We start from the raw sequence: 144,179 nt of genomic DNA, 5'->3' as shown, positions 1-144,179 counted from the left end.
GACTGCAAAAGGCCATATTACAGCCTTTATAGGACTGTGCACGTAGTTAAGAGTGTCTTAAGGCAACGGCGCTAATGAAAACGACTTGAGACGTTGTAGCACCTTGAGACTGGAAGGACTAGGCCAATGGAAACCTGCACAGGCAAATGGAACAACGTGATTTACGTGTGAGGCCTTTATTAGACTGCAAAGGGCCATATTACAGCCTTTATAGGACTGTGCACGTAGTTAAGAGTGTTGTAAAGCAATGGCGCTAATGAAAACGACTTGGGACGTTGTAGCACATGGAGACTGGAAGGACTACACCAATGGTAACCTGCGCAGGCAGGTGAAACCACGTGATTTACGTATGAAGCCTTTGCTAGACTGCGAAAGGCCAAATTACAGCCTTTATAGGACTGTGCACGTAGTTAAGAGTGTTCTAAGGCAACTTCGCCAATGAAAACGACTTGGGACGTTGTAGCACATTGAGACTGAAAGGACTAGATCAATGGTAACCTGCGCAGGCAGGTGAAACCACGTGATTTACGTATGAAGCCTTTACTAGACTGCAAAAGGCCAAATTACAGCCTTTATAGGACTGTGCACGGAGTTAAGAGTGTTGTAAGGCAGCGGCGCTAATAAAAACGACTTGGGACGTTGTAGTGGATTGAGACTGGAAGGATTAGTCCAATGGTAACCTGCACAGGCAGATGGAACCACGTAATTTACGTGTGAGGCTTTTATTAGACTGCAAAAGGCCATATTACAGCCTTTATAGGACTGTGCACGTAGTTAAGAGTGTTGTAAAGCAACGGCGCCAATGAAAACGACTTGGGACGTTGTAGCACATTGAGACTGAAAGGACTAGACCAATGGTAACCTGCGCAGGCAGGTGAAACCACGTGATTTACGTATGAAGCCTTTACTAGACTGAAAAAGGCCAAATTACAGCCTTTATAAGACTGTGCACGTAGTTAAGAGTGTCTTAAGGCAACGGCGCTAATGAAAACGACTTGAGACGTTGTAGCACATTGAGATTGGAAGGACTAGGCCAATGGAAACCTGGACAGGCAAATGGAACAACGTGATTTACGTGTGAGGCTTTTATTAGACTGCAAAAGGCCATATTACAGCCTTTATAGGACTGTGCAGGTAGTTAAGAGTGTTCTAAGGCCACGGCCCTAAGGAAAACCACTTGGAACGTTGTAGTGCATTGAGACTGGAAGGAATAGTCCAATGGTAACCTGCGCAGGCAGATGGAACCACGTGATTTACGTGTGAGGCCTTTATTAGACTGTAAAAGGCCATATTACAGCCTTTATAGGACTGTGCAGGTAGTTAAGAGTGTTCTAAGGCCACGGCGCTAAGGAAAACCAATTGGAACGTTGTATTGCATTGAGACTGGAAGGACTAGGCCAATGGAAACCTGCACAAGCAAATGGAACAACGTGTTTTACGTGTGAGGCCTTTATTAGACTGCAAAAGGCCAAATTACAGCCTTTATAGGACTGTGCACGTAGTTAAGATTGTTCTAAGGCAACTTCGCTAATGAAAACGACTTGGGACGTTGTAGCGCATTGAGACTGGAAGGACTAGGCCAATGGAAACCTGCGCAGACCGGTGAAACCACGTGATTTACGTGTGAGGCCTTTATTAGACTGCAAAAGGCCATATTACAGCCTTTATAGGACTGTGAACGTAGTTAAGAGTGTTCTAAGGCAACTTCGCCAATGAAAACGACTTGGGACGTTGTAGTGCATTGAGACTGGAAGGATTAGTCCAATGGTAACCTGCGCAGGCAGATGGAACCACGTAATTTACGTGTGAGGCTTTTATTAGACTGCAAAAGGCCATATTACAGCCTTTATAGGGCTGTGCACGTAGTTAAGAGTGTTGTAAAGCAATGGCGCTAATGAAAACGACTTGGGACGTTGTAGCACATGGAGACTGGAAGGACTAGGCCAATGGTGACCTGCGCAGACCGGTGAAAACACGTGATTAACGTGTGAGGCCTTTATTAGACTGCAAAGGGCAATACTACAGCCTTTATAGGACTGTGCACGTAGTTAAGAGTGTCTTAAGGCAACGGCGCTAATGAAAACGACTTGAGACGTTGTAGCACATTGAGACTGGAAGAACTAGGCCAATGGAAACCTGCACAGGCAAATGGAACAACGTGATTTACGTGTGAGGCCTTTATTAGACTGCAAAAGGCCATATTACAGCCTTTATAGGACTGTGCACGTAGTTAAGAGTGTTCTAAGGCAACTTCGCCAATGAAAACGACTTGGGACGTTGTAGCACATTGAGACTGAAAGGACTAGACCAAGGGTAACCTGCGCAGGCAGATGGAACCACGTGATTTACGTGTGAGGCTTTTATTAGACTACAAAAGGCCATATTACAGCCTTTATAGGACTGTGCACGTAGTTAAGAGTGTTGTAAAGCAATGGCGCTAATGAAAACGACTTGGGACGTTGTAGCACATGGAGACTGGAAGGACTAGACCAATGGTAACCTGCGCAGGCAGGTGAAACCACGTGATTTACGTATGAAACCTTTACTAGACTGCAAAAGGCCAAATTACAGCCTTTATAGGACTGTGCACGTAGTTAAGAGTGTTGTAAGGCAACGGCGCTAATGAAAACGACTTGGGACGTTGTAGCGCATTGAGACTGTAAAGACTAGACCAATGGTATCCTGTACAGACAGGTTAAACCACGTGATTTACGTGTGAGGCCTTTATTAGACTGCAAAAGGCCATATTACAGCCTTTATAGGACTGTGCACGTAGTTAAGAGTGTTCTAAGGCAACTTCGCCAATGAAAACGACTTGGGACACTGTAGTGCATTGAGACTGGAAGGAATAGTCCAAGGTTAACCTGCGCAGGCAGATGGAACCACGTGATTTACGTGTGAGGCCTTTATTAGACTGCAAACGGCCATATTACAGCCTTTATAGGACTGTGCACGTAGTTAAGAGTGTTCTAAGGCAACTTCGCCAATGAAAACGACTTGGGACGTTGTAGCACATTGAGACTGAAAGGACTAGACCAATGGTAACCTGCGCAGGCAGGTGAAACCACGTGATTTACGTATGAAGCCTTTACTAGACTGCAAACGGCCAAATTACAGCCTTTATAGGACTGTGCACGTAGTTAAGAGTGTCTTAAGGCAACGGCGCTAATGAAAACGACTTGGGACGTTGTAGCGCATTGAGACTGGAAGGACTAGGCCAATGGTGACCTGCGCAGACCGGTGAAACCACGTGATTAACGTGTGAAGCCTTTATTAGACTGCAAAGGGCAATACTACAGCCTTTATAGGACTGTGCACGTAGTTAAGAGTGTCTTAAGGCAACGGCGCTAATGAAAACGACTTGAGACGTTGTAGCATATTGAGACTGGAAGGACTAGGCCAATGGAAACCTGCACAGGCAAATGGAATAACGTGATTTACGTGTGAGGCCTTTATTAGACTGCAAAGGGCCATATTACAGCCTTTATAGGACTGTGCACGTAGTTCAGAGTGTTCTAAGGCAACTTCGCCAATGCAAACGACTTGGAACGTTGTAGTGCATTGAGACTGGAAGGAATAGTCCAATGGTAACCAGCGCAGGCAGATGGAACCACGTGATTTACGTGTGAGGCCTTTATTAGATTGCAAAAGGCAATATTGCAGCCTTTATAGGACTGTGCACGTAGTTAAGAGTGTTGTAAAGCAACGGCGCTAATGAAAACGACTTGGGACGTTGTAGCACATTGAGACTGAAAGGACTAGACCAATGGTAACCTGCGCAGGCAGGTGAAACCACGTGATTTACGTATGAAGCCTTTACTAGACTGCAAAAGGCCAAATTACAGCCTTTATAGGACTGTGCACGTAGTTAACAGTGTCTTAAGGCAACGGCGCTAATGAAAACGACTTGAGACGTTGTAGCACATTGAGATTGGAAGGACTAGGCCAATGGAAACCTGCACAGGCAAATGGAACAACGTGATTTACGTGTGAGGCATTTATTAGACTACAAAAGGCCATAATACAGCCTTTATAGGACTAGGACGTAGTTAAGATTGTTCTAAGGCAACTTCGCTAATGAAAACGACTTGGGACGTTGTAGCGCATTGAGACTGAAAGGACTAGACCAATGGTAACCTGCGCAGGCAGGTGAAACCACGTGATTTACGTATGAAGCCTTTACTAGACTGCAAAAGGCCAAATTACAGCCTTTATAGGACTGTGCACTTAGTTAAGAGTGTTGTAAGGCAGCAGCGCTAATAAAAACGAATTGGGACGTTGTAGCGCATTGAGACTGGAAGGACTAGGCCAATGGTGACCTGCGCAGACCGGTGAAACCACGTGATTAACGTGTGAGGCCTTTAATAGACTGCAAAGGGCAATACTACAGCCTTTATAGGACTGTGCACGTAGTTAAGAGTGTCTTAAGGCAACGGCGCTAATGAAAACGACTTGAGACGTTGTAGCACATTGAGACTGGAAGGACTAGGCCAATGGAAACCTGCACAGGCAAATGGAACAACGTGATTTACGTGTGTGACATTTATTACACTGCAAAGGGCCATATTACAGCCTTTATAGGACTGTGCACGTAGTTAGGAGTGTTCTAAGGCCACGGCGCTAAGAAAAACCACTTGGAACGTTGTAGTGCATTGAGACTGGAAGGAATAGTCCAATGGTAACCTGCGCAGGCAGATGGAACCACGTGATTTACGTGTGAGGCCTTTATTAGATTGCAAAAGGCAATATTGCAGCCTTTATAGGACTGTGCACGTAGTTAAGAGTGTTGTAAAGCAACGGCGCTAATGAAAACGACTTGGGACGTTGTAGCACATTGAGACTGAAAGGACTAGACCAATGGTAACCTGCGCAGGCAGGTGAAACCACGTGATTTACGTATGAAGCCTTTACTAGACTGAAAAAGGCCAAATTACAGCCTTTATAGGACTGTGCACGTAGTTAAGAGTGTCTTAAGGCAACGGCGCTAATGAAAACGACTTGAGACGTTGTAGCACATTGAGATTGGAAGGACTAGGCCAATGGAAACCTGCAAAGGCAAATGGAACAACGTGATTTACGTGTGAGGCATTTATTAGACTGCAAAAGGCCATAATACAGCCTTTATAGGACTAGGACGTAGTTAAGATTGTTCTAAGGCAACTTCGCTAATGAAAACGACTTGGGACGTTGTAGCGCATTGAGACTGGAAGGACTAGGCCAATGGAAACCTGCGCAGACCGGTGAAACCACGTGATTTACGTGTGAGGCCTTTATTAGACTGCAAAAGGCCATATTACAGCCTTTATAGGACTGTGCAAGTATTTAAGAGTGTTGTAAGGCAACAGCGATAATAAAAACGAATTGGGACGTTGTAGCGCATTGAGACTGGAAGGACTAGGCCAATGGTGACCTGCGCAGACCGGTGAAACCACGTGATTAACGTGTGAGGCCTTTAATAGACTGCAAAGGGCAATACTACAGCCTTTATAGGACTGTGCACGTAGTTAAGAGTGTCTTAAGGCAACGGCGCTAATGAAAACGACTTGAGACGTTGTAGCACATTGAGACTGGAAGGACTAGGCCAATGGAAACCTGCACAGGCAAATGGAACAACGTGATTTACGTGTGTGACCTTTATTACACTGCAAAGGGCCATATTACAGCCTTTATAGGACTGTGCACGTAGTTAGGAGTGTTCTAAGGCCACGGCGCTAAGAAAAACCACTTGGAACGTTGTAGTGCATTGAGACTGGAAGGAATAGTCCAATGGTAACCTGCGCAGGCAGATGGAACCACGTGATTTACGTGTGAGGCCTTTATTAGATTGCAAAAGGCAATATTGCAGCCTTTATAGGACTGTGCACGTAGTTAAGAGTGTTGTAAAGCAACGGCGCTAATGAAAACGACTTGGGACGTTGTAGCACATTGAGACTGAAAGGACTAGACCAATGGTAACCTGCGCAGGCAGGTGAAACCACGTGATTTACGTATGAAGCCTTTACTAGACTGAAAAAGGCCAAATTACAGCCTTTATAGGACTGTGCACGTAGTTAAGAGTGTCTTAAGGCAACGGCGCTAATGAAAACGACTTGAGACGTTGTAGCACATTGAGATTGGAAGGACTAGGCCAATGGAAACCTGCAAAGGCAAATGGAACAACGTGATTTACGTGTGAGGCATTTATTAGACTGCAAAAGGCCATAATACAGCCTTTATAGGACTAGGACGTAGTTAAGATTGTTCTAAGGCAACTTCGCTAATGAAAACGACTTGGGACGTTGTAGCGCATTGAGACTGGAAGGACTAGGCCAATGGAAACCTGCGCAGACCGGTGAAACCACGTGATTTACGTGTGAGGCCTTTATTAGACTGCAAAAGGCCATATTACAGCCTTTATAGGACTGTGCAAGTATTTAAGAGTGTTGTAAGGCAACAGCGATAATAAAAACGACGTGAGACTTTGCATCTCATTTAGACTGGAAGGAATAGTCCAATGGTAACCTGCGCAGACCGGTAAAACCACGTCATTAACGTGTGTGGCCTTTATTAGAATGCAAAAGGCCAAATTACAGCCTTTATAGGACTGTGCACGTAGTTAAGAGTGTTGTAAGGCAACGGCGCTAATGAAAACGACTTGGGACGTTGTAGCGCATTGAGACTGGAATGACTAGGCCAATGGTGACCTGCGCAGACCGGTTAAACCACGTGATTAACGTGTGAGACATTTATTAGACTGCAAAGGGCAATACTACAGCCTTTATAGGACTGTGCACGTAGTTAAGAGTGTCTTAAGGCAATGGCGCTAATGAAAACGACTTGAGACGTTGTAGCACATTGAGACTGGAAGGACTAGGCCAATGGAAACCTGCACAGGCAAATGGAATAACGTGATTTACGTGTGAAGCCTTTATTAGACTGCAAAGGGCCATATTACAGCCTTTATAGGACTGTGCACGTAGTTAAGAGTGTCTTAAGGCAACGGCGCTAATGAAAACGACTTGGGACGTTGTAGCGCATTGAGACTGTAAGGACTAGGCCAATGGTAACCTACGCCGACAGGTGAAACCACGTGATTTACGTGTGAGGCCTTTATTAGACTGCAAAAGGCCATATTACAGCCTTTATAGGACTGTGCACGTAGTTAAGAGTGTTCTAAGGCAACTTCGCCAATGCAAACGACTTGGGACGTTGTAGTGCATTGAGACTGGAAGGAATAGTGCAATGGTAACCTGCGCAGGCAGATGGAACCACGTGATTTACGTGTGAGGCTTTTATTAGACTGCAAAGGGCCATATTACAGCCTTTATAGGACTGTGCACGTAGTTAAGAGTGTTGTAAAACAATGGCGCTAATGAAAACGACTTGGGACGTTGTAGCACATGGAGACTGGAAGGACTATACCAATGGTAACCTGCGCAGGCAGGTGAAACCACGTGATTTACGTATGAAGCTTTTACTAGACTGCAAAAGGCCATATTACAGCCTTTATAGGACTGTGCACGTAGTTAAGAGTGTTCTAAGGCAACTTCGCCAATGAAAACGACTTGGGACGTTGTAGCACATGGAGACTGGAAGGACTATACCAATGGTAACCTGCGCAGGCTGGTGAAACCACGTGATTTACGTATGAAGCTTTTACTAGACTGCAAAAGGCCAAATTACAGCCTTTATAGGACTGTGCACGTAGTTAAGAGTGTTGTAAGGCAGCGGCGCTAATAAAAATGACTTGGGACGTTGTAGCGCATTGAGACTGGAAGGACTAGGCCAATGGTGACCTGCGCAGACCGGTGAAAACACGTGATTAACGTGTGAAGCCTTTATTAGACTGCAAAGGGCAATACTACAGCCTTTATAGGACTGTGCACGTAGTTAAGAGTGTCTTAAGGCAACGGCGCTAATGAAAACGACTTGAGACGTTGTAGCACATTGAGACTGGAAGGACTAGGCCAATGGAAACCTGCACAGGCAAATGGAACAACGTGATTTACGTGTGTGGCCTTTATTAGACTGCAAAGGGCCATATTACAGCCTTTATAGGACTGTGCACGTAGTTAAGAGTGTTCTAAGGCCACGGCGCTAAGAAAAACCACTTGGAACGTTGTAGTGCATTGAGACTGGAAGGAATAGTCCAATGGTAACCTGCGCAGGCAGATGGAACCACGTGATTTACGTGTGAGGCATTTCTTAGACTGCAAAAGGCCATAATACAGCCTTTATAGGACTAGGACGTAGTTAAGATTGTTCTAAGGCAACTTCGCTAATAAAAACGACTTGGGACGTTGTAGCGCATTGAGACTGAAAGGACTAGACCAATGGTAACCTGCGCAGGCAGGTGAAACCACGTGATTTACGTATGAAGCCTTTACTAGACTGCAAAAGGCCAAATTACAGCCTTTATAGGACTGTGCACGTAGTTAAGAGTGTTGTAAGGCAGCGGCGCTAATAAAAACGACTTGGGACGTTGTAGCGCATTGAGACTGGAAGGACTAGGCCAATGGTGACCTGCGCAGACCGGTGAAACCACGTGATTAACGTGTGAGGCCTTTATTAGACTGCAAAGGGCAATACTACAGCCTTTATAGGACTGTGCACGTAGTTAAGAGTGTCTTAAGGCAACGGCGCTAATGAAAACGACTTGAGACGTTGTAGCACATTGAGACTGGAAGGACTAGGCCAATGGAAACCTGCACAGCCAAATGGAACAACGTGATTTACGTGTGTGACCTTTATTACACTGCAAAGGGCCATATTACAGCCTTTATAGGACTGTGCACGTAGTTAAGAGTGTTCTAAGGCAACTTCGCCAATGCAAACGACTTGGGACGTTGTAGTGCATTGAGACTGGAAGGAATAGTCCAATGGTAACCTGCGCAGGCAGATGGAACCACGTGATTTACGTGTGAGGCTTTTATTAGACTGCAAAGGGCCATATTACAGCCTTTATAGGACTGTGCACGTAGTTAAGAGTGTTGTAAAACAATGGCGCTAATGAAAACGACTTGGGACGTTGTAGCACATGGAGACTGGAAGGACTATACCAATGGTAACCTGCGCAGGCAGGTGAAACCACGTGATTTACGTATGAAGCTTTTACTAGACTGCAAAAGGCCATATTACAGCCTTTATAGGACTGTGCACGTAGTTAAGAGTGTTCTAAGGCAACTTCGCCAATGAAAACGACTTGGGACGTTGTAGCACATGGAGACTGGAAGGACTATACCAATGGTAACCTGCGCAGGCAGGTGAAACCACGTGATTTACGTATGAAGCTTTTACTAGACTGCAAAAGGCCAAATTACAGCCTTTATAGGACTGTGCACGTAGTTAAGAGTGTTGTAAGGCAGCGGCGCTAATAAAAACGACTTGGGACGTTGTAGCGCATTGAGACTGGAAGGACTAGGCCAATGGTGACCTGCGCAGACCGGTGAAAACACGTGATTAACGTGTGAGGCCTTTATTAGACTGCAAAGGGCAATAAATACTACAGCCTTTATAGGACTGTGCACGTAGTTAAGAGTGTCTTAAGGCAACGGCGCTAATGAAAACGACTTGAGACGTTGTAGCACATTGAGACTGGAAGGACTAGGCCAATGGTGACCTGCGCAGACCGGTGAAACCACGTGATTAACGTGTGAGGCCTTTATTAGACTGCAAAGGGCAATACTACAGCCTTTATAGGACTGTGCACGTAGTTAAGAGTGTCTTAAGGCAACGGCGCTAATGAAAACGACTTGAGACGTTGTAGCACATTGAGACTGGAAGGACTAGGCCAATGGAAACCTGCACAGGCAAATGGAACAACGTGATTTACGTGTGTGACCTTTATTACACTGCAAAGGGCCATATTACAGCCTTTATAGGACTGTGCACGTAGTTAAGAGTGTTCTAAGGCAACTTCGCCAATGCAAACGACTTGGGACGTTGTAGTGCATTGAGACTGGAAGGAATAGTCCAATGGTAACCTGCGCAGGCAGATGGAACCACGTGATTTACGTGTGAGGCTTTTATTAGACTGCAAAGGGCCATATTACAGCCTTTATAGGACTGTGCACGTAGTTAAGAGTGTTGTAAAACAATGGCGCTAATGAAAACGACTTGGGACGTTGTAGCACATGGAGACTGGAAGGACTATACCAATGGTAACCTGCGCAGGCAGGTGAAACCACGTGATTTACGTATGAAGCTTTTACTAGACTGCAAAAGGCCATATTACAGCCTTTATAGGACTGTGCACGTAGTTAAGAGTGTTCTAAGGCAACTTCGCCAATGAAAACGACTTGGGACGTTGTAGCACATGGAGACTGGAAGGACTATACCAATGGTAACCTGCGCAGGCAGGTGAAACCACGTGATTTACGTATGAAGCTTTTACTAGACTGCAAAAGGCCAAATTACAGCCTTTATAGGACTGTGCACGTAGTTAAGAGTGTTGTAAGGCAGCGGCGCTAATAAAAACGACTTGGGACGTTGTAGCGCATTGAGACTGGAAGGACTAGGCCAATGGTGACCTGCGCAGACCGGTGAAAACACGTGATTAACGTGTGAGGCCTTTATTAGACTGCAAAGGGCAATAAATACTACAGCCTTTATAGGACTGTGCACGTAGTTAAGAGTGTCTTAAGGCAACGGCGCTAATGAAAACGACTTGAGACGTTGTAGCACATTGAGACTGGAAGGACTAGGCCAATGGAAACCTGCACAGGCAAATGGAACAACGTGATTTACGTGTGTGGCCTTTATTAGACTGCAAAGGGCCATATTACAGCCTTTATAGGACTGTGCACGTAGTTAAGAGTGTTCTAAGGCCACGGCGCTAAGAAAAACCACTTGGAACGTTGTAGTGCATTGAGACTGGAAGGAATAGTCCAATGGTAACCTGCGCAGGCAGATGGAACCACGTGATTTACGTGTGAGGCATTTATTAGACTGCAAAAGGCCATAATACAGCCTTTATAGGACTAGGACGTAGTTAAGATTGTTCTAAGGCAACTTCGCTAATGAAAACGACTTGGGACGTTGTAGCGCATTGAGACTGAAAGGACTAGACCAATGGTAACCTTCGCAGGCAGGTGAAACCACGTGATTTACGTATGAAGCCTTTACTAGACTGCAAAAGGCCAAATTACAGCCTTTATAGGACTGTGCACGTAGTTAAGAGTGTTGTAAGGCAGCGGCGCTAATAAAAACGACTTGGGACGTTGTAGCGCATTGAGACTGGAAGGACTAGGCCAATGGTGACCTGCGCAGACCGGTGAAACCACGTGATTAACGTGTGAGGCCTTTATTAGACTGCAAAGGGCGATACTACAGCCTTTATAGGACTGTGCACGTAGTTAAGAGTGTCTTAAGGCAACGGCGCTAATGAAAACGACTTGAGACGTTGTAGCACATTGAGACAGGAAGGACTAGGCCAATGGAAACCTGCACAGGCAAATGGAACAACGTGATTTACGTGTGTGACCTTTATTACACTGCAAAGGGCCATATTACAGCCTTTATAGGACTGTGCACGTAGTTAAGAGTGTTCTAAGGCCACGGCGCTAAGAAAAACCACTTGCAACGTTGTAGTGCATTGAGACTGGAAGGAATAGTCCAATGGTAACCTGCGCAGGCAGATGGAACCACGTGATTTACGTGTGAGGCCTTTATTAGATTGCAAAAGGCAATATTGCAGCCTTTATAGGACTGTGCACGTAGTTAAGAGTGTTGTAAAGCAACGGCGCTAATGAAAACGACTTGGGACGTTGTAGCACATTGAGACTGAAAGGACTAGACCAATGGTAACCTGCGCAGGCAGGTGAAACCACGTGATTTACGTATGAAGCCTTTACTAGACTGCAAAAGGCCAAATTACAGCCTTTATAGGACTGTGCACGTAGTTAAGAGTGTCTTAAGGCAACGGCGCTAATGAAAACGACTTGAGACGTTGTAGCACATTGAGATTGGAAGGACTAGGCCAATGGAAACCTGCACAGGCAAATGGAACAACGTGATTTACGTGTGAGGCATTTATTAGACTGCAAAAGGCCATAATACAGCCTTTATAGGACTAGGACGTAGTTAAGATTGTTCTAAGGCAACTTCGCTAATGAAAACGACTTGGGACGTTGTAGCGCATTGAGACTGGAAGGACTAGACCAATGGTAACCTGCGCAGGCAGGTGAAACCACGTGATTTACGTGTGAGGCCTTTATTAGACTGCAAAAGGCCATATTACAGCCTTTATAGGACTGTGCAAGTATTTAAGAGTGTTGTAAGGCAACAGCGATAATAAAAACGACTTGAAACGTTGCATCTCATTTAGACTGGAAGGAATAGTCCAATGGTAACCTGCGCAGACCGGTAAAACCACGTCATTAACGTGTGAGGCCTTTATTAGACTGCAAAAGGCCAAATTACAGCCTTTATAGGACTGTGCACGTAGTTAGGAGTGTTGTAAGGCAACGGCGCTAATGAAAACGACTTGGGACGTTGTAGCGCATTGAGACTGGAAGGACTAGGCCAATGGTGACCTGCGCAGACCGGTGAAACCACGTGATTAACGTGTGAGACATTTATTAGACTGCAAAGGGCAATACTACAGCCTTTATAGGACTGTGCACGTAGTTAAGAGTGTCTTAAGGCAATGGCGCTAATGAAAACGACTTGAGACGTTGTAGCACATTGAGACTGGAAGGACTAGGCCAATGGAAACCTGCACAGGCAAATGGAATAACGTGATTTACGTGTGAAGCCTTTATTAGACTGCAAAGGGCCATATTACAGCCTTTATAGGACTGTGCACGTAGTTAAGAGTGTCTTAAGGCAACGGCGCTAATGAAAACGACTTGGGACGTTGTAGCGCATTGAGACTGTAAGGACTAGGCCAATGGTAACCTACGCCGACAGGTGAAACCACGTGATTTACGTGTGAGGCCTTTATTAGACTGCAAAAGGCCATATTACAGCCTTTATAGGACTGTGCACGTAGTTAAGAGTGTTCTAAGGCAACTTCGCCAATGCAAACGACTTGGGACGTTGTAGTGCATTGAGACTGGAAGGAATAGTCCAATGGTAACCTGCGCAGGCAGATGGAACCACGTGATTTACGTGTGAGGCTTTTATTAGACTGCAAAAGGCCATATTACAGCCTTTATAGGACTGTGCACGTAGTTAAGAGTGTTGTAAAACAATGGCGCTAATGAAAACGACTTGGGACGTTGTAGCACATGGAGACTGGAAGGACTATACCAATGGTAACCTGCGCAGGCAGGTGAAACCACGTGATTTACGTATGAAGCTTTTACTAGACTGCAAAAGGCCATATTACAGCCTTTATAGGACTGTGCACGTAGTTAAGAGTGTTCTAAGGCAACTTCGCCAATGAAAACGACTTGGGACGTTGTAGCACATTGAGACTGAAAGGACTAGACCAATGGCAACCTGCGCAGGCAGGTGAAACCACGTGATTTACGTATGAAGCCTTTACTAGACTGCAAAAGGCCAAATACCACTTGAAACGTTGTAGTGCATTGAGACTGGAAGGAATAGTCCAGTGGTAACCTGCGCAGGCAGATGGAACCAAGTGATTTACGTGTGGGGGCTTTATTGGACCGCAAAAGGCCATATTACAGCCTTTATAGGACTGTGCACGTAGTTAAGAGTGTTGTAAGGCAGCGGCGCTAATAAAAACGACTTGGGACGTTGTAGCGCATTGAGACTGGAAGGACTAGGCCAATGGTGACCTGCGCAGACCGGTGAAAACACGTGATTAACGTGTGAGGCCTTTATTAGACTGCAAAGGGCAATACTACAGCCTTTATAGGACTGTGCACGTAGTTAAGAGTGTCTTAAGGCAACGGCGCTAATGAAAACGACTTGAGACGTTGTAGCACATTGAGACTGGAAGGACTAGGCCAATGGAAACCTGCACAGGCAAATGGAACAACGTGATTTACGTGTGTGGCCTTTATTAGACTGCAAAGGGCCATATTACAGCCTTTATAGGACTGTGCACGTAGTTAAGAGTGTTCTAAGGCCACGGCGCTAAGAAAAACCACTTGGAACGTTGTAGTGCATTGAGACTGGAAGGAATAGTCCAATGGTAACCTGCGCAGGCAGATGGAACCACGTGATTTACGTGTGAGGCATTTATTAGACTGCAAAAGGCCATAATACAGCCTTTATAGGACTAGGACGTAGTTAAGATTGTTCTAAGGCAACTTCGCTAATGAAAACGACTTGGGACGTTGTAGCGCATTGAGACTGGAAGGACTAGGCCAATGGAAACCTGAGCAGACCGGTGAAACCACGTGATTTACGTGTGAGGCCTTTATTAGACTGCAAAAGGCCATATTACAGCCTTTATAGGACTGTGCAAGTATTTAAGAGTGTTGTAAGGCAACAGCGATAATAAAAACGACTTGAGACGTTGCAGCTCATTTAGACTGGAAGGAATAGTCCAATGGTAACCTGCGCAGACCGGTGAAACCACGTCATTAACGTGTGAGGCCTTTATTAGACTGCAAAAGGCCAAATTACAGCCTTTATAGGACTGTGAACGTAGTTAAGAGTGTTGTAAGGCAACGGCGCTAATGAAAACGACTTGGGACGTTGTAGTGCATTGAGACTGGAAGGAATAGTCCAATGGTAACCTGCGCAGACCGGTGAAACCACGTGATTTACGTGTGAGGCCTTTATTAGAGTGCAAAAGGCCATATTACAGCCTTTATATGACTGTGCACGTATTTAAGAGTGTTGTAAGGCAACAGCGATAATGAAAATGACTTGAGACGTTGTAGCGCATTTAGACTTGAAGGAATAGTCCAATGGTATCCTGCGCAGATCGGTGAAACCATGTGATTTACGTGTGAGGCCTTTATTATACTGCAAAAGGCCATATTACAGCCTTTATAGGACTGTGCACGTAGTTAAGAGTGTTGTAAAGCAACAGCGCTAATGAAAACGACTTGGGAGGTTGTAGCGCATTGAGACTGGAACGACTAGTCCAATGGTGACCTGCGCAGACAGGTGAAACCACGTGATTAACGTGTGAGGCCTTTATTAGACAGCAAAGGGCCATATTACAGCCTTTATAGGACTGTGCACGTAGTTAAGAGTGTCTTAAGGCAACGGCGCTGATGAACACGACTTGAGACGTTGTTGCACATTGAGACTGGAAGGACTAGGCCAATGGTAACCTGCGCAGGCATGTGAAACCACGTGATTTACGTGTGAAGCCTTTATTAGACTGCAAAGGGCCATATTACAGCCTTTATAGGACTGTGCACGTAGTTATGAGTGTTGTAAAGCAAGGGCGCCAATGAAAACGACTTGGGACGTTGTAGCGCATTGAGACTGGAAGGAATAGTCCAGTGGTAACCTGCGCAGGCAGATGGAACCAAGTGATTTACGTGTGAGGCCTTTATTAGACTGCAAAAGGCTATATTACAGCTTTTATAGGACTGTGAACGTAGTTAAGAGTGTTGTAAAGCAACGGCGCTAATGAAAACGACTTGGGACGTTGTAGCACATTGAGACTGGAAGGACTAGGCCAATGGTAACCTGCGCAGGTAGGTGAAACAACGTGATTTACGTGTGAAGCCTTTATTAGACTGCAAAAGGCCATATTACAGCCTTTATAGGACTGTGCACGTAGTTAAGAGTGTTGTATGGCAACAGCGATAATGAAAACGACTTGGGACGTTGTAGCGCCTTGAGACTGGAAGGACTAGGCCAATGATAACCTGTGCAGACCGGTGAAATCACGTGATTTACGTGTGAGGCCTTTATTAGACTGCAAAAGCCAATATTACAGCCTTTATAGGACTGTGCACGTAGTTAGGAGTGTTGTAAAGCAACGGCGCTAATGAAAACGACTTGGGACGTTGTAGCACATTGAGACTGGAAGGACTAGGCCGATGGTAACCTGCGCAGGCAGGTGAAACAACGTGATTTACGTGTGAGGCCTTTATTAGACTGCAAAAGGCCATATTACAGCCTTTATAGGACTGTGCACGTATTTAAGAGGGTTGTAAGGCAACAGCGATAATGAAAACGACTTGGGACGTTGTAGCGCATTGAGACTGGAAGGACTAGGCCAATGGTAACCTGCGCAGACCGGTGAAATCACGTGATTTACGTGTGAGGCCTTTATTAGACTGCAAAAGGCCATATTACAGCCTTTATAGGACTGTGCACGTAGTTAAGAGTGTTGTAAAGCAACGGCGCTAATGAAAACGACTTGGGACGTTGTAGCACATTGAGACTGGAAGGACTATGCCGATGGTAACCTGCGCAGGCAGGTGAAACAACGTGATTTACGTGTGAGGCCTTTATTAGACTGCAAAAGGCCATATTACAGCCTTTATAGGACTGTGCACGTAGTTAAGAGTGTTCTAAGGCAACTTCGCCAATGAAAACGACTTGGGACGTTGTAGTGCATTGAGACTGGAAGGAATAGTCCAATGGTAACCTGCGCAGGCAGATGGAACCACGTGATTTACGTGTGAGGCTTTTATTAGACTGCAAAAGGCCATATTACAGCCTTTATAGGACTGTGCACGTAGTTAAGAGTGTTGTAAAGCAATGGCGCTAATGAAAACGACTTGGGACGTTGTAGCACATGGAGACTGGAAAGACTAGACCAATGGTAACCTGCGCAGGCAGGTGAAACCACGTGATTTACGTATGAAGCCTTTGCTAGACTGCAAAAGGCCAAATTACAGCCTTTATAGGACTGTGCACGTAGTTAAGAGTGTTGTAAAGCAACGGCGCCAATGAAAACGACTTGGGACGTTGTAGCGCATTGAGAATGTAAGGACTAGGCCAATGGTAACCTGCGCAGACAGGTGAAACCACGTGATTTACGTGTGAGGCCTTTAATAGACTGCAAAAGGCCATATTACAGCCTTTACAGGACTGTGCAGGTAGTTAAGAGTGTTCTAAGGCCACGGCGCTAAGGAAAACCACTTGAAACGTTGTAGTGCATTGAGACTGGAAGGAATAGTCCAGTGGTAACCTGCGCAGGCAGATGGAACCAAGTGATTTACGTGTGAGGGCTTTATTAGACCGCAAAAGGCCATATTACAGCCTTTATAGGACTGTGAACGTAGTTAAGAGTGTTGTAAAGCAACGGCGCTAATGAAAACGACTTGGGACGTTGTAGCACATTGAGACTGGAAGGACTAGGCCAATGGTAACCTGCGCAAGCAGGTGAAACAACGTGATTTACGTGTGAAGCCTTTATTAGACTGCAAAAGGCCATATTACAGCCTTTATAGGACTGTGCACGTAGTTAAAAGTGTTGTATGGCAACAGCGCTAATGAAAATGACTTGGGACGCTGTAGCGCATTGAGACTGGAAGTAATAGTCCAATGGTAACCTGCACAGACAAATGGAACCACGCCATTTACGTGTGAGGCCTTTATTAGACTGCAAAAGGCCATATTACAGCCTTTATAGGACTGTGCACGTATTTAAGAGTGTTGTAAGGCAACAGCGATAATGAAAACGACTTGGGACGTTGTAGCGCATTGAGACTGGAAGGACTAGGCCAATGATAACCTGCGCAGACCGGTGAAATCACGTGATTTACGTGTGAGGCCTTTATTAGACTGCAAAAGCCAATATTACAGCCTTTATAGGACTGTGCACGTAGTTAAGAGTGTTGTAAAGCAACGGCGCTAATGAAAACGACTTGGGACGTTGTAGCACATTGAGACTGGAAGGACTAGGCCGATGGTAACCTGCGCAGGCAGGTGAAAGAACGTGATTTACGTGTGAGGCCTTTATTAGACTGCAAAAGGCCATATTACAGCCTTTATAGGACTGTGCACGTATTTAAGAGTGTTGTAAGGCAACAGCGATAATGAAAACGACTTGGGACGTTGTAGCGCATTGAGACTGGAAGGACTAGGCCAATGGTAACCTGCGCAGACCGGTGAAATCACGTGATTTACGTGTGAGGCCTTTATTAGACTGCAAAAGGCCATATTACAGCCTTTATAGGACTGTGCACGTAGTTAAGAGTGTTGTAAAGCAACGGCGCTAATGAAAACGACTTGGGACGTTGTAGCACATTGAAACTGGAAGGACTAGGCCGATGGAAACCTGCGCAGGCAGGTGAAACAACGTGATTTACGTGTGAGGCCTTTATTAGACTGCAAAAGGCCATATTACAGCCTTTATAGGACTGTGCACGTAGTTAAGAGTGTTCTAAGGCAACTTCGCCAATGAAAACGACTTGGGACGTTGTAGTGCATTGAGACTGGAAGGAATAGTCCAATGGTAACCTGCGCAGGCAGATGGAACCACGTGATTTACGTGTGAGGCTTTTATTAGACTGCAAAAGGCCATATTACAGCCTTTATAGGACTGTGCACGTAGTTAAGAGTGTTGTAAAGCAATGGCGCTAATGAAAACGACTTGGGACGTTGTAGCACATGGAGACTGGAAGGACTAGACCAATGGTAACCTGCGCAGGCAGGTGAAACCACGTGATTTACGTATGAAGCCTTTGCTAGACTGCAAAAGGCCAAATTACAGCCTTTATAGGACTGTGCACGCAGTTAAGAGTGTTGTAAGGCAACGGCGCTAATAAAAACACTTGGGACGTTGTAGCGCATTGAGACTGGAAGGACTAGGCCAATGGTGACCTGCGCAGACCGGTGAAACCACGTGATTTACGTGTGAGGCCTTTACTAGACTGCAAAAGGCCATATCACAGCCTTTATAGGACTGTGCACGTAGTTAAGAGTGTTCTAAGGCAACTTCGCCAATGAAAACGACTTGGGACGTTGTAGCGCATTGAGACTGTAAGGACTAGGCCAATTGTAACCTACGCAGACAGGTGAAACCACGTGATTTACGTGTGAGGCCTTTATTAGACTGCAAAAGGCCATATTACAGCCTTTATAGGACTGTGCACGTAGTTAAGAGTGTTGTAATGCAACGGCGCTAATGAAAACGACTTGGGACGTTGTAGCGCATTGAGACTGGAACGACTAGTCCAATGGTAACCTGCACAGACAGGTGAGACCACGTGATTTACGTGTGAGGCCTTTATTAGACTGCAAAAGGCCATATTACAGCCTTTATAGGCCTGTGCACGTTAAGAGTGTTCTAAGGCAACTTCGCCAATGAAAACGACTTGGGACGTTGTAGCGCATTGAAATTGTAAGGACTAGGCCAATGGTAACCTACGCAGACAGGTGAAACCACGTGATTTACGTGTGAAGCCTTTATTAGACTGCAAAAGGCCATATTACAGCCTTTATAGGACTGTGCACGTAGTTAAGAGTGTTGTAAGGCAACGGCGCTAATGAAAACGACTTGGGACGTTGTAGCGCATTGAGACTGGAAGGACTAGGCCAATGGTAACCGGCGCAGACCGGTGAAACCACGTGATTTACGTGTGGGGCCTTTATTAGACTGCAAAAGGCCATATTACAGCCTTTATAGGACTGTGCACGTATTTAAGAGTGTTGTAAGGCAACAGCGATAATGAAAACGACTTGGGACGTTGTAGCGCATTGAGACTGGAAGGACTAGGCCAATGATAACCTGCGCAGACCGGTGAAATCACGTGATTTACGTGTGAGGCCTTTATTAGACCGCAAAAGGCCATATTACAGCCTTTATAGGACTGTGCACGTAGTTAAGAGTGTTGTATGGCAACAGCGCTAATGAAAATGACTTGGGACGCTGTAGCGCATTGAGACTGGAAGTAATAGTCCAATGGTAACCTGCACAGACAAATGGAACCACGCGATTTACGTGTGAGGCCTTTATTAGACTGCAAAAGGCCATATTACAGCCTTTATAGGACTGTGCACGTATTTAAGAGTGTTGTAAGGCAACAGCAATAATGAAAACGACTTGGGACGTTGTAGCGCATTGAGACTGGAAGGACTAGGCCAATGATAACCTGCGCAGACCGGTGAAATCACGTGATTTACGTGTGAGGCCTTTATTAGACTGCAAAAGCCAATATTACAGCCTTTATAGGACTGTGCACGTAGTTAAGAGTGTTGTAAAGCAACGGCGCTAATGAAAACGACTTGGGACGTTGTAGCACATTGAGACTGGAAGGACTAGGCCGATGGTAACCTGCGCAGGCAGGTGAAACAAGGTGATTTACGTGTGAGGCCTTTATTAGACTGCAAAAGGCCATATTACAGCCTTTATAGGACTGTGCACGTATTTAAGAGTGTTGTAAGGCAACAGCGATAATGAAAACGACTTGGGACGTTGTAGCGCATTGAGACTGGAAGGACTAGGCCAATGGTAACCTGCGCAGACCGGTGAAATCACGTGATTTACGCGTGAGGCCTTTATTAGACTGCAAAAGGCCATATTACAGCCTTTATAGGACTGTGCACGTAGTTAAGAGTGTTGTAAAGCAACGGCGCTAATGAAAACGACTTGGGACGTTGTAGCACATTGAGACTGGAAGGACTAGGCCGATGGTAACCTGCGCAGGCAGGTGAAACAACGTGATTTACGTGTGAGGCCTTTATTAGACTGCAAAAGGCCATATTACAGCCTTTATAGGACTGTGCACGTAGTTAAGAGTGTTCTAAGGCAACTTCGCCAATGAAAACTACTTGGGACGTTGTAGTGCATTGAGACTGGAAGGAATAGTCCAATGGTAACCTGCGCAGGCAGATGGAACCACGTGATTTACGTGTGAGGCTTTTATTAGACTGCAAAAGGCCATATTACAGCCTTTATAGGACTGTGCACGTAGTTAAGAGTGTTGTAAAGCAATGGCGCTAATGAAAACGACTTGGGACGTTGTAGCACATGGAGACTGGAAGGACTAGACCAATGGTAACCTGCGCAGGCAGGTGAAACCACGTGATTTACGCATGAAGCCTTTGCTAGACTGCAAAAGGCCAAATTACAGCCTTTATAGGACTGTGCACGTAGTTAAGAGTGTTGTAAAGCAACGGCGCTAATGAAAACGACTTGGGACGTTGTAGCACATTGAGACTGGAAGGACTAGGCCGATGGTAACCTGCGCAGGCAGGTGAAACAACGTGATTTACGTGTGAGGCCTTTATTAGACTGCAAAAGGCCATATTACAGCCTTTATAGGACTGTGCACGTATTTAAGAGTGTTGTAAGGCAACAGCGATAATGAAAACGACTTGGGACGTTGTAGCGCATTGAGACTGGAAGGACTAGGCCAATGGTAACCTGCGCAGACCGGTGAAATCACGTGATTTACGTGTGAGGCCTTTATTAGACTGCAAAAGGCCATATTACAGCCTTTATAGGACTGTGCACGTAGTTAAGAGTGTTGTAAAGCAACGGCGCTAATGAAAACGACTTGGGACGTTGTAGCACATTGAGACTGGAAGGACTATGCCGATGGTAACCTGCGCAGGCAGGTGAAACAACGTGATTCACGTGTGAGGCCTTTATTAGACTGCAAAAGGCCATATTACAGCCTTTATAGGACTGTGCACGTAGTTAAGAGTGTTCTAAGGCAACTTCGCCAATGAAAACGACTTGGGACGTTGTAGTGCATTGAGACTGGAAGGAATAGTCCAATGGTAACCTGCGCAGGCAGATGGAACCACGTGATTTACGTGTGAGGCTTTTATTAGACTGCAAAAGGCCATATTACAGCCTTTATAGGACTGTGCACGTAGTTAAGAGTGTTGTAAAGCAATGGCGCTAATGAAAACGACTTGGGACGTTGTAGCACATGGAGACTGGAAGGACTAGACCAATGGTAACCTGCGCAGGCAGGTGAAACCACGTGATTTACGTATGAAGCCTTTGCTAGACTGCAAAAGGCCAAATTACAGCCTTTATAGGACTGTGCACGTAGTTAAGAGTGTTGTAAAGCAACGGCGCCAATGAAAATGACTTGGGACGTTGTAGCGCATTGAGAATGTAAGGACTAGGCCAATGGTAACCTGCGCAGACAGGTGAAACCACGTGATTTACGTGTGAGGCCTTTAATAGACTGCAAAAGGCCATATTACAGCCTTTACAGGACTGTGCAGGTAGTTAAGAGTGTTCTAAGGCCACGGCGCTAAGGAAAACCACTTGAAACGTTGTAGTGCATTGAGACTGGAAGGAATAGTCCAGTGGTAACCTGTGCAGGCAGATGGAACCAAGTGATTTACGTGTGAGGCCTTTATTAGACCGCAAAAGGCCATATTACAGCCTTTATAGGACTGTGAACGTAGTTAAGAGTGTTGTAAAGCAACGGCGCTAATGAAAACGACTTGGGACGTTGTAGCACATTGAGACTGGAAGGACTAGGCCGATGGTAACCTGCGCAGGCAGGTGAAACAACGTGATTTACGTGTCAGGCCTTTATTAGACTGCAAAAGGCCATATTACAGCCTTTATAGGACTGTGCACGTAGTTAAGAGTGTTCTAAGGCAACTTTGCCAATGAAAACGACTTGGGACGTTGTAGTGCATTGAGACTGGAAGGAATAGTCCAATGGTAACCTGCGCAGACCGGTGAAACCACGTGATTTACGTGTGAGGCCTTTATTAGACTGCAAAAGGCCATATTACAGCCTTTATAGGACTGTGCAAGTATTTAAGAGTGTTGTAAGGCAACAGCGATAATAAAAACGACTTGAGACGTTGCATCTCATTTAGACTGGAAGGAATAGTCCAATGGTAACCTGCGCAGACCGGTAAAACCACGTCATTAACGTGTGAGGCCTTTATTAGACTGCAAAAGGCCAAATTACAGCCTTTATAGGACTGTGCACGTAGTTAAGAGTGTTGTAAGGCAACGGCGCTAATGAAAACGACTTGGGACGTTGTAGCGCATTGAGACTGGAAGGACTAGGCCAATGGTGACCTGCGCAGACCGGTGAAACCACGTGATTAACGTGTGAGACATTTATTAGACTGCAAAGGGCAATACTACAGCCTTTATAGGACTGTGCACGTAGTTAAGAGTGTCTTAAGGCAATGGCGCTAATGAAAACGACTTGAGACGTTGTAGCACATTGAGACTGGAAGGACTAGGCCAATGGAAACCTGCACAGGCAAATGGAATAACGTGATTTACGTGTGAAGCCTTTATTAGACTGCAAAGGGCCATATTACAGCCTTTATAGGACTGTGCACGTAGTTAAGAGTGTCTTAAGGCAACGGCGCTAATGAAAACGACTTGGGACGTTGTAGCGCATTGAGACTGTAAGGACTAGGCCAATGGTAACCTACGCCGACAGGTGAAACCACGTGATTTACGTGTGAGGCCTTTATTAGACTGCAAAAGGCCATATTACAGCCTTTATAGGACTGTGCACGTAGTTAAGAGTGTTCTAAGGCAACTTCGCCAATGCAAACGACTTGGGACGTTGTAGTGCATTGAGACTGGAAGGAATAGTCCAATGGTAACCTGCGCAGGCAGATGGAACCACGTGATTTACGTGTGAGGCTTTTATTAGACTGCAAAGGGCCATATTACAGCCTTTATAGGACTGTGCACGTAGTTAAGAGTGTTGTAAAACAATGGCGCTAATGAAAACGACTTGGGACGTTGTAGCACATGGAGACTGGAAGGACTATACCAATGGTAACCTGCGCAGGCAGGTGAAACCACGTGATTTACGTATGAAGCTTTTACTAGACTGCAAAAGGCCATATTACAGCCTTTATAGGACTGTGCACGTAGTTAAGAGTGTTCTAAGGCAACTTCGCCAATGAAAACGACTTGGGACGTTGTAGCACATTGAGACTGAAAGGACTAGACCAATGGCAACCTGCGCAGGCAGGTGAAACCACGTGATTTACGTATGAAGCCTTTACTAGACTGCAAAAGGCCAAATTACAGCCTTTATAGGACTGTGCACGTAGTTAAGAGTGTTGTAAGGCAGCGGCGCTAATAAAAACGACTTGGGACGTTGTAGCGCATTGAGACTGGAAGGACTAGGCCAATGGTGACCTGCGCAGACCGGTGAAAACACGTGATTAACGTGTGAGGCCTTTATTAGACTGCAAAGGGCAATACTACAGCCTTTATAGGACTGTGCACGTAGTTAAGAGTGTCTTAAGGCAACGGCGCTAATGAAAACGACTTGAGACGTTGTAGCACATTGAGACTGGAAGGACTAGGCCAATGGAAACCTGCACAGGCAAATGGAACAACGTGATTTACGTGTGTGGCCTTTATTAGACTGCAAAGGGCCATATTACAGCCTTTATAGGACTGTGCACGTAGTTAAGAGTGTTCTAAGGCCACGGCGCTAAGAAAAACCACTTGGAACGTTGTAGTGCATTGAGACTGGAAGGAATAGTCCAATGGTAACCTGCGCAGGCAGATGGAACCACGTGATTTACGTGTGAGGCATTTATTAGACTGCAAAAGGCCATAATACAGCCTTTATAGGACTAGGACGTAGTTAAGATTGTTCTAAGGCAACTTCGCTAATGAAAACGGCTTGGGACGTTGTAGCGCATTGAGACTGGAAGGACTAGGCCAATGGAAACCTGCGCAGACCGGTGAAACCACGTGATTTACGTGTGAGGCCTTTATTAGACTGCAAAAGGCCATATTACAGCCTTTATAGGACTGTGCAAGTATTTAAGAGTGTTGTAAGGCAACAGCGATAATAAAAACGACTTGAGACGTTGCAGCTCATTTAGACTGGAAGGAATAGTCCAATGGTAACCTGCGCAGACCGGTGAAACCACGTCATTAACGTGTGAGGCCTTTATTAGACTGCAAAAGGCCAAATTACAGCCTTTATAGGACTGTGAACGTAGTTAAGAGTGTTGTAAGGCAACGGCGCTAATGAAAACGACTTGGGACGTTGTAGTGCATTGAGACTGGAAGGAATAGTCCAATGGTAACCTGCGCAGACCGGTGAAACCACGTGATTTACGTGTGAGGCCTTTATTAGAGTGCAAAAGGCCATATTACAGCCTTTATATGACTGTGCACGTATTTAAGAGTGTTGTAAGGCAACAGCGATAATGAAAATGACTTGAGACGTTGTAGCGCATTTAGACTTGAAGGAATAGTCCAATGGTATCCTGCGCAGATCGGTGAAACCATGTGATTTACGTGTGAGGCCTTTATTATACTGCAAAAGGCCATATTACAGCCTTTATAGGACTGTGCACGTAGTTAAGAGTGTTGTAAAGCAACAGCGCTAATGAAAACGACTTGGGAGGTTGTAGCGCATTGAGACTGGAACGACTAGTCCAATGGTGACCTGCGCAGACAGGTGAAACCACGTGATTAACGTGTGAGGCCTTTATTAGACAGCAAAGGGCCATATTACAGCCTTTATAGGACTGTGCACGTAGTTAAGAGTGTCTTAAGGCAACGGCGCTGATGAACACGACTTGAGACGTTGTTGCACATTGAGACTGGAAGGACTAGGCCAATGGTAACCTGCGCAGGCATGTGAAGCCACGTGATTTACGTGTGAAGCCTTTATTAGACTGCAAAGGGCCATATTACAGCCTTTATAGGACTGTGCACGTAGTTATGAGTGTTGTAAAGCAAGGGCGCCAATGAAAACGACTTGGGACGTTGTAGCGCATTGAGACTGGAAGGAATAGTCCAGTGGTAACCTGCGCAGGCAGATGGAACCAAGTGATTTACGTGTGAGGCCTTTATTAGACTGCAAAAGGCTATATTACAGCCTTTATAGGACTGTGAACGTAGTTAAGAGTGTTGTAAAGCAACGGCGCTAATGAAAACGACTTGGGACGTTGTAGCACATTGAGACTGGAAGGACTAGGCCAATGGTAACCTGCGCAGGTAGGTGAAACAACGTGATTTACGTGTGAAGCCTTTATTAGACTGCAAAAGGCCATATTACAGCCTTTATAGGACTGTGCACGTAGTTAAGGGTGTTGTATGGCAACAGCGATAATGAAAACGACTTGGGACGTTGTAGCGCATTGAGACTGGAAGGACTAGGCCAATGATAACCTGTGCAGACCGGTGAAATCACGTGATTTACGTGTGAGGCCTTTATTAGACTGCAAAAGCCAATATTACAGCCTTTATAGGACTGTGCACGTAGTTAAGAGTGTTGTAAAGCAACGGCGCTAATGAAAACGACTTGGGACGTTGTAGCACATTGAGACTGGAAGGACTAGGCCGATGGTAACCTGCGCAGGCAGGTGAAACAACGTGATTTACGTGTGAGGCCTTTATTAGACTGCAAAAGGCCATATTATAGCCTTTATAGGACTGTGCACGTATTTAAGAGTGTTGTAAGGCAACAGCGATAATGAAAACGACTTGGGACGTTGTAGCGCATTGAGACTGGAAGGACTAGGCCAATGGTAACCTGCGCAGACCGGTGAAATCACGTGATTTACGTGTGAGGCCTTTATTAGACTGCAAAAGGCCATATTACAGCCTTTATAGGACTGTGCACGTAGTTAAGAGTGTTGTAAAGCAACGGCGCTAATGAAAACGACTTGGGACGTTGTAGCACATTGAGACTGGAAGGACTATGCCGATGGTAACCTGCGCAGGCAGGTGAAACAACGTGATTTACGTGTGAGGCCTTTATTAGACTGCAAAAGGCCATATTACAGCCTTTATAGGACTGTGCACGTAGTTAAGAGTGTTCTAAGGCAACTTCGCCAATGAAAACGACTTGGGACGTTGTAGTGCATTGAGACTGGAAGGAATAGTCCAATGGTAACCTGCGCAGGCAGATGGAACCACGTGATTTACGTGTGAGGCTTTTATTAGACTGCAAAAGGCCATATTACAGCCTTTATAGGACTGTGCACGTAGTTAAGAGTGTTGTAAAGCAATGGCGCTAATGAAAACGACTTGGGACGTTGTAGCACATGGAGACTGGAAGGACTAGACCAATGGTAACCTGCGCAGGCAGGTGAAACCACGTGATTTACGTATGAAGCCTTTGCTAGACTGCAAAAGGCCAAATAACAGCCTTTATAGGACTGTGCACGTAGTTAAGAGTGTTGTAAAGCAACGGCGCCAATGAAAACGACTTGGGACGTTGTAGCGCATTGAGAATGTAAGGACTAGGCCAATGGTAACCTGCGCAGACAGGTGAAACCACGTGATTTACGTGTGAGGCCTTTAATAGACTGCAAAAGGCCATATTACAGCCTTTACAGGACTGTGCAGGTAGTTAAGAGTGTTCTAAGGCCACGGCGCTAAGGAAAACCACTTGAAACGTTGTAGTGCATTGAGACTGGAAGGAATAGTCCAGTGGTAACCTGCGCAGGCAGATGGAACCAAGTGATTTTCGTGTGAGGGCTTTATTAGACCGCAAAAGGCCATATTACAGCCTTTATAGGACTGTGAACGTAGTTAAGAGTGTTGTAAAGCAACGGCGCTAATGAAAACGACTTGGGACGTTGTAGCACTTTGAGACTGGAAGGACTAGGCCAATGGTAACCTGCGCAGGCAGGTGAAACAACGTGATTTACGTGTGAAGCCTTTATTAGACTGCAAAAGGCCATATTACAGCCTTTATAGGACTGTGCACGTAGTTAAAAGTGTTGTATGGCAACAGCGCTAATGAAAATGACTTGGGACGCTGTAGCGCATTGAGACTGGAAGTAATAGTCCAATGGTAACCTGCACAGACAAATGGAACCGCGCGATTTACGTGTGAGGCCTTTATTAGACTGCAAAAGGCCATATTACAGCCTTTATAGGACTGTGCACGTATTTAAGAGTGTTGTAAGGCAACAGCGATAATGAAAACGACTTGGGACGTTGTAGTGCATTGAGACTGGAAGGAATAGTCCAATGGTAACCTGCGCAGGCAGATGGAACCACGTGATTTACGTGTGAGGCTTTTATTAGACTGCAAAAGGCCATATTACAGCCTTTATAGGACTGTGCACGTAGTTAAGAGTGTTGTAAAGCAATGGCGCTAATGAAAACGACTTGGGACGTTGTAGCACATGGAGACTGGAAGGACTAGACCAATGGTAACCTGCGCAGGCAGGTGAAACCACGTGATTTACGTATGAAGCCTTTGCTAGACTGCAAAAGGCCAAATTACAGCCTTTATAGGACTGTGCAGGTAGTTAAGAGTGTTCTAAGGCCACGGCGCTAAGGAAAACCACTTAAAACGTTGTAGTGCATTGAGACTGGAAGGAATAGTCCAGTGGTAACCTGCGCAGGCAGATGGAACCAAGTGATTTACGTGTGAGGGCTTTATTAGACCGCAAAAGGCCATATTACAGCCTTTATAGGACTGTGAACGTAGTTAAGAGTGTTGTAAAGCAACGGCGCTAATGAAAACGACTTGGGACGTTGTAGCACATTGAGACTGGAAGGACTAGGCCAATGGTAACCTGCGCAGGCAGGTGAAACAACGTGATTTACGTGTGAAGCCTTTATTAGACTGCAAAAGGCCATATTACAGCCTTTATAGGACTGTGCACGTAGTTAAAAGTGTTGTATGGCAACAGCGCTAATGAAAATGACTTGGGACGCTGTAGCGCATTGAGACTGGAAGTAATAGTCCAATGGTAACCAGCACAGACAAATGGAACCACGCGATTTACGTGTGAGGCCTTTATTAGACTGCAAAAGGCCATATTACAGCCTTTATAGGACTGTGCACGTATTTAAGAGTGTTGTAAGGCAACAGCGATAATGAAAACGACTTGGGACGTTGTAGCGCATTGAGACTGGAAGGACTAGGCCAATGATAACCTGCGCAGACCGGTGAAATCACGTGATTTACGTGTGAGGCCTTTATTAGACTGCAAAAGCCAATATTACAGCCTTTATAGGACTGTGCACGTAGTTAAGAGTGTTGTAAAGCAACGGCGCTAATGAAAACGACTTGGGACGTTGTAGCACATTGAGACTGGAAGGACTAGGCCGATGGTAACCTGCGCAGGCAGGTGAAACAACGTGATTTACGTGTGAGGCCTTTATTAGACTGCAAAAGGCCATATTACAGCCTTTATAGGACTGTGCACGCATTTAAGAGTGTTGTAAGGCAACAGCGATAATGAAAACGACTTGGGACGTTGTAGCGCATTGAGACTGGAAGGACTAGGCCAATGGTAACCTGCGCAGACCGGTGAAATCACGTGATTTACGTGTGAGGCCTTTATTAGACTGCAAAAGGCCACATTACAGCCTTTATAGGACTGTGCACGTAGTTAAGAGTGTTGTAAAGCAACGGCGCTAATGAAAACGACTTGGGACGTTGTAGCACATTGAGACTGGAAGGACTAGGCCGATGGTAACCTGCGCAGGCAGGTGAAACAACGTGATTTACGTGTGAGGCCTTTATTAGACTGCAAAAGGCCATATTACAGCCTTTATAGGACTGTGCACGTAGTTAACAGTGTTCTAAGGCAACTTCGCCAATGAAAACGACTTGGGACGTTGTAGTGCATTGAGACTGGAAGGAATAGTCCAATGGTAACCTGCGCAGGCAGATGGAACCACGTGATTTACGTGTGAGGCTTTTATTAGACTGCAAAAGGCCATATTACAGCCTTTATAGGACTGTGCACGTAGTTAAGAGTGTTGTAAAGCAATGGCGCTAATGAAAACGACTTGGGACGTTGTAGCACATGAAGACTGGAAGGACTAGACCAATGGTAACCTGCGCAGGCAGGTGAAACCACGTGATTTACGTATGAAGCCTTTGCTAGACTGCAAAAGGCCAAATTACAGCCTTTATAGGACTGTGCACGCAGTTAAGAGTGTTGTAAGGCAACGGCGCTAATAAAAACACTTGGGACGTTGTAGCGCATTGAGAGTGTAAGGACTAGACCAATGGTAACCTGTGCAGACAGGTTAAACCACGTGATTTACGTGTGAGGCCTTTATTAGACTGCAAAAGGCCATATTACAGCCTTTATAGGACTGTGCACGTAGTTAAGAGTGTTCTAAGGCAAATTCGCCAATGAAAACGACTTGGGACGTTGTAGCACATTGAGACTGAAAGGACTAGACCAATGGTAACCTGCGCAGGCAGGTGAAACCACGTGATTTACGCATGAAGCCTTTACTAGACAGCAAAAGGCCAAATTACAGCCTTTATAGGACTGTTCACGTAGTTAAGAGTGTTGTAAGGCAGCGGCGCTAATGAAAACGACTTGGGACGTTGTAGTGCATTGAGACTGGAAGGACTAGGCCAATGGTGACCTGCGCAGACCGGTGAAACCACGTGATTTACGTGTGAGGCCTTTACTAGACTGCAAAAGGCCATATCACAGCCTTTATAGGACTGTGCACGTAGTTAAGAGTGTTCTAAGGCAACTTCGCCAATGAAAACGACTTGGGACGTTGTAGCGCATTGAGACTGTAAGGACTAGGCCAATTGTAACCTACGCAGACAGGTGAAACCACGTGATTTACGTGTGAGGCCTTTATTAGACTGCAAAAGGCTATATTACAGCCTTTATAGGACTGTGCACGTAGTTAAGAGTGTTGTAATGCAACGGCGCTAATGAAAACGACTTGGGACGTTGTAGCGCATTGAGACTGGAACGACTAGTCCAATGGTAACCTGCACAGACAGGTGAGACCACGTGATTTACGTGTGAGGCCTTTATTAGACTGCAAAAGGCCATATTACAGCCTTTATAGGCCTGTGCACGTTAAGAGTGTTCTAAGGCAACTTCGCCAATGAAAACGACTTGGGACGTTGTAGCGCATTGAAATTGTAAGGACTAGGCCAATGGTAACCTACGCAGACAGGTGAAACCACGTGATTTACGTGTGAAGCCTTTATTAGACTGCAAAAGGCCATATTACAGCCTTTATAGGACTGTGCACGTAGTTAAGAGTGTTGTAAGGCAACGGCGCTAATGAAAACTACTTGGGACGTTGTAGCACATTGAGACTGGAAGGACTAGGCCAATGGTAACCGGCGCAGACCGGTGAAACCACGTGATTTACGTGTGGGGCCTTTATTAGACTGCAAAAGGCCATATTACAGCCTTTATAGGACTGTGCACGTAGTTAAGAGTGTTGTATGGCAACGGCGCTAATGAAAATGACTTGGGACGCTGTAGCGCATTGAGACTGGAAGTAATAGTCCAATGGTAACCTGCACAGACAAATGGAACCACGCGATTTACGTGTGAGGCCTTTATTAGACTGCAAAAGGCCATATTACAGCCTTTATAGGACTGTGCACGTATTTAAGAGTGTTGTAAGGCAACAGCGATAATGAAAACGACTTGGGACGTTGTAGCGCATTGAGACTGGAAGGACTAGGCCAATGATAACCTGCGCAGACCGGTGAAATCACGTGATTTACGTGTGAGGCCTTTATTAGACTGCAAAAGCCAATATTACAGCCTTTATAGGACTGTGCACGTAGTTAAGAGTGTTGTAAAGCAACGGCGCTAATGAAAACGACTTGGGACGTCGTAGCACATTGAGACTGGAAGGACTAGGCCGATGGTAACCTGCGCAGGCAGGTGAAACAACGTGATTTACGTGTGAGGCCTTTATTAGACTGCAAAAGGCCATATTACAGCCTTTATAGGACTGTGCACGTATTTAAGAGTGTTGTAAGGCAACAGCGATAATGAAAACGACTTGGGACGTTGTAGTGCATTGAGACTGGAAGGACTAGGCCAATGGTAACCTGCGCAGGCAGATGGAACCACGTGATTTACGTGTGAGGCTTTTATTAGACTGCAAAAGGCCATATTACAGCCTTTATAGGACTGTGCACGTAGTTAAGAGTGTTGTAAAGCAATGGCGCTAATGAAAACGACTTGGGACGTTGTAGCACATGGAGACTGGAAGGACTAGACCAATGGTAACCTGCGCAGGCAGGTGAAACCACGTGATTTACGTATGAAGCCTTTGCTAGACTGCAAAAGGCCAAATTACAGCCTTTATAGGACTGTGCACGTAGTTAAGAGTGTTGTAAAGCAACGGCGCCAATGAAAACGACTTGGGACGTTGTAGCGCATTGAGAATGTAAGGACTAGGCCAATGGTAACCTGCGCAGACAGGTGAAACCACGTGATTAACGTGTGAGGCCTTTAATAGACTGCAAAAGGCCATATTACAGCCTTTACAGGACTGTACAGGTAGTTAAGAGTGTTCTAAGGCCACGGCGCTAAGGAAAACCACTTGAAACGTTGTAGTGCATTGAGACTGGAAGGAATAGTCCAGTGGTAACCTGCGCAGGCAGATGGAACCAAGTGATTTACGTGTGAGGCCTTTATTAGACCGCAAAAGGCCATATTACAGCCTTTATAGGACTGTGCACGTAGTTAAGAGTGTTGTAAGGCAACAGCGATAATGAAAACGACTTGGGACGTTGTAGCGCATTGAGACTGGAAGGACTAGGCCAATGGTAACCTGCGCAGACCGGTGAAATCACGTGATTTACGCGTGAGGCCTTTATTAGACTGCAAAAGGCCATATTACAGCCTTTATAGGACTGTGCACGTAGTTAAGAGTGTTGTAAAGCAACGGCGCTAATGAAAACGACTTGGGACGTTGTAGCACATTGAGACTGGAAGGACTAGGCCGATGGTAACCTGCGCAGGCAGGTGAAACAACGTGATTTACGTGTGAGGCCTTTATTAGACTGCAAAAGGCCATATTACAGCCTTTATAGGACTGTGCACGTAGTTAAGAGTGTTCTAAGGCAACTTCGCCAATGAAAACGACTTGGGACGTTGTAGTGCATTGAGACTGGAAGGAATAGTCCAATGGTAACCTGCGCAGGCAGATGGAACCACGTGATTTACGTGTGAGGCTTTTATTAGACTGCAAAAGGCCATATTACAGCCTTTATAGGACTGTGCACGTAGTTAAGAGTGTTGTAAAGCAATGGCGCTAATGAAAACGACTTGGGACGTTGTAGCACATGGCGACTGGAAGGACTAGACCAATGGTAACCTGCACAGGCAGGTGAAACCACGTGATTTACGTATGAAGCCTTTGCTAGACTGCAAAAAGCCAAATTACAGCCTTTATAGGACTGTGCACGCAGTTAAGAGTGTTGTAAGGCAACGGCGCTAATAAAAACACTTGGGACGTTGTAGCGCATTGAGACTGTAAGGACTAGACCAATGGTAACCTGTGCAGACAGGTTAAACCACGTGATTTACGTGTGAGGCCTTTATTAGACTGCAAAAGGCCATATTACAGCCTTTATAGGACTGTGCACGTAGTTAAGAGTGTTCTAAGGCAAATTCGCCAATGAAAACGACTTGGGACGTTGTAGCACATTGAGACTGAAAGGACTAGACCAATGGTAACCTGCGCAGGCAGGTGAAACCACGTGATTTACGCATGAAGCCTTTACTAGACTGCAAAAGGCCAAATTACAGCCTTTATAGGACTGTTCACGTAGTTAAGAGTGTTGTAAGGCAGCGGCGCTAATGAAAACGACTTGGGACGTTGTAGTGCATTGAGACTGGAAGGACTAGGCCAATGGTGACCTGCGCAGACCGTTGAAACCACGTGATTTACGTGTGAGGCCTTTACTAGACTGCAAAACGCCATATCACAGCCTTTATAGGACTGTGCACGTAGTTAAGAGTGTTCTAAGGCAACTTCGCCAATGAAAACGACTTGGGACGTTGTAGCGCATTGAGACTGTAAGGACTAGGCCAATTGTAACCTACGCAGACAGGTGAAACCACGTGATTTACGTGTGAGGCTTTTATTAGACTGCAAAAGGCCATATTACAGCCTTTATAGGACTGTGCACGTAGTTAAGAGTGTTGTAAAGCAATGGCGCTAATGAAAACGACTTGGGACGTTGTAGCACATGGAGACTGGAAGGACTAGACCAATGGTAACCTGCGCAGGCAGGTGAAACCACGTGATTTACGCATGAAGCCTTTACTAGACTGCAAAAGGCCAAATTACAGCCTTTATAGGACTGTTCACGTAGTTAAGAGTGTTGTAAGGCAGCGGCACTAATGAAAACGACTTGGGACGTTGTAGTGCATTGAGACTGGAAGGACTAGGCCAATGGTGACCTGCGCAGACCGGTGAAACCACGTGATTTACGTGGGAGGCCTTTACTAGACTGCAAAAGGCCATATCACAGCCTTTATAGGACTGTGCACGTAGTTAAGAGTGTTCTAAGGCAACTTCGCCAATGAAAACGACTTGGGACGTTGTAGCGCATTGAGACTGTAAGGACTAGGCCAATTGTAACCTACGCAGACAGGTGAAACCACGTGATTTACGTGTGAGGCCTTTATTACACTGCAAAAGGCCATATTACAGCCTTTATAGGCCTGTGCACGTTAAGAGTGTTCTAAGGCAACTTCGCCAATGAAAACGACTTGGGACGTTGTAGCACATTGAGACTGGAAGGACTAGGCCGATGGTAACCTGCGCAGGCAGGTGAAACAACGTGATTTACGTGTGAGGCCTTTATTAGACTGCAAAAGGCCATATTACAGCCTTTATAGGACTGTGCACGTATTTAAGAGTGTTGTAAGGCAACAGCGATAATGAAAACGACTTGGGACGTTGTAGCGCATTGAGACTGGAAGGACTAGGCCAATGGTAACCTGCGCAGACCGGTGAAATCACGTGATTTACGTGTGAGGCCTTTATTAGACTGCAAAAGGCCATATTACAGCCTTTATAGGACTGTGCACGTAGTTAAGAGTGTTGTAAAGCAACGGCGCTAATGAAAACGACTTGGGACGTTGTAGCACATTGGGACTGGAAGGACTATGCCGATGGTAACCTGCGCAGGCAGGTGAAACAACGTGATTCACGTGTGAGGCCTTTATTAGACTGCAAAAGGCCATATTACAGCCTTTATAGGACTGTGCACGTAGTTAAGAGTGTTCTAAGGCAACTTCGCCAATGAAAACGACTTGGGACGTTGTAGTGCATTGAGACTGGAAGGAATAGTCCAATGGTAACCTGCGCAGGCAGATGGAACCACGTGATTTACGTGTGAGGCTTTTATTAGACTGCAAAAGGCCATATTACAGCCTTTATAGGACTGTGCACGTAGTTAAGAGTGTTGTAAAGCAATGGCGCTAATGAAAACGACTTGGGACATTGTAGCACATGGAGACTGGAAGGACTAGACCAATGGTAACCTGCGCAGGCAGGTGAAACCACGTGATTTACGTATGAAGCCTTTGCTAGACTGCAAAAGGCCAAATTACAGCCTTTATAGGACTGTGCACGTAGTTAAGAGTGTTGTAAAGCAACGGCGCCAATGAAAACGACTTGGGACGTTGTAGCGCATTGAGAATGTAAGGACTAGGCCAATGGTAACCTGCGCAGACAGGTGAAACCACGTGATTTACGTGTGAGGCCTTTAATAGACTGCAAAAGGCCATATTACAGCCTTTACAGGACTGTGCAGGTAGTTAAGAGTGTTCTAAGGCCACGGCGCTAAGGAAAACCACTTGAAACGTTGTAGTGCATTGAGACTGGAAGGAATAGTCCAGTGGTAACCTGCGCAGGCAGATGGAACCAAGTGATTTACGTGTGAGGCCTTTATTAGACCGCAAAAGGCCATATTACAGCCTTTATAGGACTGTGAACGTAGTTAAGAGTGTTGTAAAGCAACGGCGCTAATGAAAACGACTTGGGACGTTGTAGCACATTGAGACTGGAAGGACTAGGCCGATGGTAACCTGCGCAGGCAGGTGAAACAACGTGATTTACGTGTGAGGCCTTTATTAGACTGCAAAAGGCCATATTACAGCCTTTATAGGACTGTGCACGTAGTTAAGAGTGTTCTAAGGCAACTTCGCCAATGAAAACAACTTGGGACGTTGTAGTGCATTGAGACTGGAAGGAATAGTCCAATGGTAACCTGCGCAGGCAGATGGAACCACGTGATTTACGTGTGAGGCTTTTATTAGACTGCAAAAGGCCATATTACAGCCTTTATAGGACTCTGCACGTAGTTAAGAGTGTTGTAAAGCAATGGCGCTAATGAAAACGACTTGGGACGTTGTAGCACATGGAGACTGGAAGGACTAGACCAATGGTAACCTGCGCAGGCAGGTGAAACCACGTGATTTACGTATGAAGCCTTTGCTAGACTGCAAAAGGCCAAATTACAGCCTTTATAGGACTGTGCACGCAGTTAAGAGTGTTGTAAGGCAACGGCGCTAATAAAAACACTTGGGACGTTGTAGCGCATTGAGACTGTAAGGACTAGACCAATGGTAACCTGTGCAGACAGGTTAAACCACGTGATTTACGTGTGAGGCCTTTATTAGACTGCAAAAGGCCATATTACAGCCTTTATAGGACTGTGCACGTAGTTAAGAGTGTTCTAAGGCAAATTCGCCAATGAAAACGACTTGGGACGTTGTAGCACATTGAGACTGAAAGGACTAGACCAATGGTAACCTGCGCAGGCAGGTGAAACCACGTGATTTACGCATGAAGCCTTTACTAGACTGCAAAAGGCCATATTACAGCCTTTATAGGACTGTGCACGTAGTTAAGAGTGTTGTAAAGCAACGGCGCTAATGAAAACGACTTGGGACGTTGTAGCACATTGAGACTGGAAGGACTAGGCCGATGGTAACCTGCGCAGGCAGGTGAAACAACGTGATTTACGTGTGAGGCCTTTATTAGACTGCAAAAGGCCATATTACAGCCTTTATAGGACTGTGCACGTAGTTAAGAGTGTTCTAAGGCAACTTCGCCAATGAAAACGACTTGGGACGTTGTAGCACATGGAGACTGGAAGGACTAGACCAATGGTAACCTGCGCAGGCAGGTGAAACCACGTGATTTACGTATGAATCCTTTGCTAGACTGCAAAAGGCCAAATTACAGCCTTTATAGGACTGTGCACGCAGTTAAGAGTGTTGTAAGGCAACGGCGCTAATAAAAACACTTGGGACGTTGTAGCGCATTGAGACTGTAAGGACTAGACCAATGGTAACCTGTGCAGACAGGTTAAACCACGTGATTTACGTGTGAGGCCTTTATTAGACTGCAAAAGGCCATATTACAGCCTTTATAGGACTGTGCACGTAGTTAAGAGTGTTCTAAGGCAAATTCGCCAATGAAAACGACTTGGGACGTTGTAGCACATTGAGACTGAAAGGACTAGACCAATGGTAACCTGCGCAGGCAGGTGAAACCACGTGATTTACGCATGAAGCCTTTACTAGACTGCAAAAGGCCATATTACAGCCTTTATAGGACTGTGCACGTAGTTAGGAGTGTTGTAAAGCAACGGCGCTAATGAAAACGACTTGGGACGTTGTAGCACATTGAGACTGGAAGGACTAGGCCGATGGTAACCTGCGCAGGCAGGTGAAACAACGTGATTTACGTGTGAGGCCTTTATTAGACTGCAAAAGGCCATATTACAGCCTTTATAGGACTGTGCACGTAGTTAAGAGTGTTCTAAGGCAACTTCGCCAATGAAAACGACTTGGGACGTTGTAGTGCATTGAGACTGGAAGGAATAGTCCAATGGTAACCTGCGCAGGCAGATGGAACCACGTGATTTACGTGTGAGGCCTTTATTAGACTGCAAAAGGCCATATTACAGCCTTTATAGGACTGTGCAAGTATTTAAGAGTGTTGTAAGGCAACAGCGATAATAAAAACGACTTGAGACGTTGCATCTCATTTAGACTGGAAGGAATAGTCCAATGGTAGCCTGCGCAGACCGGTAAAACCACGTCATTAACGTGTGAGGCCTTTATTAGACTGCAAAAGGCCAAATTACAGCCTTTATAGGACTGTGCACGTAGTTAAGAGTGTTGTAAGGCAACGGCGCTAATGAAAACGACTTGGGACGTTGTAGCGCATTGAGACTGGAAGGACTAGGCCAATGGTGACCTGCGCAGACCGGTGAAACCACGTGATTAACGTGTGAGACATTTATTAGACTGCAAAGGGCAATACTACAGCCTTTATAGGACTGTGCACGTAGTTAAGAGTGTCTTAAGGCAATGGCGCTAATGAAAACGACTTGAGACGTTGTAGCACATTGAGACTGGAAGGACTAGGCCAATGGAAACCTGCACAGGCAAATGGAATAACGTGATTTACGTGTGAAGCCTTTATTAGACTGCAAAGGGCCATATTACAGCCTTTATAGGACTGTGCACGTAGTTAAGAGTGTCTTAAGGCAACGGCGCTAATGAAAACGACTTGGGACGTTGTAGCGCATTGAGACTGTAAGGACTAGGCCAATGGTAACCTACGCCGACAGGTGAAACCACGTGATTTACGTGTGAGGCCTTTATTAGACTGCAAAAGGCCATATTACAGCCTTTATAGGACTGTGCACGTAGTTAAGAGTGTTCTAAGGCAACTTCGCCAATGCAAACGACTTGGGACGTTGTAGTGCATTGAGACTGGAAGGAATAGTCCAATGGTAACCTGCGCAGGCAGATGGAACCACGTGATTTACGTGTGAGGCTTTTATTAGACTGCAAAGGGCCATATTACAGCCTTTATAGGACTGTGCACGTAGTTAAGAGTGTTGTAAAACAATGGCGCTAATGAAAACGACTTGGGACGTTGTAGCACATGGAGACTGGAAGGACTATACCAATGGTAACCTGCGCAGGCAGGTGAAACCACGTGATTTACGTATGAAGCTTTTACTAGACTGCAAAAGGCCATATTACAGCCTTTATAGGACTGTGCACGTAGTTAAGAGTGTTCTAAGGCAACTTCGCCAATGAAAACGACTTGGGACGTTGTAGCACATTGAGACTGAAAGGACTAGACCAATGGCAACCTGCGCAGGCAGGTGAAACCACGTGATTTACGTATGAAGCCTTTACTAGACTGCAAAAGGCCAAATTACAGCCTTTATAGGACTGTGCACGTAGTTAAGAGTGTTGTAAGGCAGCGGCGCTAATAAAAACGACTTGGGACGTTGTAGCGCATTGAGACTGGAAGGACTAGGCCAATGGTGACCTGCGCAGACCGGTGAAAACACGTGATTAACGTGTGAGGCCTTTATTAGACTGCAAAGGGCAATACTACAGCCTTTATAGGACTGTGCACGTAGTTAAGAGTGTCTTAAGGCAACGGCGCTAATGAAAACGACTTGAGACGTTGTAGCACATTGAGACTGGAAGGACTAGGCCAATGGAAACCTGCACAGGCAAATGGAACAACGTGATTTACGTGTGTGGCCTTTATTAGACTGCAAAGGGCCATATTACAGCCTTTATAGGACTGTGCACGTAGTTAAGAGTGTTCTAAGGCCACGGCGCTAAGAAAAACCACTTGGAACGTTGTAGTGCATTGAGACTGGAAGGAATAGTCCAATGGTAACCTGCGCAGGCAGATGGAACCACGTGATTTACGTGTGAGGCATTTATTAGACTGCAAAAGGCCATAATACAGCCTTTATAGGACTAGGACGTAGTTAAGATTGTTCTAAGGCAACTTCGCTAATGAAAACGGCTTGGGACGTTGTAGCGCATTGAGACTGGAAGGACTAGGCCAATGGAAACCTGCGCAGACCGGTGAAACCACGTGATTTACGTGTGAGGCCTTTATTAGACTGCAAAAGGCCATATTACAGCCTTTATAGGACTGTGCAAGTATTTAAGAGTGTTGTAAGGCAACAGCGATAATAAAAACGACTTGAGACGTTGCAGCTCATTTAGACTGGAAGGAATAGTCCAATGGTAACCTGCGCAGACCGGTGAAACCACGTCATTAACGTGTGAGGCCTTTATTAGACTGCAAAAGGCCAAATTACAGCCTTTATAGGACTGTGAACGTAGTTAAGAGTGTTGTAAGGCAACGGCGCTAATGAAAACGACTTGGGACGTTGTAGTGCATTGAGACTGGAAGGAATAGTCCAATGGTAACCTGCGCAGACCGGTGAAACCACGTGATTTACGTGTGAGGCCTTTATTAGAGTGCAAAAGGCCATATTACAGCCTTTATATGACTGTGCACGTATTTAAGAGTGTTGTAAGGCAACAGCGATAATGAAAATGACTTGAGACGTTGTAGCGCATTTAGACTTGAAGGAATAGTCCAATGGTATCCTGCGCAGATCGGTGAAACCATGTGATTTACGTGTGAGGCCTTTATTATACTGCAAAAGGCCATATTACAGCCTTTATAGGACTGTGCACGTAGTTAAGAGTGTTGTAAAGCAACAGCGCTAATGAAAACGACTTGGGAGGTTGTAGCGCATTGAGACTGGAACGACTAGTCCAATGGTGACCTGCGCAGAAGGGTGAAACCACGTGATTAACGTGTGAGGCCTTTATTAGACAGCAAAGGGCCATATTACAGCCTTTATAGGACTGTGCACGTAGTTAAGAGTGTCTTAAGGCAACGGCGCTGATGAACACGACTTGAGACGTTGTTGCACATTGAGACTGGAAGGACTAGGCCAATGGTAACCTGCGCAGGCATGTGAAGCCACGTGATTTACGTGTGAAGCCTTTATTAGACTGCAAAGGGCCATATTACAGCCTTTATAGGACTGTGCACGTAGTTATGAGTGTTGTAAAGCAAGGGCGCCAATGAAAACGACTTGGGACGTTGTAGCGCATTGAGACTGGAAGGAATAGTCCAGTGGTAACCTGCGCAGGCAGATGGAACCAAGTGATTTACGTGTGAGGCCTTTATTAGACTGCAAAAGGCTATATTACAGACTTTATAGGACTGTGAACGTAGTTAAGAGTGTTGTAAAGCAACGGCGCTAATGAAAACGACTTGGGACGTTGTAGCACATTGAGACTGGAAGGACTAGGCCAATGGTAACCTGCGCAGGTAGGTGAAACAACGTGATTTACGTGTGAAGCCTTTATTAGACTGCAAAAGGCCATATTACAGCCTTTATAGGACTGTGCACGTAGTTAAGGGTGTTGTATGGCAACAGCGATAATGAAAACGACTTGGGACGTTGTAGCGCATTGAGACTGGAAGGACTAGGCCAATGATAACCTGTGCAGACCGGTGAAATCACGTGATTTACGTGTGAGGCCTTTATTAGACTGCAAAAGCCAATATTACAGCCTTTATAGGACTGTGCACGTAGTTAAGAGTGTTGTAAAGCAACGGCGCTAATGAAAACGACTTGGGACGTTGTAGCACATTGAGACTGGAAGGACTAGGCCGATGGTAACCTGCGCAGGCAGGTGAAACAACGTGATTTACGTGTGAGGCCTTTATTAGACTGCAAAAGGCCATATTATAGCCTTTATAGGACTGTGCACGTATTTAAGAGTGTTGTAAGGCAACAGCGATAATGAAAACGACTTGGGACGTTGTAGCGCATTGAGACTGGAAGGACTAGGCCAATGGTAACCTGCGCAGACCGGTGAAATCACGTGATTTACGTGTGAGGCCTTTATTAGACTGCAAAAGGCCATATTACAGCCTTTATAGGACTGTGCACGTAGTTAAGAGTGTTGTAAAGCAACGGCGCTAATGAAAACGACTTGGGACGTTGTAGCACATTGAGACTGGAAGGACTATGCCGATGGTAACCTGCGCAGGCAGGTGAAACAACGTGATTTACGTGTGAGGCCTTTATTAGACTGCAAAAGGCCATATTACAGCCTTTATAGGACTGTGCACGTAGTTAAGAGTGTTCTAAGGCAACTTCGCCAATGAAAACGACTTGGGACGTTGTAGTGCAGTGAGACTGGAAGGAATAGTCCAATGGTAACCTGCGCAGGCAGATGGAACCACGTGATTTACGTGTGAGGCTTTTATTAGACTGCAAAAGGCCATATTACAGCCTTTATAGGACTGTGCACGTAGTTAAGAGTGTTGTAAAGCAATGGCGCTAATGAAAACGACTTGGGACGTTGTAGCACATGGAGACTGGAAGGATTAGACCAATGGTAACCTGCGCAGGCAGGTGAAACCACGTGATTTACGTATGAAGCCTTTGCTAGACTGCAAAAGGCCAAATAACAGCCTTTATAGGACTGTGCACGTAGTTAAGAGTGTTGTAAAGCAACGGCGCCAATGAAAACGACTTGGGACGTTGTAGCGCATTGAGAATGTAAGGACTAGGCCAATGGTAACCTGCGCAGACAGGTGAAACCACGTGATTTACGTGTGAGGCCTTTAATAGACTGCAAAAGGCCATATTACAGCCTTTACAGGACTGTGCAGGTAGTTAAGAGTGTTCTAAGGCCACGGCGCTAAGGAAAACCACTTGAAACGTTGTAGTGCATTGAGACTGGAAGGAATAGTCCAGTGGTAACCTGCGCAGGCAGATGGAACCAAGTGATTTTCGTGTGAGGGCTTTATTAGACCGCAAAAGGCCATATTACAGCCTTTATAGGACTGTGAACGTAGTTAAGAGTGTTGTAAAGCAACGGCGCTAATGAAAACGACTTGGGACGTTGTAGCACTTTGAGACTGGAAGGACTAGGCCAATGGTAACCTGCGCAGGCAGGTGAAACAACGTGATTTACGTGTGAAGCCTTTATTAGACTGCAAAAGGCCATATTACAGCCTTTATAGGACTGTGCACGTAGTTAAAAGTGTTGTATGGCAACAGCGCTAATGAAAATGACTTGGGACGCTGTAGCGCATTGAGACTGGAAGTAATAGTCCAATGGTAACCTGCACAGACAAATGGAACCGCGCGATTTACGTGTGAGGCCTTTATTAGACTGCAAAAGGCCATATTACAGCCTTTATAGGACTGTGCACGTATTTAAGAGTGTTGTAAGGCAACAGCGATAATGAAAACGACTTGGGACGTTGTAGTGCATTGAGACTGGAAGGAATAGTCCAATGGTAACCTGCGCAGGCAGATGGAACCACGTGATTTACGTGTGAGGCTTTTATTAGACTGCAAAAGGCCATATTACAGCCTTTATAGGACTGTGCACGTAGTTAAGAGTGTTGTAAAGCAATGGCGCTAATGAAAACGACTTGGGACGTTGTAGCACATGGAGACTGGAAGGACTAGACCAATGGTAACCTGCGCAGGCAGGTGAAACCACGTGATTTACGTATGAAGCCTTTGCTAGACTGCAAAAGGCCAAATTACAGCCTTTATAGGACTGTGCAGGTAGTTAAGAGTGTTCTAAGGCCACGGCGCTAAGGAAAACCACTTAAAACGTTGTAGTGCATTGAGACTGGAAGGAATAGTCCAGTGGTAACCTGCGCAGGCAGATGGAACCAAGTGATTTACGTGTGAGGGCTTTATTAGACCGCAAAAGGCCATATTACAGCCTTTATAGGACTGTGAACGTAGTTAAGAGTGTTGTAAAGCAACGGCGCTAATGAAAACGACTTGGGACGTTGTAGCACATTGAGACTGGAAGGACTAGGCCAATGGTAACCTGCGCAGGCAGGTGAAACAACGTGATTTACGTGTGAAGCCTTTATTAGACTGCAAAAGGCCATATTACAGCCTTTATAGGACTGTGCACGTAGTTAAAAGTGTTGTATGGCAACAGCGCTAATGAAAATGACTTGGGACGCTGTAGCGCATTGAGACTGGAAGTAATAGTCCAATGGTAACCAGCACAGACAAATGGAACCACGCGATTTACGTGTGAGGCCTTTATTAGACTGCAAAAGGCCATATTACAGCCTTTATAGGACTGTGCACGTATTTAAGAGTGTTGTAAGGCAACAGCGATAATGAAAACGACTTGGGACGTTGTAGCGCATTGAGACTGGAAGGACTAGGCCAATGATAACCTGCGCAGACCGGTGAAATCACGTGATTTACGTGTGAGGCCTTTATTAGACTGCAAAAGCCAATATTACAGCCTTTATAGGACTGTGCACGTAGTTAAGAGTGTTGTAAAGCAACGGCGCTAATGAAAACGACTTGGGACGTTGTAGCACATTGAGACTGGAAGGACTAGGCCGATGGTAACCTGCGCAGGCAGGTGAAACAACGTGATTTACGTGTGAGGCCTTTATTAGACTGCAAAAGGCCATATTACAGCCTTTATAGGACTGTGCACGCATTTAAGAGTGTTGTAAGGCAACAGCGATAATGAAAACGACTTGGGACGTTGTAGCGCATTGAGACTGGAAGGACTAGGCCAATGGTAACCTGCGCAGACCGGTGAAATCACGTGATTTACGTGTGAGGCCTTTATTAGACTGCAAAAGGCCACATTACAGCCTTTATAGGACTGTGCACGTAGTTAAGAGTGTTGTAAAGCAACGGCGCTAATGAAAACGACTTGGGACGTTGTAGCACATTGAGACTGGAAGGACTAGGCCGATGGTAACCTGCGCAGGCAGGTGAAACAACGTGATTTACGTGTGAGGCCTTTATTAGACTGCAAAAGGCCATATTACAGCCTTTATAGGACTGTGCACGTAGTTAACAGTGTTCTAAGGCAACTTCGCCAATGAAAACGACTTGGGACGTTGTAGTGCATTGAGACTGGAAGGAATAGTCCAATGGTAACCTGCGCAGGCAGATGGAACCACGTGATTTACGTGTGAGGCTTTTATTAGACTGCAAAAGGCCATATTACAGCCTTTATAGGACTGTGCACGTAGTTAAGAGTGTTGTAAAGCAATGGCGCTAATGAAAACGACTTGGGACGTTGTAGCACATGAAGACTGGAAGGACTAGACCAATGGTAACCTGCGCAGGCAGGTGAAACCACGTGATTTACGTATGAAGCCTTTGCTAGACTGCAAAAGGCCAAATTACAGCCTTTATAGGACTGTGCACGCAGTTAAGAGTGTTGTAAGGCAACGGCGCTAATAAAAACACTTGGGACGTTGTAGCGCATTGAGAGTGTAAGGACTAGACCAATGGTAACCTGTGCAGACAGGTTAAACCACGTGATTTACGTGTGAGGCCTTTATTAGACTGCAAAAGGCCATATTACAGCCTTTATAGGACTGTGCACGTAGTTAAGAGTGTTCTAAGGCAAATTCGCCAATGAAAACGACTTGGGACGTTGTAGCACATTGAGACTGAAAGGACTAGACCAATGGTAACCTGCGCAGGCAGGTGAAACCACGTGATTTACGCATGAAGCCTTTACTAGACAGCAAAAGGCCAAATTACAGCCTTTATAGGACTGTTCACGTAGTTAAGAGTGTTGTAAGGCAGCGGCGCTAATGAAAACGACTTGGGACGTTGTAGTGCATTGAGACTGGAAGGACTAGGCCAATGGTGACCTGCGCAGACCGGTGAAACCACGTGATTTACGTGTGAGGCCTTTACTAGACTGCAAAAGGCCATATCACAGCCTTTATAGGACTGTGCACGTAGTTAAGAGTGTTCTAAGGCAACTTCGCCAATGAAAACGACTTGGGACGTTGTAGCGCATTGAGACTGTAAGGACTAGGCCAATTGTAACCTACGCAGACAGGTGAAACCACGTGATTTACGTGTGAGGCCTTTATTAGACTGCAAAAGGCTATATTACAGCCTTTATAGGACTGTGCACGTAGTTAAGAGTGTTGTAATGCAACGGCGCTAATGAAAACGACTTGGGACGTTGTAGCGCATTGAGACTGGAACGACTAGTCCAATGGTAACCTGCACAGACAGGTGAGACCACGTGATTTACGTGTGAGGCCTTTATTAGACTGCAAAAGGCCATATTACAGCCTTTATAGGCCTGTGCACGTTAAGAGTGTTCTAAGGCAACTTCGCCAATGAAAACGACTTGGGACGTTGTAGCGCATTGAAATTGTAAGGACTAGGCCAATGGTAACCTACGCAGACAGGTGAAACCACGTGATTTACGTGTGAAGCCTTTATTAGACTGCAAAAGGCCATATTACAGCCTTTATAGGACTGTGCACGTAGTTAAGAGTGTTGTAAGGCAACGGCGCTAATGAAAACGACTTGGGACGTTGTAGCACATTGAGACTGGAAGGACTAGGCCAATGGTAACCGGCGCAGACCGGTGAAACCACGTGATTTACGTGTGGGGCCTTTATTAGACTGCAAAAGGCCATATTACAGCCTTTATAGGACTGTGCACGTAGTTAAGAGTGTTGTATGGCAACGGCGCTAATGAAAATGACTTGGGACGCTGTAGCGCATTGAGACTGGAAGTAATAGTCCAATGGTAACCTGCACAGACAAATGGAACCACGCGATTTACGTGTGAGGCCTTTATTAGACTGCAAAAGGCCATATTACAGCCTTTATAGGACTGTGCACGTATTTAAGAGTGTTGTAAGGCAACAGCGATAATGAAAACGACTTGGGACGTTGTAGCGCATTGAGACTGGAAGGACTAGGCCAATGATAACCTGCGCAGACCGGTGAAATCACGTGATTTACGTGTGAGGCCTTTATTAGACTGCAAAAGCCAATATTACAGCCTTTATAGGACTGTGCACGTAGTTAAGAGTGTTGTAAAGCAACGGCGCTAATGAAAACGACTTGGGACGTCGTAGCACATTGAGACTGGAAGGACTAGGCCGATGGTAACCTGCGCAGGCAGGTGAAACAACGTGATTTACGTGTGAGGCCTTTATTAGACTGCAAAAGGCCATATTACAGCCTTTATAGGACTGTGCACGTATTTAAGAGTGTTGTAAGGCAACAGCGATAATGAAAACGACTTGGGACGTTGTAGTGCATTGAGACTGGAAGGACTAGGCCAATGGTAACCTGCGCAGGCAGATGGAACCACGTGATTTACGTGTGAGGCTTTTATTAGACTGCAAAAGGCCATATTACAGCCTTTATAGGACTGTGCACGTAGTTAAGAGTGTTGTAAAGCAATGGCGCTAATGAAAACGACTTGGGACGTTGTAGCACATGGAGACTGGAAGGACTAGACCAATGGTAACCTGCGCAGGCAGGTGAAACCACGTGATTTACGTATGAAGCCTTTGCTAGACTGCAAAAGGCCAAATTACAGCCTTTATAGGACTGTGCACGTAGTTAAGAGTGTTGTAAAGCAACGGCGCCAATGAAAACGACTTGGGACGTTGTAGCGCATTGAGAATGTAAGGACTAGGCCAATGGTAACCTGCGCAGACAGGTGAAACCACGTGATTAACGTGTGAGGCCTTTAATAGACTGCAAAAGGCCATATTACAGCCTTTACAGGACTGTACAGGTAGTTAAGAGTGTTCTAAGGCCACGGCGCTAAGGAAAACCACTTGAAACGTTGTAGTGCATTGAGACTGGAAGGAATAGTCCAGTGGTAACCTGCGCAGGCAGATGGAACCAAGTGATTTACGTGTGAGGCCTTTATTAGACCGCAAAAGGCCATATTACAGCCTTTATAGGACTGTGCACGTAGTTAAGAGTGTTGTAAGGCAACAGCGATAATGAAAACGACTTGGGACGTTGTAGCGCATTGAGACTGGAAGGACTAGGCCAATGGTAACCTGCGCAGACCGGTGAAATCACGTGATTTACGCGTGAGGCCTTTATTAGACTGCAAAAGGCCATATTACAGCCTTTATAGGACTGTGCACGTAGTTAAGAGTGTTGTAAAGCAACGGCGCTAATGAAAACGACTTGGGACGTTGTAGCACATTGAGACTGGAAGGACTAGGCCGATGGTAACCTGCGCAGGCAGGTGAAACAACGTGATTTACGTGTGAGGCCTTTATTAGACTGCAAAAGGCCATATTACAGCCTTTATAGGACTGTGCACGTAGTTAAGAGTGTTCTAAGGCAACTTCGCCAATGAAAACGACTTGGGACGTTGTAGTGCATTGAGACTGGAAGGAATAGTCCAATGGTAACCTGCGCAGGCAGATGGAACCACGTGATTTACGTGTGAGGCTTTTATTAGACTGCAAAAGGCCATATTACAGCCTTTATAGGACTGTGCACGTAGTTAAGAGTGTTGTAAAGCAATGGCGCTAATGAAAACGACTTGGGACGTTGTAGCACATGGCGACTGGAAGGACTAGACCAATGGTAACCTGCGCAGGCAGGTGAAACCACGTGATTTACGTATGAAGCCTTTGCTAGACTGCAAAAAGCCAAATTACAGCCTTTATAGGACTGTGCACGCAGTTAAGAGTGTTGTAAGGCAACGGCGCTAATAAAAACACTTGGGACGTTGTAGCGCATTGAGACTGTAAGGACTAGACCAATGGTAACCTGTGCAGACAGGTTAAACCACGTGATTTACGTGTGAGGCCTTTATTAGACTGCAAAAGGCCATATTACAGCCTTTATAGGACTGTGCACGTAGTTAAGAGTGTTCTAAGGCAAATTCGCCAATGAAAACGACTTGGGACGTTGTAGCACATTGAGACTGAAAGGACTAGACCAATGGTAACCTGCGCAGGCAGGTGAAACCACGTGATTTACGCATGAAGCCTTTACTAGACTGCAAAAGGCCAAATTACAGCCTTTATAGGACTGTTCACGTAGTTAAGAGTGTTGTAAGGCAGCGGCGCTAATGAAAACGACTTGGGACGTTGTAGTGCATTGAGACTGGAAGGACTAGGCCAATGGTGACCTGCGCAGACCGTTGAAACCACGTGATTTACGTGTGAGGCCTTTACTAGACTGCAAAACGCCATATCACAGCCTTTATAGGACTGTGCACGTAGTTAAGAGTGTTCTAAGGCAACTTCGCCAATGAAAACGACTTGGGACGTTGTAGCGCATTGAGACTGTAAGGACTAGGCCAATTGTAACCTACGCAGACAGGTGAAACCACGTGATTTACGTGTGAGGCTTTTATTAGACTGCAAAAGGCCATATTACAGCCTTTATAGGACTGTGCACGTAGTTAAGAGTGTTGTAAAGCAATGGCGCTAATGAAAACGACTTGGGACGTTGTAGCACATGGAGACTGGAAGGACTAGACCAATGGTAACCTGCGCAGGCAGGTGAAACCACGTGATTTACGCATGAAGCCTTTACTAGACTGCAAAAGGCCAAATTACAGCCTTTATAGGACTGTTCACGTAGTTAAGAGTGTTGTAAGGCAGCGGCACTAATGAAAACGACTTGGGACGTTGTAGTGCATTGAGACTGGAAGGACTAGGCCAATGGTGACCTGCGCAGACCGGTGAAACCACGTGATTTACGTGGGAGGCCTTTACTAGACTGCAAAAGGCCATATCACAGCCTTTATAGGACTGTGCACGTAGTTAAGAGTGTTCTAAGGCAACTTCGCCAATGAAAACGACTTGGGACGTTGTAGCGCATTGAGACTGTAAGGACTAGGCCAATTGTAACCTACGCAGACAGGTGAAACCACGTGATTTACGTGTGAGGCCTTTATTACACTGCAAAAGGCCATATTACAGCCTTTATAGGCCTGTGCACGTTAAGAGTGTTCTAAGGCAACTTCGCCAATGAAAACGACTTGGGACGTTGTAGTGCATTGAGACTGGAAGGAATAGTCCAATGGTAACCTGCGCAGGCAGATGGAACCACGTGATTTACGTGTGAGGCTTTTATTAGACTGCAAAAGGCCATATTACAGCCTTTATAGGACTGTGCACGTAGTTAAGAGTGTTGTAAAGCAACGGCGCCAATGAAAACGACTTGGGACGTTGTAGCGCATTGAGAATGTAAGGACTAGGCCAATGGTAACCTGCGCAGACAGGTGAAACCACGTGATTTACGTGTGAGGCCTTTAATAGACTGCAAAAGGCCATATTACAGCCTTTACAGGACTGTGCAGGTAGTTAAGAGTGTTCTAAGGCCACGGCGCTAAGGAAAACCACTTGAAACGTTGTAGTGCATTGAGACTGGAAGGAATAGTCCAGTGGTAACCTGCGCAGGCAGATGGAACCAAGTGATTTACGTGTGAGGCCTTTATTAGACCGCAAAAGGCCATATTACAGCCTTTATAGGACTGTGAACGTAGTTAAGAGTGTTGTAAAGCAACGGCGCTAATGAAAACGACTTGGGACGTTGTAGCACATTGAGACTGGAAGGACTAGGCCGATGGTAACCTGCGCAGGCAGGTGAAACAACGTGATTTACGTGTGAGGCCTTTATTAGACTGCAAAAGGCCATATTACAGCCTTTATAGGACTGTGCACGTAGTTAAGAGTGTTCTAAGGCAACTTCGCCAATGAAAACAACTTGGGACGTTGTAGTGCATTGAGACTGGAAGGAATAGTCCAATGGTAACCTGCGCAGGCAGATGGAACCACGTGATTTACGTGTGAGGCTTTTATTAGACTGCAAAAGGCCATATTACAGCCTTTATAGGACTCTGCACGTAGTTAAGAGTGTTGTAAAGCAATGGCGCTAATGAAAACGACTTGGGACGTTGTAGCACATGGAGACTGGAAGGACTAGACCAATGGTAACCTGCGCAGGCAGGTGAAACCACGTGATTTACGTATGAAGCCTTTGCTAGACTGCAAAAGGCCAAATTACAGCCTTTATAGGACTGTGCACGCAGTTAAGAGTGTTGTAAGGCAACGGCGCTAATAAAAACACTTGGGACGTTGTAGCGCATTGAGACTGTAAGGACTAGACCAATGGTAACCTGTGCAGACAGGTTAAACCACGTGATTTACGTGTGAGGCCTTTATTAGACTGCAAAAGGCCATATTACAGCCTTTATAGGACTGTGCACGTAGTTAAGAGTGTTCTAAGGCAAATTCGCCAATGAAAACGACTTGGGACGTTGTAGCACATTGAGACTGAAAGGACTAGACCAATGGTAACCTGCGCAGGGAGGTGAAACCACGTGATTTACGCATGAAGCCTTTACTAGACTGCAAAAGGCCATATTACAGCCTTTATAGGACTGTGCACGTAGTTAAGAGTGTTGTAAAGCAACGGCGCTAATGAAAACGACTTGGGACGTTGTAGCACATTGAGACTGGAAGGACTAGGCCGATGGTAACCTGCGCAGGCAGGTGAAACAACGTGATTTACGTGTGAGGCCTTTATTAGACTGCAAAAGGCCATATTACAGCCTTTATAGGACTGTGCACGTAGTTAAGAGTGTTCTAAGGCAACTTCGCCAATGAAAACGACTTGGGACGTTGTAGCACATGGAGACTGGAAGGACTAGACCAATGGTAACCTGCGCAGGCAGGTGAAACCACGTGATTTACGTATGAATCCTTTGCTAGACTGCAAAAGGCCAAATTACAGCCTTTATAGGACTGTGCACGCAGTTAAGAGTGTTGTAAGGCAACGGCGCTAATAAAAACACTTGGGACGTTGTAGCGCATTGAGACTGTAAGGACTAGACCAATGGTAACCTGTGCAGACAGGTTAAACCACGTGATTTACGTGTGAGGCCTTTATTAGACTGCAAAAGGCCATATTACAGCCTTTATAGGACTGTGCACGTAGTTAAGAGTGTTCTAAGGCAAATTCGCCAATGAAAACGACTTGGGACGTTGTAGCACATTGAGACTGAAAGGACTAGACCAATGGTAACCTGCGCAGGCAGGTGAAACCACGTGATTTACGCATGAAGCCTTTACTAGACTGCAAAAGGCCATATTACAGCCTTTATAGGACTGTGCACGTAGTTAGGAGTGTTGTAAAGCAACGGCGCTAATGAAAACGACTTGGGACGTTGTAGCACATTGAGACTGGAAGGACTAGGCCGATGGTAACCTGCGCAGGCAGGTGAAACAACGTGATTTACGTGTGAGGCCTTTATTAGACTGCAAAAGGCCATATTACAGCCTTTATAGGACTGTGCACGTAGTTAAGAGTGTTCTAAGGCAACTTCGCCAATGAAAACGACTTGGGACGTTGTAGTGCATTGAGACTGGAAGGAATAGTCCAATGGTAACCTGCGCAGGCAGATGGAACCACGTGATTTACGTGTGAGGCTTTTATTAGACTGCAAAAGGCCATATTACAGCCTTTATAGGACTGTGCACGTAGTTAAGAGTGTTGTAAAGCAATGGCGCTAATGAAAACGACTTGGGACGTTGTAGCACATGGAGACTGGAAGGACTAGACCAATGGTAACCTGCGCAGGCAGGTGAAACCACGTGATTTACGTATGAAGCCTTTGCTAGACTGCAAAAGGCCAAATTACAGCCTTTATAGGACTGTGCACGCAGTTAAGAGTGTTGTAAGGCAACGGCGCTAATAAAAACACTTGGGACGTTGTAGCGCATTGAGACTGTAAGGACTAGACCAATGGTAACCTGTGCAGACAGGTTAAACCACGTGATTTACGTGTGAGGCCTTTATTAGACTGCAAAAGGCCATATTACAGCCTTTATAGGACTGTGCACGTAGTTAAGAGTGTTCTAAGGCAAATTCGCCAATGAAAACGACTTGGGACGTTGTAGCACATTGAGACTGAAAGGACTAGACCAATGGTAACCTGCGCAGGCAGGTGAAACCACGTGATTTACGCATGAAGCCTTTACTAGACTGCAAAAGGCCAAATTACAGCCTTTATAGGACTGTTCACGTAGTTAAGAGTGTTGTAAGGCAGCGGCGCTAATGAAAACGACTTGGGACGTTGTAGTGCATTGAGACTGGAAGGACTAGGCCAATGGTGACCTGCGCAGACCGGTGAAACCACGTGATTTACGTGTGAGGCCTTTACTAGACTGCAAAAGGCCATATCACAGCCTTTATAGGACTGTGCACGTAGTTAAGAGTGTTCTAAGGCAACTTCGCCAATGAAAACGACTTGGGACGTTGTAGCGCATTGAGACTGTAAGGACTAGGCCAATTGTAACCTACGCAGACAGGTGAAACCACGTGATTTACGTGTAAGGCCTTTATTAGACTGCAAAAGGCCATATTACAGCCTTTATAGGACTGTGCACGTAGTTAAGAGTGTTGTAATGCAACGGCGCTAATGAAAACGACTTGGGACGTTGTAGCGCATTGAGACTGGAACGACTAGTCCAATGGTAACCTGCACAGACAGGTGAGACCACGTGATTTACGTGTGAGGCCTTTATTAGACTGCAAAAGGCCATATTACAGCCTTTATAGGCCTGTGCACGTTAAGAGTGTTCTAAGGCAACTTCGCCAATGAAAACGACTTGGGACGTTGTAGCGCATTGAAATTGTAAGGACTAGGCCAATGGTAACCTACGCAGACAGGTGAAACCACGTGATTTACGTGTGAGGCCTTTATTAAACTGCAAAAGGCCATATTACAGCCTTTATAGGACTGTGCACGTAGTTAAGAGTGTTGTAAGGCAACGGCGCTAATGAAAACGACTTGGGACGTTGTAGCGCATTGAGACTGGAAGGACTAGGCCAATGGTAACCGGCGCAGACCGGTGAAACCACGTGATTTACGTGTGGGGCCTTTATTAGACTGCAAAAGGCCATATTACAGCCTTTATAGGACTGTGCACGTATTTAAGAGTGTTGTAAGGCAACAGCGATAATGAAAACGACTTGGGACGTTGTAGCGCATTGAGACTGGAAGGACTAGGCCAATGGTAACCTTTATAGGACTGTGCACGTAGTTAAGAGTGTCTTAAGGCAACGGCGCTAATGAAAACGACTTGAGACGTTGTAGCACATTGAGACTGGAAGGACTAGGCCAATGGAAACCTGCACAGGCAAATGAAACCACGTGATTTACGTGTGAGGCCTTTATTAGACTGCAAAAGGCCACAATACAGCCTTTATAGGACTGTGGACGAAGTTAAGAGTGTTCTAAGGCAACTTCGCTAATGAAAACGACTTGGGAGGTTGTAGCGCATTGAGACTGGAACGACTAGTCCAATGGTGACCTGCGCAGACCGGTGAAACCACGTGATTAACGTGTGAGGCCTTTATTAGACAGCAAAGGGCCATATTACAGCCTTTATAGGACTGTGCACTTAGTTAAGAGTGTCTTAAGGCAACGGCGCCAATGAACACGACTTGAGACGTTGTTGCACATTGAGATTGGAAGGACTAGGCCAATGGTAACCTGCGCAGGCATGTGAAACCACGTGATTTACGTGTGAAGCCTTTATTAGACTGCAAAAGGCCATATTACAGCCTTTATAGGACTGTGCAGGTAGTTAAGAGTGTCTTAAGGCAACGGCGCTAATGAAAACGACTTGAGACGTTGTAGCACATTGAGACTGGAAGGACTAGGTCAATGGTGACCTGCGCAGACAGGTGAAACCACGTGATCTATGTATGAAGCCTTTACTAGACTGCAAAAGGCCAAATTACAGCCTTTATAGGACTGTGCACGTAGTTAAGAGTGTTGTAAGGCAACGGCGCTAATGAAAACGACTTGGGACGTTGTAGCGCATTGAGACTGGAAGGACTAGGCCAATGGTGACCTGCGCAGACCGGTGAAACCACGTGATTAACGTGTGAGGCCTTTATTAGACTGCAAAGGGCAATACTACAGCCTTTATAGGACTGTGCACGTAGTTAAGGGTGTCTTAAGGCAACGGCGCTAATGAAAACGACTTGAGACGTTGTAGCACATTGAGACTGGAAGGACTAGGCCAATGGACACCTGCACAGGCAAATGGAACAACGTGATTTACGTGTGAAGCCTTTATTAGACTGCAAAAGGCCATAATACAGCCTTTATAGGACTAGGACGTAGTTAAGAGTGTTCTAAGGCAATTTCGCTAATGAAAACGACTTGAGACGTTGTTGCACATTGAGATTGGAAGGACTAGGCCAATGGTAACCTGCGCAGGCATGTGAAACCACGTGATTTACGTGTGAAGCCTTTATTAGACTGCAAAAGGCCATATTACAGCCTTTATAGGACTGTGCAGGTAGTTAAGAGTGTCTTAAGGCAACGGCGCTAATGAAAACGACTTGAGACGTTGTAGCACATTGAGACTGGAAGGACTAGGTCAATGGTGACCTGCGCAGACAGGTGAAACCACGTGATCTATGTATGAAGCCTTTACTAGACTGCAAAAGGCCAAATTACAGCCTTTATAGGACTGTGCACGTAGTTAAGAGTGTTGTAAGGCAACGGCGCTAATGAAAACGACTTGGGACGTTGTAGCGCATTGAGACTGGAAGGACTAGGCCAATGGTGACCTGCGCAGACCGGTGAAACCACGTGATTAACGTGTGAGGCCTTTATTAGACTGCAAAGGGCAATACTACAGCCTTTATAGGACTGTGCACGTAGTTAAGGGTGTCTTAAGGCAACGGCGCTAATGAAAACGACTTGAGACGTTGTAGCACATTGAGACTGGAAGGACTAGGCCAATGGACACCTGCACAGGCAAATGGAACAACGTGATTTACGTGTGAAGCCTTTATTAGACTGCAAAAGGCCATAATACAGCCTTTATAGGACTAGGACGTAGTTAAGAGTGTTCTAAGGCAATTTCGCTAATGAAAACGACTTGGGACGTTGTAGCGCATTGAGACTGGAAGGACTAGGCCAATGGTAACCTGCGCAGACCGGTGAAACCACGTGATTTACGTGTGAGGCCTTTATTAGACTGCAAAAGGCCATATTACAGCCTTTATAGGACTGTGCAAATATTTAAGAGTGTTGTAAGGCAACAGCGATAATGAAAACGACTTGAGACGTTGTAGCACATTGAGACTGGAAGGACTAGGCCAATGGAAACCTGCACAGGCAAATGAAACCACGTGATTTACGTGTGAGGCCTTTATTAGACTGCAAAAGGCCACAATACAGCCTTTATAGGACTGTGGACGAAGTTAAGAGTGTTCTAAGGCAACTTCGCTAATGAAAACGACTTGGGACGTTGTAGCGCATTGAGACTGAAAGGACTACGCCAATGGTAACCTGCGCAGACCGGTGAAACCACGTGATTTACGTGTGAAGCCTTTATTAGACTGCAAAAGGCCATATTACAGCCTTTATAGGACTGTGCACGTATTTAAGAGTGTTGTAAGGCAACAGCGATAATGAAAACAACTTGATACGTTGTAGCGCATTTAGACTGGAAGGAATAGTCGAATGGTAACCTGTGCAGACCGGTGAAACCATTTGATTTACGTGTGAGGCCTTTATTAGACTGCAAAAGGCCATATTACAGCCTTTATAGGACTGTGCACGTAGTTAAGAGTGTTGTAAAGCAACGGCGCTAATGAAAACGACTTGGGACGTTGTAGCACATTGAGACTGAAAGGACTAGACCAATGGTAACCTGCGCAGGCAGGTGAAACCACGTGATTTACGTGTGAAGCCTTTACTAGACTGCAAAAGGCCAAATTACAGCCTTTATAGGACTGTGCACGTAGTTAAGAGTGTCTTAAGGCAACGGCGCTAATGAAAACGACTTGAGACGTTGTAGCACATTGAGACTGGAAGGACTAGGCCAATGGAAACCTGCACAGGCAAATGAAACCACGTGATTTACGTGTGAGGCCTTTATTAGACTGCAAAAGGCCACAATACAGCCTTTATAGGACTGTGGACGAAGTTAAGAGTGTTCTAAGGCAACTTCGCTAATGAAAACGACTTGGGAGGTTGTAGCGCATTGAGACTGGAACGACTAGTCCAATGGTGACCTGCGCAGACCGGTGAAACCACGTGATTAACGTGTGAGGCCTTTATTAGACAGCAAAGGGCCATATTACAGCCTTTATAGGATTGTGCACTTAGTTAAGAGTGTCTTAAGGCAACGGCGCCAATGAACACGACTTGAGACGTTGTTGCACATTGAGACTGGAAGGACTAGGCCAATGGTAACCTGCGCAGGCATGTGAAACCACGTGATTTACGTGTGAAGCCTTTATTAGACTGCAAAAGGCCATATTACAGCCTTTATAGGACTGTGCAGGTAGTTAAGAGTGTCTTAAGGCAACGGCGCTAATGAAAACGACTTGAGACGTTGTAGCACATTGAGACTGGAAGGACTAGGTCAATGGTGACCTGCGCAGACAGGTGAAACCACGTGATCTATGTATGAAGCCTTTACTAGACTGCAAAAGGCCAAATTACAGCCTTTATAGGACTGTGCACGTAGTTAAGAGTGTTGTAAGGCAACGGCGCTAATGAAAACGACTTGGGACGTTGTAGCGCATTGAGACTGGAAGGATTAGGCCAATGGTGACCTGCGCAGACCGGTGAAACCACGTGATTAACGTGTGAGGCCTTTATTAGACTGCAAAGGGCAATACTACAGCCTTTATAGGACTGTGCACGTAGTTAAGGGTGTCTTAAGGCAACGGCGCTAATGAAAACGACTTGAGACGTTGTAGCACATTGAGACTGGAAGGACTAGGCCAATGGACACCTGCACAGGCAAATGGAACAACGTGATTTACGTGTGAAGCCTTTATTAGACTGCAAAAGGCCATAATACAGCCTTTATAGGACTAGGACGTAGTTAAGAGTGTTCTAAGGCAATTTCGCTAATGAAAACGACTTGGGACGTTGTAGCGCATTGAGACTGGAAGGACTAGGCCAATGGTAACCTGCGCAGACCGGTGAAACCACGTGATTTACGTGTGAGGCCTTTATTAGACTGCAAAAGGCCATATTACAGCCTTTATAGGACTGTGCAAATATTTAAGAGTGTTGTAAGGCAACAGCGATAATGAAAACGACTTGAGACGTTGTAGCACATTGAGACTGGAAGGACTAGGCCAATGGAAACCTGCACAGGCAAATGAAACCACGTGATTTACGTGTGAGGCCTTTATTAGACTGCAAAAGGCCACAATACAGCCTTTATAGGACTGTGGACGAAGTTAAGAGTGTTCTAAGGCAACTTCGCTAATGAAAACGACTTGGGACGTTGTAGCGCATTGAGACTGAAAGGACTACGCCAATGGTAACCTGCGCAGACCGATGAAACCACGTGATTTACGTGTGAAGCCTTTATTAGACTGCAAAAGGCCATATTACAGCCTTTATAGGACTGTGCACGTATTTAAGAGTGTTGTAAGGCAACAGCGATAATGAAAACAACTTGATACGTTGTAGCGCATTTAGACTGGAAGGAATAGTCGAATGGTAACCTGTGCAGACCGGTGAAACCATTTGATTTACGTGTGAGGCCTTTATTAGACTGCAAAAGGCCATATTACAGCCTTTATAGGACTGTGCACGTAGTTAAGAGTGTTGTAAAGCAACGGCGCTAATGAAAACGACTTGGGACGTTGTAGCACATTGAGACTGAAAGGACTAGACCAATGGTAACCTGCGCAGGCAGGTGAAACCACGTGATTTACGTGTGAAGCCTTTACTAGACTGCAAAAGGCCAAATTACAGCCTTTATAGGACTGTGCACGTAGTTAAGAGTGTCTTAAGGCAACGGCGCTAATGAAAACGACTTGAGACGTTGTAGCACATTGAGACTGGAAGGACTAGGCCAATGGAAACCTGCACAGGCAAATGAAACCACGTGATTTACGTGTGAGGCCTTTATTAGACTGCAAAAGGCCACAATACAGTCTTTATAGGACTGTGGACGAAGTTAAGAGTGTTCTAAGGCAACTTCGCTAATGAAAACGACTTGGGAGGTTGTAGCGCATTGAGACTGGAACGACTAGTCCAATGGTGACCTGTGCAGACCGGTGAAACCACGTGATTAACGTGTGAGGCCTTTATTAGACAGCAAAGGGCCATATTACAGCCTTTATAGGACTGTGCACTTAGTTAAGAGTGTCTTAAGGCAACGGCGCCAATGAACACGACTTGAGACGTTGTTGCACATTGAGACTGGAAGGACTAGGCCAATGGTAACCTGCGCAGGCATGTGAAACCACGTGATTTACGTGTGAAGCCTTTATTAGACTGCAAAAGGCCATATTACAGCCTTTATAGGACTGTGCAGGTAGTTAAGAGTGTCTTAAGGCAACGGCGCTAATGAAAACGACTTGAGACGTTGTAGCACATTGAGACTGGAAGGACTAGGTCAATGGTGACCTGCGCAGACAGGTGAAACCACGTGATCTATGTATGAAGCCTTTACTAGACTGCAAAAGGCCAAATTACAGCCTTTATAGGACTGTGCACGTAGTTAAGAGTGTTGTAAGGCAACGGCGCTAATGAAAACGACTTGGGACGTTGTAGCGCATTGAGACTGGAAGGACTAGGCCAATGGTGACCTGCGCAGACCGGTGAAACCACGTGATTAACGTGTGAGGCCTTTATTAGACTGCAAAGGGCAATACTACAGCCTTTATAGGACTGTGCACGTAGTTAAGGGTGTCTTAAGGCAACGGCGCTAATGAAAACGACTTGAGACGTTGTAGCACATTGAGACTGGAAGGACTAGGCCAATGGACACCTGCACAGGCAAATGGAACAACGTGATTTACGTGTGAAGCCTTTATTAGACTGCAAAAGGCCATAATACAGCCTTTATAGGACTAGGACGTAGTTAAGAGTGTTCTAAGGCAATTTCGCTAATGAAAACGACTTGGGACGTTGTAGCGCATTGAGACTGGAAGGACTAGGCCAATGGTAACCTGCGCAGACCGGTGAAACCACGTGATTTACGTGTGAGGCCTTTATTAGACTGCAAAAGGCCATATTACAGCCTTTATAGGACTGTGCAAATATTTAAGAGTGTTGTAAGGCAACAGCGATAATGAAAACGACTTGAGACGTTGTAGCACATTGAGACTGGAAGGACTAGGCCAATGGAAACCTGCACAGGCAAATGAAACCACGTGATTTACGTGTGAGGCCTTTATTAGACTTCAAAAGGCCACAATACAGCCTTTATAGGACTGTGGACGAAGTTAAGAGTGTTCTAAGGCAACTTCGCTAATGAAAACGACTTGGGACGTTGTAGCGCATTGAGACTGAAAGGACTACGCCAATGGTAACCTGCGCAGACCGGTGAAACCACGTGATTTACGTGTGAAGCCTTTATTAGACTGCAAAAGGCCATATTACAGCCTTTATAGGACTGTGCACGTATTTAAGAGTGTTGTAAGGCAACAGCGATAATGAAAACAACTTGATACGTTGTAGCGCATTTAGACTGGAAGGAATAGTCGAATGGTAACCTGTGCAGACCGGTGAAACCATTTGATTTACGTGTGAGGCCTTTATTAGACTGCAAAAGGCCATATTACAGCCTTTACAGGACTGTGCACGTAGTTAAGAGTGTTGTAAAGCAACAGCGCTAATGAAAACGACTTGGGAGGTTGTAGCGCATAGAGACTGGAACGACTAGTCCAATGGTAACCTGCACAGGCAGATGGAATTACGTGATTTACGTGTGAGGCCTCTATTAGACTGCAAAAGGCCAAATAACAGCCTTTATAGGACTGTGCACGTAGTTAAGAGTGTTGTAAGGCAACAGCGCTAATGAAAACGACTTGGGACGTTGTAGCGCATTGAGACTGGAACGACTAGTCCAATGGTAACCTGCACAGGCAGATGGAACCACGTGATTTACGTGTGAGGCCTTTATTAGACTGCAAAAGGCCAAATTACAGCCTTTATAGGACTGTGCACGTAGTTAAGAGTGTCTTAAGGCAACGGCGCTAATGAAAACGACTTGAGACGTTGTAGCACATTGAGACTGGAAGGACTAGGCCAATGGAAACCTGCACAGGCAAATGAAATCACGTGATTTACGTGTGAGGCCATTATTAGACTGCAAAAGGTCATAATACAGCCTTTATAGGACTAGGACGTAATTAAGAGTGTTCTAAGGCAATTTCGCTAATGAAAACGACTTGGGACGTTGCAGCGCATTGAGACTGGAAGGACTAGGCCAATGGTAACCTGCGCAGACCGGTGAAACCACGTGATTTACGTGTGAGGCCTTTATTAGACTGCAAAAAGCCATATTACAGCCTTTATAGGACTGTGCAAATATTTAAGAGTATTGTAAGGCAACAGCGATAATGAAAACGACTTGAGACGTTGTAGCACATTTAGACTGGAAGGAATAGTCCAATGGTAACCTGCGCAGGCAGATGGAACCACGTGATTTACGTGTGAGGACTTTATTAGACTGCAAAAGGCCATATTACAGCCTTTATAGGACTGTGCACGTAGTTAAGAGTGTTGTAAAGCAACGGCGCTAATGAAAACGACTTGGGACGTTGTAGCACATTGAGACTGAAAGGACTAGACCAATGGTAACCTGCGCAGGCAGGTGAAACCACGTGATTTACGTGTGAAGCCTTTACTAGACTGCAAAAGGTCAAATTACAGCCTTTATAGGACTGTGCACGTAGTTAAGAGTGTCTTAAGGCAACGGCGCTAATGAAAACGACTTGAGACGTTGTAGCACATTGAGACTGGAAGGACTAGGCCAATGGAAACCTGCACAGGCAAATGAAACCACGTGATTTACGTGTGAGGCCTTTATTAGACTGCAAAAGGCCACAATACAGCCTTTATAGGACTGTGGACGAAGTTAAGAGTGTTCTAAGGCAACTTCGCTAATGAAAACGACTTGGGACGTTGTAGCGCATTGAGACTGAAAGGACTACGCCAATGGTAACCTGCGCAGACCGGTGAAACCACGTGATTTACGTGTGAAGCCTTTATTAGACTGCAAAAGGCCATATTACAGCCTTTACAGGACTGTGCACGTAGTTAAGAGTGTTGTAAAGCAACAGCGCTAATGAAAACGACTTGGCAGGTTGTAGCGCATTGAGACTGGAACGACTAGTCCAATGGTAACCTGCACAGGCAGATGGAACCACGTGATTTACGTGTGAGGCCTCTATTAGACTGCAAAAGGCCAAATAACAGCCTTTATAGGACTGTGCAAATATTTAAGAGTATTGTAAGGCAACAGCGATAATGAAAACGACTTGAGACGTTGTAGCACATTTAGACTGGAAGGAATAGTCCAATGGTAACCTGCGCAGACCGGTGAAACAACGTCATTAACGTGTGATGCCTTTATTAGACTGCAAAAGGCCAAATTACAGCCTTTATAGGACTGTGAACGTAGTTAAGAGTGTTCTAAGGCCACGGCGTAAGGAAAACCACATGAAACGTTGTAGTGCATTGAGACTGGAAGGAATAGTCCAATGGTAACCTGCGCAGGCAGATGGAACCACGTGATTTACGTGTGAGGACTTTATTAGACTGCAAAAGGCCATATTACAGCCTTTATAGGACTGTGCACGTAGTTAAGAGTGTTGTAAAGCAACGGCGCTAATGAAAACGACTTGGGACGTTGTAGCACATTGAGACTGAAAGGACTAGACCAATGGTAACCTGCGCAGGCAGGTGAAACCACGTGATTTACGTATGAAGCCTTTACTAGACTGCAAAAGGCCAAATTACAGCCTTTATAGGAGTGTGCGCGTAGTTAAGAGTGTCTTAAGGCAACGGCGCTAATGAAAACGACTTGAGACGTTGTAGCACATTGAGACTGGAAGGACTAGGCCAATGGAAACCTGCACAGGCAAATGAAACCACGTGATTTACGTGTGAGGCCTTTATTAGACTGCAAAAGGCCATATTACAGCCTTTATAGGACTGTGCACGTATTTAAGAGTGTTGTAAGGCAACAGCGATAATGAAAACAACTTGATACGTTGTAGCGCATTTAGACTGGAAGGAATAGTCCAATGGTAACCTGCGCAGACCGGTGAAACCATGTGATTTACGTGTGAGGCCTTTATTAGACTGCAAAAGGCCATATTACAGCCTTTATAGGACTGTGCACGTAGTTAAGAGTGTTGTAAAGCAACAGCGCTAATGAAAACGACTTGGGAGGTTGTAGCGCATTGAGACTGGAACGACTAGTCCAATGGTGACCTGCGCAGACCGGTGAAACCACGTGATTAACGTGTGAGGCCTTTATTAGACAGCAAAGGGCCATATTACAGCCTTTATAGGACTGTGCACGTAGTTAAGAGTGTCTTAAGGCAACGGCGCTAATGAACACGACTTGAGACATTGTTGCACATTGAGACTGGAAGGACTAGGCCAATGGTAACCTGCGCAGGCATGTGAAACCACGTGATTTACGTGTGAAGCCTTTATTAGACTGCTAAGGGCCATATTACAGCCTTTATAGGACTGTGCACGTAGTTATGAGTGTTGTAAAGCAACGGCGCCAATGAAAACGACTTGGGACGTTGTAGCGCATTGAGAATGTAAGGACTAGGCCAATGGTAACCTGCGCAGACAGGTGAAACCACGTGATTTACGTGTGAGGCCTTTAATAGACTGCAAAAGGCCATATTACAGCCTTGATGGGACTGTGCACGTAGTTAAGAGTGTTCTAAGGCAACTTCGCCAATGAAAACGACTTGGCACGTTGTAGCGCATTGAGACTGTAAGGACTAGGCCAATGGTAACCTACGCAGATTGGTGAAACCACGTGATTTACGTGTGTGACCTTTATTAGACTGCAAAAGGCCATATTACAGCCTTTACAGGACTGTGCAGGTATTTAAGAGTGTTGTAAGGCAACAGCGATAATGAAAACGACTTGGGACGTTGTAGCGCATTGAGAATGGAAGGACTAGGCCAATGGTAACTTGCGCAGACCGGTGAAATCACGTGATTTACGTGTGAGGCCTTTATTAGACTGCAAAAGGCCATATTACAGCCTTTATAGGACTGTGCACGTAGTTAAGAGTGTTGTAAAGCAACGGCGCTATTGAAAACGACTTGGGACGTTGTAGCACATTGAGACTGGAAGGACTAGGCCGATGGTAACCTGCGAAGGCAGGTGAAACAACGTGATTTACGTGTGAGGCCTTTATTAGACTGCAAAAGGCCATATTACAGCCTTTATAGGACTGTGCACGTAGTTAAGAGTGTTCTAAGGCAACTTCGCCAATGAAAACGACTTGGGACGTTGTAGTGCATTGAGACTGGAAGGAATAGTCCAATGGTAACCTGCGCAGGCAGATGGAACCACGTGATTTACGTGTGAGGCTTTTATTAGACTGCAAAAGGCCATATTACAGCCTTTATAGGACTGTGCACGTAGTTAAGAGTGTTGTAAAGCAATGGCGCTAATGAAAACGACTTGGGACGTTGTAGCACATGGAGACTGGAAGGACTAGACCAATGGTAACCTGCGCAGGCAGGTGAAACCACGTGATTTACGTATGAAGCCTTTACTAGACTGCAAAAGGCTATATCACAGCCTTTATAGGACTGTGCACGTAGTTAAGAGTGTTCTAAGGCAACTTAGCCAATGAAAACGACTTGGGACGTTGTAGCGCATTGAGACTGTAAGGACTAGGCCAATTGTAACCTACGCAGACAGATGAAACCACGTGATTTACGTGTGAGGCCTTTATTAGACTGCAAAAGGCCATATTACAGCCTTTATAGGACTGTGCGGGTAGTTAAGAGTGTTCTAAGGCCACGGAGCTAAGGAAAACCACTTGAAACGTTGTAGTGCATTGAGACTGGAAGGAATAGTCCAATGGCAGATGGAACCACGTGATTTACGTGTGAGGACTTTATTAGACTGCAAAAGGCCATTTTACAGCCTTTATAGGCCTGTGCACGTTAAGAGTGTTCTAAGGCAACTTCGCCAATGAAAACAACTTGGGACGTTGTAGCGCATTGAAATTGTAAGGACTAGGCCAATGGTAACCTACGCAGACAGGTGAAACCACGTGATTTACGTGTGAGGCCTATATTAGACTGCAAAAGGCCATATTACAGCCTTTATAGGACTGTGCACGTAGTTAAGAGTGTTGTAAGGCAACAGCGATAATGAAAACGACTTGGGACGTTGTAGCGCATTGAGACTGGAAGGACTAGGCCAATGGTAACCTGCGCAGTCCGGTGAAACCACGTGATTTACGTGTGAGGCCTTTATTAGAGTGCAAAAGGCCATATTACAGCCTTTATAGGACTGTGCACGTATTTAAGAGTGTTGTAAGGCAACAGCGATAATGAAAATGACTTGAGACGTTGTAGCGCATTTAGACTGGAAGGAATAGTCCAATGGTAACCTGCGCAGGCATGTGAAACCACGTGATTTACGTGTGAAGCCTTTATTAGACTGCAAAAGGCCAAATTACAGCCTTTATAGGACTGTGCACGTAGTTGAGAGTGTTGTAAGGCAACGCGCTAATGAAAACGACTTGGGACGTTGTAACGCATTGAGACTGGAAGGACTAGGCCAATGGTGACCTGCGCAGAGCGGTGAAACCACGTGATTAACGTATGAGGCCTTTATTAGACTGCAAAGGGCAATACTACAGCCTTTATAGGACTGTGCACGTAGTTAAGGGTGTCTTAAGGCAACCGCGCTAATGAAAACGACTTGAGACGTTGTAGCACATTGAGACTGGAAGGACTAGGCCAATGGACACCTGCACAGGCAAATGGAACAACGTGATTTACGTGTGAAGCCTTTATTAGACTGCAAAAGGCCATAATACAGCCTTTATAGGACTGTGCACGTAGTTAAGAGTGTTGTAAAGCAACGGCGCTAATGAAAACGACTTGGGACGTTGTAGCACATTGAGACTGAAAGGACTAGACCAATGGTAACCTGCGCAGGCAGGTGAAACCACGTGATTTACGTGTGAAGCCTTTACTAGACTGCAAAAGGTCAAATTACAGCCTTTATAGGACTGTGCACGTAGTTAAGAGTGTCTTAAGGCAACGGCGCTAATGAAAACGACTTGAGACGTTGTAGCACATTGAGACTGGAAGGACTAGGCCAATGGAAACCTGCACAGGCAAATGAAACCACGTGATTTACGTGTGAGGCCTTTATTAGACTGCAAAAGGCCACAATACAGCCTTTATAGGACTGTGGACGAAGTTAAGAGTGTTCTAAGGCAACTTCGCTAATGAAAACGACTTGGGACGTTGTAGCGCATTGGGACTGAAAGGACTACGCCAATGGTAACCTGCGCAGACCGGTGAAACCACGTGATTTACGTGTGAAGCCTTTATTAGACTGCAAAAGGCCATATTACAGCCTTTACAGGACTGTGCACGTAGTTAAGAGTGTTGTAAAGCAACAGCGCTAATGAAAACGACTTGGCAGGTTGTAGCGCATTGAGACTGGAACGACTAGTCCAATGGTAACCTGCACAGGCAGATGGAACCACGTGATTTACGTGTGAGGCCTCTATTAGACTGCAAAAGGCCAAATAACAGCCTTTATAGGACTGTGCAAATATTTAAGAGTATTGTAAGGCAACAGCGATAATGAAAACGACTTGAGACGTTGTAGCACATTTAGACTGGAAGGAATAGTCCAATGGTAACCTGCGCAGACCGGTGAAACAACGTCATTAACGTGTGATGCCTTTATTAGACTGCAAAAGGCCAAATTACAGCCTTTATAGGACTGTGAACGTAGTTAAGAGTGTTCTAAGGCCACGGCGTAAGGAAAACCACATGAAACGTTGTAGTGCATTGAGACTGGAAGGAATAGTCCAATGGTAACCTGCGCAGGCAGATGGAACCACGTGATTTACGTGTGAGGACTTTATTAGACTGCAAAAGGCCATATTACAGCCTTTATAGGACTGTGCACGTAGTTAAGAGTGTTGTAAAGCAACGGCGCTAATGAAAACGACTTGGGACGTTGTAGCACATTGAGACTGAAAGGACTAGACCAATGGTAACCTGCGCAGGCAGGTGAAACCACGTGATTTACGTATGAAGCCTTTACTAGACTGCAAAAGGCCAAATTACAGCCTTTATAGGAGTGTGCGCGTAGTTAAGAGTGTCTTAAGGCAACGGCGCTAATGAAACGACTTGAGACGTTGTAGCACATTGAGACTGGAAGGACTAGGCCAATGGAAACCTGCACAGGCAAATGAAACCACGTGATTTACGTGTGAGGCCTTTATTAGACTGCAAAAGGCCATATTACAGCCTTTATAGGACTGTGCACGTATTTAAGAGTGTTGTAAGGCAACAGCGATAATGAAAACAACTTGATACGTTGTAGCGCATTTAGACTGGAAGGAATAGTCCAATGGTAACCTGCGCAGACCGGTGAAACCATGTGATTTACGTGTGAGGCCTTTATTAGACTGCAAAAGGCCATATTACAGCCTTTATAGGACTGTGCACGTAGTTAAGAGTGTTGTAAAGCAACAGCGCTAATGAAAACGACTTGGGAGGTTGTAGCGCATTGAGACTGGAACGACTAGTCCAATGGTGACCTGCGCAGACCGGTGAAACCACGTGATTAACGTGTGAGGCCTTTATTAGACAGCAAAGGGCCATATTACAGCCTTTATAGGACTGTGCACGTAGTTAAGAGTGTCTTAAGGCAACGGCGCTAATGAAAACGACTTGAGACATTGTTGCACATTGAGACTGGAAGGACTAGGCCAATGGTAACCTGCGCAGGCATGTGAAACCACGTGATTTACGTGTGAAGCCTTTATTAGACTGCTAAGGGCCATATTACAGCCTTTATAGGACTGTGCACGTAGTTATGAGTGTTGTAAAGCAACGGCGCCAATGAAAACGACTTGGGACGTTGTAGCGCATTGAGAATGTAAGGACTAGGCCAATGGTAACCTGCGCAGACAGGTGAAACCACGTGATTTACGTGTGAGGCCTTTAATAGACTGCAAAAGGCCATATTACAGCCCTTATGGGACTGTGCACGTAGTTAAGAGTGTTCTAAGGCAACTTCGCCAATGAAAACGACTTGGCACGTTGTAGCGCATTGAGACTGTAAGGACTAGGCCAATGGTAACCTACGCAGATTGGTGAAACCACGTGATTTACGTGTGTGACCTTTATTAGACTGCAAAAGGCCATATTACAGCCTTTACAGGACTGTGCAGGTATTTAAGAGTGTTGTAAGGCAACAGCGATAATGAAAACGACTTGGGACGTTGTAGCGCATTGAGACTGGAAGGACTAGGCCAATGGTAACTTGCGCAGACCGGTGAAATCACGTGATTTACGTGTGAGGCCTTTATTAGACTGCAAAAGGCCATATTACAGCCTTTATAGGACTGTGCACGTAGTTAAGAGTGTTGTAAAGCAACGGCGCTATTGAAAACGACTTGGGACGTTGTAGCACATTGAGACTGGAAGGACTAGGCCGATGGTAACCTGCGAAGGCAGGTGAAACAACGTGATTTACGTGTGAGGCCTTTATTAGACTGCAAAAGGCCATATTACAGCCTTTATAGGACTGTGCACGTAGTTAAGAGTGTTCTAAGGCAACTTCGCCAATGAAAACGACTTGGGACGTTGTAGTGCATTGAGACTGGAAGGAATAGTCCAATGGTAACCTGCGCAGGCAGATGGAACCACGTGATTTACGTGTGAGGCTTTTATTAGACTGCAAAAGGCCATATTACAGCCTTTATAGGACTGTGCACGTAGTTAAGAGTGTTGTAAAGCAATGGCGCTAATGAAAACGACTTGGGACGTTGTAGCACATGGAGACTGGAAGGACTAGACCAATGGTAACCTGCGCAGGCAGGTGAAACCACGTGATTTACGTGTGAGGCCTTTATTAGACTGCAAAAGGCCATATTACAGCCTTTATAGGACTGTGCACGTAGTTAAGAGTGTTCTAAGGCAACTTCGCCAATGAAAACAACTTGGGACGTTGTAGTGCATTGAGACTGAAAGGACTAGACCAATGGTAACCTGCGCAGGCAGGTGAAACCACGTGATTTACGTGTGAAGCCTTTACTAGACTGCAAAAGGTCAAATTACAGCCTTTATAGGACTGTGCACGTAGTTAAGAGTGTCTTAAGGCAACGGCGCTAATGAAAACGACTTGAGACGTTGTAGCACATTGAGACTGGAAGGACTAGGCCAATGGAAACCTGCACAGGCAAATGAAACCACGTGATTTACGTGTGAGGCCTTTATTAGACTGCAAAAGGCCACAATACAGCCTTTATAGGACTGTGGACGAAGTTAAGAGTGTTCTAAGGCAACTTCGCTAATGAAAACGACTTGGGACGTTGTAGCGCATTGAGACTGAAAGGACTACGCCAATGGTAACCTGCGCAGACCGGTGAAACCACGTGATTTACGTGTGAAGCCTTTATTAGACTGCAAAAGGCCATATTACAGCCTTTACAGGACTGTGCACGTAGTTAAGAGTGTTGTAAAGCAACAGCGCTAATGAAAACGACTTGGCAGGTTGTAGCGCATTGAGACTGGAACGACTAGTCCAATGGTAACCTGCACAGGCAGATGGAACCACGTGATTTACGTGTGAGGCCTCTATTAGACTGCAAAAGGCCAAATAACAGCCTTTATAGGACTGTGCAAATATTTAAGAGTATTGTAAGGCAACAGCGATAATGAAAACGACTTGAGACGTTGTAGCACATTTAGACTGGAAGGAATAGTCCAATGGTAACCTGCGCAGACCGGTGAAACAACGTCATTAACGTGTGATGCCTTTATTAGACTGCAAAAGGCCAAATTACAGCCTTTATAGGACTGTGAACGTAGTTAAGAGTGTTCTAAGGCCACGGCGTAAGGAAAACCACATGAAACGTTGTAGTGCATTGAGACTGGAAGGAATAGTCCAATGGTAACCTGCGCAGGCAGATGGAACCACGTGATTTACGTGTGAGGACTTTATTAGACTGCAAAAGGCCATATTACAGCCTTTATAGGACTGTGCACGTAGTTAAGAGTGTTGCAAAGCAACGGCGCTAATGAAAACGACTTGGGACGTTGTAGCACATTGAGACTGAAAGGACTAGACCAATGGTAACCTGCGCAGGCAGGTGAAACCACGTGATTTACGTATGAAGCCTTTACTAGACTGCAAAAGGCCAAATTACAGCCTTTATAGGAGTGTGCGCGTAGTTAAGAGTGTCTTAAGGCAACGGCGCTAATGAAACGACTTGAGACGTTGTAGCACATTGAGACTGGAAGGACTAGGCCAATGGAAACCTGCACAGGCAAATGAAACCACGTGATTTACGTGTGAGGCCTTTATTAGACTGCAAAAGGCCATATTACAGCCTTTATAGGACTGTGCACGTATTTAAGAGTGTTGTAAGGCAACAGCGATAATGAAAACAACTTGATACGTTGTAGCGCATTTAGACTGGAAGGAATAGTCCAATGGTAACCTGCGCAGACCGGTGAAACCATGTGATTTACGTGTGAGGCCTTTATTAGACTGCAAAAGGCCATATTACAGCCTTTATAGGACTGTGCACGTAGTTAAGAGTGTTGTAAAGCAACAGCGCTAATGAAAACGACTTGGGAGGTTGTAGCGCATTGAGACTGGAACGACTAGTCCAATGGTGACCTGCGCAGACCGGTGAAACCACGTGATTAACGTGTGAGGCCTTTATTAGACAGCAAAGGGCCATATTACAGCCTTTATAGGACTGTGCACGTAGTTAAGAGTGTCTTAAGGCAACGGCGCTAATGAAAACGACTTGAGACATTGTTGCACATTGAGACTGGAAGGACTAGGCCAATGGTAACCTGCGCAGGCATGTGAAACCACGTGATTTACGTGTGAGGACTTTATTAGACTGCAAAAGGCCATTTTACAGCCTTTATAGGCCTGTGCACGTTAAGAGTGTTCTAAGGCAACTTCGCCAATGAAAACGACTTGGGACGTTGTAGCGCATTGAAATTGTAAGGACTAGGCCAATGGTAACCTACGCAGACAGGTGAAACCACGTGATTTACGTGTGAGGCCTATATTAGACTGCAAAAGGCCATATTACAGCCTTTATAGGACTGTGCACGTAGTTAAGAGTGTTGTAAGGCAACAGCGATAATGAAAACGACTTGGGACGTTGTAGCGCATTGAGACTGGAAGGACTAGGCCAATGGTAACCTGCGCAGTCCGGTGAAACCACGTGATTTACGTGTGAGGCCTTTATTAGAGTGCAAAAGGCCATATTACAGCCTTTATAGGACTGTGCACGTATTTAAGAGTGTTGTAAGGCAACAGCGATAATGAAAATGACTTGAGACGTTGTAGCGCATTTAGACTGGAAGGAATAGTCCAATGGTAACCTGCGCAGGCATGTGAAACCACGTGATTTACGTGTGAAGCCTTTATTAGACTGCAAAAGGCCAAATTACAGCCTTTATAGGACTGTGCACGTAGTTGAGAGTGTTGTAAGGCAACGCGCTAATGAAAACGACTTGGGACGTTGTAGCGCATTGAGACTGGAAGGACTAGGCCAATGGTGACCTGCGCAGAGCGGTGAAACCACGTGATTAACGTGTGAGGCCTTTATTAGACTGCAAAGGGCAATACTACAGCCTTTATAGGACTGTGCACGTAGTTAAGGGTGTCTTAAGGCAACGGCGCTAATGAAAACGACTTGAGACGTTGTAGCACATTGAGACTGGAAGGACTAGGCCAATGGACACCTGCACAGGCAAATGGAACAACGTGATTTACGTGTGAAGCCTTTATTAGACTGCAAAAGGCCATAATACAGCCTTTATAGGACTAGGACGTAGTTAAGAGTGTTCTAAGGCAATTTCGCTAATGAAAACGACTTGGGACGTTGTAGCGCATTGAGACTGGAAGGACTAGGCCAATGGTAACCTGCGCAGACCGGTGAAACCACGTGATTTACGTGTGAGGCCTTTATTAGACTGCAAAAGGCCATATTACAGCCTTTATAGGACTGTGCAAATATTTAAGAGTGTTGTAAGGCAACAGCGATAATGAAAACGACTTGAGACGTTGTAGCACATTGAGACTGGAAGGACTAGGCCAATGGAAACCTGCACAGGCAAATGAAACCACGTGATTTACGTGTGAGGCCTTTATTAGACTGCAAAAGGCCACAATACAGCCTTTATAGGACTGTGGACGAAGTTAAGAGTGTTCTAAGGCAACTTCGCTAATGAAAACGACTTGGGACGTTGTAGCGCATTGAGACTGAAAGGACTACGCCAATGGTAACCTGCGCAGACCGGTGAAACCACGTGATTTACATGTGAAGCCTTTATTAGACTGCAAAAGGCCATATTACAGCCTTTATAGGACTGTGCACGTATTTAAGAGTGTTGTAAGGCAACAGCGATAATGAAAACAACTTGATACGTTGTAGCGCATTTAGACTGGAAGGAATAGTCGAATGGTAACCTGTGCAGACCGGTGAAACCATTTGATTTACGTGTGAGGCCTTTATTAGACTGCAAAAGGCCATATTACAGCCTTTACAGGACTGTGCACGTAGTTAAGAGTGTTGTAAAGCAACAGCACTAATGAAAACGACTTGGGAGGTTGTAGCGCATAGAGACTGGAACGACTAGTCCAATGGTAACCTGCACAGGCAGATGGAATTACGTGATTTACGTGTGAGGCCTCTATTAGACTGCAAAAGGCCAAATAACAGCCTTTATAGGACTGTGCACGTAGTTAAGAGTGTTGTAAGGCAACAGCGCTAATGAAAACGACTTGGGACGTTGTAGCGCATTGAGACTGGAACGACTAGTCCAATGGTAACCTGCACAGGCAGATGGAACCACGTGATTTACGTGTGAGGCCTTTATTAGACTGCAAAAGGCCAAATTACAGCCTTTATAGGACTGTGCACGTAGTTAAGAGTGTCTTAAGGCAACGGCGCTAATGAAAACGACTTGAGACGTTGTAGCACATTGAGACTGGAAGGACTAGGCCAATGGAAACCTGCACAGGCAAATGAAATCACGTGATTTACGTGGGAGGCCATTATTAGACTGCAAAAGGTCATAATACAGCCTTTATAGGACTAGGACGTAATTAAGAGTGTTCTAAGGCAATTTCGCTAATGAAAACGACTTGGGACGTTGCAGCGCATTGAGACTGGAAGGACTAGGCCAATGGTAACCTGCGCAGACCGGTGAAACCACGTGATTTACGTGTGAGGCCTTTATTAGACTGCAAAAAGCCATATTACAGCCTTTATAGGACTGTGCAAATATTTAAGAGTATTGTAAGGCAACAGCGATAATGAAAACGACTTGAGACGTTGTAGCACATTTAGACTGGAAGGAATAGTCCAATGGTAACCTGCGCAGGCAGATGGAACCACGTGATTTACGTGTGAGGACTTTATTAGACTGCAAAAGGCCATATTACAGCCTTTATAGGACTGTGCACGTAGTTAAGAGTGTTGTAAAGCAACGGCGCTAATGAAAACGACTTGGGACGTTGTAGCACATTGAGACTGAAAGGACTAGACCAATGGTAACCTGCGCAGGCAGGTGAAACCACGTGATTTACGTGTGAAGCCTTTACTAGACTGCAAAAGGCCAAATTACAGCCTTTATAGGACTGTGCACGTAGTTAAGAGTGTCTTAAGGCAACGGCGCTAATGAAAACGACTTGAGACGTTGTAGCACATTGAGACTGGAAGGACTAGGCCAATGGAAACCTGCACAGGCAAATGAAACCACGTGATTTACGTGTGAGGCCTTTATTAGACTGCAAAAGGCCACAATACAGCCTTTATAGGACTGTGGACGAAGTTAAGAGTGTTCTAAGGCAACTTCGCTAATGAAAACGACTTGGGACGTTGTAGCGCATTGAGACTGAAAGGACTACGCCAATGGTAACCTGCGCAGACCGGTGAAACCACGTGATTTACGTGTGAAGCCTTTATTAGACTGCAAAAGGCCATATTACAGCCTTTATATGACTGTGCACGTATTTAAGAGTGTTGTAAGGCAACAGCGATAGTGAAAACAACTTGATACGTTGTAGCGCATTTAGACTGGAAGGAATAGTCGAAGGGTAACCTGTGCAGACCGGTGAAACCATTTGATTTACGTGTGAGGCCTTTATTAGACTGCAAAAGGCCATATTACAGCCTTTACAGGACTGTGCACGTAGTTAAGAGTGTTGTAAAGCAACAGCGCTAATGAAAACGACTTGGCAGGTTGTAGCGCATTGAGACTGGAACGACTAGTCCAATGATAACCTGCACAGGCAGATGGAACCACGTGATTTACGTGTGAAGCCTCTATTAGACTGCAAAAGGCCAAATAACAGCCTTTATAGGACTGTGCAAATATTTAAGAGTATTGTAAGGCAACAGCGATAATGAAAACGACTTGAGACGTTGTAGCACATTTAGACTGGAAGGAATAGTCCAATGGTAACCTGCGCAGACCGGTGAAACAACGTCATTAACGTGTGATGCCTTTATTAGACTGCAAAAGGCCAAAGTACAGCCTTTATAGGACTGTGAACGTAGTTAAGAGTGTTCTAAGGCCACGGCGTAAGGAAAACAACATGAAACGTTGTAGTGCATTGAGACTGGAAGGAATAGTCCAATGGTAACCTGCGCAGGCAGATGGAACCACGTGATTTACGTGTGAGGACTTTATTAGACTGCAAAAGGCCATATTACAGCCTTTTAGGACTGTGCACGTAGTTAAGAGTGTTGTAAAGCAACGGCGCTAATGAAAACGACTTGGGACGTTGTAGCACATTGAGACTGAAAGGACTAGACCAATGGTAACCTGCGCAGGCAGGTGAAACCACGTGATTTACGTATGAAGCCTTTACTAGACTGCAAAAGGCCAAATTACAGCCTTTATAGGACTGTGCGCGTAGTTAAGAGTGTCTTAAGGCAACGGCGCTAATGAAAACGACTTGAGACGTTGTAGCACATTGAGACTGGAAGGACTAGGCCAATGGAAACCTGCACAGGCAAATGAAACCACGTGATTTACGTGTGAGGCCTTTATTAGACTGCAAAAGGCCATATTACAGCCTTTATAGGACTGTGCACGTAGTTAAGAGTGTTGTAAAGCAACAGCGCTAATGAAAACGACTTGGGAGGTTGTAGCGCATTGAGACTGGAACGACTAGTCCAATGGTGACCTGCGCAGACCGGTGAAACCACGTGATTAACGTGTGAGGCCTTTATTAGACAGCAAAGGGCCATATTACAGCCTTTATAGGACTGTGCACGTAGTTAAGAGTGTCTTAAGGCAACGGCGCTAATGAACACGACTTGAGACATTGTTGCACATTGAGACTGGAAGGACTAGGCCAATGGTAACCTGCGCAGGCATGTGAAACCACGTGATTTACGTGTGAAGCCTTTATTAGACTGCAAAGGGCCATATTACAGCCTTTATAGGACTGTGCACGTAGTTATGAGTGTTGTAAAGCAACGGCGCCAATGAAAACGACTTGGGACGTTGTAGCGCATTGAGAATGTAAGGACTAGGCCAATGGTAACCTGCGCAGACAGGTGAAACCACGTGATTTACGTGTGAGGCCTTTATTAGACTGCAAAAGGCCATATTACAGCCTTTATAGGACTGTGCACGTAGTTAAGAGTGTTCTAAGGCAACTTCGCCAATGAAAACGACTTGGGACGTTGTAGTGCATTGAGACTGGAAGGAATAGTCCAATGGTAACCTGCGCAGGCAGATGGAACCACGTGATTTACGTGTGAGGCTTTTATTAGACTGCAAAAGGCCATATTACAGCCTTTATAGGACTGTGCACGTAGTTAAGAGTGTTGTAAAGCAATGGCGCTAATGAAAACGACTTGGGACGTTGTAGCACATGGAGACTGGAAGGACTAGACCAATGGTAACCTGCGCAGGCAGGTGAAACCACGTGATTTACGTATGAAGCCTTTACTAGACTGCAAAAGGCCAAATTACAGCCTTTATAGGACTGTTCACGTAGTTAAGAGTGTTGTAAGGCAGCGGCGCTAATGAAAACGACTTGGGACGTTGTAGTGCATTGAGACTGGAAGGAATAGGCCAATGGTGACCTGCGCAGACCGGTGAAACCACGTGATTTACGTGTGAGGCCTTTACTAGACTGCAAAAGGCCATATCACAGCCTTTATAGGACTGTGCACGTAGTTAAGAGTGTTCTAAGGCAACTTAGCCAATGAAAACGACTTGGGACGTTGTAGCGCATTGAGACTGTAAGGACTAGGCCAATTGTAACCTACGCAGACAGATGAAACCACGTGATTTACGTGTGAGGCCTTTATTAGACTGCAAAAGGCCATATTACAGCCTTTATAGGACTGTGCGGGTAGTTAAGAGTGTTCTAAGGCCACGGAGCTAAGGAAAACCACTTGAAACGTTGTAGTGCATTGAGACTGGAAGGAATAGTCCAATGGCAGATGGAACCACGTGATTTACGTGTGAGGACTTTATTAGACTGCAAAAGGCCATATTACAGCCTTTATAGGCCTGTGCACGTTAAGAGTGTTCTAAGGCAACTTCGCCAATGAAAACGACTTGGGACGTTGTAGCGCATTGAAATTGTAAGGACTAGGCCAATGGTAACCTACGCAGACAGGTGAAACCACGTGATTTACGTGTGAGGCCTATATTAGACTGCAAAAGGCCATATTACAGCCTTTATAGGACTGTGCACGTAGTTAAGAGTGTTGTAAGGCAACAGCGATAATGAAAACGACTTGGGACGTTGTAGCGCATTGAGACTGGAAGGACTAGGCCAATGGTAACCTGCGCAGTCCGGTGAAACCACGTGATTTACGTGTGAGGCCTTTATTAGAGTGCAAAAGGCCATATTACAGCCTTTATAGGACTGTGCACGTATTTAAGAGTGTTGTAAGGCAACAGCGATAATGAAAATGACTTGAGACGTTGTAGCGCATTTAGACTGGAAGGAATAGTCCAATGGTAACCTGCGCAGGCATGTGAAACCACGTGATTTACGTGTGAAGCCTTTATTAGACTGCAAAAGGCCAAATTACAGCCTTTATAGGACTGTGCACGTAGTTGAGAGTGTTGTAAGGCAACGCGCTAATGAAAACGACTTGGGACGTTGTAGCGCATTGAGACTGGAAGGACTAGGCCAATGGTTACCTGCGCAGACCGGTGAAACCACGTGATTAACGTGTGAGGCCTTTATTAGACTGCAAAGGGCAATACTACAGCCTTTATAGGACTGTGCACGTAGTTAAGAGTGTCTTAAGGCAACGGCGCTAATGAAAACGACTTGAGACGTTGTAGCACATTGAGACTGGAAGGACTAGGCCAATGGACACCTGCACAGGCAAATGGAACAACGTGATTTACGTGTGAAGCCTTTATTAGACTGCAAAAGGCCATAATACAGCCTTTATAGGACTAGGACGTAGTTAAGAGTGTTCTAAGGCAATTTCGCTAATGAAAACGACTTGGGACGTTGTAGCGCATTGAGACTGGAAGGACTAGGCCAATGGTAACCTGCGCAGACCGGTGAAACCACGTGATTTACGTGTGAGGCCTTTATTAGACTGCAAAAGGCCATATTACAGCCTTCATAGGACTGTGCAAATATTTAAGAGTGTTGTAAGGCAACAGCGATAATGAAAACGACTTGAGACGTTGTAGCACATTGAGACTAGAAGGACTAGGCCAATGGAAACCTGCACAGGCAAATGAAACCACGTGATTTACGTGTGAGGCCTTTATTAGACTGCAAAAGGCCACAATACAGCCTTTATAGGACTGTGGACGAAGTTAAGAGTGTTCTAAGGCAACTTCGCTAATGAAAACGACTTGGGACGTTGTAGCGCATTGAGACTGAAAGGACTACGCCAATGGTAACCTGCGCAGACCGGTGAAACCACGTGATTTACGTGTGAAGCCTTTATTAGACTGCAAAAGGCCATATTACAGCCTTTATAGGACTGTGCACGTATTTAAGAGTGTTGTAAGGCAACAGCGATAATGAAAACAACTTGATACGTTGTAGCGCATTTAGACTGGAAGGAATAGTCGAATGGTAACCTGTGCAGACCGGTGAAACCATTTGATTTACGTGTGAGGCCTTTATTAGACTGCAAAAGGCCATATTACAGCCTTTACAGGACTGTGCACGTAGTTAAGAGTGTTGTAAAGCAACAGCGCTAATGAAAACGACTTGGGAGGTTGTAGCGCATTGAGACTGGAACGACTAGTCCAATGGTAACCTGCACAGGCAGATGGAACCACGTGATTTACGTGTGAGGCCTTAATTAGACTGCAAAAGGCCAAATTACAGCCTTTATAGGACTGTGCACGTAGTTAAGAGTGTCTTAAGGCAACGGCGCTAATGAAAACGACTTGAGACGTTGTAGCACATTGAGACTGGAAGGACTAGGCCAATGGAAACCTGCACAGGCAAATGAAATCACGTGATTTACGTGTGAGGCCATTATTAGACTGCAAAAGGCCATAATACAGCCTTTATAGGACTAGGACGTAATTAAGAGTGTTCTAAGGCAATTTCGCTAATGAAAACGACTTGGGACGTTGCAGCGCATTAAGACTGGAAGGACTAGGCCAATGGTAACCTGCGCAGACCGGTGAAACCACGTGATTTACGTGTGAGGCCTTTATTAGACTGCAAAAAGCCATATTACAGCCTTTATAGGACTGTGCAAATATTTAAGAGTATTGTAGGGCAACAGCGATAATGAAAACGACTTGAGACGTTGTAGCACATTTAGACTGGAAGGAATAGTCCAATGGTAACCTGCGCAGGCAAATGGAACAACGTGATTTACGTGTGAAGCCTTTATTAGACTGCAAAAGGCCATAATACAGCCTTTATAGGACTAGGACGTAGTTAAGAGTGTTCTAAGGCAATTTCGCTAATGAAAACGACTTGGGACGTTGTAGCGCATTGAGACTGGAAGGACTAGGCCAATGGTAACCTGCGCAGACCGGTGAAACCACGTGATTTACGTGTGAGGCCTTTATTAGACTGCAAAAGGCCATATTACAGCCTTCATAGGACTGTGCAAATATTTAAGAGTGTTGTAAGGCAACAGCGATAATGAAAACGACTTGAGACGTTGTAGCACATTAAACTAGAAGGACTAGGCCAATGGAAACCTGCACAGGCAAATGAAACCACGTGATTTACGTGTGAGGCCTTTATTAGACTGCAAAAGGCCACAATACAGCCTTTATAGGACTGTGGACGAAGTTAAGAGTGTTCTAAGGCAACTTCGCTAATGAAAACGACTTGGGACGTTGTAGCGCATTGAGACTGAAAGGACTACGCCAATGGTAACCTGCGCAGACCGGTGAAACCACGTGATTTACGTGTGAAGCCTTTATTAGACTGCAAAAGGCCATATTACAGCCTTTATAGGACTGTGCACGTATTTAAGAGTGTTGTAAGGCAACAGCGATAATGAAAACAACTTGATACGTTGTAGCGCATTTAGACTGGAAGGAATAGTCGAATGGTAACCTGTGCAGACCGGTGAAACCATTTGATTTACGTGTGAGGCCTTTATTAGACTGCAAAAGGCCATATTACAGCCTTTACAGGACTGTGCACGTAGTTAAGAGTGTTGTAAAGCAACAGCGCTAATGAAAACGACTTGGGAGGTTGTAGCGCATTGAGACTGGAACGACTAGTCCAATGGTAACCTGCACAGGCAGATGGAACCACGTGATTTACGTGTGAGGCCTTTATTAGACTGCAAAAGGCCAAATTACAGCCTTTATAGGACTGTGCACGTAGTTAAGAGTGTCTTAAGGCAACGGCGCTAATGAAAACGACTTGAGACGTTGTAGCACATTGAGACTGGAAGGACTAGGCCAATGGAAACCTGCACAGGCAAATGAAATCACGTGATTTACGTGTGAGGCCATTATTAGACTGCAAAAGGCCATAATACAGCCTTTATAGGACTAGGACGTAATTAAGAGTGTTCTAAGGCAATTTCGCTAATGAAAACGACTTGGGACGTTGCAGCGCATTAAGACTGGAAGGACTAGGCCAATGGTAACCTGCGCAGACCGGTGAAACCACGTGATTTACGTGTGAGGCCTTTATTAGACTGCAAAAAGCCATATTACAGCCTTTATAGGACTGTGCAAATATTTAAGAGTATTGTAAGGCAACAGCGATAATGAAAACGACTTGAGACGTTGTAGCACATTTAGACTGGAAGGAATAGTCCAATGGTAACCTGCGCAAGCAGATTGAACCACGTGATTTACGTGTGAGGGTTTTATTAGACTGCAAAAGGCCATATTACAGCCTTTATAGGACTGTGCACGTAGTTAAGAGTGTTGTAAAGCAACGGCGCTAATGAAAACGACTTGGGACGTTGTAGCACATTGAGACTGAAAGGACTAGACCAATGGTAACCTGCGCAGGCAGGTGAAACCACGTGATTTACGTATGAAGCCTTTATTAGACTGCAAAAGGCCATATTACAGCCTTTATAGGACTGTGCACGTAGTTAAGAGTGTTGTAAGGCAACAGCGATAATGAAAACGACTTGGGACGTTGTAACGCATTGAAACTGGAAGGACTAGGCCAATGGTAACCTGCGTAGACCGGTGAAATCACGTGATTTACGTGTGAGGCCTTTATTAGACTGCAAAAGGCCATATTACAGCCTTTATAGGACTGTGCACGTAGTTAAGAGTGTTGTAAAGCAACGGCGCTAATGAAAACGACTTGGGACGTTGTAGCACATTGAGACTGGAAGGACTAGGCCGATGGTAACCTGCGCAGGCAGGTGAAACAACGTGATTTACGTGTGAGGCCTTTATTAGACTGCAAAAGGCCATATTACAGCCTTTATAGGACTGTGCACGTAGTTAAGAGTGTTCTAAGGCAACTTCGCCAATGAAAACGACTTGGGACGTTGTAGTGCATTGAGACTGGAAGGAATAGTCCAATGGTAACCTGCGCAGGCAGATGGAACCACGTGATTTACGTGTGAGGCTTTTATTAGACTGCAAAAGGCCATATTACAGCCTTTATAGGACTGTGCACGTAGTTAAGAGTGTCTTAAGGCAACGGCGCTAATGAAAACGACTTGAGACGTTGTAGCACATTGAGATTGGCAGGACTAGGCAAATGGAAACCTGCACAGGCAAATGGAACAACGTGATTTACGTGTGAGGCCTTTATTAGACTGCAAAAGGCCATAATACAGCCTTTATAGGACTAGGACGTAGTTAAGAGTGTTCTAAGGCAACTTCGCTAATGAAAACGACTTGAGACGTTGTAGCGCATTGAGACTGTAAGGACTAGGCCAATGGTAACCTACGCCGACAGGTGAAACCACGTGATTTACGTGTGAGGCCTTTATTAGACTGCAAAAGGCCATATTACAGCCTTTATAGGACTGTGCAGGTAGTTAAGAGTGTTCTAAGGCCACGGCGCTAAGAAAAACCACTTGGAACGTTGTAGTGCATTGCGACTGGAAGGAATAGTCCAATGGTAACCTGCGCAGGCAGATGGAACCACGTGATTTACGTGTGAGGCCTTTATTAGATTGCAAAAGGCGATATTGCAGCCTTTATAGGACTGTGCAAGTAGTTAAGAGTGTTGTAAAGCAACGGCGCTAATGAAAACGACTTGGGACGTTGTAGCACATTGAGACTGAAAGGACTAGACCAATGGTAACCTGCGCAGGCAGGTGAAACCACGTGATTTACGTATGAAGCCTTTACTAGACTGCAAAAGGCCAAATTACAGCCTTTATAGGACTGTGCACGTAGTTAAGAGTGTCTTAAGGCAACGGCGCTAATGAAAGCGACTTGAGACGTTGTAGCAAATTGAGACTGGAAGGACTAGACCAATGGTCCCCTTCGGTGAAACTACGTGATTTACGTATGAAGCCTTTACTAGACTGCAAAAGGCCAAATTACAGCCTTTATAGGACTCTGCACGTAGTTAAGAGTGTTGCAAGGCAACGGCGCTAATGAAAACGACTTGGGACGTTGTAGCGCATTGAGACTGGAAGGACTAGGCCAATGGTGACCTGCGCAGATCGGTGAAACCACGTGATTAACGTGTGAGGCCTTTGTTTGACTGCAAAGGGCAATACTACAGCCTTTATAGGACTGTGCAGGTAGTTAAGAGTGTCTTAAGGCAACGGCGCTAATGAAAACTACTTGAGACGTTGTAGCACATTGAGACTGGAAGGACTAGGTCAATGGTGACCTGCGCAGACAGGTGCAACCACGTGATTTACGTATGAAGCCTTTACTAGACTGCAAAAGGCCAAATTACAGCCTTTATAGGACTGTGCACGTAGTTAAGAGTGTTGTAAGGCAACGGCGCTAATGAAAACGACTTGGGACGTTGTAGTGCATTGAGACTGGAAGGACTAGGCCAATGGTGACGTGCGCAGACCAGTGAAACCACGTGATTACCGTGTGAGGCCTTTATTAGACTGCAAAGGGCAATACTACTGCCTTTATAGGACTGTGCAGGTAGTTAAGAGTGTCTTAAGGCAACGGCGCTAATGAAAACGACTTGAGACGTTGTAGCACATTGAGACTGGAAGGACTAGGTCAATGGTGACCTGCGCAGACAGGTGAAACCACGTGATTTACGTATGAAGCCTTTACTAGACTGCAAAAGGCCAAATTACAGCCTTTATAGGACTGTGCACGTAGTTAAGAGTGTTGTAAGGCAACGGCGCTAATGAAAACGACTTGAGACGTTGTAGCACATTTAGACTGGAAGGAATAGTCCAATGGTAACCTGCGCAGACCGGTGAAACAACGTCATTAACGTGTGAGGCCTTTATTAGACTGCAAAAGGCCAAATTACAGCCTTTATAGGTCTGTGAACGTAGTTAAGAGTGTTCTAAGGCCACGGCGGTAAGGAAAACCACATGAAACGTTGTAGTGCATTGAGACTGGAAGGACTAGACCAATGGTAACCTGCGCAGGCAGGTGAAACCACGTGATTTACGTATGAAGCCTTTACTAGACTGCAAAAGGCCAAATCACAGCCTTTATAGGACTGTGCACGTAGTTAAGAGTGTTGTAAAGCAACGGCGCTAATGAAAACGACTTGGGAGTTGTAGCACATTGAGACTGAAAGGACTAGACCAATGGTAACCTGCGCAGGCAGGTGAAACCACGTGATTTACGTATGAAGCCTTTACTAGACTGCAAAAGGCCAAATTACAGCCTTTATAGGACTGTGCACGTAGTTAAGAGTGTCTTAAGGCAACGGCGCTAATGAAAACGACTTGAGACGTTGTAGCACATTGAGACTGGAAGGACTAGGCCAATGGAAACCTGCACAGGCAAATGAAACCACGTGATTTACGTGTGAGGCCTTTATTAGACTGCAAAAGGCCACAATACAGCCTTTATAGGACTGTGCACGTAGTTAAGAGTGTTGTAAAGCAACGGCGCTAATGAAAACGACTTGGGACGTTGTAGCACATTGAGACTGAAAGGACTAGACCAATGGTAACCTGCGCAGGCAGGTGAAACCACGTGATTTACGTATGAAGCCTTTACTAGACTGCAAAAGGCCAAATTACAGCCTTTATAGGACTGTGCACGTAGTTAAGAGTGTCTTAAGGCAACGGCGCTAATGAAAACGACTTGAGACGTTGTAGCACATTGAGACTGGAAGGACTAGGCCAATGGAAACCTGCACAGCCAAATGAAACCACGTGATTTACGTGTGAGGCCTTTATTAGACTGCAAAAGGCCATAATACAGCCTTTATAGGACTAGGACGTAGTTAAGAGTGTTCTAAGGCAATTTCGCTAATGAAAACGACTTGGGACATTGTAGCGCATTGAGACTGGAAGGACTAGGACAATGGTAACCTGCGCAGACCGGTGAAACCACGTGATTTACGTGTGAGGCCTTTATTAGACTGCAAAAGGCCATATTACAGCCTTTATAGGACTGTGCAAATATTTAAGAGTGTTGTAAGTCAACAGCGATAATGAAAACGACTTGAGACGTTGTAGCACATTTAGACTGGAAGGAATAGTCCAATGGTAACCTGCGCAGACCGGTGAAACAACGTCATTAACGTGTGAGGCCTTTATTAGACTGCAAAAGGCCAAATTACAGCCTTTATAGGACTGTGAACGTAGTTAAGAGTGTTCTAAGGCCACGGCGCTAAGGAAAACCACATGGAACGTTGTAGTGCATTGAGACTGGAAGGAATAGTCCAATGGTAACCTGCGCAGGCAGATGGAACCACGTGATTTACGTGTGAGGACTTTATTAGACTGCAAAAGGCCATATTACAGCCTTTATAGGACTGTGCACGTAGTTAAGAGTGTTGTAAAGCAACGGCGCTGATGAAAACGACTTGGGACGTAGTAGCACATTGAGACTGAAAGGACTAGACCAATGGTAACCTGCGCAGGCAGGTGAAACCACGTGATTTACGTATGAAGCCTTTACTAGACTGCAAAAGGCCACAAGCTCTTAAGTCGTTTTCATTAGCGCTGTTGCTTTACAACACTCTTAACTACGTGCACAGTCCTGTAAAGGCTGTATTATGGCCTTTTGCAGTCTAATAAAGGCCTCACACGTAAATCAAATGGTTTCACCGGTCTGCGCAGGTTACCATTCGACTATTCCTTCCAGTCTAAATGCGCTACAACGTATCAAGTTGTTTTCATTATCGCTGTTGCCTTACAACACTCTTAAATACGTGCACAGTCCTATAAAGGCTGTAATATGGCCTTTTGCAGTCTAATAAAGGCTTCACACGTAAATCACGTGGTTTCACCGGTCTGCGCAGGTTACCATTGGCGTAGTCCTTTCAGTCTCAATGCGCTACAACGTCCCAAGTCGTTTTCATTAGCGAAGTTGCCTTAGAACACTCTTAACTTCGTCCACAGTCCTATAAAGGCTGTATTGTGGCCTTTTGCAGTCTAATAAAGGCCTCACACGTAAATCACGTGGTTTCATTTGCCTGTGCAGGTTTCCATTGGCTTAGTCCTTCCAGTCTGAATGTGCTACAACGTCTCAAGTCGTTTTCATTAGCGCCGTTGCCTTAAGACACTCTTAACTACGTGCACAGTCCTATAAAGGCTGTAATTTGGCCTTTTGCAGTCTAGTAAAGGCCTCACACGTAAATCACGTGGTTTCACCTGTCGGCGTAGGTTACCATCGCATTATTTCTTCCAGTCTCAATGCACTACAATGTTTCATGTGGTTTTCCTTAGCGCCGTGGCCTTAGAACACTCTTAACTACGTTCACAGTCCTATAAAGGCTGTAATTTGGCCTTTTGCAGTCTAGTAAAGGCTTCATACGTAAATCACGTAGTTTCACCGCAGGGGACCATTGGTCTAGTCCTTCCAGTCTCAATGTGCTACAACGTCTCAAGTCGCTTTCATTAGCGCCGTTGCCTTAAGACACTCTTAACTACGTGCACAGTCCTATAAAGGCTGTAATTTGGCCTTTTGCAGTCTAGTAAAGGCTTCATACGTAAATCACGTGGTTTCACCTGCCTGCGCAGGTTACCATTGGTCTAGTCCTTTCAGTCTCAATGTGCTACAACGTCCCAAGTCGTTTTCATTAGCGCCGTTGCTTTACAACACTCTTAACTACGTGCACAGTCCTATAAAGGCTGCAATATCGCCTTTTGCAATCTAATAAAGGCCTCACACGTAAATCACGTGGTTTCCTCTGCCTGCGCAGGTTACCATTGGACTATTCCTTCCAGTCGCAATGCACTACAACGTTCCAAGTGGTTTTTCTTAGCGCCGTGGCCTTAGAACACTCTTAACTACCTGCACAGTCCTATAAAGGCTGTAATATGGCCTTTTGCAGTCTAATAAAGGCCTCACACGTAAATCACGTGGTTTCACCTGTCGGCGTAGGTTACCATTGGCCTAGTCCTTACAGTCTCAATGCGCTACAACGTCCCAAGTCGTTTTCATTAGCGCCGCTGCCTTAAGACACTCTTAACTACGTGCACAGTCCTATAAAGGCTGTAATATGGCCCTTTGCAGTCTAATAAAAGCCTCACGTAAATCACGTTGTTCCATTTGCCTGTGCAGGTTTCCCTTGGCCTAGTCCTTCCAGTCTCAATGTGCTACAACGTCTCAAGTCGTTTTCATTAGCGCCGTTGCTTTACAACACTCTTAACTACGTGCACAGTCCTATAAAGGCTGTAATTTGGCCTTTTGCAGTCTAGTAAAGGCTTCATACGTAAATCACGTGGTTTCACCTGCCTGCGCAGGTTACCATTGGTCTAGTCCTTCCAGTCTCCATGTGCTACAACGTCCCAAGTCGTTTTCATTAGCGCCATTGCTTTACAACACTCTTAACTACGTGCACAGTCCTATAAAGGCTGTAATATGGCCTTTTGCAGTCTAATAAAAGCCTCACACGTAAATCACGTGGTTCCATCTGCCTGCGCAGGTTACCACTGGACTATTCCTTCCAGTCTCAATGCACTACAACGTCCCAAGTCGTTTTCATTGGCGAAGTTGCCTTAGAACACTCTTAACTACGTGCACAGTCCTATAAAGGCTGTAATATGGCCTTTTGCAGTCTAATAAAGGCCTCACACGTAAATCACGTTGTTTCACCTGCCTGCGCAGGTTACCATAGGCCTAGTCCTTCCAGTCTCAATGTGCTACAACGTCCCAAGTCGTTTTCATTAGCGCCGTTGCTTTACAACACTCTTAACTACGTGCACAGTCCTATAAAGGCTGTAATATGGCCTTTTGCAGTCTAATAAAGGCCTCACACGTAAATCACGTCATTTCACCGGTCTGCGCAGGTTACCATTGGCCTAGTCCTTCCAGTCTCAATGCGCTACAACGTTCCAAGTCGTTTTCATTATCGCTGTTGCCTTACAACACTCTTAAATACGTGCACAGTCCTATAAAGGCTGTAATATGGCCTTTTGCAGTCTAATAAAGGCCTCACACGTAAATCGCGTGGTTCCATTTGTCTGTGCAGGTTACCATTGGACTATTACTTCCAGTCTTAATGCGCTACAGCGTCCCAAGTCATTTTCATTAGCGCCGTTGCCATACAACACTCTTAACTACGTGCAGAGTTCTATAAAGGCTGTAATATGGCCTTTTGCAGTCTAATAAAGGCTTCACACGTAAATCACGTTGTTTCACCTGCCTGCACAGGTTACAATTTGGCCTAGTCCTTCCAGTCTCAATGTCCTACAACGTCCCAAGTCTTTTTCATTAGCGCCGTTGCTTTACAACACTCTTAACTACGTTCACAGTACTATAAAGGCTGCAATATCGCCTTTTGCAATCTAATAAAGGCCTCACACGTAAATCACGTGGTTTCCTCTGCCTGCGCAGGTTACCATTGGACTATTCCTTCCAGTCGCAATGCACTACAACGTTCCAAGTGGTTTTTCTTAGCGCCGTGGCCTTAGAACACTCTTAACTACCTGCACAGTCCTATAAAGGCTGTAATATGGCCTTTTGCAGTCTAATAAAGGCCTCACACGTAAATCACGTGGTTTCACCTGTCGGCGTAGGTTACCATTGGCCTAGTCCTTACAGTCTCAATGCGCTACAACGTCCCAAGTCGTTTTCATTAGCGCCGTTGCCTTAAGACACTCTTAACTACGTGCACAGTCCTATAAAGGCTGTAATATGGCCCTTTGCAGTCTAATAAAAGCCTCACGTAAATCACGTTGTTCCATTTGCCTGTGCAGGTTTCCCTTGGCCTAGTCCTTCCAGTCTCAATGTGCTACAACGTCTCAAGTCGTTTTCATTAGCGCCGTTGCTTTACAACACTCTTAACTACGTGCACAGTCCTATAAAGGCTGTAATTTGGCCTTTTGCAGTCTAGTAAAGGCTTCATACGTAAATCACGTGGTTTCACCTGCCTGCGCAGGTTACCATTGGTCTAGTCCTTCCAGTCTCCATGTGCTACAACGTCCCAAGTCGTTTTCATTAGCGCCATTGCTTTACAACACTCTTAACTACGTGCACAGTCCTATAAAGGCTGTAATATGGCCTTTTGCAGTCTAATAAAAGCCTCACACGTAAATCACGTGGTTCCATCTGCCTGCGCAGGTTACCACTGGACTATTCCTTCCAGTCTCAATGCACTACAACGTCCCAAGTCGTTTTCATTAGCGCCGTTGCTTTACAACACTCTTAACTACGTGCACAGTCCTATAAAGGCTGTAATTTGGCCTTTTGCAGTCTAGTAAAGGCTTCATACGTAAATCACGTGGTTTCACCTGCCTGCGCAGGTTACCATTGGTCTAGTCCTTCCAGTCTCCATGTGCTACAACGTCCCAAGTCGTTTTCATTAGCGCCATTGCTTTACAACACTCTTAACTACGTGCACAGTCCTATAAAGGCTGTAATATGGCCTTTTGCAGTCTAATAAAAGCCTCACACGTAAATCACGTGGTTCCATCTGCCTGCGCAGGTTACCACTGGACTATTCCTTCCAGTCTCAATGCACTACAACGTCCCAAGTCGTTTTCATTGGCGAAGTTGCCTTAGAACACTCTTAACTACGTGCACAGTCCTATAAAGGCTGTAATATGGCCTTTTGCAGTCTAATAAAGGCCTCACACGTAAATCACGTTGTTTCACCTGCCTGCGCAGGTTACCATAGGCCTAGTCCTTCCAGTCTCAATGTGCTACAACGTCCCAAGTCGTTTTCATTAGCGCCGTTGCTTTACAACACTCTTAACTACGTGCACAGTCCTATAAAGGCTGTAATATGGCCTTTTGCAGTCTAATAAAGGCCTCACACGTAAATCACGTCATTTCACCGGTCTGCGCAGGTTACCATTGGCCTAGTCCTTCCAGTCTCAATGCGCTACAACGTTCCAAGTCGTTTTCATTATCGCTGTTGCCTTACAACACTCTTAAATACGTGCACAGTCCTATAAAGGCTGTAATATGGCCTTTTGCAGTCTAATAAAGGCCTCACACGTAAATCGCGTGGTTCCATTTGTCTGTGCAGGTTACCATTGGACTATTACTTCCAGTCTTAATGCGCTACAGCGTCCCAAGTCATTTTCATTAGCGCCGTTGCCATACAACACTCTTAACTACGTGCAGAGTTCTATAAAGGCTGTAATATGGCCTTTTGCAGTCTAATAAAGGCTTCACACGTAAATCACGTTGTTTCACCTGCCTGCACAGGTTACAATTTGGCCTAGTCCTTCCAGTCTCAATGTCCTACAACGTCCCAAGTCTTTTTCATTAGCGCCGTTGCTTTACAACACTCTTAACTACGTTCACAGTACTATAAAGGCTGCAATATCGCCTTTTGCAATCTAATAAAGGCCTCACACGTAAATCACGTGGTTTCCTCTGCCTGCGCAGGTTACCATTGGACTATTCCTTCCAGTCGCAATGCACTACAACGTTCCAAGTGGTTTTTCTTAGCGCCGTGGCCTTAAAACACTCTTAACTACCTGCACAGTCCTATAAAGGCTGTAATATGGCCTTTTGCAGTCTAATAAAGGCCTCACACGTAAATCACGTGGTTTCACCTGTCGGCGTAGGTTACCATTGGCCTAGTCCTTACAGTCTCAATGCGCTACAACGTCCCAAGTCGTTTTCATTAGCGCCGTTGCCTTAAGACACTCTTAACTACGTGCACAGTCCTATAAAGGCTGTAATATGGCCCTTTGCAGTCTAATAAAAGCCTCACGTAAATCACGTTGTTCCATTTGCCTGTGCAGGTTTCCCTTGGCCTAGTCCTTCCAGTCTCAATGTGCTACAACGTCTCAAGTCGTTTTCATTAGCGCCGTTGCTTTACAACACTCTTAACTACGTGCACAGTCCTATAAAGGCTGTAATTTGGCCTTTTGCAGTCTAGTAAAGGCTTCATACGTAAATCACGTGGTTTCACCTGCCTGCGCAGGTTACCATTGGTCTAGTCCTTCCAGTCTCCATGTGCTACAACGTCCCAAGTCGTTTTCATTAGCGCCATTGCTTTACAACACTCTTAACTACGTGCACAGTCCTATAAAGGCTGTAATATGGCCTTTTGCAGTCTAATAAAAGCCTCACACGTAAATCACGTGGTTCCATCTGCCTGCGCAGGTTACCACTGGACTATTCCTTCCAGTCTCAATGCACTACAACGTCCCAAGTCGTTTTCATTGGCGAAGTTGCCTTAGAACACTCTTAACTACGTGCACAGTCCTATAAAGGCTGTAATATGGCCTTTTGCAGTCTAATAAAGGCCTCACACGTAAATCACGTTGTTTCACCTGCCTGCGCAGGTTACCATAGGCCTAGTCCTTCCAGTCTCAATGTGCTACAACGTCCCAAGTCGTTTTCATTAGCGCCGTTGCTTTACAACACTCTTAACTACGTGCACAGTCCTATAAAGGCTGTAATATGGCCTTTTGCAGTCTAATAAAGGCCTCACACGTAAATCAGGTCATTTCACCGGTCTGCGCAGGTTACCATTGGCCTAATCCTTCCAGTCTCAATGCGCTACAACGTCCCAAGTCGTTTTCATTATCGCTGTTGCCTTACAACACTCTTAAATACGTGCACAGTCCTATAAAGGCTGTAATATGGCCTTTCGCAGTCTAATAAAGGCCTCACACGTAAATCGCGTGGTTCCATTTGTCTGTGCAGGTTACCATTGGACTATTACTTCCAGTCTTAATGCGCTACAGCGTCCCAAGTCATTTTCATTAGCGCCGTTGCCATACCACACTCTTAACTACGTGCACAGTCCTATAAAGGCTGTAATATGGCCTTTTGCAGTCTAATAAAGGCTTCACACGTAAATCACGTTGTTTCACCTGCCTGCGCAGGTTACAATTTGGCCTAGTCCTTCCAGTCTCAATGTCCTACAACGTCCCAAGTCTTTTTCATTAGCGCCGTTGCTTTACAACACTCTTAACTACGTTCACAGTACTATAAAGGCTGTAATATGGCCTTTTGCAGTCTAATAAAGGCCTCACACGTAAATCACGTGGTTTCATTTGCCTGTGCAGGTTTCCATTGGCTTAGTCCTTCCAGTCTGAATGTGCTACAACGTCTCAAGTCGTTTTCATTAGCGCCGTTGCCTTAAGACACTCTTAACTACGTGCACAGTCCTATAAAGGCTGTAATTTGGCCTTTTGCAGTCTAGTAAAGGCCTCACACGTAAATCACGTGGTTTCACCTGTCGGCGTAGGTTACCATCGGACTATTCCTTCCAGTCTCAATGCACTACAACGTTTCATGTGGTTTTCCTTAGCGCCGTGGCCTTAGAACACTCTTAACTACGTTCACAGTCCTATAAAGGCTGTAATTTGGCCTTTTGCAGTCTAGTAAAGGCTTCATACGTAAATCACGTAGTTTCACCGCAGGGGACCATTGGTCTAGTCCTTCCAGTCTCAATGTGCTACAACGTCTCAAGTCGCTTTCATTAGCGCCGTTGCCTTAAGACACTCTTAACTGCGTGCACAGTCCTATAAAGGCTGTAATTTGGCCTTTTGCAGTCTAGTAAAGGCTTCATACGTAAATCACGTGGTTTCACCTGCCTGCGCAGGTTACCATTGGTCTAGTCCTTCCAGTCTCCATGTGCTACAACGTCCCAAGTCGTTTTCATTAGCGCCATTGCTTTACAACACTCTTAACTACGTGCACAGTCCTATAAAGGCTGTAATATGGCCTTTTGCAGTCTAATAAAAGCCTCACACGTAAATCACGTGGTTCCATCTGCCTGCGCAGGTTACCACTGGACTATTCCTTCCAGTCTCAATGCACTACAACGTCCCAAGTCGTTTTCATTGGCGAAGTTGCCTTAGAACACTCTTAACTACGTGCACAGTCCTATAAAGGCTGTAATATGGCCTTTTGCAGTCTAATAAAGGCCTCACACGTAAATCACGTTGTTTCACCTGCCTGCGCAGGTTACCATAGGCCTAGTCCTTCCAGTCTCAATGTGCTACAACGTCCCAAGTCGTTTTCATTAGCGCCGTTGCTTTACAACACTCTTAACTACGTGCACAGTCCTATAAAGGCTGTAATATGGCCTTTTGCAGTCTAATAAAGGCCTCACACGTAAATCACGTCATTTCACCGGTCTGCGCAGGTTACCATTGGCCTAGTCCTTCCAGTCTCAATGCGCTACAACGTCCCAAGTCGTTTTCATTATCGCTGTTGCCTTACAACACTCTTAAATACGTGCACAGTCCTATAAAGGCTGTAATATGGCCTTTTGCAGTCTAATAAAGGCCTCACACGTAAATCGCGTGGTTCCATTTGTCTGTGCAGGTTACCATTGGACTATTACTTCCAGTCTTAATGCGCTACAGCGTCCCAAGTCATTTTCATTAGCGCCGTTGCCATACAACACTCTTAACTACGTGCACAGTCCTATAAAGGCTGTAATATGGACTTTTGCAGTCTAATAAAGGCTTCACACGTAAATCACGTTGTTTCACCTGCCTGCGCAGGTTACAATTTGGCCTAGTCCTTCCAGTCTCAATGTCCTACAACGTCCCAAGTCTTTTTCATTAGCGCCGTTGCTTTACAACACTCTTAACTACGTTCACAGTACTATAAAGGCTGTAATATGGCCTTTTGCAGTCTAATAAAGGCCTCACACGTAAATCACGTGGTTTCATTTGCCTGTGCAGGTTTCCATTGGCTTAGTCCTTCCAGTCTGAATGTGCTACAACGTCTCAAGTCGTTTTCATTAGCGCCGTTGCCTTAACCCTATTCGGTCCGGGGTTTTTCGAACATACTATGACCGAGGGGGGGCGGATTCCGCCCCCCCCTCAATAACTTTTCATACGGTTGTTCAAATTGAATCAAACTTGGCACACTTATAGTACGTCATAAAAGGAACAAAATGGCGCCAAAAAAAATTTGCTTGCGTCAGCATATTTTCTGTGACGTCATCAAAAGCTTGAAAATTGTTAAAAATGCAACTATCTGCTTAAAATATAATAACTTTTGTTCTAGAGCGAATTTTTACATTCTGTTTGAAGTTTTTGAAAGCTAAATAAAAGTTATTTAACATATCTTCCGGTTTTTACATGGATCGGATGAAAAATTGCCAAAAATTGCCCGAAAATCCGATTTTTTCCGATTTTTGGGTAAAATCCGACAAAATCGGGAAATCGGATTAATCACGTGTTCAAATTACTCCAAATGATTCTTCTTGATGATACAAAGTTGTGTTGCAAGTTTCAAGTTCTAAGGATAATCCTAACAGGAGTTATTATATTTTCCCCATTATAAGGATTTCATAGAGATTTTTAGGGGTAGTTTCGAGTAATGGCCAATATCAAAGCCTCTGAAAGGTATGGGACCTAAAAAATTAGCATGCCGGTGTCTAATAGATAAATGTTGAAACTCAGAAAGTATCATAGCCATATAACAAAGCAATCAGGAGTTATTAAAAAAAAACCGTCAGGGGGGGCGGAATCCGCCCCCCCCCGGACCGAATAGGGTGAAGACACTCTTAACTACGTGCACAGTCCTATAAAGGCTGTAATTTGGCCTTTTGCAGTCTAGTAAAGGCCTCACACGTAAATCACGTGGTTTCACCTGTCGGCGTAGGTTACCATCGGACTATTCCTTCCAGTCTCAATGCACTACAACGTTTCATGTGGTTTTCCTTAGCGCCGTGGCCTTAGAACACTCTTAACTACGTTCACAGTCCTATAAAGGCTGTAATTTGGCCTTTTGCAGTCTAGTAAAGGCTTCATACGTAAATCACGTAGTTTCACCGCAGGGGACCATTGGTCTAGTCCTTCCAGTCTCAATGTGCTACAACGTCTCAAGTCGCTTTCATTAGCGCCGTTGCCTTAAGACACTCTTAACTGCGTGCACAGTCCTATAAAGGCTGTAATTTGGCCTTTTGCAGTCTAGTAAAGGCTTCATACGTAAATCACGTGGTTTCACCTGCCTCCGCAGGTTACCATTGGTCTAGTCTTTTCAGTCTCAATGTGCTACAACGTCCCAAGTCGTTTTCATTAGCGCCGTTGCTTTACAACACTCTTAACTACTTGCACAGTCCTATAAAGGCTGCAATATCGCCTTTTGCAATCTAATAAAGGCCTCACACGTAAATCACGTGGTTCCATCTGCCTGCGCAGGTTACCATTGGCCTATTCCTTCCAGTCGCAATGCACTACAACGTTCCAAGTGGTTTTTCTTAGCGCCGTGGCCTTAGAACACTCTTAACTACCTACACAGTCCTATAAAGGCTGTAATATGGCCTTTTGCAGTCTAATAAAGGCCTCACACGTAAATCACGTGGTTTCACCTGTCGGCGTAGGTTACCATTGGCCTAGTCCTTACAGTCTCAATGCGCTACAACGTCTCAAGTCGTTTTCATTAGCGAAGTTGCCTTAGAACACTCTTAACTACGTCCTAGTCCTATAAAGGCTGTATTATGGCCTTTTGCAGTCTAATAAAGGCCTCACACGTAAATCACGTTGTTCCATTTGCCTGTGCATGTTTCCATTTGCCTAGTCCTGCCAATCTCAATGTGCTACAACGTCTCAAGTCGTTTTCATTAGCGCCGTTGCCTTAAGACACTCTTAACTACGTGCACAGTCCTATAAAGGCTGTAATTTGGCCTTTTGCAGTCTAGTAAAGGCTTCATACGTAAATCACGTGGTTTCACCTGCCTGCGCAGGTTACCATTGGTCTAGTCCTTTCAGTCTCAATGTGCTACAACGTCCCAAGTCGTTTTCATTAGCGCCGTTGCTTTACAACACTCTTAACTACGTGCACAGTCCTATAAAGGCTGCAATATCGCCTTTTGCAATCTAATAAAGGCCTCACACGTAAATCACGTGGTTTCCTCTGCCTGCACAGGTTACCATTGGACTATTCCTTCCAGTCGCAATGCACTACAACGTTCCAAGTGGTTTTTCTTAGCGCCGTGGCCTTAGAACACTCTTAACTACCTGCACAGTCCTATAAAGGCTGTAATATGGCCTTTTGCAGTCTAATAAAGGCCTCACACGTAAATCACGTGGTTTCACCTGTCGGCGTAGGTTACCATTGGTCTAGTCCTTACAGTCTCAATGCGCTACAACGTCCCAAGTCGTTTTCATTAGCGCCGTTGCCTTAAGACACTCTTAACTACGTCCTAGTCCTATAAAGGCTGTATTATGGCCTTTTGCAGTCTAATAAAGGCCTCGCACGTAAATCACGTTGTTCCATTTGCCTGTGCATGTTTCCATTTGCCTAGTCCTGCCAATCTCAATGTGCTACAACGTCTCAAGTCGTTTTCATTAGCGCCGTTGCCTTAAGACACTCTTAACTACGTGCACAGTCCTATAAAGGCTGTAATTTAGCCTTTTGCAGTCTAGTAAAGGCTTCATACGTAAATCACGTGGTTTCACCTGCCTGCGCAGGTTACCATTGGTCTAGTCCTTTCAGTCTCAATGTGCTACAACGTCCCAAGTCGTTTTCATTAGCGCCGTTGCTTTACAACACTCTTAACTACGTGCACAGTCCTATAAAGGCTGCAATATCGCCTTTTGCAATCTAATAAAGGCCTCACACGTAAATCACGTGGTTTCCTCTGCCTGCGCAGGTTACCATTGGACTATTCCTTCCAGTCGCAATGCACTACAACGTTCCAAGTGGTTTTTCTTAGCGCCGTGGCCTTAGAACACTCTTAACTACCTGCACAGTCCTATAAAGGCTGTAATATGGCCTTTTGCAGTCTAATAAAGGCCTCACACGTAAATCACGTGGTTTCACCTGTCGGCGTAGGTTACCATTGGCCTAGTCCTTACAGTCTCAATGCGCTACAACGTCCCAAGTCGTTTTCATTAGCGCCGTTGCCTTAAGACACTCTTAACTACGTGCACAGTCCTATAAAGGCTGTAATATGGCCCTTTGCAGTCTAATAAAAGCCTCACGTAAATGACGTTGTTCCATTTGCCTGTGCAGGTTTCCATTGGCCTAGTCCTTCCAGTCTCAATGTGCTACAACGTCTCAAGTCGTTTTCATTAGCGCCGTTGCTTTACAACACTCTTAACTACGTGCACAGTCCTATAAAGGCTGTAAATTGGCCTTTTGTAGTCTAGTAAAGGCTTCATACGTAAATCACGTGGTTTCACCTGCCTGCGCAGGTTACCATTGGTCTAGTCCTTCCAGTCTCCATGTGCTACAACGTCCAAAGTCGTTTTCATTAGCGCCATTGCTTTACAACACTCTTAACTACGTGCACAGTACTATAAAGGCTATAATATGGCCTTTTGCAGTCTAATAAAGGCCTCACACGTAAATCACGTGGTTTCGTTTGCCTGTGCAGGTTTCCATTGGCTTAGTCCTTCCAGTCTGAATGAGCTACAACGTCTCCAGTCGTTTTCATTAGCGCCGTTGCCTTAAGACACTCTTAACTACGTGCACAGTCCTATAAAGGCTGTAATTTGGCCTTTTGCAGTCTAGTAAAGGCCTCACACGTAAATCACGTGGTTTCACCTGTCGGCGTAGGTTACCATCGGACTATTCCTTCCAGTCTCAATGCACTACAACGTTTCATGTGGTTTTCCTTAGCGCCGTGGCCTTAAAACACTCTTAACTACGTTCACAGTCCTATAAAGGCTGTAATTTTGCCTTTTGCAGTCTAGTAAAGGCTTCATACGTAAATCACGTAGTTTCACCGCAGGGGACCATTGGTCTAGTCCTTCCAGTCTCAATGTGCTACAACGTCTCAAGTCGCTTTCATTAGCGCCGTTGCCTTAAGACACTCTTAACTGCGTGCACAGTCCTATAAAGGCTGTAATTTGGCCTTTTGCAGTCTAGTAAAGGCTTCATACGTAAATCACGTGGTTTCACCTGCCTGCGCAGGTTACCATTGGTCTAGTCCTTTCAGTCTCAATGTGCTACAACGTCCCAAGTCGTTTTCATTAGCGCCGTTGCTTTACAACACTCTTAACTACTTGCACAGTCCTATAAAGGCTGCAATATCGCCTTTTGCAATCTAATAAAGGCCTCACACGTAAATCACGTGGTTCCATCTGCCTGCGCAGGTTACCATTGGACTATTCCTTTCAGTCGCAATGCACTACAACGTTCCAAGTGGTTTTTCTTAGCACCGTGGCCTTAGAACACTCTTAACTACCTACACAGTCCTATAAAGGCTGTAATATGGCCTTTTGCAGTCTAATAAAGGCCTCACACGTAAATCACGTGGTTTCACCTGTCGGCGTAGGTTACCATTGGCCTAGTCCTTACAGTCTCAATGCGCTACAACGTCTCAAGTCGTTTTCATTAGCGAAGTTGCCTTAGAACACTCTTAACTACGTCCTAGTCCTATAAAGGCTGTATTATGGCCTTTTGCAGTCTAATAAAGGCCTCACACGTAAATCACGTTGTTCCATTTGCCTGTGCATGTTTCCATTTGCCTAGTCCTGCCAATCTCAATGTGCTACAACGTCTCAAGTCGTTTTCATTAGCGCCGTTGCCTTAAGACACTCTTAACTACGTGCACAGTCCTATAAAGGCTGTTATTTGGCCTTTTGCAGTCTAGTAAAGGCTTCATACGTAAATCACGTGGTTTCACCTGCCTGCGCAGGTTACCATTGGTCTAGTCCTTTCAGTCTCAATGTGCTACAACGTCCCAAGTCGTTTTCATTAGCGCCGTTGCTTTACAACACTCTTAACTACGTGCACAGTCCTATAAAGGCTGCAATATCGCCTTTTGCAATCTAATAAAGGCCTCACACGTAAATCACGTGGTTTCCTCTGCCTGCGCAGGTTACCATTGGACTATTCCTTCCAGTCGCAATGCACTACAACGTTCCAAGTGGTTTTTCTTAGCGCCGTGGCCTTAGAACACTCTTAACTACCTGCCTATAAAGGCTGTAATATTGCCTTTTGCAGTCTAATAAAGGCCTCACACGTAAATCACGTGTTTTCACCTGTCGGCGTAGGTTACCATTGGCCTAGTCCTTACAGTCTCAATGCGCTACAACGTCCCAAGTCGTTTTCATTAGCGCCGTTGCCTTAAGACACTCTTAACTACGTGCACAGTCCTATAAAGGCTGTAATATGGCCCTTTGCAGTCTAATAAAAGCCTCACGTAAATCACGTTGTTCCATTTGCCTGTGCAGGTTTCCATTGGCCTAGTCCTTCCAGTCTCAATGTGCTACAACGTCTCAAGTCGTTTTCATTAGCGCCGTTGCTTTACAACACTCTTAACTACGTGCACAGTCCTATAAAGGCTGTAATTTGGCCTTTTGCAGTCTAGTAAAGGCTTCATACGTAAATCACGTGGTTTCACCTGCCTGCGCAGGTTACCATTGGTCTAGTCCTTCCAGTCTCCATGTGCTACAACGTCCCAAGTCGTTTTCATTAGCGCCATTGCTTTACAACACTCTTAACTACGTGCACAGTCCTATAAAGGCTGTAATATGGCCTTTTGCAGTCTAATAAAAGCCTCACACGTAAATCACGTGGTTCCATCTGCCTGCGCAGGTTACCACTGGACTATTCCTTCCAGTCTCAATGCACTACAACGTCCCAAGTCGTTTTCATTGGCGAAGTTGCCTTAGAACACTCTTAACTACGTGCACAGTCCTATAAAGGCTGTAATATGGCCTTTTGCAGTCTAATAAAGGCCTCACACGTAAATCACGTTGTTTCACCTGCCTGCGCAGGTTACCATAGGCCTAGTCCTTCCAGTCTCAATGTGCTACAACGTCCCAAGTCGTTTTCATTAGCGCCGTTGCTTTACAACACTCTTAACTACGTGCACAGTCCTATAAAGGCTGTAATATGGCCTTTTGCAGTCTAATAAAGGCCTCACACGTAAATCACGTCATTTCACCGGTCTGCGCAGGTTACCATTGGCCTAGTCCTTCCAGTCTCAATGCGCTACAACGTCCCAAGTCGTTTTCATTATCGCTGTTGCCTTACAACACTCTTAAATACGTGCACAGTCCTATAAAGGCTGTAATATGGCCTTTTGCAGTCTAATAAAGGCCTCACACGTAAATCGCGTGGTTCCATTTGTCTGTGCAGGTTACCATTGGACTATTACTTCCAGTCTCAATGCGCTACAGCGTCCCAAGTCATTTTCATTAGCGCCGTTGCCATACAAAACTCTTAACTACGTGCACAGTCCTATAAAGGCTGTAATATGGCCTTTTGCAGTCTAATAAAGGCTTCACACGTAAATCACGTTGTTTCACCTGCCTGCGCAGGTTGCAATTTGGCATAGTCCTTCCAGTCTCAATGTCCTACAACGTCCCAAGTCTTTTTCATTAGCGCCGTTGCTTTACAACACTCTTAACTACGTTCACAGTACTATAAAGGCTGTAATATGGCCTTTTGCAGTCTAATAAAGGCCTCACACGTAAATCACTTGGTTCCATCTGCCTGCGCAGGTTACCACTGGACTATTTCTTCCAGTCTCAATGCACTACAACGTTTCAAGTGGTTTTCCTTAGCGCCGTGGCCTTAGAACACTCTTAACTACCTGCACAGTCCTGTAAAGGCTGTAATATGGACTTTTGCAGTCTAATAATGGTCATACACGTAAATCACGTGGTTTCACCAATCTGCGTAGGTTACCATTGGCCTAGTCCTTCCAGTCTCAATGCGCTACAACGTCCCAAGTCGTTTTCATTATCGCTGTTGCCTTACAACACTCTTAAATACGTGCACAGTCCTATAAAGGCTGTAATATGGCCTTTTGCAGTCTAATAAAGGCCTCACACGTAAATCGCGTGGTTCCATTTGTCTGTGCAGGTTACCATTGGACTATTACTTCCAGTTTCAATGCGCTACAGCGTCCCAAGTCATTTTCATTAGCGCCGTTGCCATACAACACTCTTAACTACGTGCACAGTCCTATAAAGGCTGCAATATGGCCTTTTGCAGTCTAATAAAGGCTTCACACGTAAATCACGTTGTTTCACCTGCCTGCGCAGGTTACCATTGGCCTAGTCCTTCCAGTCTCAATGTTCTACAACGTCCCAAGTCGTTTTCATTAGCGCCGTTGCTTTACAACACTCTTAACTACGTTCACAGTACTATAAAGGCTGTAATATGGCCTTTTGCAGTCTAATAAAGGCCTCACACGTAAATCACTTGGTTCCATCTGCCTGCGCAGGTTACCACTGGACTATTTCTTCCAGTCTCAATGCACTACAACGTTTCAAGTGGTTTTCCTTAGCGCCGTGACCTTAGAACACTCTTAACTACCTGCACAGTCCTGTAAAGGCTGTAATATGGCCTTTTGCAGTCTAATAAAGGTCACACACGTAAATCACGTGGTTTCACCAATCTGCGTAGGTTACCATTGGCCTAGTCCTTACAGTCTCAATGCGCTACAACGCGCCAAGTCGTTTTCATTAACGCTGTTGCCTTACAACACTCCTAAATACGTGCACAGTCCTATAAAGGCTGTAATATGGCCTTTTGCAGTCTAATAAAGGCCTCACACAAAAATCGCGTGGTTCCATTTGTCTGTGCAGGTTACCATTGGACTATTACTTCCAGTCTCAATGCGCTACAGCGTCCCAAGTCATTTTCATTAGCGCCGTTGCCATACAACACTCTTAACTACGTGCACAGTCCTATAAAGGCTGTAATATGGCCTTTTGCAGTCTAAAAAGGCTTCACACGTAAATCACGTTGTTTCACCTGCCTGCGCAGGTTACCATTGGCCTAGTCCTTCCAGTCTCAATGTGCTACAACGTCCCAAGTCGTTTTCATTAGCCCCGTTGCTTTACAACACTCTTAACTACGTTCACAGTCCTATAAAGGCTGTAATATGGCCTTTTGCAGTCTAATAAAGGCCTCACACGTAAATCACTTGGTTCCATCTGCCTGCGCAGGTTACCACTGGACTATTCCTTCCAGTTTCAATGCACTACAACGTTTCAAGTGGTTTTCCTTAGCGCCGTGGCCTTAGAACACTCTTAACTACCTGCACAGTCCTGTAAAGGCTGTAATATGGTCTTTTGAAGTCTAATAAAGGTCACACACGTAAATCACGTGGTTTCACCAATCTGCGTAGGTTACCATTGGCCTAGTCCTTACAGTCTCAATGCGCTACAACGTGCCAAGTCGTTTTCATTGGCGAAGTTGCCTTAGAACACTCTTAACTACGTGCACAGTCCCATAAAGGCTGTAATATGGCCTTTTGCAGTCTATTAAAGGCCTCACACGTAAATCACGTGGTTTCACCTGTCTGCGCAGGTTACCATTGGCCTAGTCCTTACATTCTCAATGCGCTACAACGTCCCAAGTCGTTTTCATTATCGCTGTTGCCTTACAACACTCTTAAATACGTTGACAGTCCTATAAAGGCTGTAATATGGCCTTTTGCAGTCTAATAAAGGCCCCACACGTAAATCACGTGGTTTCATCGGTCTGCGCCGGTTACCATTGGCCTAGTCCTTCCAGTCTCAATGCGCTACAACGTCCCAAGTCGTTTTCATTAGCGCCGTTGCCTTACAACACTCTTAACTACGTGCACAGTCCTATAAAGGCTGTAATATGGCCTTTTGCAGTCTAATAAAGGCCTCACACGTAAATCACGTGGTTTCACCTGTCTGCGTAGGTTACCATTGGCCTAGTCCTTACAGTCTCAATGCGCTACAACGTCCCAAGTCGTTTTCATTAGCGCCGTTGCCTTAAGACACTCTTAACTACGTGCACAGTCCTATAAAGGCTGTAATATGGCCCTTTGCAGTCTAATAAAGGCCTCACACGTTAATCACGTGGTTTCACCGGTCTGCGCAGGTCACCATTGACCTAGACCTTCCAGTCTCAATGCGCTACAACGTCCCAAGTCGTTTTCATTAGCGCCTTTGCCTTACAACACTCTTAACTACGTGCACAGTCCTATAAAGGCTGTAATTTGGTCTTTTGCAGTCTAATAAAGGCCTCACACGTAAATCACGTGTTTCCATCTGCCTGTGCAGGTTACCATTGGACTAGTCGTTCCAGTCTCAATGCGCTACAACGTCCCAAGTCGTTTTCATTAGCGCTGTTGCCTTACAACACTCTTAACTACGTGCACAGTCCTGTAAAGGCTGTAATATGGCCTTTTGCAGTCTAATAAAGGCCTCACACGAAAATCAAATGGTTTCACCGGTCTGCGCAGGTTACCATTCGACTATTCCTTCCAGTCTTAATGCGCTACAACGTATCAAGTTGTTTTCATTATCGTTGTTGCCTTACAACACTCTTAAATACGTGCACAGTCCTATAAAGGCTGTAATATGGCCTTTTGCAGTCTAATAAAAGCTTCACACGTAAATCACGTGGTTTCACCGGTCTGCGCAGGTTACCATTGGCGTAGTCCTTTCAGTCTCAATGCGCTACAACGTCCCAAGTCGTTTTCATTAGCGAAGTTGCATTAGAACACTCTTAACTTTGTCCACAGTCCTATAAAGGCTGTATTGTGGCCTTTTGCAGTCTAATAAAGGCCTCACACGTAAATCACGTGGTTTCATTTGCCTGTGCAGGTTTCCATTGGCTTAGTCCTTCCAGTCTGAATGTGCTACAACGTCTCAAGTCGTTTTCATTAGCGCCGTTGCCTTAAGACACTCTTAACTACGTGCACAGTCCTATAAAGGCTGTAATTTGGCCTTTTGCAGTCTAGTAAAGGCTTCATACGTAAATCACGTGGTTTCACCGCAGGGGACCATTGGTCTAGTCCTTCCAGTCTCAATGTGCTACAACGTCTCAAGTCGCTTTCATTAGCGCCGTTGCCTTAAGACACTCTTAACTACGTGCACAGTCCTATAAAGGCTGTAATTTGGCCTTTTTGCAGTCTAGTAAAGGCTTCATACGTAAATCACGTGGTTTCACCTGCCTGCGCAGGTTACCATTGGTCTAGTCCTTTCAGTCTCAATGTGCTACAACGTCCCAAGTCGTTTTCATTAGCGCCGTTGCTTTACAACACTCTTAACTACTTGCACAGTCCTATAAAGGCTGCAATATCGCCTTTTGCAATCTAATAAAGGCCTCACACGTAAATCACGTGGTTCCATCTGCTTGCGCAGGTTACCATTGGACTATTCCTTCCAGTCGCAATGCACTACAACGTTCCAAGTGGTTTTTCTTAGCGCCGTGGCCTTAGAACACTCTTAACTACCTACACAGTCCTATAAAGGCTGTAATATGGCCTTTTGCAGTCTAATAAAGGCCTCACACGTAAATCACGTGGTTTCACCTGTCGGCGTAGGTTACCATTGGCCTAGTCCTTACAGTCTCAATGCGCTACAACGTCTCAAGTCGTTTTCATTAGCGAAGTTGCCTTAGAACACTCTTAACTACGTCCTAGTCCTATAAAGGCTGTATTATGGCCTTTTGCAGTCTAATAAAGGCCTCACACGTAAATCACGTTGTTCCATTTGCCTGTGCATGTTTCCATTTGCCTAGTCCTGCCAATCTCAATGTGCTACAACGTCTCAAGTCGTTTTCATTAGCGCCGTTGCCTTAAGACACTCTTAACTACGTGCACAGTCCTATAAAGGCTGTAATTTGGCCTTTTGCAGTCTAGTAAAGGCTTCATACGTAAATCACGTGGTTTCACCTGCCTGCGCAGGTTACCATTGGTCTAGTCCTTTCAGTCTCAATGTGCTACAACGTCCCAAGTCGTTTTCATTAGCGCCATTGCTTTACAACACTCTTAACTACGTGCACAGTCCTATAAAGGCTGCAATATCGCCTTTTGCAATCTAATAAAGGCCTCACACGTAAATCACGTGGTTTCATCTGCCTGCGCAGGTTACCATTGGACTATTCCTTCCAGTCGCAATGCACTACAACGTTCCAAGTGGTTTTTCTTAGCGCCGTGGCCTTAGAACACTCTTAACTACCTGCACAGTCCTATAAAGCCTGTAATATGGCCTTTTGCAGTCTAATAAAGGCCTCACACGTAAATCACGTGGTTTCACCTGTCGGCGTAGGTTACCATTGGCCTAGTCCTTACAGTCTCAATGCGCTACAACGTCCCAAGTCGTTTTCATTAGCGCCGTTGCCTTAAGACACTCTTAACTACGTGCGCAGTCCTATAAAGGCTGTAATATGGCCCTTTGCAGTCTAATAAAAGCCTCACGTAAATCACGTTGTTCCATTTGCCTGTGCAGGTTTCCATTGGCCTAGTCCTTCCAGTCTCAATGTGCTACAACGTCTCAAGTCGTTTTCATTAGCGCCGTTGCTTTACAACACTCTTAACTACGTGCACAGTCCTATAAAGGCTGTAATTTGGCCTTTTGCAGTCTAGTAAAGGCTTCATACGTAAATCACGTGGTTTCACCTGCCTGCGCAGGTTACCATTGGTCTAGTCCTTCCAGTCTCCATGTGCTACAACGTCCCAAGTCGTTTTCATTAGCGCCATTGCTTTACAACACTCTTAACTACGTGCACAGTCCTATAAAGGCTGTAATATGGCCTTTTGCAGTCTAATAAAAGCCTCACACGTAAATCACGTGGTTCCATCTGCCTGCGCAGGTTACCACTGGACTATTCCTTCCAGTCTCAATGCACTACAACGTCCCAAGTCGTTTTCATTGGCGAAGTTGCATTAGAACACTCTTAACTACGTGCACAGTCCTATAAAGGCTGTAATATAGCCTTTTGCAGTCTAATAAAGGCCTCACACGTAAATCACGTTGTTTCACCTGCCTGCGCAGGTTACCATAGGCCTAGTCCTTCCAGTCTCAATGTGCTACAACGTCCCAAGTCGTTTTCATTAGCGCCGTTGCTTTACAACACTCTTAACTACGTGCACAGTCCTATAAAGGCTGTAATATGGCCTTTTGCAGTCTAATAAAGGCCTCACACGTAAATCACGTCATTTCACCGGTCTGCGCAGGTTACCATTGGCCTAGTCCTTCCAGTCTCAATGCGCTACAACGTCCCAAGTCGTTTTCATTATCGCTGTTGCCTTACAACACTCTTAAATACGTGCACAGTGCTATAAAGGCTGTAATATGGCCTTTTGCAGTCTAATAAAGGCCTCACACGTAAATCGCGTGGTTCCATTTGTCTGTGCAGGTTACCATTGGACTATTACTTCCAGTCTCAATGCGCTACAGCGTCCCAAGTCATTTTCATTAGCGCCGTTGCCATACAACACTCTTAACTACGTGCACAGTCCTATAAAGGCTGTAATATGGCCTTTTGCAGTCTAATAAAGGCTTCACACGTAAATCACGTTGTTTCACCTGCCTGCGCAGGTTACAATTTGGCCTAGTCCTTCCAGTCTCAATGTCCTACAACGTCCCAAGTCTTTTTCATTAGCGCCGTTGCTTTACAACACTCTTAACTACGTTCACAGTACTATAAAGGCTGTAATATGGCCTTTTGCAGTCTAATAAAGGCCTCACACGTAAATCACTTGGTTCCATCTGCCTGCGCAGGTTACCACTGGACTATTTCTTCCAGTCTCAATGCACTACAACGTTTCAAGTGGTTTTCCTTAGCGCCGTGGCCTTAGAACACTCTTAACTACCTGCACAGTCCTGTAAAGGCTGTAATATGGACTTTTGCAGTCTAATAAAGGTCATACACGTAAATCACGTGGTTTCACCAATCTGCGTAGGTTACCATTGGCCTAGTCCTTCCAGTCTCAATGCGCTACAACGTCCCAAGTCGTTTTCATTATCGCTGTTGCCTTACAACACTCTTAAATACGTGCACAGTCCTATAAAGGCTGTAATATGGCCTTTTGCAGTCTAATAAAGGCCTCACACGTAAATCGCGTGGTTCCATTTGTCTGTGCAGGTTACCATTGGACTATTACTTCCAGTTTCAATGCGCTACAGCGTCCCAAGTCATTTTCATTAGCGCCGTTGCCATACAACACTCTTAACTACGTGCACAGTCCTATAAAGGCTGCAATATGGCCTTTTGCAGTCTAATAAAGGCTTCACACGTAAATCACGTTGTTTCACCTGCCTGCGCAGGTTACCACTGGACTATTTCTTCCAGTTTCAATGCACTACAACGTTTCAAGTGGTTTTCCTTAGCGCCATGGCCTTAGAACACTCTTAACTACCTGCACAGTCCTGTAAAGGCTGTAATATGGTCTTTTGAAGTCTAATAAAGGTCACACACGTAAATGACGTGGTTTTACCAATCTGCGTAGGTTACCATTGGCCTAGTCCTTACAGTCTCAATGCGCTACAACGTGCCAAGTCGTTTTCATTGGCGAAGTTGCCTTAGAACACTCTTAACTACGTGCACAGTCCCATAAAGGCTGTAATATGGCCTTTTACAGTCTATTAAAGGCCTCACACGTAAATCACGTGGTTTCACCTGTCTGCGCAGGTTACCATTGGCCTAGTCCTTACATTCTCAATGCGCTACAACGTCCCAAGTCGTTTTCATTATCGCTGTTGCCTTACAACACTCTTAAATACGTTGACAGTCCTATAAGGCTGTAATATGGCCTTTTGCAGTCTAATAAAGGCCCCACACGTAAATCACGTGGTTTCATCGGTCTGCGCCGGTTACCATTGGCCTAGTCCTTCCAGTCTCAATGCGCTACAACGTCCCAAGTCGTTTTCATTAGCGCCGTTGCCTTACAACACTCTTAACTACGTGCACAGTCCTATAAAGGCTGTAATATGGCCTTTTGCAGTCTAATAAAGGCCTCACACGTAAATCACGTGGTTTCATCTGTCTGCGTAGGTTACCATTGGCCTAGTCCTTACAGTCTCAATGCGCTACAACGTCCCAAGTCGTTTTCATTAGCGCCGTTGCCTTAAGACACTCTTAACTACGTGCACAGTCCTATAAAGGCTGTAATATGGCCCTTTGCAGTCTAATAAAGGCCTCACACGTTAATCACGTGGTTTCACCGGTCTGCGCAGGTCACCATTGACCTAGTCCTTCCAGTCTCAATGCGCTACAACGTCCCAAGTCGTTTTCATTAGCGCCTTTGCCTTACAACACTCTTAACTACGTGCACAGTCCTATAAAGGCTGTAATATGGCCTTTATTAGAGTGCAAAAGGCCATATTACAGCCTTTATAGGACTGTGCACGTATTTAAGAGTGTTGTAAGGCAACAGCGATAATGAAAATGACTTGAGACGTTGTAGCGCATTTAGACTGGAAGGAATAGTCCAATGGTAACCTGCGCAGATCGGTGAAACCATGTGATTTACGTGTGAGGCCTTTATTAGACTGCAAAAGGCCATATTACAGCCTTTATAGGACTGTGCACGTAGTTAAGAGTGTTGTAAAGCAACAGCGCTAATGAAAACGACTTGGGAGGTTGTAGCGCATTGAGACTGGAACGACTAGTCCAATGGTGACCTGCGCAGACCGGTGAAACCACGTGATTAACGTGTGAGGCCTTTATTAGACAGCAAAGGGCCATATTACAGCCTTTATAGGACTGTGCACGTAGTTAAGAGTGTCTTAAGGCAACGGCGCTAATGAACACGACTTGAGACGTTGTTGCACATTGAGACTGGAAGGACTAGGCCAATGGTAACCTGCGCAGGCATGTGAAACCACGTGATTTACGTGTGAAGCCTTTATTAGACTGCAAAAGGCCATATTACAGCCTTTATAGGACTGTGCACGTAGTTATGAGTGTTGTAAAGCAACGGCGCCAATGAAAACGACTTGGGACGTTGTAGCGCATTGAGAATGTAAGGACTAGGCCACTGGTAACCTGCGCAGACAGGTGAAACCACGTGATTTACGTGTGAGGCCTTTAATAGACTGCAAAAGGCCATATTACAGCCTTTATTGGACTGTGCACGTAGTTAAGAGTGTTCTAAGGCAACTTCGCCAATGAAAACGACTTGGCACGTTGTAGCGCATTGAGACTGTAAGGACTAGGCCAATGGTAACCTACGCAGATTGGTGAAACCACGTGATTTACGTGTGGGGCCTTTATTAGACTGCAAAAGGCCATATTACAGCCTTTATAGGACTGTGCACGTATTTAAGAGTGTTGTAAGGCAACAGCGATAATGAAAACGACTTGGGACGTTGTAGCGCATTGAGACTGGAAGGACTAGGCAAATGGTAACCTGCACAGACCGGTGAAACCACGTGATTTACGTGTGAGGCCTTTATTAGAGTGCAAAAGCCCATATTACAGCCTTTATAGGACTGTGCACGTATTTAAGAGTGTTGTAAGGCAACAGCGATAATGAAAATGACTTGAGACGTTGTAGCGCATTTAGACTGGAAGGAATAGTCCAATGGTGACCTGCGCAGACCGGTGAAACCACGTGATTAACGTGTGAGGCCTTTATTAGACAGCAAAGGGCCATATTACAGCCTTTATAGGACTGTGCACGTAGTTATGAGTGTTGTAAAGCAACGGCGCCAATGAAAACGACTTGGGACGTTGTAGCGCATTGAGAATGTAAGGACTAGGCCAATGGTAACCTGCGCAGACAGGTGAAACCACGTGATTTACGTGTGAGGCCTTTAATAGACTGCAAAAGGCCATATTACAGCCTTTATTGGACTGTGCACGTAGTTAAGAGTGTTCTAAGGCAACTTCGCCAATGAAAACGACTTGGCACGTTGTAGCGCATTGAGACTGTAAGGACTAGGCCAATGGTAACCTACGCAGATTGGTGAAACCACGTAATTTACGTGTGTGACCTTTATTAGACTGCAAAAGGCCATATTACAGCCTTTACAGGACGGTGCAGGTAGTTAAGAGTGTTGTATGGCAACGGCGCTAATGAAAATGACTTGGGACGCTGTAGCGCATTGAGACTGGAAGTAATAGTCCAGTGGTAACCTGCACAGACAAATGGAACCACGCGATTTACGTGTGAGGCCTTTATTAGACTGCAAAAGGCCATATTACAGTCTTTATAGGACTGTGCACGTATTTAAGAGTGTTGTAAGGCAACAGCGATAATGAAAACGACTTGGGACGTTGTAGCGCATTGAGACTGGAAGGACTAGACCAATGGTAACCTGCGCAGACCGGTGAAATCACGTGATTTACGTGTGAGGCCTTTATTAGACTGCAAAAGGCCATATTACAGCCTTTATAGGACTGTGCAGGTAGTTAAGAGTGTCTTAAGGCAACGGCGCTAATGAAAACGACTTGAGACGTTGTAGCACATTGAGACTGGAAGGACTAGGTCAATGGTGACCTGCGCAGACAGGTGAAACCACGTGATCTATGTATGAAGCCTTTACTAGACTGCAAAAGGCCAAATTACAGCCTTTATAGGACTGTGCACGTAGTTAAGAGTGTTGTAAGGCAACGGCGCTAATGAAAACGACTTGGGACGTTGTAGCGCATTGAGAATGTAAGGACTAGGCCAATGGTAACCTGCGCAGACAGGTGAAACCACGTGATTTACGTGTGAGGCCTTTATTAGACTGCAAAAGGCCATATTACAGCCTTTACAGGACTGTGCAGGTAGTTAAGAGTGTTGTATGGCAACGGCGCTAATGAAAATGACTTGGGACGCTGTAGCGCATTGAGACTGGAAGTAATAGTCCAGTGGTAACCTGCACAGACAAATGGAACCACGCGATTTACGTGTGAGGCCTTTATTAGACTGCAAAAGGCCATATTACAGCCTTTATAGGACTGTGCACGTAGTTAAGAGTGTTGTAAAGCAACGGCGCTAATGAAAACGACTTGGGACGTTGTAGCACATTGAGACTGGAAGGACTAGGCCGATGGTAACCTGCGCAGGCAGGTGAAACCACGTGATTTACGTATGAAGCCTTTACTAGACTGCAAAAGGCCAAATTACAGCCTTTATAGGACTAGGACGTAGTTAAGAGTGTTCTAAGGCAACTTCGCTAATGAAAACGACTTGGGACGTTGTAGCGCATTGAGACTGGAAGGACTAGGCCAATGGAAACCTGCGCAGACCGGTGAAACCACGTGATTTACGTGTGAGGCCTTTATTAGACTGCAAAAGGCCATATTACAGCCTTTATAGGACTGTGCAAGTATTTAGGAGTGTTGTAAGGCAACAGCGATAATGAAAACAACTTGGGAGGTTGTAGCGCATTGAGACTGGAACGACTAGTCCAATGGTGACCTGCGCAGACCGGTGAAACCACGTGATTAACGTGTGAGGCCTTTATTAGACAGCAAAGGGCCATATTACAGCCTTTATAGGACTGTACACGTAGTTATGAGTGTTGTAAAGCAACGGCGCCAATGAAAACGACTTGGGACGTTGTAGCGCATTGAGAATGTAAGGACTAGGCCAATGGTAACCTGCGCAGACAGGTGAAACCACGTGATTTACGTGTGAGGCCTTTAATAGACTGCAAAAGGCCATATTACAGCCTTTATTGGACTGTGCACGTAGTTAAGAGTGTTCTAAGGCAACTTCGCCAATGAAAACGACTTGAGACTGTTGAGACTGTTGAGACTGTTGAGCGCATTGAGACTGTAAGGACTAGGCCAATGGTAACCTACGCAGATTGGTGAAACCACGTAATTTACGTGTGTGACCTTTATTAGACTGCAAAAGGCCATATTACAGCCTTTACAGGACTGTGCAGGTAGTTAAGAGTGTTGTATGGCAACGGCGCTAATGAAAATGACTTGGGACGCTGTAGCGCATTGAGACTGGAAGTAATAGTCCAGTGGTAACCTGCACAGACAAAAGGAACCACGCGATTTACGAGTGAGGCCTTTATTAGACTGCAAAAGGCCATATTACAGTCTTTATAGGACTGTGCACGTATTTAAGAGTGTTGTAAGGCAACAGCGATAATGAAAACGACTTGGGACGTTGTAGCGCATTGAGACTGGAAGGACTAGACCAATGGTAACCTGCGCAGACCGGTGAAATCACGTGATTTACGTGTGAGGCCTTTATTAGACTGCAAAAAGCCATATTACAGCCTTTATAGGACTGTGCACGTAGTTAAGAGTGTTGTAAAGCAACGGCGCTAATGAAAACGACTTGGGACGTTGTAGCACATTGAGACTGGAAGGACTAGGCCGATGGTAACCTGCGCAGGCAGGTGAAACCACGTGATTTACGTATGAAGCCTTTACTAGACTGCAAAAGGCCAAATTACAGCCTTTATAGGACTAGGACGTAGTTAAGAGTGTTCTAAGGCAACTTCGCTAATGAAAACGACTTGGGACGTTGTAGCGCATTGAGACTGGAAGGACTAGGCCAATGGAAACCTGCGCAGACCGGTGAAACCACGTGATTTACGTGTGAGGCCTTTATTAGACTGCAAAAGGCCATATTACAGCCTTTATAGGACTGTGCAAGTATTTAGGAGTGTTGTAAGGCAACAGCGATAATAAAAACGACTTGAGACGTTGTAGCTCATTTAGACTGGAAGGAATAGTCCAATGGTAACCTGCGCAGACCGGTGAAACCACGTAATTAACGTGTGAGGCCTTTATTAGACTGCAAAAGGCCAAATTGCAGCCTTTATAGGACTGTGAACGTAGTTAAGAGTGTTGTAAGGCAACGGCGCTAATGAAAACGACTTGGGACGTTGCAGCGCATTGAGACTGGAAGGACTAGGTCAATGGTGACCTGCGCAGACCTGTGAAACCACGTGATTAACGTGTGAGGCCTTTGTTTGACTGCAAAAGGCCATATTACAGCCTTTATAGGACTGTGCACGTAGTTAAGAGTGTTGTAAGGCAACGGCGCTAATGAAAACGACTTGGGACGTTGTAGCGCATAGAGAATGTAAGGACTAGGCCAATGGTAACCTGCGCAGACAGGTGAAACCACGTGATTTACGTGTGAGGCCTTTATTAGACTGCAAAAGGCCATATTACAGCCTTTACAGGACTGTGCAGGTAGTTAAGAGTGTTGTATGGCAACGGCGCTAATAAAAATGACTTGGGACGCTGTAGCGCATTGAGACTGGAAGTAATAGTCCAGTGGTAACCTGCACAGACAAATGGAACCACGCGATTTACGTGTGAGGCCTTTATTAGACTGCAAAAGGCCATATTACAGCCTTTATAGGACTGTGCACGTAGTTAAGAGTGTTGTAAAGCAACGGCGCTAATGAAAACGACTTGGGACGTTGTAGCACATTGAGACTGGAAGGACTAGGCCGATGGTAACCTGCGCAGGCAGGTGAAACCACGTGATTTACGTATGAAGCCTTTACTAGACTGCAAAAGGCCAAATTACAGCCTTTATAGGATTAGGACGTAGTTAAGAGTGTTCTAAGGCAACTTCGCTAATGAAAACGACTTGGGACGTTGTAGCGCATTGAGACTGGAAGGACTAGGCCAATGGAAACCTGCGCAGACCGGTGAAACCACGTGATTTACGTGTGAGGCCTTTATTAGACTGCAAAAGGCCATATTACAGCCTTTATAGGACTGTGCAAGTATTTAGGAGTGTTGTAAGGCAACAGCGATAATAAAAACGACTTGAGACGTTGTAGCTCATTTAGACTGGAAGGAATAGTCCATTGGTAACCTGCGCAGACCGGTGAAACCACGTAATTAACGTGTGAGGCCTTTATTAGACTGCAAAAGGCCAAATTACAGCCTTTATAGGACTGTGAACGTAGTTAAGAGTGTTGTAAGGCAACGGCGCTAATGAAAACGACTTGGGACGTTGCAGCGCATTGAGACTGGAAGGACTAGGTCAATGGTGACCTGCGCAGACCTGTGAAACCACGTGATCTATGTATGAAGCCTTTACTAGGCTGCAAAAGGCCAAATTACAGCCTTTACAGGACTGTGCAGGTAGTTAAGAGTGTTGTATGGCAACGGCGCTAATGAAAATGACTTGGGACGCTGTAGCGCATTGAGACTGGAAGTAATAGTCCAGTGGTAACCTGCACAGACAAATGGAACCACGCGATTTACGTGTGAGGCCTTTATTAGACTGCAAAAGGCCATATTACAGCCTTTATAGGACTGTGCACGTATTTAAGAGTGTTGTAAGGCAACAGCGATAATGAAAAGGACTTGGGACGTTGTAGCGCATTGAGACTGAAAGGACTAGACCAATGGTAACCTGCGCACACCGGTGAAATCACGTGATTTACGTGTGAGGCCTTTATTAGACTGCAAAAGGCCATATTACAGCCTTTAAAGGACTGTGCACGTAGTTAAGAGTGTTGTAAAGCAACGGCGCTAATGAAAACGACTTGGGATGTTGTAGCACATTGAGACTGGAAGAACTAGGCCGATGGTAACCTACGCAGGCAGGTGAAACGTGATTTACGTATGAAGCCTTTACTAGACTGCAAAAGGCCAAATTACAGCCTTTATAGGACTAGGACGTAGTTAAGAGTGTTCTAAGGCAACTTCGCTAATGAAAACGACTTGGGACGTTGTAGCGCATTGAGACTGGAAGGACTAGGCCAATGGAAACCTGCGCAGACCGGTGAAACCACGTGATTTACGTGTGAGGCCTTTATTAGACTGCAAAAGGCCATATTACAGCCTTTATAGGACTGTGCAAGTATTTAGGAGTGTTGTAAGGCAACAGCGATAATAAAAACGACTTGAGACGTTGTAGCTCATTTAGACTGGAAGGAATAGTCCAATGGTAACCTGCGCAGACCGGTGAAACCACGTAATTAACATGTGAGGCCTTTATTAGACTGCAAAAGGCCAAATTACAGCCTTTATAGGACTGTGAACGTTGTTAAGAGTGTTGTAAGGCAACGGCGCTAATGAAAACGACTTGGGACGTTGCAGCGCATTGAGACTGGAAGGACTAGGTCAATGGTGACCTGCGCAGACCTGTGAAACCACGTGATTAACGTGTGAGGCCTTTGTTTGACTGCAAAGGGCAATACTACAGCCTTTATAGGACTGTGCAGGTAGTTAAGAGTGTCTTAAGGCAACGGCGCTAATGAAAACGACTTGAGACGTTGTAGCACATTGAGACTGGAAGGACTAGGTCAATGGTGACCTGCGCAGACAGGTGAAACCACGTGATCTATGTATGAAGCCTTTACTAGACTGCAAAAGGCCAAATTACAGCCTTTATAGGACTGTGAACGTAGTTAAGAGTGTTCTAAGGCCACGGCGCTAAGGAAAACTACATGAAACGTTGTAGCACATTGAGACTGAAAGGACTAGACCAATGGTAACCTGCGCAGGCAGGTGAAACCACGTGATTTACGTATGAAGCCTTTACTAGACTGCAAAAGGCCAAATTACAGCCTTTATAGGACTGTGCACGTAGTTAAGAGTGTCTTAAGGCAACGGCGCTAATGAAAACGACTTGAGACGTTGTAGCACATTGAGACTGGAAGGACTAGGCCAATGGAAACCTGCACAGGCAAATGAAACCACGTGATTTACGTGTGAGGCCTTTATTAGACTGCAAAAGGCCACAATACAGCCTTTATAGGACTGTGGACGAAGTTAAGAGTGTTCTAAGGCAACTTCGCTAATGAAAACGACTTGGGACGTTGTAGCGCATTGACACTGAAAGGACTACGCCAATGGTAACCTGCGCAGACCGGTGAAACCACGTGATTTACGAGTGAAGCCTTTATTAAACTGCAAAAGGCCATATTACAGCCTTTATAGGACTGTGCACGTATTTAAGAGTGTTGTAAGGCAACAGCGATAATGAAAACAACTTGATACGTTGTAGCGCATTTAGACTGGAAGGAATAGTCGAATGGTAACCTGCGCAGACCGGTGAAACCATTTGATTTACGTGTGAGGCCTTTATTAGACTGCAAAAGGCCATATTACAGCCTTTACAGGACTGTGCACGTAGTTAAGAGTGTTTTAAAGCAACAGCGCTAATGAAAACGACTTGGGAGGGTGTAGCGCATTGAGACTGGAGCGACTAGTCCAATGGTAACCTGCACAGGCGGATGGAACCACGTGATTTACGTGTGAGGCCTCTATTAGACTGCAAAAGGCCAAATAACAGCCTTTATAGGACTGTGCACGTAGTTAAGAGTGTTGTAAGGCAACAGCGCTAATGAAAACGACTTGGGACGTTGTAGCGCATTGAGACTGGAACGACTAGTCCAATGGTAACCTGCACAGGCAGATGGAACCACGTGATTTACGTGTGAGGCCTTTATTAGACTGCAAAAGGCCAAATTACAGCCTTTATAGGACTGTGCACGTAGTTAAGTGTGTCTTAAGGCAACGGCGCTAATGAAAACGACTTGAGACGTTGTAGCACATTGAGACTGGAAGGACTAGGTCAATGGTGACCTGCGCAGACAGGTGAAACCACGTGATCTATGTATGAAGCCTTTACTAGACTGCAAAAGGCCAAATTACAGCCTTTATAGGACTGTGCACGTAGTTAAGAGTGTTGTAAGGCAACGGCGCTAATGAAAACGACTTGGGACGTTGTAGCGCATTGAGACTGGAAGGACTAGGCCAATGGTGACCTGCGCAGACCGGTGAAACCACGTGATTAACGTGTGAGGCCTTTATTAGACTGCAAAGGGCAATACTACAGCCTTTATAGACTGTGCAAATATTTAAGAGTGTTGTAAGGCAACAGCGATAATGAAAACGACTTGAGACGTTGTAGCACATTTAGACTGGAAGGAATAGTCCAATGGTAACCTGCGCAGACCGGTGAAACAACGTCATTAACGTGTGAGGCCTTTATTAGACTGCAAAAGGCCAAATTACAGCCTTTATAGGACTGTGAACGTAGTTAAGAGTGTTCTAAGGCCACGGCGCTAAGGAAAACCACATGAAACGTTGTAGCACATTGAGACTGAAAGGACTAGACCAATGGTAACCTGCGCAGGCAGGTGAAACCACGTGATTTACGTATGAAGCCTTTACTAGACTGCAAAAGGCCAAATTACAGCCTTTATAGGACTGTGCACGTAGTTAAGAGTGTCTTAAGGCAACGGCGCTAATGAAAACGACTTGAGACGTTGTAGCACATTGAGACTGGAAGGACTAGGCCAATGGAAACCTGCACAGGCAAATGAAACCACGTGATTTACGTGTGAGGCCTTTATTAGACTGCAAAAGGCCACAATACAGCCTTTATAGGACTGTGGACGAAGTTAAGAGTGTTCTAAGGCAACTTCGCTAATGAAAACGACTTGGGACGTTGTAGCGCATTGAGACTGAAAGGACTACGCCAATGGTAACCTGCGCAGATCGGTGAAACCACGTGATTTACGAGTGAAGCCTTTATTAGACTGCAAAAGGCCATATTACAGCCTTTATAGGACTGTGCACGTATTTAAGAGTGTTGTAAGGCAACAGCGATAATGAAAACAACTTGATACGTTGTAGCGCATTTAGACTGGAAGGAATAGTCGAATGGTAACCTGCGCAGACCGGTGAAACCATTTGATTTACGTGTGAGGCCTTTATTAGACTGCAAAAGGCCATATTACAGCCTTTACAGGACTGTGCACGTAGTTAAGAGTGTTGTAAAGCAACAGCGCTAATGAAAACGACTTGGGAGGGTGTAGCGCATTGAGACTGGAGCGACTAGTCCAATGGTAACCTGCACAGGCGGATGGAACCACGTGATTTACGTGTGAGGCCTCTATTAGACTGCAAAAGGCCAAATAACAGCCTTTATAGGACTGTGCACGTAGTTAAGAGTGTTGTAAGGCAACAGCGCTAATGAAAACGACTTGGGACGTTGTAGCGCATTGAGACTGGAACGACTAGTCCAATGGTAACCTGCACAGGCAGATGGAACCACGTGATTTACGTGTGAGGCCTTTATTAGACTGCAAAAGGCCAAATTACAGCCTTTATAGGACTGTGCACGTAGTTAAGAGTGTCTTAAGGCAACGGCGCTAATGAAAACGACTTGAGACGTTGTAGCACATTGAGACTGGAAGGACTAGGCCAATGGAAACCTGCACAGGCAAATAAAACCACGTGATTTACGTGTGGGGCCTTTATTAGACTGCAAAAGGCCATAATACAGCCTTTATAGGACTAGGACGTAGTTAAGAGTGTTCTAAGGCAATTTCGCTAATGAAAACGACTTGGGACGTTGTAGCGCATTGAGACTGGAAGGACTAGGCCAATGGTAACCTGCGCAGACCGGTGAAACCACGTGATTTACGTGTGAGGCCTTTATTAGACTGCAAAAGGCCAAATTACAGCCTTTATAGGACTGTGAACGTAGTTAAGAGTGTTCTAAGGCAACAGCGATAATAAAAACGACTTGAGACGTTGTAGCTCATTTAGACTGGAAGGAATAGTCCAATGGTAACCTGCGCAGACCGGTGAAACCACGTAATTAACGTGTGAGGCCTTTATTAGACTGCAAAAGGCCAAATTACAGCCTTTATAGGACTGTGAACGTAGTTAAGAGTGTTGTAAGGCAACGGCGCTAAAGAAAACGACTTGGGACGTTGCAGCGCATTGAGACTGGAAGGACTAGGTCAATGGTGACCTGCGCAGACCTGTGAAACCACGTGATTAACGTGTGAGGCCTTTGTTTGACTGCAAAGGGCAATACTACAGCCTTTATAGGACTGTGCAGGTAGTTAAGAGTGTCTTAAGGCAACGGCGCTAATGAAAACGACTTGAGACGTTGTAGCACATTGCGACTGGAAGGACTAGGTCAATGGTGACCTGCGCAGACAGGTGAAACCACGTGATCTATGTATGAAGCCTTTACTAGACTGCAAAAGGCCAAATTACAGCCTTTACAGGACTGTGCACGTAGTTAAGAGTGTTGTAAAGCAACAGCGCTAATGAAAACGACTTGGGAGGGTGTAGCGCATTGAGACTGGAACGACTAGTCCAATGGTAACCTGCACAGGCGGATGGAACCACGTGATTTACGTGTGAGGCCTCTATTAGACTGCAAAAGGCCAAATAACAGCCTTTATAGGACTGTGCACGTAGTTAAGAGTGTTGTAAGGCAACAGCGCTAATGAAAACGACTTGGGACGTTGTAGCGCATTGAGACTGGAACGACTAGTCCAATGGTAACCTGCACAGGCAGATGGAACCACGTGATTTACGTGTGAGGCCTTTATTAGACTGCAAAAGGCCAAATTACAGCCTTTATAGGACTGTGCACGTAGTTAAGAGTGTCTTAAGGCAACGGCGCTAATGAAAACGACTTGAGACGTTGTAGCACATTGAGACTGGAAGGACTAGGCCAATGGAAACCTGCACAGGCAAATAAAACCACGTGATTTACGTGTGGGGCCTTTATTAGACTGCAAAAGGCCATAATACAGCCTTTATAGGACTAGGACGTAGTTAAGAGTGTTCTAAGGCAATTTCGCTAATGAAAACGACTTGGGACGTTGTAGCGCATTGAGACTGGAAGGACTAGGCCAATGGTAACCTGCGCAGACCGGTGAAACCACGTGATTTACGTGTGAGGCCTTTATTAGACTGCAAAAGGCCAAATTACAGCCTTTATAGGACTGTGAACGTAGTTAAGAGTGTTCTAAGGCAACAGCGATAATAAAAACGACTTGAGACGTTGTAGCTCATTTAGACTGAAGGAATAGTCCAATGGTAACCTGCGCAGACCGGTGAAACCACGTAATTAACGTGTGAGGCCTTTATTAGACTGCAAAAGGCCAAATTACAGCCTTTATAGGACTGTGAACGTAGTTAAGAGTGTTGTAAGGCAACGGCGCTAAAGAAAACGACTTGGGACGTTGCAGCGCATTGAGACTGGAAGCACTAGGTCAATGGTGACCTGCGCAGACCTGTGAAACCACGTGATTAACGTGTGAGGCCTTTGTTTGACTGCAAAGGGCAATACTACAGCCTTTATAGGACTGTGCAGGTAGTTAAGAGTGTCTTAAGGCAACGGCGCTAATGAAAACGACTTGAGACGTTGTAGCACATTGCGACTGGAAGGACTAGGTCAATGGTGACCTGCGCAGACAGGTGAAACGACGTGATCTATGTATGAAGCCTTTACTAGACTGCAAAAGGCCAAATTACAGCCTTTATAGGACTGTGCACGTAGTTAAGAGTGTTGTAAGGCAACGGCGCTAATGAAAACGACTTGGGACGTTGTAGCGCATTGAGACTGGAAGGACTGGGCCAATGGTGACCTGCGCAGACCGGTGAAACCACGTGATTAACGTGTGAGGCCTTTATTAGACTGCAAAGGGCAATACTACAGCCTTTATAGACTGTGCAAATATTTAAGAGTGTTGTAAGGCAACAGCGATAATGAAAACGACTTGAGACGTTGTAGCACATTTAGACTGGAAGGAATAGTCCAATGGTAACCTGCGCAGACCGGTGAAACAACGTCATTAACGTGTGAGGCCTTTATTAGACTGCAAAAGGCCAAATTACAGCCTTTATAGGACTGTGAACGTAGTTAAGAGTGTTCTAAGGCCACGGCGCTAAGGAAAACCACATGAAACGTTGTAGTGCATTGAGACTGGAACGACTAGTCCAATGGTAACCTGCACAGGCGGATGGAACCACGTGATTTACGTGTGAGGCCTCTATTAGACTGCAAAAGGCCAAATAACAGCCTTTATAGGACTGTGCACGTAGTTAAGAGTGTTGTAAGGCAACAGCGCTAATGAAAACGACTTGGGACGTTGTAGCGCATTGAGACTGGAACGACTAGTCCAATGGTAACCTGCACAGGCAGATGGAACCACGTGATTTACGTGTGAGGCCTTTATTAGACTGCAAAAGGCCAAATTACAGCCTTTATAGGACTGTGCACGTAGTTAAGAGTGTCTTAAGGCAACGGCGCTAATGAAAACGACTTGAGACGTTGTAGCACATTGAGACTGGAAGGACTAGGCCAATGGAAACCTGCACAGGCAAATAAAACCACGTGATTTACGTGTGGGGCCTTTATTAGACTGCAAAAGGCCATAATACAGCCTTTATAGGACTAGGACGTAGTTAAGAGTGTTCTAAGGCAATTTCGCTAATGAAAACGACTTGGGACGTTGTAGCGCATTGAGACTGGAAGGACTAGGCCAATGGTAACCTGCGCAGACCGGTGAAACCACGTGATTTACGTGTGAGGCCTTTATTAGACTGCAAAAGGCCAAATTACAGCCTTTATAGGACTGTGAACGTAGTTAAGAGTGTTCTAAGGCAACAGCGATAATAAAAACGACTTGAGACGTTGTAGCTCATTTAGACTGAAGGAATAGTCCAATGGTAACCTGCGCAGACCGGTGAAACCACGTAATTAACGTGTGAGGCCTTTATTAGACTGCAAAAGGCCAAATTACAGCCTTTATAGGACTGTGAACGTAGTTAAGAGTGTTGTAAGGCAACGGCGCTAAAGAAAACGACTTGGGACGTTGCAGCGCATTGAGACTGGAAGCACTAGGTCAATGGTGACCTGCGCAGACCTGTGAAACCACGTGATTAACGTGTGAGGCCTTTGTTTGACTGCAAAGGGCAATACTACAGCCTTTATAGGACTGTGCAGGTAGTTAAGAGTGTCTTAAGGCAACGGCGCTAATGAAAACGACTTGAGACGTTGTAGCACATTGCGACTGGAAGGACTAGGTCAATGGTGACCTGCGCAGACAGGTGAAACGACGTGATCTATGTATGAAGCCTTTACTAGACTGCAAAAGGCCAAATTACAGCCTTTATAGGACTGTGCACGTAGTTAAGAGTGTTGTAAGGCAACGGCGCTAATGAAAACGACTTGGGACGTTGTAGCGCATTGAGACTGGAAGGACTGGGCCAATGGTGACCTGCGCAGACCGGTGAAACCACGTGATTAACGTGTGAGGCCTTTATTAGACTGCAAAGGGCAATACTACAGCCTTTATAGACTGTGCAAATATTTAAGAGTGTTGTAAGGCAACAGCGATAATGAAAACGACTTGAGACGTTGTAGCACATTTAGACTGGAAGGAATAGTCCAATGGTAACCTGCGCAGACCGGTGAAACAACGTCATTAACGTGTGAGGCCTTTATTAGACTGCAAAAGGCCAAATTACAGCCTTTATAGGACTGTGAACGTAGTTAAGAGTGTTCTAAGGCCACGGCGCTAAGGAAAACCACATGAAACGTTGTAGTGCATTGAGACTGGAAGGAATAGTCCAATGGTAACCTGTGCAGGCAGATGGAACCACGTGATTTACGTGTGAGGACTTTATTAGACTGCAAAAGGCCATATTACAGCCTTTATAGGACTGTGCACGTAGTTAAGAGTGTTGTAAAGCAACGGCGCTAATGAAAACGACTTGGGACGTTGTAGCACATTGAGACTGAAAGGACTAGACCAATGGTAACCTGCGCAGGTAGGTGAAACCACGTGATTTACGTATGAAGCCTTTACTAGACTGCAAAAGGCCAAATTACAGCCTTTATAGGACTGTGCACGTAGTTAAGAGTGTCTTAAGGCAACGGCGCTAATGAAAACGACTTGAGACGTTGTAGCACATTGAGACTGGAAGGACTAGGCCAATGGAAACCTGCACAGGTAAATGAAACCACGTGATTTACGTGTGAGGCCTTTATTAGACTGCAAAAGGCCACAATACAGCCTTTATAGGACTGTGGACGAAGTTAAGAGTGTTCTAAGGCAACTTCGCTAATGAAAACGACTTGGGACCATGTAGCGCATTGACACTGAAAGGACTACGCCAATGGTAACCTGCGCAGACCGGTGAAACCACGTGATTTACGTGTGAAGCCTTTATTAGACTGCAAAAGGCCATATTACAGCCTTTATAGGACTGTGCACGTATTTAAGAGTGTTGTAAGGCAACAGCGATAATGAAAACAACTTGATACGTTGTAGCGCATTTAGACTGGAAGGAATAGTCGAATGGTAACCTGCGCAGACCGGTGAAACCATTTGATTTACGTGTGAGGCCTTTATTAGACTGCAAAAGGCCATATTACAGCCTTTACAGGACTGTGCACGTAGTTAAGGGTGTTGTAAAGCAACAGCGCTAATGAAAACGACTTGGGAGGGTGTAGCGCATTGAGACTGGAACGACTAGTCCAATGGTAACCTGCACAGGCGGATGGAACCACGTGATTTACGTGTGAGGCCTCTATTAGACTGCAAAAGGCCAAATAACAGCCTTTATAGGACTGTGCACGTAGTTAAGAGTGTTGTAAGGCAACAGCGCTAATGAAAACGACTTGGGACGTTGTAGCGCATTGAGACTGGAACGACTAGTCCAATGGTAACCTGCACAGGCAGATGGAACCACGTGATTTACGTGTGAGGCCTTTATTAGACTGCAAAAGGCCAAATTACAGCCTTTATAGGACTGTGCACGTAGTTAAGAGTGTCTTAAGGCAACGGCGCTAATGAAAACGACTTGAGACGTTGTAGCACATTGAGACTGGAAGGACTAGGCCAATGGAAACCTGCACAGGCAAATGAAACCACGTGATTTACGTGTGAGGCCTTTATTAGACTGCAAAAGGCCATAATACAGCCTTTATAGGACTAGGACGTAGTTAAGAGTGTTCTAAGGCAATTTCGCTAATGAAAACGACTTGGGACGTTGTAGCGCATTGAGACTGGAAGGACTAGGCCAATGGTAACCTGCGCAGACCGGTGAAACCACGTGATTTACGTGTGAGGCCTTTATTAGACTGCAAAAAGCCATATTACAGCCTTTATAGGACTTGCAAATATTTAAGAGTGTTGTAAGGCAACAGCGATAATGAAAACGACTTGAGACGTTGTAGCACATTTAGACTGGAAGGAATAGTCCAATGGTAACCTGCGCAGACCTGTGAAACAACGTCATTAACGTGTGATGCCTTTATTAGACTGCAAAAGGCCAAATTACAGCCTTTATAGGACTGTGAACGTAGTTAAGAGTGTTCTAAGGCCACGGCGCTAAGGAAAACAACATGAAACGTTGTAGTGCATTGAGACTGGAAGGAATAGTCCAATGGTAACCTGCGCAGGCAGATGGAACCACGTGATTTACGTGTGAGGACTTTATTAGACTGCAAAAGGCCATATTACAGCCTTTATAGGACTGTGCACGTAGTTAAGAGTGTTGTAAAGCAACGGCGCTAATGAAAACGACTTGGGACGTTGTAGCACATTGAGACTGAAAGGACTAGACCAATGGTAACCTGCGCAGGCAGGTGAAACCACGTGATTTACGTATGAAGCCTTTACTAGACTGCAAAAGGCCAAATTACAACCTTTATAGGACTTGTCGTTTTCATTAGCGCCGTTGCCTTACAACACTACCATTACATTACCATTGGCCTAGTCCTTCCAGTCTCAATGCGGTACAACGTCCCAAGTCGTTTTCATTAGCGCCGTTGCCTTACAACACTCTTAACTACGTGCACAGTCCTATACAGGCTGTAATATGGCCTTTTGCAGTCTAATAAAGGCCTCACACGTAAATCACAAGTCGCTTTCATTAGCGCCGTTGCCTTAAGACACTCTTAACTACGTGCACAGTCCTATAAAATCTGTAATATGGCCTTTTGCAGTCTAATAAAGGCCTCACACGTTAATCACGTGGTTTCACAGGTCTGCGCAGGACACCATTGACCTAGTCCTTCCAGTCTCAATGCGCTGCAACGTCCCAAGTCGTTCTTATTAGCGCCGTTGCCTTACAACACTCTTAACTACGTTCACAGTCCTATAAAGGCTGTAATTTGGCCTTTTGCAGTCTAATAAAGGCCTCACACGTTAATGACGTGGTTTCACCGGTCTGCGCAGGTTACCATTGGACTATTCCATCCAGTCTAAATGAGCTACAACGTCTCAATTCGTTTTTTTTATCGCTGTTGCCTTACAACACTCTTAAATACTTGCACAGTCCTATAAAGGCTGTAATATGGCCTTTTGCAGTCTAATAAAGGCCTCACACGTAAATAACGTGGTTTCACCGGTCTGCGCAGGTTTCCATTGGCCTTGTCTTTCCAGTCTCAATGCCCTACAACGTCCCAAGTCGTTTTTATTAGCGAAGTTGCCTTAGAACACTCTTAACTACGTCCTAGTCCTATAAAGGCTGTATTATGGCCTTTTGCAGTCTAATAAAGTCCTCACACGGAAATCAAATGGTTTCACTGGTCTGTGCAGGTTACCATTCGACTATTCCTTCCAATCTCAATGTGCTACAACGTCTCAAGTCGTTTTCATTAGCGCCGTTGCCTTAGAACACTCTTAACTACGTGTATAGTCCTATAAAGGCTGTAATATGGCCTTTTGCAGTCTAGTAAAGGCTTCATATGTAAATCACGTGGTTTCACCTGCCTGCGCAGGTTACCATTGGTCTGGTCCTTCCAGTCTCCATGTGCTACAACGTCCCAAGTCGTTTTCATTAGCGCCGTTGCCTTAAGACACTCTTAACTACGTGCACAGTCCTATAAAGGCTGTAATTTGGCCCTTTGCAGTCTAATAAAGGCCTCACACGTAATCACGTTGTTCCATTTGCCTGTGCTGGTTTCCATTGGTCTAGTCCTTCCAGTCTCAATGTGCTACAACGTCTCAAGTCGTTTTCATTAGCGCCGTTGCCTTAAGACACTCTTAACTACGTGCACAGTCCTATAAAGGCTGTAGTATTGCCCTTTGCAGTCTAATAAAGGCCTCACACGTTAATCACGTGGTTTCACCGGTCTGCGCAGGTCACCATTGGCCTAGTCCTTCCAGTCTCAATGCGCTACAACGTCCCAAGTCGTTTTCATTAGCGCCGTTGCCTTACAACACTCTTAACTACGTGCACAGTCCTATAAAGGCTGTAATTTGGCATTTTGCAGTCTAGTAAAGGCTTCATACGTAAATCACGTGGTTTCACCGGTCTGCGCAGGTCACCATTGACCTAGTCCTTCCAGTCTAAATGTGCTACAACGTCTCAAGTCGTTTTCATTATCGCTGTTGCCTTACAACACTCTTAAATACTTGTACAGTCCTATAAAGGCTGTAATATGGCCTTTTGCAGTCTAATAAAGGCCTCACACGTAAATCACGTGGTTTCACCTGTCGGCGTAGGTTACCATTGGCCTAGTCCTTACAGTCTCAATGCGCTACAACGTCTCAAGTCGTTTTCATTAGCGAAGTTGCCTTAGAACACTCTTAACTACGTCCTAGTCCTATAAAGGCTGTATTATGGCCTTTTGCAGTCTAATAAAGGCCTCACACGTAAATCACGTTTTTCCATTTGCCTGTGCAGGTTTCCATTTGCCTAGTCCTTCCAATCTCAATGTGCTACAACGTCTCAAGTCGTTTTCATTAGCGCCGTTGCCTTAAGACACTCTTAACTACGTGCACAGTCCTATAAAGGCTGTAATTTGGCCTTTTGCAGTCTAGTAAAGGCTTCATTCGTAAATCACGTGGTTTCACCTGCCTGCGCAGGTTACCATTGGTCTAGTCCTTTCAGTCTCAATGTGCTACAACGTCCAAAGTCGTTTTCATTAGCGCCGTTGCTTTACAACACTCTTAACTACGTGCACAGTCCTATAAAGGCTGCAATATCGCCTTTTGCAATCTATTAAAGGCCTCACACGTTAATCACGTGGTTTCATCTGCCTGCGCAGGTTACCATTGGACTATTCCTTCCAGTCGCAATGCACTACAACGTTCCAAGTGGTTTTTCTTAGCGCCGTGGCCTTAGAACACTCTTAACTACCTGCACAGTCCTATAAAGGCTGTAATATGGCCTTTTGCAGTCTAATAAAGGCCTCACACGTAAATCACGTGGTTTAACCTGTCTGCACAGGTTACCATTGGTCTAGTCCTAACAGTCTCAATGCGCTACAACGTCCCAACTCGTTTTCATTAGCGCCGTTGCCTTACAACACTCTTAACTACGTGCACAGTCCTATAAAGGCTGTAATTTGGCCTTTTGCAGTCTAGTAAAGGCGTCACACGTAAATCACGTGGTTTAACCTGTCTGCACAGGTTACCATTGGTCTAGTCCTTACAGTCTCAATGCGCTACAACGTCCCAAGTCGTTTTCATTAGCGCCGTTGCCTTACAACACTCTTAACTACGTGCACAGTCCTATAAAGGCTGTAATTTGGCCTTTTGCAGTCTAGTAAAGGCCTCACACGTAAATCACGTTGTTTCACCTTCCTGCGCAGGTTACCATCGGCCTAGTCCTTCCAGTCTCAATGTGCTACAACGTCCCAAGTCGTTTTCATTAGCGCCGTTGCTTTACAACACTCTTAACTACGTGCACAGTCCTATAAAGGCTGTAATATGGCCTTTTGCAGTCTAATAAAGGCCTCACACGTAAATCACGTGGTTTAACCTGTCTGCACAGGTTACCATTGGCCTAGTCCTTACAGTCTCAATGCGCTACAACGTCCCAAGTCGTTTTCATTAGCGCCGTTGCCTTACAACACTCTTAACTACGTGCACAGTCCTATAAAGGCTGTAACTTGGCCTTTTGCAGTCTAGTAAAGGCTTCATACGTAAATCACGTGGTTTCACCTGCCTGCGCAGGTTACCATTGGTCTAGTTCTTCCAGTCTCCATGTGCTACAACGTCCCAAGTCGTTTTCATTAGCGCCGCTGCCTTACAACACTCTTAACTACGTGCACAGTCCTATAAAGGCTGTAATATGGCCTTTTGCAGTCTAATAAAGGCGTCACACGTAAATCACGTGGGTTAACCTGTCTGCACAGGTTACCATTGGTCTAGTCCTAACAGTCTCAATGCGCTACAACGTCCCAACTCGTTTTCATTAACGCCGTTGCCTTACAACACTCTTAACTACGTGCACAGTCCTATAAAGGCTGTAATTTGGCCTTTTGCAGTCTAGTAAAGGCGTCACACGTAAATCACGTGGTTTAACCTGTCTGCACAGGTTACCATTGGTCTAGTCCTTACAGTCTCAATGCGCTACAACGTCCCAAGTCGTTTTCATTAGCGCCGTTGCCTTACAACACTCTTAACTACGTGCACAGTCCTATAAAGGCTGTAATTTGGCCTTTTGCAGTCTAGTAAAGGCCTCACACGTAAATCACGTTGTTTCACCTTCCTGCGCAGGTTACCATCGGCCTAGTCCTTCCAGTCTCAATGTGCTACAACGTCCCAAGTCGTTTTCATTAGCGCCGTTGCTTTACAACACTCTTAACTACGTGCACAGTCCTATAAAGGCTGTAATATGGCCTTTTGCAGTCTAATAAAGTCCTCACACGTAAATCACGTGATTTCACCGGTCTGCGCAGGTTACCATTGGCCTAGTCCTTCCAGTCTCAATGCGCTACAACTTCCCAAGTCGTTTTCATTATCGCTGTTGCCTTACAACACTCTTAAATACGTGCACAGTCCTATAAAGGCTGTAATATGGCCTTTTGCAGTCTAATAAAGGCCTCACACGTAAATCGCGTGGTTCTAATTGTCTGTGCAGGTTACCATTGGACTATTACTTCCAGTCTCAATGCGCTACAGCGTCCCAAGTCATTTTCATTAGCGCCGTTGCCATACAACACTCTTAACTACGTGCACAGTCCTATAAAGGCTGTAATATGGCCTTTTGCAGTCTAATAAAGGCTTCACACGTAAATCACGTTGTTTCACCAGCCTGCGCAGGTTACCATTGGCCTAGTCCTTCTAGTCTCAATGTGCTACAACGTCCCAAGTCGTTTTCATTAGCGCCGTTGCTTTACAACACTCTTAACTACGTTCACAGTACTATAAAGGCTGTAATATGGCCTTTTGCAGTCTAATAAAGGCCTCACACGTAAATCACTTGGTTCCATCTGCCTGCGCAGGTTACCACTGGACTATTCCTTCCAGTTTCAATGCACTACAACGTTTCAAGTGGTTTTCCTTAGCGCCGTGGCCTTAGAACACTCTTAACTACCTGCACAGTCCTGTAAAGGCTGTAATATGGCCTTTTGAAGTCTAATAAAGGTCACACACGTAAATCACGTGGTTTCACCAATCTGCGTAGGTTACCATTGGCCTAGTCCTTACAGTCTCAATGCGCTACAACGTGCCAAGTCGTTTTCATTGGCGAAGTTGCCTTAGAACACTCTTAACTACGTGCACAGTCCCATAAAGGCTGTAATATGGCCTTTTGTAGTCTATTAAAGGCCTCACACGTAAATCACGTGGTTTCACCTGTCTGCGCAGGTTACCATTGGCCTAGTCCTTACATTCTCAATGCGCTACAACGTCCCAAGTCGTTTTCATTATCGCTGTTGCCTTACAACACTCTTAAATATGTGCACAGTCCTATAAAGGCTGTAGTATTGCCCTTTGCAGTCTAATAAAGGCCTCACACGTTAATCACGTGGTTTCACCGGTCTGCGCAGGTCACCATTGGCCTAGTCCTTCCAGTCTTAATGCGCTACAACGTCCCAAGTCGTTTTCATTAGCGCCGCTGCCTTACAACACTCTTAACTACGTGCACAGTCCTATAAAGGCTGTAATTTGGCCTTTTGCAGTCTAGTAAAGGCTTCATACGTAAATCACGTGGTTTCACCTGCCTGCGCAGGTTACCATTGGTCTAGTCCTTTCAGTCTCAATGTGCTACAACGTCCCAAGTCGTTTTCATTGGCGAATTTGCCTTAGAACACTCTTAACTACGTGCACAGTCCTATAAAGGCTGTAATATGGCCTTTTGTAGTCTAATAAAGGCCTCACACGTAAATCACGTGGTTTAACCTGTCTTCACAGGTTACCATTGGTCTAGTCCTTACAGTCTCAATGCGCTACAACGTCCCAAGTCGTTTTCATTAGCGCCGTTGCCTTACAACACTCTTAACTACGTGCACAGTCCTATAAAGGCTGTAATTTGGCCTTTTGCAGTCTAGTAAAGGCTTCATACGTAAATCACGTGGTTTCACCTGCCTGCGCAGGTTACCATTGGTCTAGTCCTTCCAGTCTCCATGTGCTACAACGTCCCAAGTCGTTTTCATTAGCGCCATTGCTTTACAACACTCTTAACTACGTGCACAGTCCTATAAAGTCTGTAATATGGCCTTTTGCAGTCTAATAAAAGCCTCACACGTAAATCACGTGGTTCCATCTGCCTGCGCAGGTTACCATTGGACTATTCCTTCCAGTCTCAATGCACTACAACGTCCCAAGTCGTTTTCATTGGCGAAGTTGCCTTAGAACACTCTTAACTACGTGCACAGTCCTATAAAGGCTGTAATATGGCCTTTTGCAGTCTAATAAAGGCCTCACACGTAAATCACGTTGTTTCACCTGCCTGCGCAGGTTACCATCGGCCTAGTCCTTCCAGTCTCAATGTGCTACAACGTCCCAAGTCGTTTTCATTAGCGCCGTTGCTTTACAACACTCTTAACTACGTGCACAGTCCTATAAAGGCTGTAATATGGCCTTTTGCAGTCTAATAAAGTCCTCACACGTAATTCACGTGATTTCACCGGTCTGCGCAGGTTACCATTGGACTATTACTTCCAGTCTCAATGCGCTACAGCGTCCCAAGTCATTTTCATTAGCGCCGTTGCCATACAACACTCTTAACTACGTGCACAGTCCTATAAAGGCTGTAATATGGCCTTTTGCAGTCTAATAAAGGCTTCACACGTAAATCACGTTGTTTCACCAGCCTGCGCAGGTTACCATTGGCCTAGTCCTTCCAGTCTCAATGTGCTACAACGTCCCGAGTCGTTTTCATTAGCGCCGTTGCTTTACAACACTCTTAACTGCGTTCACAGTACTATAAAGGCTGTAATATGGCCTTTTGCAGTCTAATAAAGGCCTCACACGTAAATCACTTGGTTCCATCTGCCTGCGCAGGTTACCACTGGACTATTCCTTCCAGTCTCAATGCACTACAACGTTTCAAGTGGTTTTCCTTAGCGCCGTGGCCTTAGAACACTCTTAACTACCTGCACAGTCCTGTAAAGGCTGTAATATGGCCTTTTGCAGTCTAATAAAGGTCACACACGTAAATCACGTGGTTTCACCAATCTGCGTAGGTTACCATTGGCCTAGTCCTTACAGTCTCAATGCGCTACAACGTGCCAAGTCGTTTTCATTATCGCTGTTGCCTTACAACACTCCTAAATACGTGCACAGTCCTATAAAGGCTGTAATATGGCCTTTTGCAGTCTAATAAAGGCCTCACACGTAAATTGCGTGGTTCCATTTGTCTGTGCAGGTTACCATTGGACTATTACTTCCAGTCTCAATGCGCTACAGCGTCCCAAGTCATTTTCATTAGCGCCGTTGCCATACAACACTCTTAACTACGTGCACAGTCCTATAAAGGCTGTAATATGGCCTTTTGCAGTCTAATAAAGGCTTCACACGTAAATCACGTTGTTTCACCTGCCTGCGCAGGTTACCATTGGCCTAGTCCTTCCAGTCTCAATGTGCTACAACGTCCCAAGTCGTTTTCATTAGCGCCGCTGCTTTACAACACTCTTAACTACGTTCACAGTCCTATAAAGGCTGTAATATGGCCTTTTGCAGTCTAATAAAGGCTTCATACATAGATCACGTGGTTTCACCTGTCTGCGCAGGTCACCATTGACCTAGTCCTTCCAGTCTCAATGTGCTACAACGTCTCAAGTCGTTTTCATTAGCGCCGTTGCCTTAAGACACTCTTAACTACCTGCACAGTCCTATAAAGGCTGTAGTATTGCCCTTTGCAGTCAAACAAAGGCCTCACACGTTAATCACGTGGTTTCACAGGTCTGCGCAGGTCACCATTGACCTAGTCCTTCCAGTCTCAATGCGCTGCAACGTCCCAAGTCGTTTTCATTAGCGCCGTTGCCTTACAACACTCTTAACTACGTTCACAGTCCTATAAAGGCTGTAATTTGGCCTTTTGCAGTCTAATAAAGGCCTCACACGTTAATGACGTGGTTTCACCGGTCTGCGCAGGTTACCATTGGACTATTCCATCCAGTCTAAATGAGCTACAACGTCTCAAGTCGTTTTTTTTATCGCTGTTGCCTTACAACACTCTTAAATACTTGCACAGTCCTATAAAGGCTGTAATATGGCCTTTTGCAGTCTAATAAAGGCCTCACACGTAAATAACGTGGTTTCACCGGTCTGCGCAGGTTTCCATTGGCCTAGTCTTTCCAGTCTCAATGCCCTACAACGTTCCAAGTCGTTTTTATTAGCGAAGTTGCCTTAGAACACTCTTAACTACGTCCTAGTCCTATAAAGGCTGTATTATGGCCTTTTGCAGTCTAATAAAGGCCTCACACGGAAATCAAATGGTTTCACTGGTCTGTGCAGGTTACCATTCGACTATTCCTTCCAATCTCAATGTGCTACAACGTCTCAAGTCGTTTTCATTAGCGCCGTTGCCTTAGAACACTCTTAACTACGTGTACAGTCCTATAAAGTCTGTAATATTGCCTTTTGCAGTCTAGTAAAGGCTTCATATGTAAATCACGTGGTTTCACCTGCCTGCGCAGGTTACCATTGGTCTGGTCCTTCCAGTCTCCATGTGCTACAACGTCCCAAGTCGTTTTCATTAGCGCCGTTGCCTTAAGACACTCTTAACTACGTGCACAGTCCTATAAAGGCTGTAATTTGGCCCTTTGCAGTCTAATAAAGGCCTCACACGTAATCACGTTGTTCCATTTGCCTGTGCTGGTTTCCATTGGTCTAGTCCTTCCAGTCTCAATGTGCTACAACGTCTCAAGTCGTTTTCATTAGCGCCGTTGCCTTAAGACACTCTTAACTACGTGCACAGTCCTATAAAGGCTGTAATATGGCCTTTTGCAGTCTAATAAAGTCCTCACACGTAATTCACGTGATTTCACCGGTCTGCGCAGGTTACCATTGGACTATTACTTCCAGTCTCAATGCGCTACAGCGTCCCAAGTCATTTTCATTAGCGCCGTTGCCATACAACACTCTTAACTACGTGCACAGTCCTATAAAGGCTGTAATATGGCCTTTTGCAGTCTAATAAAGGCTTCACACGTAAATCACGTTGTTTCACCAGCCTGCGCAGGTTACCATTGGCCTAGTCCTTCCAGTCTCAATGTGCTACAACGTCCCGAGTCGTTTTCATTAGCGCCGTTGCTTTACAACACTCTTAACTGCGTTCACAGTACTATAAAGGCTGTAATATGGCCTTTTGCAGTCTAATAAAGGCCTCACACGTAAATCACTTGGTTCCATCTGCCTGCGCAGGTTACCACTGGACTATTCCTTCCAGTCTCAATGCACTACAACGTTTCAAGTGGTTTTCCTTAGCGCCGTGGCCTTAGAACACTCTTAACTACCTGCACAGTCCTGTAAAGGCTGTAATATGGCCTTTTGCAGTCTAATAAAGGTCACACACGTAAATCACGTGGTTTCACCAATCTGCGTAGGTTACCATTGGCCTAGTCCTTACAGTCTCAATGCGCTACAACGTGCCAAGTCGTTTTCATTATCGCTGTTGCCTTACAACACTCCTAAATACGTGCACAGTCCTATAAAGGCTGTAATATGGCCTTTTGCAGTCTAATAAAGGCCTCACACGTAAATTGCGTGGTTCCATTTGTCTGTGCAGGTTACCATTGGACTATTACTTCCAGTCTCAATGCGCTACAGCGTCCCAAGTCATTTTCATTAGCGCCGTTGCCATACAACACTCTTAACTACGTGCACAGTCCTATAAAGGCTGTAATATGGCCTTTTGCAGTCTAATAAAGGCTTCACACGTAAATCACGTTGTTTCACCTGCCTGCGCAGGTTACCATTGGCCTAGTCCTTCCAGTCTCAATGTGCTACAACGTCCCAAGTCGTTTTCATTAGCGCCGCTGCTTTACAACACTCTTAACTACGTTCACAGTCCTATAAAGGCTGTAATATGGCCTTTTGCAGTCTAATAAAGGCTTCATACATAGATCACGTGGTTTCACCTGTCTGCGCAGGTCACCATTGACCTAGTCCTTCCAGTCTCAATGTGCTACAACGTCTCAAGTCGTTTTCATTAGCGCCGTTGCCTTAAGACACTCTTAACTACCTGCACAGTCCTATAAAGGCTGTAGTATTGCCCTTTGCAGTCAAACAAAGGCCTCACACGTTAATCACGTGGTTTCACAGGTCTGCGCAGGTCACCATTGACCTAGTCCTTCCAGTCTCAATGCGCTGCAACGTCCCAAGTCGTTTTCATTAGCGCCGTTGCCTTACAACACTCTTAACTACGTTCACAGTCCTATAAAGGCTGTAATTTGGCCTTTTGCAGTCTAATAAAGGCCTCACACGTTAATGACGTGGTTTCACCGGTCTGCGCAGGTTACCATTGGACTATTCCATCCAGTCTAAATGAGCTACAACGTCTCAAGTCGTTTTTTTTATCGCTGTTGCCTTACAACACTCTTAAATACTTGCACAGTCCTATAAAGGCTGTAATATGGCCTTTTGCAGTCTAATAAAGGCCTCACACGTAAATAACGTGGTTTCACCGGTCTGCGCAGGTTTCCATTGGCCTAGTCTTTCCAGTCTCAATGCCCTACAACGTTCCAAGTCGTTTTTATTAGCGAAGTTGCCTTAGAACACTCTTAACTACGTCCTAGTCCTATAAAGGCTGTATTATGGCCTTTTGCAGTCTAATAAAGGCCTCACACGGAAATCAAATGGTTTCACTGGTCTGTGCAGGTTACCATTCGACTATTCCTTCCAATCTCAATGTGCTACAACGTCTCAAGTCGTTTTCATTAGCGCCGTTGCCTTAGAACACTCTTAACTACGTGTACAGTCCTATAAAGTCTGTAATATTGCCTTTTGCAGTCTAGTAAAGGCTTCATATGTAAATCACGTGGTTTCACCTGCCTGCGCAGGTTACCATTGGTCTGGTCCTTCCAGTCTCCATGTGCTACAACGTCCCAAGTCGTTTTCATTAGCGCCGTTGCCTTAAGACACTCTTAACTACGTGCACAGTCCTATAAAGGCTGTAATTTGGCCCTTTGCAGTCTAATAAAGGCCTCACACGTAATCACGTTGTTCCATTTGCCTGTGCTGGTTTCCATTGGTCTAGTCCTTCCAGTCTCAATGTGCTACAACGTCTCAAGTCGTTTTCATTAGCGCCGTTGCCTTAAGACACTCTTAACTACGTGCACAGTCCTATAAAGGCTGTAGTATTGCCCTTTGCAGTCTAATAAAGGCCTCACACGTTAATCACGTGGGTTCACCGGTCTGCGCAGGTCACCATTGGCCTAGTCCTTCCAGTCTCAATGCGCTACAACGTCCCAAGTCGTTTTCATTAGCGCCGTTGCCTTACAACACTCTTAACTACGTGCACAGTCCTATAAAGGCTGTAATTTGGCATTTTGCAGTCTAGTAAAGGCTTCATACGTAAATCACGTGGTTTCACCGGTCTGCGCAGGTCACCATTGACCTAGTCCTTCCAGTCTAAATGTGCTACAACGTCTCAAGTCGTTTTCATTATCGCTGTTGCCTTACAACACTCTTAAATACTTGTACAGTCCTATAAAGGCTGTAATATGGCCTTTTGCAGTCTAATAAAGGCCTCACACGTAAATCACGTGGTTTCACCTGTCGGCGTAGGTTACCATTGGCCTAGTCCTTACAGTCTCAATGCGCTACAACGTCTCAAGTCGTTTTCATTAGCAAAGTTGCCTTAGAACACTCTTAACTACGTCCTAGTCCTATAAAGGCTGTATTATGGCCTTTTGCAGTCTAATAAAGGCCTCACACGTAAATCACGTTTTTCCATTTGCCTGTGCAGGTTTCCATTTGCCTAGTCCTTCCAATCTCAATGTGCTACAACGTCTCAAGTCGTTTTCATTAGCGCTGTTGCCTTAAGACACTCTTAACTACGTGCACAGTCCTATAAAGGCTGTAATTTGGCCTTTTGCAGTCTAGTAAAGGCTTCATTCGTAAATCACGTGGTTTCACCTGCCTGCGCAGGTTACCATTGGTCTAGTCCTTTCAGTCTCAATGTGCTACAACGTCCAAAGTCGTTTTCATTAGCGCCGTTGCTTTACAACACTCTTAACTACGTGCACAGTCCTATAAAGGCTGCAATATCGCCTTTTGCAATCTAATAAAGGCCTCACACGTAAATCACGTGGTTTCATCTGCCTGCGCAGGTTACCATTGGACTATTCCTTCCAGTCGCAATGCACTACAACGTTCCAAGTGGTTTTTCTTAGCGCCGTGGCCTTAGAACACTCTTAACTACCTGCACAGTCCTATAAAGGCTGTAATATGGCCTTTTGCAGTCTAATAAAGGCCTCACACGTAAATCACGTGGTTTCACCTGTCGGCGTAGGTTACCATTGGCCTAGTCCTTACAGTCTCAATGCGCTACAACGTCCCAAGTCGTTTTCATTAGCGCCGCTGCCTTACAACACTCTTAACTACGTGCACAGTCCTATAAAGGCTGTAATATGGCCTTTTGCAGTCTAATAAAGGCGTCACACGTAAATCACGTGGTTTAACCTGTCTGCACAGGTTACCATTGGTCTAGTCCTTACAGTCTCAATGCGCTACAACGTCCCAACTCGTTTTCATTAGCGCCGTTGCCTTACAACACTCTTAACTACGTGCACAGTCCTATAAAGGCTGTAATTTGGCCTTTTGCAGTCTAGTAAAGGCGTCACACGTAAATCACGTGGTATAACCTGTCTGCACAGGTTACCATTGGTCTAGTCCTTACAGTCTCAATGCGCTACAACGTCCCAAGTCGTTTTCATTAGCGCCGTTGCCTTACAACACTCTTAACTACGTGCACAGTCCTATAAAGGCTGTAATTTGGCCTTTTGCAGTCTAGTAAAGGCCTCACACGTAAATCACGTGGTTTCACCAATCTGCGTAGGTTACCATTGGCCTAGTCCTTACAGTCTCAATGCGCTACAACGTGCCAAGTCGTTTTCATTATCGCTGTTGCCTTACAACACTCCTAAATACGTGCACAGTCCTATAAAGGCTGTAATATGGCCTTTTGCAGTCTAATAAAAGCCTCACACGTAAATTGCGGGGTTCCATTTGTCTGTGCAGGTTACCATTGGACTATTACTTCCAGTCTCAATGCGCTACAGCGTCCCAAGTCATTTTCATTAGCGCCGTTGCCATACAACACTCTTAACTACGTGCACATTCCTATAAAGGCTGTAATATGGCCTTTTGCAGTCTAATAAAGGCTTCACACGTAAATCACGTTGTTTCACCTGCCTGCGCAGGTTACCATTGGCCTAGTCCTTCCAGTCTCAATGTGCTACAACGTCCCAAGTCGTTTTCATTAGCGCCGTTGCTTTACAACACTCTTAACTACGTTCACAGTCCTATAAAGGCTGTAATATGGCCTTTTGCAGTCTAATAAAGGCCTCACACGTAAATCACTTGGTTCCATCTGCCTGCGCAGGTTACCACTGGACTATTCCTTCCAGTTTCAATGCACTACAACGTTTCAAGTGGTTTTCCTTAGCGCCGTAGCCTTAGAACACTCTTAACTACCTGCACAGTCCTGTAAAGGCTGTAATATGGCCTTTTGAAGTCTAATAAAGGTCACACACGTAAATCACGTGGTTTCACCAATCTGCGTAGGTTACCATTGGCCTAGTCCTTACAGTCTCAATGCGCTACAACGTGCCAAGTCGTTTTCATTGGCGAAGTTGCCTTAGAACACTCTTAACTACGAGCACAGTCCATAAAGGCTGTAATATGGCCTTTTGTAGTCTATTAAAGGCCTCACACGTAAATCACGTGGTTTCACCTGTCTCCGCAGGTTACCATTAGCCTAGTCCTTACATTCTCAATGCGCTACAACGTCCCAAGTCGTTTTCATTATCGCTGTTGCCTTACAACACTCTTAAATACGTGCAAAGTCCTATAAAGGCTGTAATATGGACTTTTGCAGTCTAATAAAGGCCCCACACGTAAATCACGTGGTTTCATCGGTCTGCGCCGGTTACCATTGGCCTAGTCCTTCCAGTCTCAATGCGCTACAACGTCCCAAGTCGTTTTCATTAGCGCCGTTGCCTTACAACACTCTTAACTACGTGCACAGTCCTATAAAGGCTGTAATATGGCCTTTTGCAGTCTAATAAAGGCCTCACACGTAAATCACGTGGTTTCACCAATCTGCGTAGGTTACCATTGGCCTAGTCCTTACAGTCTCAATGCGCTACAACGTGCCAAGTCGTTTTCATTGGCGAAGTTGCCTTAGAACACTCTTAACTACGTGCACAGTCCCATAAAGGCTGTAATATGTTCTTTTGTAGTCTATTAAAGGCCTCACACGTAAATCACGTGGTTTCACCTGTCTGCGCAGGTTACCATTGGCCTAGTCCTTACATTCTCAATGCGCTACAACGTCCCAAGTCGTTTTCATTATCGCTGTTGCCTTACAATACTCTTAAATACGTGCACAGTCCTATAAAGGCTGTAGTATTGCCCTTTGCAGTCTAATAAAGGCCTCACACGTTAATCACGTGGTTTCACCGGTCTGCGCAGGTCACCATTGGCCTAGTCCTTCCAGTCTCAATGCGCTACAACGTCCCAAGTCGTTTTCATTAGCGCCGCTGCCTTACAACACTCTTAACTACGTGCACAGTCCTATAAAGGCTGTAATTTGGCCTTTTGCAGTCTAGTAAAGGCTTCATACGTAAATCACGTGGTTTCACCTGCCTGCGCAGGTTACCATTGGTCTAGTCCTTTCAGTCTCAATGTGCTACAACGTCCCAAGTCGTTTTCTTTGGCGAATTTGCCTTAGAACACTCTTAACTACGTGCACAGTCCTATAAAGGCTGTAATATGGCCTTTTGTAGTCCAATAAAGGCCTCACACGTAAATCACGTGGTTTAACCTGTCTTCACAGGTTACCATTGGTCTAGTCCTTACAGTCTCAATGCGCTACAACTTCCCAAGTCGTTTTCATTAGCGCCGTTGCCTTACAACACTCTTAACTACGTGCACAGTCCTATAAAGGCTGTAATTTGGCCTTTTGCAGTCTAGTAAAGGCTTCATACGTAAATCACGTGGTTTCACCTGCCTGCGCAGGTTACCATTGGTCTAGTCCTTCCAGTCTCCATGTGCTACAACGTCCCAAGTCGTTTTCATTAGCGCCATTGCTTTACAACACTCTTAACTACGTGCACAGTCCTATAAAGGCTGTAATATGGCCTTTTGCAGTCTAATAAAAGCCTCACACGTAAATCACGTGGTTCCATCTGCCTGCGCAGGTTACCATTGGACTATTCCTTCCAGTCTCAATGCACTACAACGTCCCAAGTCGTTTTCATTGGCGAAGTTGCCTTAGAACACTCTTAACTACGTGCACAGTCCTATAAAGGCTGTAATATGGCCTTTTGCAGTCTAATAAAGGCCTCACACGTAAATCACGTTGTTTCACCTGCCTGCGCAGGTTACCATCGGCCTATCCTTCCAGTCTCAATGTGCTACAACGTCCCAAGTCGTTTTCATTAGCGCCGTTGCTTTACAACACTCTTAACTACGTGCACAGTCCTATAAAGGCTGTAATATGGCCTTTTGCAGTCTAATAAAGTCCTCACACGTAAATCACGTGATTTCACCGGTCTGCGCAGGTTACCATTGGCCTAGTCCTTCCAGTCTCAATGCGCTACAACGTCCCAAGTCGTTTTCATTATCGCTGTTGCCTTACAACACTCTTAAATACGTGCACAGTCCTATAAAGGCTGTAATATGGCCTTTTGCAGTCTAATAAAGGCCTCACACGTAAATCGCGTGGTTCCATTTGTCTGTGCAGGTTACCATTGGACTATTACTTCCAGTCTGAATGCCCTACAGCGTCCCAAGTCATTTTCATTAGCGCCGTTGCCATACAACACTCTTAACTACGTGCACAGTCCTATAAAGGCTGTAATATGGCCTTTTGCAGTCTAATAAAGGCTTCACACGTAAATCACGTTGTTTCACCAGCCTGCGCAGGTTACCATTGGCCTAGTCCTTCCAGTCTCAATGTGCTACAACGTCCCAAGTCGTTTTCATTAGCGCCGTTGCTTTACAACACTCTTAACTGCGTTCACAGTACTATAAAGGCTGTAATATGGCCTTTTGCAGTCTAATAAAGGCCTCACACGTAAATCACTTGGTTCCATCTGCCTGCGCAGGTTACCACTGGACTATTCCTTCCAGTCTCAATGCACTACAACGTTTCAAGTGGTTTTCCTTAGCGCCGTGGCCTTAGAACACTCTTAACTACGTGCACAGTCCTGTAAAGGCTGTAATATGGCCTTTTGCAGTCTAATAAAGGCCTGACACGTAAATCACGTGGTTTCACCTGTCTGCGTAGGTTACCATTGGCCTAGTCTTTACAATTTCAATGCGCTACAACGTCCCAAGACGTTTTCATTGGCGAAGTTGCCTTAGAACACTCTTAACGTGCACAGGCCAATAAAGGCTGTAATATGGCCTTTTGCAGTCTAATAAAGGCCTCACACGTAAATCACAAGTCGCTTTCATTAGCGCCGTTGCCTTAAGACACTCTTAACTACGTGCACAGTCCTATAAAATCTGTAATATGGCCTTTTGCAGTCTAATAAAGGCCTCACACGTTAATCACGTGGTTTCACAGGTCTGCGCAGGACACCATTGACCTAGTCCTTCCAGTCTCAATGCGCTGCAACGTCCCAAGTCGTTCTCATTAGCGCCGTTGCCTTACAACACTCTTAACTATGTTCACAGTCCTATAAAGGCTGTAATTTAGCCTTTTGCAGTCTAATAAAGGCCTCACACGTTAATGACGTGGTTTCACCGGTCTGTGCAGATTACCATTCGACTATTCTTTCCAATCCCAATGTGCTACAACGTCTCAAGTCGTTTTCATTAGCGCCGTTGCCTTAAGACACTCTTAACTACGTGCACAGTCCTATAAAGGCTGTAATTTGGCCTTTTGCAGTCTAGTAAAGGCTTCATACGTAAATCACGTGGTTTCACCTGCCTGCGCAGGTTACCATTGGTCTGGTCCTTCCAGTCTCCATGTGCTACAACGTCCCAAGTCGTTTTCATTAGCGCCGTTGCCTTAAGACACTCTTAACTACGTGCACAGTCCTATAAAGGCTGTAATATGGCATTTTGCAGTCTAATAAAGGCCTCACACGTAATCACGTTGTTCCATTTGCCTGTGCAGGTTTCCATTGGCCTAGTCCTTCCAGTCTCAATGTGCTACAACGTCTCAAGTCGTTTTCATTAGCGCCGTTGCCTTAAGACACTCTTAATTACGTGCACAGTCCTATAAAGGCTGTAGTATTGCCCTTTGCAGTCTAATAAAGGCCTCACACGTTAATCACGTGGTTTCACCGGTCTGCGCAGGTCACCATTGGCCTAGTCCTTCTAGTCTCAATGCGCTACAACGTCCCAAGTCGTTTTCATTAGCGCCGTTGCCTTACAACACTCTTAACTACGTGCACAGTCCTATAAAGGCTGTAATTTGGCATTTTGCAGTCTAGTAAAGGCTTCATACGTAAATCACGTGGTTTCACCGGTCTGCGCAGGTCACCATTGACCTAGTCCTTCCAGTCTAAATGTGCTACAACGTCTCAAGTCGTTTTCATTATCGGTGTTGCCTTACAACACTCTTAAATACTTGCGCAGTCCTATAAAGGCTGTAATATGGCCTTTTGCAGTCTAATAAAGGCCTCACACGTAAATCACGTGGTTTCACTTGTCTGCGCAGGTTACCATTGACCTAGTCCTTCCAGTCTCAATGTGCTACAACGTTTCACGTCGTTTTCATTAGCGCCGTTGCCTTAAGACAATCTTAACTACCTGCACAGTCCTATAAAGGCTGTAGTATTGCCCTTTGCAGTCAAATAAAGGCCTCACACGTTAATAACGCGGTTTCACCGATCTGCGCAGCTCACCATTGGCCTAGTCCTTCCAGTCTCAATGCGCTACAACGTCCCAAGTCGTTTTCATTAGCGCCGTTGCCTTGCAACACTCTTAACTACGTGCACAGTCCTATAAAGGCTATAATTTGGCCTTTTGCAGTCTAGTAAAGGCTTCATACGTAAATCACGTAGTTTCACCGCAGGTTACCATTGGTCTAGTCCTTTCAGTCTCAATGTGCTACAACGTCTCAAGTCGCTTTCATTAGCGCCGTTGCCTTAAGACACTCTTAACTACGTGCACAGTCCTATAAAATCTGTAATATGGCCTTTGGCAGTCTAATAAAGGCCTCACACGTTAATCACGTGGTTTCACAGGTCTGCGCAGGTCACCATTGACCTAGTCCTTCCAGTCTCAATGCGCTGCGACGTCCCAAGTCGTTCTCATTAGCGCCGTTGCCTTACAACACTCTTAACTACGTTTACAGTCCTATAAAGGCTGTAATTTGGCCTTTTGCAGTCTATTAAAGGCCTCACACGTTAATGACGTGGTTTCACCGGTCTGCGCAGGTTACCATTGGACTATTCCTTCCAGTCTAAATGAGCTACGACGTCTCAAGTCGTTTTTATTATCGCTGTTGCCTTACAACACTCTTAAATACTTGCACAGTCCTATAAAGGCTGTAATATGGCCTTTTGCAGTCTAATAAAGGCCTCACACGTAAATCAAGTCCAATGGAAACCTGCGCAGGCAGATGGAACCACGTGATTTACGTGTGAGGACTTTATTAGACTGCAAAGTGTCATTATACAGCCTTTATAGGACTGTGCACGTAGTTAAGAGTGTTGTAAAGCAACGGCGCCAATGAAAACGACTTGGGACGTTGTAGCGCATTGAGACTGTGAGGACTAGGCCAATGGTAACCTGTGCAGACAGGTGAAACCACGTGATTTACGTGTGAGGCCTTTATTAGACTGCAAAAGGCCATATTACAGCCTTTATAGGAATGTGCACGTAGTTAAGAGTGTTCTAAGGCAACTTCGCCAATGAAAACGACTTGGGACGTTGTAGTGCATTGAGACTGGAAGGAATAGTCCAATGGTAACCTGCGCAGGCAGGTGAAACCACGTGATTTACGTATGAAGCCTTTACTAGACTGCAAAAGGCCAAATTACAGCCTTTATAGGACTGTGCACGTAGTTAAGAGTGTTGTAAGGCAACGGCACTAATGAAAACGACTTGGAACGTTGTAGCACAATGAGACTGTAAGGACTAGACCAATGGTAACCTGTGCAGACAGGTTAAGCCACGTGATTTACGTGTGAGGCCTTTATTATACTGCAAAAGGCCATATTACAGCCTTTATAGGACTGTGCACGTAGTTGAGAGTGTTCTAACGCAACTTCGCCAATGAAAACGACTTGGGACGTTGTAGCACATTCAGACTGAAAGGACTAGACCAATGGTAACCTGCGCAGGCAGGTGAAACCACGTGATTTACGTATGAAGCCTTTACTAGACTGCAAAAGGCCAAATAACAGCCTTTATAGGACTGTGCACGTAGTTAAGAGTGTTGTAAGGCAGCGGCGCTAATGAAAACGACTTGGGACGTTGTAGCGCATTGAGACTGCAAGGACTAGGCCAATGGTGACCTGCGCAGACCGGTGAAACCACGTGATTAACGTGTGAGGCCTTTATTAGACTGCAAAGGGCAATACTACAGCCTTTATAGGACTGTGCACATACTTAAGAGTGTCTTAAGGCAACGGCGCTAATGAAAACGACTTGAGACGTTGTAGCACATTGAGACTGGAAGGACTAGGCCAATGGAAATCTGCACAGGCAAATGGAACAACGTGATTTACGTGTGACGCCTTTATTAGACTGCAAAGGGCCACATTACAGCCTTTATAGGACTGTGCACGTAGTTAAGAGTGTCTTAAGGCAACGGCGCTAATGAAAACGACTTGAGACGTTGTAGCACATTGGGACTGAAAGGACTAGACCAATGGTAACCTGCACAGGCAGGTGAAACCACGTGATTAACGTATGAAGCCTTTACTAGACTGCAAAAGGCCAAATTACAGCCTTTATAGGATTGTGCACGTAGTTAAGAGTGTTGTAAGGCAACGGCGCTAATGAAAACGACTTGGGACGTTGTAGCGCATTGAGACTGGAAGGACTAGGCCAATGGTGACCTGTGCAGACCGGTGAAACCACGTGATTAAAGTGTGAGGCCTTTATTAGACTGCAAAGGGGAATACTACAGCCTTTATAGGATTGTGAACGTAGTTAAGAGTGTTCTAAGGCCACGGCGCTAAGGAAAACCACTTGAAACGTTGTAGTGCATTGAGACTGGAAGGAATAGTCCAACGGTAACCTGCGCAGGCAGATGGAACCACGTGATTTACGTATGAAGCCTTTACTAGACTGCAAAAGGCCAAATTACAGCCTTTATAGGACTGTGCACGTAGTTAAGAGTGTTGTAAGGCAACGGCGCTAATGAAAACGACTTGGGACGTTGTAGCGCATTGAGACTGGAAGGACTAGGCCAATGGTGACCTGCGCAGACCGGTGAAACCACGTGATTAACGTGTGAGGCCTTTATTAGACTGCAAAGGGCAATACTACAGCCTTTATAGGACTGTGAACGTAGTTAAGAGTGTTTTAAGGCCACGGCGCTAAGGAAAACCACTTGAAACGTTGTAGTGCATTGAGACTGGAAGGAATAGTCCAACGGTAACCTGCGCAGGCAGATGGAACCACGTGATTCACGTGTGAGGACTTTATTAGACTGCAAAAGGCCATATTACAGCCTTTATAGGACTGTACACGTAGTTAAGAGTGTTGTAAAGCAACGGCGCTAATGAAAACGACTTGGGACGTTGTAGCACATTGGGACTGAAAGGACTAGACCAATGGTAACCTGCACAGGCAGGTGAAACCACGTGATTTACGTATGAAGCCTTTACTAGACTGCAAAAGGCCAAATTACAGCCTTTATAGGACTGTGCACGTAGTTAAGAGTGTCTTAAGGCAACGGCGCTAATGAAAACGACTTGAGACGTTGTAGCACATTGGGACTGAAAGGACTAGACCAATGGTAACCTGCACAGGCAGGTGAAACCACGTGATTTACGTATGAAGCCTTTACTAGACTGCAAAAGGCCAAATTACAGCCTTTATAGGATTGTGCACGTAGTTAAGAGTGTTGTAAGGCAACGGCGCTAATGAAAACGACTTGGCACGTTGTAGCGCATTGAGACTGGAAGGACTAGGCCAATGGTGACCTGTGCAGACCGGTGAAACCACGTGATTAAAGTGTGAGGCCTTTATTAGACTGCAAAGGGGAATACTACAGCCTTTATAGGACTGTGAACGTAGTTAAGAGTGTTCTAAGGCCACGGCGCTAAGGAAAACCACTTGAAACGTTGTAGTGCATTGAGACTGGAAGGAATAGTCCAACAGTAACCTGCGCAGGCAGATGGAACCACGTGATTTACGTATGAAGCCTTTACTAGACTGCAAAAGGCCAAATTACAGCCTTTATGAGACTGTGCACGTAGTTAAGAGTGTTGTAAGGCAACGGCGCTAATGAAAACGACTTAGGACGTTGTAGCGCATTGAGACTGGAAGGACTAGGCCAATGGTGACCTGCGCAGACCGGTGAAACCACGTGATTAACGTGTGAGGCCTTTATTAGACTGCAAAGGGCAATACTACAGCCTTTATAGGACTGTGAACGTAGTTAAGAGTGTTCTAAGGCCACGGCGCTAAGGAAAACCACTTGAAACGTTGTAGTGCATTGAGACTGGAAGGAATAGTCCAACGGTAACCTGCACAGGCAGATGGAACCACGTGATTCACGTGTGAGGACTTTATTAGACTGCAAAAGGCCATATTACAACCTTTATAGGACTGTACACGTAGTTAAGAGTGTTGTAAAGCAACGGCGCTAATGAAAACGACTTGGGACGTTGTAGCACATTGGGACTGAAAGGACTAGACCAATGGTAACCTGCACAGGCAGGTGAAACCACGTGATTTACGTATGAAGCCTTTACTAGACTGCAAAAGGCCAAATTACAGCCTTTATAGGACTGTGCACGTAGTTAAGAGTGTCTTAAGGCAACGGCGCTAATGAAAACGACTTGAGACGTTGTAGTACATTGAGACTGGAAGGACTAGGCCAATGGAAACCTGCACAGGCAAATGAAACCACGTGATTTACGTGTGAGGCCTTTATTAGACTGCAAAAGGCCATAATACAGCCTTTATAGGACTGTGGACGAAGTTAAGAGTGTTCTAAGACAACTTCGCTAATGAAAACGACTTGGGACGTTGTAGCGCATTGAGACTGAAAGGACTACGCCAATGGTAATCTGCGCAGACCGGTGAAACCACGTGATGTACGTGTGAAGCCTTTATTAGACTGCAAAAGGCCATATTACAGCCTTTATAGGACTGTGCACGTATTTA

General features: G+C 45.3%; 1 long non-coding RNA gene across 1 annotated transcript; it reads left to right on the top strand.

The window, feature by feature from the left end:
* The first annotated feature begins 41,809 nt into the window (after positions 1–41,809).
* LOC130655232 (uncharacterized) lies at positions 41,810–86,270 on the top strand. The gene is made up of 2 exons (XR_008984602.1): positions 41,810–42,917; positions 86,189–86,270. It is a non-coding gene; the product is annotated as an uncharacterized LOC130655232 (long non-coding RNA).
* Positions 86,271–144,179: the final 57,909 nt, after the last annotated feature.

This window comes from Hydractinia symbiolongicarpus, chromosome 8, assembly GCF_029227915.1.
Source record: "Hydractinia symbiolongicarpus strain clone_291-10 chromosome 8, HSymV2.1, whole genome shotgun sequence".
Taxonomy (NCBI): Eukaryota; Metazoa; Cnidaria; class Hydrozoa; order Anthoathecata; family Hydractiniidae; genus Hydractinia; species Hydractinia symbiolongicarpus.
The sequence above is the reverse complement of the archived record's forward strand: the minus strand, read 5'-3'. Positions and strand labels throughout refer to the sequence as shown.